The 126,744-nt window shown below is 34.1% G+C and overlaps 1 protein-coding gene across 1 annotated transcript; it reads right to left on the bottom strand.

Moving 5' to 3' along the window:
- Positions 1 to 13,968: 13,968 nt before the first annotated feature.
- Positions 13,969 to 120,667, bottom strand: LMBRD1 (LMBR1 domain containing 1). The gene is made up of 16 exons (XM_069487961.1): positions 120,593 to 120,667; positions 116,290 to 116,466; positions 106,011 to 106,071; positions 91,159 to 91,256; positions 88,790 to 88,857; positions 84,876 to 84,964; positions 81,670 to 81,743; positions 68,154 to 68,279; positions 63,874 to 64,026; positions 47,698 to 47,762; positions 47,243 to 47,345; positions 46,277 to 46,381; positions 44,477 to 44,626; positions 43,046 to 43,124; positions 14,536 to 14,627; positions 13,969 to 14,363 (listed from the first exon to the last, which is right to left on the bottom strand). The coding sequence occupies exons 1-16, from the start codon at positions 120,665 to 120,667 to the stop codon at positions 14,250 to 14,252; spliced, it is 1,629 nt and encodes a 542-aa protein (XP_069344062.1). The 3' UTR covers positions 13,969 to 14,249.
- Positions 120,668 to 126,744: the final 6,077 nt, after the last annotated feature.

The raw sequence follows: 126,744 nt of genomic DNA on the forward strand, positions 1-126,744 counted from the left end.
TGTGACAAGGATGTATAAGACTTTCTGAGATATAATGTAATCAAAATGTCAGGGTTCGGGGTCGGTAATCTTGTCTGTTCTTGTTTCTTGGTGTGCTCTTGGCTGAAGAATGACGAGAAACACCGAAAGCAAGGTAAGCACGAAACAAGAGTTATTGAGGAGAGAAAGATAGGATTACGCAACAAGAGCAAGATACATTCGCCACAGATGAGGAACACACCCCTTGTCGTGACAAAAAGGCCTTGGTTATGGTCTGGGTCTGATTTTATAGTGTCTGGATTGGGCCCTCCTTATGGTTCAGGCATCACCATGGAACCATTTTGAGTCTTGCTACGCTTGTGGATTTGCCTTAAGCCTCTCGAAAGCTAGTTCTAGGTCACTTTCTAGACTCTATTGTACCTATGCAGCTTGGCCTGTGGGCTAGAGAGTCCTCTCCATTCTTTCGCAGTTGTCAGGTTAAGTTCTGATTGGCAGATTCTTAAGGCCTTCCCTCCTCCCCCAGGTGCAGCAGTCACCTGCCTTATTCCCAGGAGGGGCCGGAGGTCCTTAGCTGTTTACCTAACAAAAACAGTGTAGTATTGGTATAAAGACAGAAATACAGTTCAATAGAAAAGAATAGACAGTGAAGAAATATATCCAAGCATAGATGGACAACTGATTTTCTGCAAAGGTGCAAACGCGATTCATCGGCTAAAGGATAGTCTTTCCAACAAATGTTGCTGGAACAATTGAGTATAGGCAAAATAATGGATCTCAATCCATGTCTTGTACCATATACAAAACAATAACTTGGAAATGGATCATACACTTGAATGTAAAACCTAAACTTACAAAACTTTTAGAATAAAAGGTAGAAGTCTTTGTAAAAATTTCTTAGATATGACACTTAAAAACTAAAAGAACAGATTTATAAATGAGATTTCATAAAAATTAAGAATTATTGCTATTTAAAAGATACAGATACGAAAAATGAAAAGTCAAGACACAAACAGGGGCAAGATGTTTGCCAGTTACAAGATGAACTTGTATCCAGAATAGAGAAAGGATTCTCAAATGGCAAAAAAAACACATGAAAAGTTTCTCACCATCATTAGTCATTAGAAAAGCTTCCTCTCTCAGAATTTTTGGCAATAATTGTGATTGGCCATTCCCCACTGGTCCACAAGAACAGACACTCACTGCTGATGGTGATGGAGGGTCCAAAACAATCTGAATGTTGAAAGAACATAACCCTTTGAGCAAGCAAAGCAGAATCAGAATACACTTGGACCATGTATTTAAAAAAAAACAAGGCATATTGATTATATAGACAAGGAGCTCCCTTTGAGGATACAGTAAAGACACAAAGAAATCAAAAATCAGTCTTAGAGAGATTAGAGCACAAAATAGACTTTCTGAAAAAGTATATATAATTTAAGTGATTTTAATATATTTACCCATATAATCATTTAAAACTCTTATATAAACCATTCAATTAAAATTTCAACATATAATTATATGTGTGTAAAACAGGTAGTTAAAAATTTCACTAGACAAACTAAAAGAGAAGATGGTCATAGCAGAGGACAGTCTTATTAATCTGGAAAATAAATTAGTCGCACAGAGCAAAACCAAAAACAGCTGAGGAGCATGGAAAGGACAAAGGAAGGGCCGCTCTGAAAACCTGGGAACGTGGAGCCTTTTCAAGGGGGCCATCTGGATAAATCATCTCCATCAGTGTCCTCCTCTCATCACTTTTCTTATGCTGCTGATCAAGAGCCCAATTTTTGAGAACCATAAGGCTACAGAAGTCAGGGTACCAAAAAAGTTACTACAAAGGCTGTGTTTTTGCCTTGTAAATGTAACTTAATTTTTAATAACAGAAACTTTGCAAAAAAAAAATGCATGAAAAGTAAAAATTTGAAGAAATTTAAAATAAGAAAGACCATAGAAACATCAATTTCACCATCCCAACCAATCTTTACCTTTTTTCCAAAAGTGAGGAGATAGTACAAGAAGTTTGACAGGAAAGTTTTATCCAAGTTGGCAAGATTCTGGGTTCTTTTTAAGTGAGTCAAAACCATAAGCTCAATGCTAATAATGTATACGCTAGATGTATCTCCCTGAACAGCTTAAAATAAACTTCCAAAAAATTGTTTCCATAGTGAATTTCTGAAAATTAACACATATTTTTTTCCACTGACCCTTTTAACTTTTAGCTGGAGATGCTTTCCTTTTAAAAGTGTTGATTTTAGGTCTTACTAAAAATGGAAGTGTAAGATTGAACATTTAGATAAAAAAGATTGAACATTTGAAAAGTAGATTTGATATTTTTAGCATTGTTTGTAATAAAGCACAAACTACACTGCATCCAAATTGCAAAGCCTTAGGCCTCGAGGAACATGAGAGAGAGAGGCACAGGGGTCAAAGCACCATTTATAATTTCTGCCAGTAAGCTAGCAGAGCAGTGTGCTTCTCTCTGGAATGATAAATGTTTATTTTTTAAATCCTAACATCATAAGTCAAAGCCTGGTGTTAATATTTCCTAATCCTTTACTTTTGACAGTATTTACCTAAGGTTATTTTGTACTTAAAAGGATCCACACTTTTATTTGTAAAAATGCTGACTTCTTTCATGCTTGATTACCAGTGAGGTGGAATAAACAGCCCTTGTTGGCATTCTGGTCAGAAAAAAATTAGAAGTACTGATTACTAGCTTGTTGGGTACAGCTGTGAGTTTAAATAAAGGTATGCATATATGCCTCACAAGGTGGGTTCTAGAATACCTGCTGATAGCTGGGAAACACCATCACAGATCAAGTGGCTTACAATCAGATAAATAACTTCTTTGGAGCAAAGATCACAAATTATTTGCAGTGAAGATGATGACAGATTCTGGAAACAATGTCTATAACCACCAACAAAAGGCAGACGGGAGGCTTGGCAATGAAGGCTGTTGATTGTATTGGCCTCACACTCTGTCATTCAAAGTCATCAAATCTGTGCTTTTTCCAGACCTCCTGAGTGAGCCCACTTACAAAATGTGACTCCTCTGAAGGTGTGACAGGATTCTGTCTTGCAGTTCTTGTTTGTCTTAATAATCCCAGTATCGCCCAGAATCTGGCACACAGTGGAAGTTCACCACACGTTTCTGAATGAAGGAGAACTGTGTATTTGATAAGTAACTACAACTCCTTATAATAATTGCTGCTCTCAGGCAAACAATATCACAGGAATGTGCCGAAAATAAATATAAAGAAAGATTTATCCTGAAAGGTTCATAGAGCTACATCTAGATGACCTCCTCAGTATCTGCTAATTGGAAACTGGACGAGGGGCTTGCCTATGTAAGGTCTCTACTCTCTCAAAAATTATATGTGACTCTTGAAAACAATTGTAAAAGTTTCTTTTCACAGAAAATATCTGCTGTGGCTAACTGCCTAAACATTTCCAACGGAGATAATTTTCATGCAATAATGTTGGGGGGAGTGGATAAATTCAATGAGCAAGTCATTATTCCAACTACTAAGACAGAGATGGTTGGTGGAATTAGTTGTGTTTGCAGGAACACCAATGTGTAAAATAATAGCAACTACCCTTTATGGAATACCTAATAAAAGCCAACGCATCACACTAAGTGTTTTATATATACTTTTGCTAATTCTCACAGCAATTTGCCCCAGATCACAGTTAATAAGCAACTGAGCCGAATACAGCCCCAGGGTCTGCCAGGCTCCCCAGCCTCCAGGTTGGTGGGCTTCTCCAGGCCTTGTTCCAGTGAACCCCTCTCCAGTGAAGGAGAGGGGAAGCAAGCAAAGTTGCTGAGCAGCAGCAAACAAAAGGGGGATGGAGGTGAGGTGCTGAGATGGGTGGAAAATGAGAAAGAGATGGAGGCTAAGCAAAAACCAGGTCTCAGGAGAACGGCAAAGGCAAGGTTGCTTCTGCTCGTTGTCAAAAACCAGTCCAGCTCCTGGGGAAGTTATATAAATCACCACTGCAGACCGGGAAAGCCCTCTCATGGGACCTCTGAGGCTACAGCGCATGTATTTACCCTCGCTTTCTTTTATGGGACCTGCTGGAAATTTCTATGGATCCTAATTATTTTCCTTTTCTTTGATGATTCTAAAAGTGCTTAATCTTATAAAAACATAATATTTATATCTCTATTTTAAAAGGACAGTCAGAACAGAAAGTGTAAGTTTGAAGTTGCTGTGATTTCTAGGTAGTGAGAGCAAACCCTATTTTTTGTTGTTTGGTTGGTTTTTTATTATTTCATTTGAAAATTTATGGTAGAGGGACAAATTCGTATCTAGGTTTAAACATGTTGAGATGGTTAGATGCATTTTTGAATACAGTTTTGATATATACTGGGTGAAAAGTATGGCCCTTTGACACACGAGAAGCCTTGATCGAGGCAAAAATTTGCAACAGGCATAAAGAAATCCAGTAGGGAGAGAAAGCTGACTGTGGCTTAGAAAAGGTGAGAAATTGCTTTTACTGAGTAGAAAAACAGAGTCATGCTGGGAAATCTGGGGCCTCCATAGTTGAAATTTCTTTTTCTGTCAAACCAAATGGAAGAGAAAGATAGTTTTGAAAAAGAGAAGCAAAATATCCCCTGCGGAAATTACTTCAACAACGAAATAGGGAAAGGTTGAGATAACAGAGAGCTACTACGTTGAGAAAGGCTACTGGGTTGTTCATCTTGATTCGTGTGAAACCATATTTTTTACACAGAAAACTGACACCTTAAGTAGCACAGATGAAAAAGCAGAGGTTCAGTTTTTAAAGTGTTTGGAGAAAAATGATTAAGACTGAAAAGAGTTAAGGATAAAATGAAAAATTAATTTATTATATTTTGGTATTTACATACCTTTGAATTTTAGTTCACTTATTCACCATGGCCATAATGTTATGTAGTTTCTTAATTTAGTTTTTCCAGTTTTATTGAGATATAATTGACAAAAATTGTATATAAGTTGGATAATATGATTTTTAATATATGTATACATTGAGAAGTGATTACTACAATCATGCTAATTGGCGAATCCATCACCTTGCATAGGTTTTTTTTGGGTGTGTGGTGAGAATACATAGAGCCTACTCTCTTAGCAAATTTCAAGTATACATTAACTATACTCACTAGGTCTCCAGAACTTATTCATCTTATAACCAAAAGTTTGTACCCTTTCATCATCTCCCTGTTTTCCCCATCCCTTGACTACTGATAATCACCCTTCTATTCTCTGTTTCTATGAGATTTATGCTAATTAATATGTAATTTTAATTCCAAGTTTCAGGAAAAAAAAATCATTGAATGGAAAAGTGTGGCCAGGGGCCACACTTTATACATCTTTCTAGCTCTCCTGTTCCATCAACCCACAGGAAATATTAAATAAATGGGGGAAAATCAGTAGTTTCTGTGTGTGTTTGTGGTTTGTATTATGAGATCTCAGAGTGAGTTTTGGCTTAACTACTTCTTTGGGAAGCTTCTCCATTCGAATTCTGGGGCCCAAAAGCCTTCTTGGAGCATGTATTAGCAAATGTGTGATGCTACTGGGTGGGGCATGTGGCCATCTGGAGTATACATTCCCCACCCAAAAGCATTGAAATTCATTTTACATTTAAAGCCTTGTGCTTTCCTAAGGCTGTGTGTGTGCAGAGTGGTTCTTGGTGATATTGGCTGAATGCTTCCTATGCTGTGGGTGCTGTAAATCCTTTTGATAATGCAAGAGGGTAAATAATGTCACTCCATTTTATAGATGAAGAACAGACTTATAGAAGTAAAATAACTTGCCTAAAGTCACCCAGTCACTAAGCAACCCAGCTTAGATTTTGACGTAGGGTTTGTCTTCCTCCTGTTACCACACTGTTGATGGCAGTAAGCTTACTGGAGATGTAAAAGGAAACAAAAGCTGATGTACTAAATTGCAAATTTTAACCTCTAAAGTGACATCAAACGTTTTTTACTTTGTTTTTGTACTCTGCAATGATAGTACAGGTACAGCTTTTTATTCATTCCTAAAAAAAAAGTTTTACAAATGTTAATTTTTGAATTCACAATGTTCCCATGAGGAATTGAAGAGAAAGCCTTCACTCTGTACTTTAAAGTAAACAGCAAAACAACACCTGAGAGACAAAGGCTATAGTGTAGTCCTTTCAAATTGACCCAGCAAGAGAGCAACGGGAAAGTGGAACACAGTGGCCTGTGCTTCATAATTAAGTGCTCTGGCTGCTTCTATGCTTGAAATAATTGGGATGTGTTGTTCTTGCATTTCGTTATTTGGAGTTTTGAAGTACTGTTTGAAGGAAATAAAATCTCTAAACAAACAAAAAAAATGGAGATGTTAATAGTGATGATTTACATTACAAGAAGTTTTTTTTTTTATTCTCAAGAATATTTACTCTCTAGGGTTCCTTATAATCTGAGGTCTCCTAATACAATTAAAAGCTTGTTTTTGACTCATTAGGTAATTAACCTAGAGGTTAAAGTACAGGGATATTTCTTCAATATAAACTGCTTGGAGCCCTGATGATTAAACAACGTTATGAAATAAAGTATCTCAGAAATGGTAACAATAATAGCTAATAAATATTGAGAGTTTGCCACCTAAGAGGCACTATACAAAGCACATTATACTGATTTAGTGCGCCCAGTAATCCCATGAAGGGGGTAGTACTATTATTCCAATTTTATAGATGAGAAGACTGGCACAGAAAGAAAAATCACTAATACTCACCATTTTTAATCCTGGAGTCTCACTTATAATTCTAACCAAAAGAAAGAAATAGGACACAAATATTAGAGGTGGAAGGCAACTTAGAGATCTTGGCCATCACTTCTCCACGTGAGAGGACGCGGGACAAATGGATCCCTGCTCAAATAAATTTGAAGATCACTGCAAATCCTGCTCACTCTCTGTCAGTCAGTCACAATTTCTGAATTGTTTAAAGTCTTCTACAAGCCCATAACGCCTTTAAACTCAGAATAAAAGGTTAGTCTTTAAAAAACTATGAAACAACATGCTAAAAGCATTTGAAAAAAGTTCTTTTTCATTAACAGTCCCCCTTCTAATTTTATATTTATGTCTTTAGCCAACTTTTCTTAGTTCCATCAAACTACCTTAAGCTAAGTGATTAATGGAATAATTCAGGGGTTGGCATAGTAGACCATAGCAGACCAAATCCAAGCTAATTTTTTCTTTTTTAATTTTTGAAGGCTTGTAAATAGGAAAAAAAAAAATGTGACTAAGTCCTTGTGTGGCCCTGTAAAGCCTAAAATTCTTACTATCCGGCCTTTTATAGAAAAAGTTTGCCAACCACTAGAATAATCATTCTGAAATGAGTACAATTTAAAGAGGTTTTACTTTCACAATGTAAATACGAAATTGTCTTCTCCATTCCATTAGGGGAGTAACTAATTTACAAAACATTTAAGTGGCAAGTTGAATGAAAATGTTTACTGGTATCATAACTAAGTATACTTAGCTTTGGCATGTACAGATACCATTTTGCAAACTTGAGTATTCAAGAAATAGAATTTCTATAGTGACTTAATTTCTGTTTCTTATTTTGCTTGGGGAGCTGAAAGTTATTGTCAATTGGGGGTTTTCCTTTTGCCCAGGGTTGAGTCTAATTTTGAGGGAACATCTCATTCCTGAGTACATTTCTGTACTTCTGAAACAGGCCCCACTCCTGCTCCTGGGTTTCACACCCGTCTCACCCCTACTGTGGCAGCTCTGCTGCCCATTCGTGCAGCCCCTGCGGGACTCTCCCCACTGTTACTTCCCTGCCACCGTCTAAGGCCATTTCAGATTCACTAAACAGAAGCCAGTTTTTTCTGCTTAGACAATTTATTGCCTGTAATTGTGTTAGCATTTGCTTATCTCAAGAGTCTGGAGCCTTTCCTAAGGTCAAGAAGATATCACTTTTAGTCTCACTGCACATTGTGTAATACTTCTTTTATAGCATTTGATATTCTACTTTTGAATTTATTTGCCCCGTGGCTTCTAAACACCTTTAGAACATAGGCACTATTTTGTTTTTTCATTTATGTGTCTCCATTTTATAGCAATTTCTGACACATATCAGACACTCAAATATTGGTTCAAGTGAAAGAACCACTAAATCCAATACAGAAGGCTTTCTGATTATAGTTTTGTCAGCATTTAAGTTATTGTATACATCAGGAACAAACTTACATTTCTCTTAAATTACTCTTTTATTGGGCAGACTCATTTTCCCTTACATCAATTGAGATTTTGTACATATAAATATTTACTTACACACGCTTGAGGTTTTCACAAAACTTCCAGTAGATATAGTAGAAAGTGGAACTGGAACTGGTGAGGATGGTAGATATTATCAAATTTGGTCCTGCTCTTCATTAAATATTAAAATAAGGTCCAGAACAGAGTCTGGTAAATCGCAGATGCTAGTTGGATAGTCACTGAATGAACTCTGCATAAGTGAAAAAATCATTTTTTTAGATACAAATTTTGTTTTAGTCCACACTCTGGTCCTTAATGTGGAAATAAAGCAGCTCTGAGTGTCTTCAAACTTCCCCAAGTGTTAACTTTGCTACCTGCTCATCTACTATCAAAAATAAATGTCTCCTATGGACAACCGAAGACATTGCTTTACACATATACTTGGCAGAGAACCCAAACTTGACTTGAGGAGCATCCTGCAGTTTCAGTATAGAGCTGAAGCAGATGTAGGAGTCTATGGGCGAACCACACAAACCACGTATCTGACCATACAAGCTTAGTTCTCCAGAGAAGTGCTATCCCTATGTTATAACTTACTGTTTACTGGCTTTGTTTTAAAAATAAAGTTTTCACATTCCCTATGAAATCACAGTTGAAGATTCTGGATGGTTGTAGAAGTGCTTCCTGAGAACTTGCTAATGAAGGAAATAAGGTGGCCTTCAATAAAACTTATAAAATCAAAATGTGTGGGGAGGAACAGAGGGTGGGAGAGAGAGATTTTCCTAGAACCAGGATGTAGCTTAATTTATATGTACAAATCTAATAATATGTGTCAGTTGAGATTTAACACAGCCAGTATGTTTATAGGACTGTCCAGGGAAGCACAACTCAATCTGGGACACTTGGGCACTTTGGTCACCCGGGACGTGGTCTCTGCTGAAGAAGGGTGGGTATTTAATAAAGCATCACCAAACAATGCCTGAAATAACCCTCATAACTACCTATCTCACATCACTTCAATTCCCCACTCATCAAGTAAACTTGTTTATGATATCAGGAGACAATGTGTTGTGGTTTGGAGATGTGAGCATTTCAGTTACTAGAATATTTTTTATTGTAACTGTAACTTGATAAAGTGATTTACGTATTAATATATTTATTGTATGATATCAGACACATACATTCTTAGTAGATATTGATAATGTCTAGTTTTTGCCAAGGGCCACTTGGCTACAAACTCCTCGACCAAGTTCTGGAAGGGTGGTGACCATCTTCTTCAATTCTAGAAACTCAGTAGCTACCATCCAGTGTCTAGAATATGTAAAAGCTCAGATATTAGCTGAGTAAATAAGTTATGTACAAAGCTAATTTATGTTGAGACTTCTTGATAGTCAATCAGATTTCCCCTAGAGATCCTAAATCCTGTCTCTTTTCATATGCCTTTCTATTTAACTTTAGCAAATACATTTGTTTGTTGTTAACATTCTTTACGTAAGAATTCATAATGTAACAGCCTTCTAAATCTTAGTGCCAGAAAAAAATCAGCTATGGGACACTTGAGTGCCCCGTTTTAACAAATGTAAAACTTCATCATCCATCATCTCCTTTTTGTGCTGTCAAGAAATTCAAAGATACATTTACATAAAATCACAATGAGTATTTTATCTTCTGATAAAATGTATCCTTTAAATAATATCTGATTTTTAATCTTTAATATATTTGTTATAGATTTTAATATACTGCTTTTTCTAAGTTTATCCATTTTAAATATTATCTAGTGATTCTTACGATAAAAGAATTTCACTTGCGACATTTTCCCTTTGTTTCCCTTCACTTCCCTAATCTCTAACATCGTTATACAGGTTGAGCATCCCTAATTCGAAATTCTAAAATGCTCCAAAATCTGAAACTTTTTTAGCGTCAACATGACACTCAAAAGAAATGCTCCTTGGAGCACTGCAGATTTTAGAATTTTGGATTAGGGATGCTCAACTGGTACGTATGTATTCTGCAAATATTCTAAAATCCAAAACATTTCTGGTCCCAAGCACATTTTGGATAAGGGATACTCAACCTGCATTATCATGTAAAATGCTCTATTGATTATATTACCTCTGTAAGTTTAATAAACTGTGGGGAGGAAAAAAGTTTTTTCTCTATCCATTTTAAGATTCCACCTGGGAGTCTGTAACAAAAGACGGATTAACAGGAGAAAAGCATACAAATGTATTAACATGATTTTTTGTGACACAGGAGCACTCATAAAAAGGCAAAAACTCAAAGAAGCAGTTAGAGTTGAATGCTTATACACCGAATTGGATAAAGAGTAGTAAATTACGAAAATGTCACAAAAAGAGACTTGGGCTAGGGCAGCTAATGGTGGAACAGTAACTAGGAAGATAAGGGTTAGTTTAACAACGTTTGTTTGTATAGATTTTTTTTTGGCCCTGGTAATATGAATGTTACTTTCTTTTTGGTACAGGGAGAACATCTTCTATGTGGGAGTTTTATCTGTTGCTTTTAGAAAGAAAAGGGGGAAGTCAGAGAGTGCCCTTCTTGCATCTGCTCTTTTAAGTTTCCTTAGCTCAGAATAATTCTTATGCCAAAATGGCATATTTTTGGATTACACATTCTACCATCCTTCAATACTCATACTCCCTCTACCAGAGACACTATACTATCTCTTGATTTCCCTCTTCTCCTCCTAGTAAAATTGAGAATATTAACACCCTTTTCCCTTTAGGTCTCCTTTCACCCCGCTCCTTCAATCTTCCAGCTGTTAGCAACTGTCTTTTTACATGGTCAAAGTTGATACTTAAATTCCGTGCTGTAATCAATGTTTACTGTGCATTATCTATGGATTTTAAAACAGTATATTATTGTAACTATGTATGTAGCTTTCACTGAAGAGCTCAGTAGCATATTTCAAAAAGATTCTTTTTTGTACTGATTTTTGTTTTCCTGGACTCCTGTGTTTCTTTTCCTGTCTTTTCTTATACAGTATGCATTTTTTTCATTTCCTTTGGTACAGTAATACTAGGCTCGAAGTCAGTCCCAGGGTCCTCATTTTGTCATGTCAGTACCTTGCTGCACGTCTAAATTAATCAAATCACTTGTTTGAAGTTTACATGGAAATGAGAGTCTTGGCCTTTTGAAAAGTCATCATCGTGGATACTCTCTAATTTAGGCATTCTCAGAAGGACTTCAGTGGAAATGTTCTTCATTAGTGGAAGTCATAACACTTAAATCAGCTTCATGAAAACATAAAGTTAAACACATTCCATATGACCAGGAGGGCAAACAACCTTTGTGTTAGAATAAAAGTAAACTTGTAAATTTGTAAGAAAAAATATTTAGACTCTACAAACAAAAAATATATTTAAAAAAAACAAGTAGCAAAATAAAATGCTAAGAAGTTGGTTTGACAAAAACAAAACATTCCTAGAAGTAATGAAAAGTATATGGAGTATTCAAGAAAAATACTTCCTACTTTCTAAGTAGCAAAATAAATCTCAAAAACAGGCTACATATACATTCCCCCTTAATCAAAATAGTTTATGTAGGCTTAAATCACATAGACAGGCTGAAAGCCTCTTTCTAACAAATTCTCCTATCAGTGGAACACCTTCCATGTGTAAGGAGCTATTCTAGGCACCAGGAACCAAGATGAAAAACCAGATGTGTTCAAGGACTTGCAGTCCAGAGGAGGCAGACATGAAGGCCATAAATCACCCTGTACAGGGTGCCATGTGAGTAGGGAAGAGCTAGCACCTAATTTTGCCTGTGGGACTTAGGGAGAAGGGACCTAAAGAGATATTGTTAAGGATGAGACTTGAAGGATAAGGATTTTCCTAGAAGACAAAAGGAAGAGACAGGCACCACAGGCAGAAGGAATAGTTCAACAGAACAGAGATGTGAAGAATCTTAGCCATGTGGATAATAGTGAGACATTTGTTAGTTTGGCTCATGTAATGGGGTGGGGATGGCAAAGGAAGTTGGAGTCAGGTAAGAAACACACCAGAAAGGCCTTATGTATCTCATGAGGGATTATGGATTTCATTCTAAAATAGCTGAAAGCTTTTCACAGCAAAGAAATGAAATAACCAGATTTATATTTAAAATGTTGAGAAAAGACTGAGAAGAATCAGGACTTGGCAGAAAGCCCAGTGAGAAACTTCAATACCGAGTATGTATTAGTCTGTCTGGGCTGCCGTAACGAAATACCAGACTGGATAGCTTAAACGAGAAATTTATTTTCTCACAAATCTGGAGGCTGGAAGTCGAAAATCAAGATGCTGGCAGGACTGGATTCTCTTGAGCCTCTCTTGTTGCCTTGCAGACCACTGCCTTCTCATTATGTCCTCACACTCTTCTCTGTATATGTCCATCTCAGATGTCTCTTCCCTTTCTTTTGAGGACATCAGTCAAGCTGGAATAGGGCTCCACCCAACAGCCTCATTTTACCTTAATTACTGTTTTAAAGGCCCTATCTCTAAATACAGTCATATTCTAGGGTACTTGGGGTCAGGACTTCATCATATGAATTTTGGGGGAACACAATTTGGTCCATAACACCACGACTGGCAGTAAGAATAGAGAAGAGGGGACAAATGGAAAATTAAGAAGTAGAAAGTACTATGACTTGACTGATGAATCAGTTAAACACAAGAGATGAGGAAGTCTGGCAGATTTTTGGATTAGGCAATCAGGTCTGTGCTGCTGCCATTTGTCAAAAAAAAAAAAAAATGGCTATAGAAGGAGGCTTAGTATGCCTAGAAAAAAATGAGGATTTCAATTTTCAACATGTTGCAACTGATGCAGTAATTTCTAGTTAACATGTAAGCAAAGGTTCAGAGCTTAGGAAAAAGTAATATAGATGGAAGCTAAGGGTAGGTGAGATTGTCCATGAAGAAAATGTAAAATAAGAACTGAAGGAAATGAAATTCTAATGAACAACACTAAAAGGTAGGTGACGAAGCCAAAGCCAAACATGAAAGCTGTGACGGTATATCAAGAGAGGCAAAAAATCAGAACAGAGAAAAATGGTATAAAAATTAAAGGAGAGAAGAATTAAGTTAGAGACGGTTACTAATTGCTAAATCTTTTTCAGAACTTAATGGTATTTTACTTAAAGGATCATGACATGTTCTTTTTTTATGAGTTCTAATTTGTTTACATTAGTAAACTAGTAATCATTGGTGATTATTTCTTATTATCCAGAATGTGTTCAAAATACCCTATTGATGTTATATAGCTTTCACTATATCCTTGAGAATTTCAAATCTTTAGAATGAAAAAAAAATCTCTGAAGCCAAAATATTAATATGATACCATGTATCTTAAACTGATCAGTAAACTGATTTTTTTCAGTATTAATTATTCTTGACAATACTACCATTTATGTTAGAATACAAATTTTGAGGTCAGGTATAAAACAAAAGCTACCTACAATATATATGCCTTAAATACGTAGAGGTGGTAAGATTTTTAATGGACTAATATTTGAACAATATAACATATCTTGGAATGCCCTGGTCTTAGAGTACTAGCTAGTTTGAAATCCTTTCATGAAACGTACTTGAGTGGCATTAATGACTGTAGAAAACAAGCTGTACATGGGAGTAACATTTATTCATCCGCTATATTGTAAATATTATTTTTAGACAATCAGATATAAATACTTTAAAAGTCCACATCACTCTGGAGAACCTAAGGCACAGATACAAGTGATTTATTATGTTTTTAAAAAGCAACAAAAGGGATATTAATTCTGGAAGATTTTTAATCAATTTAACACTATTATACATTAGAGAAAAAAATTTACCCATAAACATTCCCTCACAAAGCCGGTAGTTTTGTATTTACACAATATTATTATAGCAATTTTAAATGTTAATCTATGATACAATAATATTACTTCAGAAAACATAAAAAATATAGTTTTTTTTAATAGCCATGCTCCCATTTTGATGAAAGCTAGTTAGTTCAACCTAATGTTTAACACTTTAAAAATGCATAACAGATATTTAGTCAGCTTTATAAAACCTTTAAGACAGAAGGCTGTCAAACAGAATAGACAGAGGGCTCATCATCACTTATGTCTGAATCTTCATCTACTCCTTCCATGACTGATTTTTTCCCTTTACAACAGGATACAATTAGTCCAATCAAGAATACCTGTAAATTTAAATAAGCTATGTGTTACTTCTCATATCTAAAATCATCTAGAAATAATGCTTTAAAATTGAATGGCAGTACTATGATACAAATGGACTACTAAGATACGAAGAATTTGTACATTTAACTTTATAAAGGAAGGTCAAATCATGCCTGGGATATACATACTTACCCCCAGAAAGGCCCAGTTACCAAAATAGTAAGCAGCACTAAAGAACCAGAACTTGTGAAGAAATAGGTATGTCCGGGTAACAGTGCATTGATCTATAAAAGCAAACAAACGACCTATGGTGAGATAATTTATCTCTTAAAATTGAAGATTAATATTTTATCTAAAAGGTTATTAACCAAGGCTAATGACCAAGACCATACAGCCAGTAAGTGTCAGAGATGGGACTGAAATCTAAGTCTCTCTCCAAAGTCCACTCTTTCAATCACCTTAATACAGTGTTAAATTGTCAACCAATATGACATATTTTAAATACATGAATGCCCCTAATGTAATCAAGATCTTAAATATTAAAAAATTATATTGCTAGTTCAATTTATTTAAAATAGAAAAGTCATTTTAACTTGGAATGCCAGACATACTAAAACAAAATAAAGTTTTCCTGATGGACATCAAGAAAAAAATGAACAAATAATCAGATGTAGTTACTAGTAAGTCGCACTTGTAGGGGCAGAAAGGTGTGTGATACCTTTCTTCACCCAATGTAAATTTCATGGCCAACACTCCTATAACAAAAGATAGGTTAACAAGAGAAAAGCGTAACAAATTTATTAAATCAAAGTGCTACATGACAGGAGCCTTCAAAAATTGAGATCCAAGATTCAAGGAAAAACTATCCATTTTTATGCTTAGATTCGATGGAGAATGGACAGCTGTGTAGAAATATGATTGGACATAAAGGGTATGACCTAACGGTAACAGAGTATAAGGTGTAGAAACCCAGTAAGGTCTGTATGTTCAGATTCTTCTTGGTCTTTGTAGCATTCCCTCCTGGGTTTAGGGCAGGACTCCTCCTGAAATGAGGGTCTTAGGACCTACTATCAGACAAGGTAGGTCAGAAAATTACTTTATGGCCAGTTCCTACACAGAAAGGACAGGGGAAGGTTAGAGTAATATTTCTAGGTTATATGGCTGGCTTTGTGGAGAAGGAGTTCTGGTTTCTATGACCTGCCTTGGGGAAGAGAAATTCTAGTTTCTACGGTGTGCCTTAGGGGAGAAAGGAGAGAAAAAGAAAGCTAGGCAGGAGAGGGTCAGAAAGATACTTTGCTTCTAAGGCCTTTCCAATGTCCTTCAATTCAAAGTACTCAGCATGCCAAAGTTCCATACTCTGGAGTACTGTTTTCTGAACGTCAACACACTTTTCTAAGAAACCAGTTCTCAGGAAAGCTCAAATTTGAGAGATTTTGAGCTTTTTTTCTTTTTTTCAGAATGCTATTGAATAGACAGTTACTTTTTCTAAAGAAAACCTATAATTATTTACTGATATGCTTCCTGTTTGAATTTTAGATAGCATTATAGCTGGAATTAAAATAAATCATGTCTTTTTCTCCTTCAAATAAAATATAACCCTTAAAGAGAAACGAGCAGACTGGTTATTTGATATTTGTGTCAAATTCCATGCTAGTTTTATCCAAATACATTATTTCCAATAGGTTACAAAGTCATCCATACATATTGATATATATCTAATAAATGATGTCTAAGGAAATATTTATTCAAGCCATTCAGTAAGATCTGGGGCAGCACAATATAACTGCCCCTTGAAAAACACAGGGGTTAAGCGTCCCCACTCCCCAACCAATTAAAAATCTGCATATAACTTATGACTCCCCAAAAACTTAACTAGTAATAGCCTACTGTTGACTGGAAGTCCTACCAATAAAATACTATTAATTGACACACATTTTGTACATTATATGTATTACATACTGTATTCTTACAATAAGGTAAGCTAGAGAAAAGAAAATCATAAAGAAGACAAAATATATTTATTATTCATTAAGTTAATGAAGTGGATTATCATAAAGGTCTTCATCCTCGTTGTCTTCACACTGGGTAGGCTGAGGAAGAGGAGGAGTTGGTCTTGCAGACTGTCTCAAGGGTGGAAGAGGTAGAAGAGGTTGAAGGGGAGGCAAGAGAGGCAAGCACACTCAGTGTAACTTTAATTGAAAAAAATCCAATAAAAATGGACCCACATAGTTCAAACTCATGTTGTTCAAGGGTCAACTGTATAATGTAACTGAGAAAGAAATTATATATGCTGCAGCTAATAGAGGGTACAAACATCACAAATTTCAAAGGGACTTTATTCTTTACATAAGAAAGTCCTTATCTTATAAGGCAACTTTTTTTCAGTCTATTAATTATAAAGGAGATTATAATTTCTACATATTTTTATCCAAAATAGGCAATGGCAAAAAATCCTACATGCAATTAGGAGACCAATATCACATCCTATTGCTGATTAAGAAAATATACTTTCTATTTCTCTTCTAATGAGCTCTCTTCTCTGCTTCAATAAATGCTAGTTTCTCTTAAAACATAAAATTGAGCTGAGGGTTTTGTAGTCCAGCTTATTACATAAGGGAATATAATGGGGTGTGTGTGTGTGTGTGTGCGTGTGTCACATGGTTTTCTGAAAAGTAGCACTTAGGTTTTATTTTATCAAAATACAAAACCTGTTATATAAAGCCTCAGCTATGTAAAGATTTAGATAATCTAAATATTATCTACTCTAATCTCTTCTACTGTACTTCAACATTTACTTCTGAATTGCTCAATACCAAACTGGACACAGCTGTCTCCTTTTCTGGCAGGAAAACATGCAGTTTGATAGAGAAGTAATCTCTTCCTTTTAGGAGCAAGGACTGCCCATCTAATTCCCACCTATTGTTCCCTCAGGGCTTCCTTCATATTCTTTGTTCTCTTTATCAACAGAAAAGTCTAGAAGGAATATTCACAGCTCTCTAAGAAAACTAAAAATCCTTCAAGCAGCAGTGGCTGAACAAATGCTTCTGTCCCTTCCTAGAGTTAGCATCGAAGATTATGACTTTACACTAGGTGCTAAGAGTTCAGTTGTGCAGAGGAGACTCCTAGATAGGAAATTTCTTCCTCATTTACTTTGTGCTCCCACCACATTTTATTCTCATTTCTATCATAGAACTTACTTTACAGTGATGTAACTATTCAATTTGTCATTTTTTTCCCAGTAGATAAGCCTGAGAATTCTAAAGTACCTAACAGAGTACTCATATTCGTTCATATACAATATGATTGCTGTAAGATAAATATTAAAAGAGAGGATATTTTATTTAAAATTCATATTGCTAAATAGTACATTTTCTAATTTTTCTTTATTAAAATCTGACAAGATTCTAATGATGTCAAAACAAGACACTGACTATGTCTTGAAAATGAAAGTGTAACTAAAAGGCCCAACATGGTAAAGAAAGAGCCCAGGCTCTGGACTCTGACAGACTTGGAGGTGAATATAAGTGGTCACTTTTCTGCCATGTGTATGGGCAAATCTAAACTGTGGAGCCTGTGCACTTCTAAAATGGGGATATCACCAGCTTTCCTCACAGGATTACTGTAAAAACCAAATGAGGCATTATCAAAAGCCTCCTGCAAAGTAGCAGGTATAGTCATTTTCTTCCTTTTCCTCTGCAAGGTATAACAGAACCAATGATATAGGGCAACATTTCTGCTCAAACGATTGCAAGATAAACAACTAATCTTAAGATTTTAGAAGTATATATCCAATAGTATTAAACAAAATAATTGCTTAGTCATAAGTATCATGACTACTTTGTACATGTCCATTATTTTGGTCCCTATAGTTAAAACAAATTCAAATGAATCTGGCAAAATTTAAATGTGTATAATCAGTAACAGGATATACTGCTAAACAGTAATACACCCTTAAATAAAAATAGCCCATTTGAATGTTTCAAAATGAAGAGAGGAATAGGCTGGAATCTATGCAAAAAAATGCCTGTTCACAATTATTTTAAAAACAAGAACAGTATCTTTCATGGTTTAAGTACGACACGAGTTCCACTGTACAAGTATAAACCTGTCTGAAAAATTCAACCTTCTCAATACTGCTAATGCTCTAAACTTAAAAAAAAAAAAAGTCTATTACTCATTTCCATACTAAAAAGATATTTTGGGAGTTAAAACTTGACTGTATTAGAAATTTCAAGGCCAGAAAAGGGATTACAAAACAGAAGCTGAGCTGGCAGAAGAAAAATCACATCATTCTTTCCCAGAGGTCTAATAATCCACTGAGTGACATTTTAAATTGGCTTATCCTCTGATTCTTTTGCTCACCACCAAAACCATATCTTAAATATTTTTCCTATCACGTTATTTTACGTTTACTTTTTTAAAGGTTGTGGACTGTGACACAAGCCTTCTAAAATAACATGAAAAGGTAAAATCATTGTTAGTGTTCTGCTTTGTTGTTGAAAAATGACACTAAACTAAAAATCCACATACACAATGACTATGTAACAGCTCTTTAAAGTATCTTTATATGTATGTTATGTATCATTATATCTATATAAAATGGCATATACCCACAGAAAAGTTTTGTTAATAAGCTCCATGCATATATTCTATATTCAAGTGATGATTCCACACTGAATAAATGGAGGGGAGCTTCTTTCTTCACCATCTGCCATCTTCCAGCTGCTCACCTGAATCACAAATATCTAGGAGAGCTATAGATTTCTTTCCACAGTTATCCAACTAAGGAAATTACAATAAAGATTTTAAACTTGGTCTAACCTTTAAAGCAAATTTAAATTGTTGGATGTTTCATTTAGGAATTGTGTTCTAAAACCAGAAGTGTTCAGGAGACTTTTGATTGTTGTTCCTCAAAAAGACATATAAAATTGAACTAAAGATTAAATTTCCAATTAAACTAGAGATTAAATGTTAACAATGAAAACTAAAGATAGGGGGCTCAGATACATTTTTTTTCTGATGACTAAGTGTCCATACAAAAAAGATCAAAATTAAAACAGCCAAGAAAAGGCATTCTAGAGTACATGAATAAAATTGAAAGACTTTTGAATTCTGCTATGCTTCCTCTAGCTCTTGTTACGTATTATCAACACAGTAATGATAGGAAATGCAATTAAACCACTGTTTGTCATTTAACAGCATCTTTATTTATTTACCTGATAAACTTTATATTATATATTTCTGTTTCCTTTTAGACCACTTGTTATGTCATCTTTAATGTATATTGACTGCCACTAAGGTAACTTTGGTTATTAACTATAATAAATAGCACCTTTCATTTTAAACGTATTTTTTAAAAATTCAGCATTGATTTAAGCCACAATTGAATCATTTTAAACCTTCACTTGAAATCAATTTATAATTACTCTATATTTGTACTTTACAAAACTAATCCTTATGTTACACATGTATATATAGAGAAGGCTGTTGAAAAACTCATGAATGATGGAGAATAAATTTAAAGCAAGCATTTTGTCTAATGATGAAAAAAAAAAAGCCACACACAAAAAAACTAGTAGAAGACTGGACTATTTAGAATGTCACTTCATATCTCACGGTTGCCCAAGACTATGCTAACTTTGGTTTCTGATTAGGGTCTTGCTAGTATTGAGTATTTATAATAGATATATAAATTTTAACTATATGCAGGCTAAGGAGTTTGGATTTTATTGTGATATAAGTGGGAATTATTTATCAAATGGTTTTACGAAAGGGAATAACATTCATGGAGTATAGACTGGAGGAGGTGATTGAGAGCAGAAAGAGGTTTACTAAGTTAGAAGACTATTCAAGTGAAAAAATGAGGTGTAGGGATGGAAAGAAAGGTTGGACCTGAGAGATTTTTAGAAAGTAAAATCCTACTTAATCACTGTCTTATTGTCAGATGGATTTAGAGAAAATGAAATACATACACATAAAAACATTTAAGAAACTAGCAACATATATCCATATAAACAGAAAGGTAGAAAAAAATGAAAATCTGTAATAAATACCAAGTTGTATATTTATCTTAAAATTTAACAAATGGTCAGTTAAATCAATATTTTGTTAAATTTCACTGGGAGATTTGGTAAAGGGGAAGAGAACTGATAAACATCAAAAATCATAGAAAGGACTAGACACAATGGCTCACACTTGTAATCCCAGCGCTGAGGCAGGAGGACTGCCTGAGGCCAGGAGTTCAAGTCCAGCCTGGGCAAAATGTAAGAGGAAATAAGATTGAGACCCACCTCCCCTTTACAAAAATTTAAAAAATTAGCCAGGCCCATAGTCCTAGCTACAGGGGAGGCTGAGGCAGGAAGATCATTTGAGCCCAGGAGTTTGAGGTTATAGTGAACTATGATTACACCATTGCATGCCAGTCTGGGTGACAGAGAAAGACCCTGTCTCAAAAAAAAAAAAAAAAAAAAATCTAAAGGACATAGTGACACAGTTTTATTATATCTTAAGAATATGCAAACTGTATAAGGCTAGTAAAGATAGCATTTGCCAGATGTTTTGCATTAAAGAATAAGTTTTATAGTAACCATTTTTTAAGAACAAGTATAATTTGTGTTATGCTCTGATTGCATTTAAGTAAGCTTAAAGCTTTTCCAAGGTGCTACAATATATACTGGTCTTTTAAGAAAGAATGCTCCTAATTTCATTTTATTATTAATTGGCCATATGACACTTTTTAAAAGGGAGTAAAAGGTAAGTATTAGCATATAATCTACAGAAATTGTATAATCACAAACTCTACGAGTGAACTCCAAATTACCGAGATTTACTATCTGCTAGTCTTAATTGTTCAAGATTGGTCAAATATAACGCAGTTGTTTTCTATTAGTTTATCTTTTTCATAAAACAAAAGTAGGTTAAGGGGTATACTATAAAAGATTCAAGTTTGAGACAAAAAATTGAAAGTTAGTTCTTAAATTTGCCACTAATATACTGTGAGACTCTTGAGGTGAGTCATTTAACTTCTAAGTATCAGTTTCTCTGTAAGTGACATACAGATAATGTTTGCTTGTGGTAGGTGGTGATAGGATAGGTCAACCTTCTGAGAATTAAATTTAGAGAGAAATCCACACTTGAAAAAAGGAAAAGAGTTGATGTTTTAGGAGTTAGCAACCTTAAGCAATAATCTGTGAGTAGCTAAGAAGTTTCACGAAATTACTTAGGTTGGCTTTGGTGCAGACTCTGGAAAACTTAGAAAGCATACAGCTAATTAACTTCACTACATTCTGTATTGGTTGAACTTTTATTAACACAATCAAAATGTCACCTAGAAAAAGAACCTCAACATCAGGAGACTTTCTGGATCTCTAGCAACAACCAAGAGAAATGATGCTCTGATCAATACCCAATTTTCTGTCCTGTATGGTGATCTTGCTTGACAATGGACATAATACATCAGGCTACATGATACCAGTCAATAAGATCACGGAGGCCCTCTTTCTGATTCCACATTTACCTGACATTGTGTGACTAGAAATTTGTTTTTCCATGCAAATTCTCTCTCTAACCCTGAACCTCTAGTTTCTTTAATAGTTATACTTCCTATAGTAAACTAACATACTGCCATCTGGCTGATATATTAGTATCTTCTCTGTTTGGTTACATAAAGCTTCATACAGATGCTGGAGAACAAGGTATGGCTGTTCTTAGATTATTTTATTTTTTTATTTCATTTTATTTATTTTTATTTCAGAGTATTACGGGGGTACAAATGCTTTGGTTACATAAATTGCCTTTGCGCCGCCTGAGTCAGAGCTACAAGTGTGCTCCCCAGATAGCACGCACTGCATCTGTTAGGTGTGAATTTGCTCATCCCCTCCTCCCCCTCCCACCTGCACCATACCCTAAGAATGTTAACATCCCACATGTCCACATTAGTGTTGATCAATTAGTACCAATTTAATGGTGAATACATGTGGTGTTTGTTTTTCCATTCTTCTGACACTTCACTTAGAAGAATGGGCTCCAGCTCCATCCAGGCTAATATAATAGATAGTTCACCATTTTTGATGGCTGAGTAGTACTCCATAGTATACATATACCACATTAGATAATAATCTAATTACTCTAACATCAGTATTGTGCTACCCATCTTATGGCTTTACTAAAACCAAATCAAATGAGGTTATCAACACAAACTTCTTTGTCAAATAAAATATTGTGACATTTATAATGTATACTACTTAACCATGAAGAACTATGTTAACCTGTTGAAAACTAAGCTTTTTGGTTCAACATGACAGACTGAGAATAATAATTTGTTTCTTGTCCTTCCAAAGACCTCATTAATGTTATAGTGCAGGCATAAAGCCAGGAGCAATCCTTTATCAGCTAAAAAGAATGAGAGTACGACCACCAGCTGATGAGAGATTTCAACAATAATCTAGAAGATGGAAGGCCATACTTAAAAGGTCTCCAATAAAACAGCTACTTTCCCTCTCATTTATTTGAAAGTATAATTTGAAGATCAAGAAGTCCAGCCAAATGTACAGAGTTCCCAGCAATGAGGTTTCCCACTTCCTGAGATTTAAATACAAATTGACATAAATATGAATGGATCATGAGATATATACAGAAAACTATCAGCATGAGGGGGAAAGGACAAGATAAACAGAATTGTTCTAAGATAACCAGAACTGTAATTTTACTTAAAAAAATCACTAATAAAAATGTTTACTATCTTCAGATATTGAAAATATTACATCCATAAAATAAAGATGTTTGAAAAAGAATAACCAGAACTATAAATACTCAGGAAAAGAATTTATTACATGAAATATTATGAAATAAAATATTCATTATATAGTTGATAAAGCTGAATATATACCTGAGAATATAGAGCAAAATGGTAAGGCAGAAAATATGAAAATAAGATGAGACAGATGATCAGTTGAAGATATCCAGCAACTAAAGAACAAGAACTCCCAAAAAGGAAAACAGAGAATATAGAAATCATGAAGTTAGCTTCAAAAGAAGAAATAGATTGGCATTAGCTTTCTCACCAGTTAAAAGGAAAGTAGAACATGATGCAATGTCTTTAAAGTTTTGAAAGAGAATGATTTCTCCTGTAGAGTTCTAAGCACAACCAAACTACTCAGCAATTGTGAGGACAAAATACTTTTCAGATATATGAAGACTTTCTGGATACGTATTTCACACACAATTCACACAAAGGAATTTTATTTTTTACTCTAGAAGAGCCAAGGTCTTTGGGGAAGAAATCAAGAAAGATGATATGATTTACAATGCATCAGAAGTCTAATGAACAGAAATTATAGTATTATAGTTTATAATTTGTAAAGCTGAGCGGCAAAATCAGAAAGCAATTATTAATCCAAATAAGAAAATGAAGTCAGTAGACGCCAAGAAAGGCTTCAAGTCAATACAAAGGGTTTCATCCAATAGATAAAGTGAACAAGAAGCTAGAAGATATTAGGCATGTTAATATCTTACATTATTTTGACAACACTATTAAGCTAAAAAGAGAAATAAAAAAAGGAACAAATGAAAAAAATGTGGTTCAATTCTACAAATGTTGTTTGAGAGATACAACGATATAGTTACATATATTTTCTTATCCACAAGGAGCTTACATTCCTATAAAAGGGTAGGATAGAGATAAGATATATAAATGATTAAAAATTGGGAGAAAGTAAGGTAATATTATAAGAAGTATAAATGCTATGGGAATTCAAAGGAAAAAAGAGTGCACACATGTTTGGAGATTCAAAAAAGAAGGCTGAGTTTGAAATAAACCTTGTAATGTGATCAGGACTCTGAATGATGGAAGTGGGAGGGTTGGCGTGAAGACTGGTTGTGACATTTCAATAAATCTTTGAAATGCAAAGGTAGAAAAGATGGCCATGTCCAGAAAATGTATTAAAAAAAAGCTAAAAACTTATAGGAAGGGTTAAATAGTGATAGTTCCAAAACCTTAGACTGAATTTATCAGATGATGAGGGGAGAGCACTACAGTTATTGGAGAATGGGCGTTATCAGTATCAGAGAACTTTGGGACGATGGTTTACATAGTATAGTTCGCAGAGTAGAACCATCAGAAAATTCTAGGGTCCCACCTCAGATCTACTAAATCAGAAACTTTGCAAATCTTATTATACATTAACAAACCTTCCAATTGATTCTGATGGATACAAAAGCTTGAGAATCACTGCTTCAGAACAATTAAGCTAGCTGTGTAGTGTGGATTAGAGTGCGGCATTAGTTAAAAGGTACAGTAATTTAAATAAGATGTAATGAAGGTGAGATGTGAGGGTCATTATGGCAATAGACTCTACTCTAACTGATTAGGTGCGGAGAAAGAGTGAATGAAGATAACTGTACTCGAAGAAGTAGTATGAGAAATAGTGAAATAGGTCAGTATAGTCTAAAGTCCTTATCTTATAGTTTGCACTACCTTCCCCATGTATTTTGGTATAAATACATTACCAAAATAACGTAAGGCTCTTTATATCAATTTCACATTATTGATAAGTCTCATTTAGAGCTACACATAGATAGCTAATAGGCTGACATCTTTATTTTGCCTTCTTCCTAGACCATGAGGTCATGCCTTAACCTGCATACCACATTGCAACTACACACATGCTTTCAGCCATAAAGGAAACCTAATGAGACAATATTCAATGAGCAAGTAGGGTGCTGAAAAGTTAATAAGTAATCCTATTAATTCTCTGTTTATGAAGGAATACCCAGAACAAAACAAAGTCAAATGGTCTCAAAGGAAAAAAGAAATATATAACCTTAATAGGTGAAAATAAATTTAAAAAAATATTCTAGACATTATCAAAAGTAGAATATGAAATGTTAAACAAATAGTTTCTAATTAAAACTCTAAAAAACATGGGTATCATAATCAACACAGTAAACAGACACCCTACAGAATGGGAGAAAATATTCACAAACTATACATCCAATAAAGGGCTAATATCCAGAATCTACAAAGTATTCGAATCAGCAAGAAAAATACAACCAACCTCATCAAAAATTGGGCAAAGACATGAACAGAAGTTTTCAAAAGAAGATAGACAAATGGCCAAGAAACAGATGAAAAAATGCTCAACATCACTAATCATCAGGGAAATGTAAATTAAAACCACAATGAGATATCACCTTACCTCTGTCAGAATGGCCATTATTAAGAAGTCAAAAAAACAACAGATGCTGGCATGGATGCAGAATGAAACGAATGCTTACACACTGTTGGTGGGACTGCAAATTAGTTCAACTTCTATGGAAAACAGTATGGAGATTCCTCAAAGAAATAAATATAGACTTACCATTCAACCCAGGAATCCTAGCTCTGGGTATCTACTCAAAGGAAAAGAAGTCATTTCTGTCAAAAAGACACCTACACTCAAATGTTGTAGCATAATTCACAATCGCAAAGATGTGGAATCAACCTAAATGCCCATCAATTCGTGAGTGGATTAACAATATGTGGTGTATATACACACCACGGAGTACTACTCAGCCATAAAAATGAGTGAATTAATGTCTTCTGCAGCAATTTGGATGAAACTGGAGACCATTATCCTAAGTGAATTATCTCAGGAATGGAAAAACAAACACCACATGTGCTCTCTAATAATTTGGAACTAATTGATGGGCACAGCAAGAAGTAAAAGTCACTGAAAATTAACAAGGAGAGAGGGGAGAAGAAAGGAGAGGTAAAAACCTACCTATCAGGTACAGTGAACACTATTCAGATGATTGGCACACAAATAGCCCTGTCTTAAGCATCATAAAAGCTATACATGAAACAAAAACATTTATACCCCCTTAATATTTTGAAATTAAAAAAAACAAAATAACCAAAAATCAGCCCTGATACCTTTCTCTCTATCTCCCTTTCACACCCCTCTACCAGATGTATCATCAAATCCTATGGGCTCCACCTTCAAAATATATCCAGATTCCGGCAACGTCTTGACATTGTCCCCACCATGATACACTCTCTCTTGGATTACTACAAAAGCCTCCTGTCAACCTGTTTTTGCCCGTGGTCCATTATGGCCTATATCAGGGGTTGGCAAACAACAGCATACAGGGCAAATCAAGCTTGCCACTTTTATGAGTGTTATTGGAACAAATCCACAGCCATCCATTATGTATTATCCACGGTAGCTTTCATGCTATAATGGTAAAGCTGAGTGGTTATGAAGGACCACTGCATGTTTCATAAAGCCTGAAATACTCACCACGTGGCTCGTTACAGAAAAAGTTTGCCAAGCCCTCGTCTATACGCAACAGAGTCAGAGTGATCCCTTAGGAACATAAAAGTCACATCATGCCATTCTTCTGCTCCTAATCTTCCAGAGACTCTCCTTCTGAAAGTAAAAGCTGAAGCCCTTAAAATTATCTGCTTGCTTGCTGTTCCTCTACCACCTCAAGCATACTCCCACTCTGTACTTGCTGTTAACTCTACCTAAAATACTCTTCCCCAGATATCTGAGTTTGCTCCTCACTTCTTTAAGGTCTTTTTGCTCAACTGTCACCTACTCAGTAAGAATTTTCTTTCTACTGTACTTACAATTTCAAATCATCCCTCTTTCTGAGCACCACACCTCCTTTGGCACATCATTTTTTCCCATAATACTTATCACTTGACATATTTATTTGTCTGTCTCCTTCTACTAAGTAATTCCATGGAGACAGGAATACTCGACTGTTTTGTTCACTGGCACCTAGGATAGTACCTAGCACATAGCAGACATCAATAACTATTTTTAAAATGAAAAAGCACAGGAATAATACATAAGTAAAATTAAACAACCATATAGAATATTGGAAATTAAGATATTTACAAATTTATCTTACAATTTCAAGACTAACAGGACTGCGGTTACTGAAGATATGTTAATATATTTTAAAGGTGCTTGAATTGCGGACAAAGCCATTACTTAAGGTATTTGTCAAATAGGGTAACTTTCTAAATATGGCTATCAAAATTACTGCAATCTTAGGCTGATGACTTATCGTTATCTTACAAACTAAATAAAACTATCCTTAACTTGCCTACCCCTATCCCCAGATTTGCAGACTGGAAAAACAAAAAGACTATAGTTTTTTAAAAGGTCACTGCCCTATGTTCTTGAGTCTGAGAAACTGGACAACTTCTATTCTTCTGAAGAGGGTTATCTTGTTAGTTACAAAATTCTAGGAAGCTAAAATAAATTAGCTTTACTTAATATGGGGAAGGAAGTATTAAGTTGACAGCCCATATTCAAACTTGCCTTTTAAATCAAGACAGTAACAATTTGGTACCATTTTTATTCCAAATTATATTTATAGACCACAGCACCACAGAAGATATTAATGAATACCACCATTACGAAGCAGCAGTGTCGCTTTTTTACTTCAGCCCTTACGGTTTAGTTTCTAGAGAAATCCTTTCCTTGACCATCTTTCTTCCTTTTCAAACTGATAAAAGGGGCTTGCTGTAAAATGAACATTTTAACTTTAAGTGTATAAATAAAACATCAGGTGTCAACACAGCAACTCTTTTAATAATATTGGTTTTAAACAGAAACAAGTCTCTCCTGGAAAACATATTTTTCCTTTTTCTTTTTTGCTTATAGGCCAAAGTTTGAGGGGAGGGAATAAAAAAGTCACCTAAATTCACTGTTTGTGACAATGTAAGTGTTTAAACAGTATTGCTTATGTACCTAGACTTCTAAATAAAATTTTCAGGAACCTCAAAAGTGGAAAGAAATAATTCATATTCTGGAAAAAGATGGTACTTAAGAACTAAATTTTTTAAATGTTTGAGTAACTCTTTCCAAATCCTACTTTTCAACAAACTGGAAAAAAATTCTTCTCTAAAATTAATATCTACTTGGCAGATGCATATTACTGTTGTTGCTCATTGTTTCATCCTTAAAAATGCTTAGTAGTGATTTTTTAAAATTATAAGTTATTTATTAAAACAAACTAAAACAACTAAAAGCGACTATCTACTTCTTGCCTGAAGTACAACCAGGCATCTAGACTTTGTTTATGCACAGACGCATTAAAAAATGAGGTAACATATGTACTCTTCTACCTACCATCACAGTGTTTACTTTCCTATGTCAAAACACATAAAGCTATATCATCATATCGCATGTATTGCTATTTAAAGGATCCTTATGGATGGGTAAATATCTGCTTGTTTACTTTTGTTTTGCTATTTCTTACCTAACATTTGTGGGATATGGCATTGGTTAGTTATTGGAAGTAAGAGAAAATATGAATACGATTCTAAGACTTCCATCAGAGTAAATAATTTAGAAGACATTAAAAGGACTGGCAGTGGGGGGTGAGAGGGACTGGGAAAGAAAAGTAGAAGAGAGGAGAATAGGAGTTCAAGCTTAGACTTAAGATTTCAGGGCTTGGCAAGACATGCACGTCCATACAGATAAACTAGCAGGCAGTTATTAATAGAAAACAAGAATAGAAATGTAGGATTTTGAACTCTTGATTTCTTCCCTTTAAATGAAAAAGCATAACTAGCTTATATATTGTCAACTGTCAACTCTCCAAACACCATTAAAAAACCTCATTGACTTACCAAAGCTCAGTTTAGTAGACTAACTGTAGCGAGGGAGAACAAGAGGAGGAAAGACAAAGAAGGATATTTATAAGGTTTTAGGGCTGAGGTGGGCTGGATCACTTTAATCAAGGTCTTAAAAGGTGGGGACCTGGTTAGAACTGAGCTATGTTTATGACAAAATAGTTTTGGATTGGTGAACACAATGAAATGAGAAGTCTTGAAACAAGCCTTATTGGGCGGGCCATCAATCATGATAAATAAGCTATTAATATTTTAGTTGTTTCATAATCAAGAGGATTTCATAGAGCAAGTAGATAACTGTTTGCTTATTTTTTGTATTACTTAATATAGATTTAACATAGAGGCAAGGGAATATGTCTGCCCCATCATTGTTTAGTGCGGCAATATTATGTTGGTGTCAGCTCCACACATTTTATGAGATTTAAAAGCTTTCAAAATTTATGAATTGTTAAAATTAAATGTGGTACTTGGGAATGGACAATATGCTGGATTTGAAACAATAAATTTGAAAAATAACCAGAAAGACAAAGGCTAGGTTGTTTATATTATCACTCAAAATTTACAGTAGTCCCTTGGTATCCATGAGGATTGGTTCCAGGATCCCCCATAGATACCAAAATCCACAGATGCTCAAGTCCCTTATATAAAATTTGCACATAACCTACTTGTAGGGTTTCATTTAGCCATTCATTTTTTTGTTTGTTTGTTTTTTGAGACAGCGTCTCATTCTGTTGCCCGGGCTAGAGTGGTGTGGCGTCAGCCTAGCTCACAGCAACCTCAAACTCCTAGGCTCAAGCAATCCTTCTGCCTCAGCCTCCTGAGTAGCTAGGACTACAGGCATGCGCCACCATGCCCGGCTAATTTTTTCTATATATATTTTTAGTTGTTCAGCTAATTTCTTTCTGTTTTTTTAGTAGAGACGGGGTCTCGCTCTTGCTCAGGTTGGTCTCGAACTCCTGAGCTCAAACGATCTGCCCACCTCGGCCTCCCAGAGTGCTAGTCATTTTTTTTTTTTTTAATATTGAAGTTCTTATTCCCTGCCAGTATTCTGAGTTGATCTTATTCATTTCCTTTAGTTAGCTGTTCTCTAATCTGTGTCGATAATTCCAATGTCAGGTCTTTGCAAGTCTCCATTTATACTCATTCTTTTGGTGATCTTTCTTCCAGACTCATAGTTATACTATACATCTATCCCTGACTAATCCAGTATATATTTTTTTCTCCAGAACTACAGATCCAACTTAACTGCCAACTCAAGGTCTCCATTTGAATGTTTGATGAATGACTCAAACAAAAATGCTCAAAACTGAACTCTATGTTCTTCCTCAATGTATGCATTAAGAAAATCAATATATGGAATTAAGAATTCATTTACTTTGCAAAAAGAGTCAAGAAGAATTAGCCAATAAGAAAACTCCTGAATGTCTTATTATTTATTAAAATTCCATATTAAAACTAGATTTATATACAACTTTCAGTAATAATTATATGCTCTTAATTCATTTGGCATTCAATATATGGGATTTTTTTAGAGGTTATTTAGAAAGCGTGGCAAAAATTCTGAACAAAAAACATTAAGATAAGGAATTTTCTTCACTTTATTTTTTACTTCAATAGATTGAGGGGATACAATTGTTTTTTGCTACAGGAATGAATTGTGTAATGCTAGAGTCAGAACTTTTAGTGTACCTGTCACCAGAATATTGTACACTGTACCTAATAAGTAGATTTTTATCCCTCACTCCCTTCCCAACCACCACACTTCCTAGTTTTCAATGTCCATTACACTACTTTATGACCATATATATATATATATATATATATACCCCTTGTTTAGCTCCCACACAAAAGTGCGAACATGGGGTATTTGCTTTTCCATTCCTGAGATACTTCACTTAGGAAAATGGTCTCCAGTTCCACCAAAATTGCTGGAAAAGACATTAAATCATTTATTTTGATGGCTGAGGAGTACTCCAAAGTATAGATATACCATATTTTCTTTATCTACTCATCAACTAATGGGCACATATCTTTGCAATTGTGAATTGTGCTGTGATAAATATTTGGGTGTAGGCGTCTTTTTGATATAATGACTTCTTTTCCTTTGGGTAAATACCCAGTGGTAGGACTGTTGGATGGAATGGTAGGTCTACTTTTAGTTCTTCAACGAATGTCCATAATATTTTCCACAGAGGCTGTACTAATTTGCAGTCCCCCCAACAGTCTATAAGTGTTCTCTTTTTGCTGCATCAGCCCCAATATCTATTGTTGTGTTTTTTTTTATTTTTTATTTTTTAACAATGGCCGTTCTGACTGGGGTTAAGCTGGTATCTCGTTGTGGTTTTAATTTGCATTTCCCAATGATTAGTGATACTGAGCATACTTTCATGTTTGTTGGCCATTTATCTATATTCTTTTGAAAAAATCTGCCTACTTTTTGATGGGGTTATATGTTTTATTCTTCCTGATTTGTAGTTCTTTGCAGATTCTGGATATAGGTCCTCTATCAGATGTAGTTTGCAAATATTTTCTCTCATTCTGTAGATAGTATATTTATTCTGTTGATTATTTCTTTTGCTGTTCCATTTATTTATTTTTACTGTTGTTGTATTTGCTTTTGGGGGTCATAGTCATAAATTCAATGATTAGGCCTATAACCATAAGAGTTTTTCCTATGTTTTCTCCTAGAATTTTTTATGGTTTCAGGTCTTACATTTAAGTCTATAATCTATCTTGAATTAATTTTTGTATATGGTGAGAGATGGGGATTAGTTTCATTCTTCTCATATGGCTATCCAATTTTCCCAGAACCATTTATTGAATAGGGAGTCCTATCCCCAGTGTATGTTTTTGTTTGCTTTGTCAAAGATTAGTTGGTCATTGTAGCTATATGGCTTTATTTCATGGTTCTCTATTCTGTTCCAATGGTCTGTTTTTCTACCTTTATACCAGACTATGTTGTTTTGGTTATGATACCCTTGTAGAATAATTTGAAGTCAGGTAATATGATACCTCCAGATTTGTTCTATTTGCTTAGGTTTGCTTTGGTAATTCAGGCTCTTTGTTTGTTCCATATGAAGTTTAGGTCTGCTTTTTCTGGATTTGTGAAAAATGAGGTTGGTATTTTGATGGGAATTATACTGAATCTGCAAATCACTTTGGGCAGTATGGACATTTTAATGATGTTGATTCTTCTAATCCATGAACATGGGATGTTTTTCCATTTGTTTGTATCATCTATGATTTCTCCCATCAGTGTTTAGTAGTACTCCTTGTAGAGATCTTTCACCTCCTTGGTTAAGGATATTCCCAGGTATTTTATTTTCTTTGTAGCTATTGTGAATGGTACTGAGTTCTTGATTTGACTCCTAGATTTGTTATTAGTGTATAGAAATGCTACTGATCTGTGTACAATAATTTTGTATCTGGAGACTTTACTGAATTTATCAATTTTAGGAATCTTTTGGTGGAATCTTTAGGGTTTTCTAGATAAATCACTGGCAAACAGGGACAGTGTGACCTCTTCTTTCCAGCTTTGGATGGCCTTTATTTCTTTCTTTTGCCTGATTGCTCTGGCTAGGACTTCCAGTACTATGTTGAATAGAAGTGGTGACAGTGAGCATATTGTCTTGTTCCAAGTCTTAGGGGAAATGCTTTCAACTTTTCCACATTGAGTATGATGTTGGCTATGGGTTTTTCACATATGGCTTTTATTATTTTGAGGTATGTTCTTTCTATGCCTACTTTGTTAAAGGTTTTTAATCAGAAAGTAGTTCTAGATTTTATTGAATGCTTTTTCTGCATCTATTCCAATGGTATGTTTTTTTTAATTCTGTTTATGTGATCAATCACATTTACTGATTTGCTTATGTAGAACCATCCTTGCATCCTTATGATGAAACCAACTTGACTGTGGCGAATTATCTTTTTGATGTATTGTTGGATTCATTTTTGAGGATTTTTACATGTATGTTCATAAGGGATATTGGTCTGTAGTTTGGGTTTTTTTGTTTGTTTGTTTGTTTTTTTGTGTGTCCTTTCCTGGCTTTGGTATCAAGGGGAAATTGGCTTCACAGAATGAAGGATTCCCTGCTTGTTGATGTTATGGAACAGTTTCAGTAGGTTAGGTGCCAGTTCTTTGTAGGTCTGACAGAATTTCAATGTGAATCCATTCAGTCTGGGGCTTTTTCTATTGTTGGGAGATTCTGTATTATTGTTTCAGTCTTGCTGCTCCATTATTGTTCTGTTCAGGATTTCTACTTTTTCCTGATTCAAGCTTGGGAGGCTGTATATTTCCAAAAATTTATCCAATTCCTCTAGATCTTCTAGTTTGTGTAATAATAAAGGTTTTCACAGTATTTACAGATGACATTTTGTATATCTGTGGTATCAGTTGTAATGTCTCCTTTTTAATTTCTTATTGAGCTTATTTAAATCTATTGCCTTTTATTTCTGGTTAATCTAGCTAGTGGACTTACTGTGTTAATTTTTTCAAAGAATCAACTTTTTGTTTCGTTGATCCTTTGTATTGTTTTTTTTTTTGGTTTCCATTTTGCTAGTTCTTCTCTGATCTTTGTTATTTCTTTACTTCTGCTGGCTTTGGGTTTGGTTTGTTCTTTTTCTAGTTTCTTGAGGTGTGACATAAGGTTGTTAATCAGTGATCTCTCTGTCTTTATGATGTAGGCATTTAAGGCTATCAACTTCCCTCTTAGCACTGTTTTTATATCCCAGAGATTGGAAGTTCGTGTTGTCTCTGTTGTTCAATTTGAAAATTTTTGGAAAAATTTTATTTCCATCTTGATCTCATCATTGACCAAGGGATTGTCCAACAGCAGGTTGTTTAATGTCCATGTATTTGTATAGTTTTGAGAGTTCCTCTTAGAATTGATTTTTAGTTTTATTCCACTGTGGTCTGAGAAGATACATGGTATGATTTTGATTTTTCTGAATTTGCTGAGACTTGTTTTGTGCTCTAACATATGATCTATCTTGGAAATGTCCCATATGCTGATAAGAATGCATATTCTGCAGTTTTGGGGTAGAAAGTTGTATAAATGTTTGTTAGATCCATTTCTTCCAGAGTCTTAAGTGTTTTCTTATTGATTTTCTGCCTCTATAATCTGTCTAGTTCTGTCAGTAGAGTGCTGAAGTCCCTGGCTATTATGATGTTGCTGTTTATTTCTTTCCTCAGATCTAGTAGAATTTGTTTCATGAATCTGGGAGCTGCTGTGTTAGCTGCACATATATATTTAAGATTGTTGTATCTTCTTGTTGAATTGAGCCCTTTATAAATATATAATGACCATATTTGTCTTTTTTTAGTGTTGCTGATTTAAAGTCTATTTTATCTGTTATAAAAGTAACTATTCCTGCTTGATTTTGGCTTCCATTTGTGTGGAATACTTTTTCCATCCTTTACCTTGAATCTATGAGAACCTCTGCAAGTTACATGGGTTTCTTAGAGACAGCATATATTTGTTATTGTTTTTTATTTTTAAAATCCATTCTGCCAATCTGTATCTTTAGAGCAGGGCATTTACACCGTTTACATTCAATGTTACTACTACATGTGAGATACTCTTCTGGTCATCATGTTGATTGTTACCTAGTTGCTTTGTTTTTTCCCCTTGTGTTACTGTTTTATATGAGCTGTGAGTTTTAGCTTTTAGGGTGTTTTTTTTTTTTTTTTTTTTTTTTGTACACTGGTGGTATTGATTGTTCTGTTTCATGTATAGAACACTTTTAAGCATTTCCTGTAGGGAAGGTCTAGTGGTGACAAATTCCCTTAGAGTTTGCTTGTCTGGGAAAGACTTTATTTCTCCTTTATTTATGAAACTTAGTTTTGCAGTATTCAAAATTCTTGGCTATTATTCCATTTAAGAAGACTAAAAATGGGACCATAATTCCTTCTGGCTTGTAAGATTTTTGCAGAGAAGCCTTCTGTTAATCTTTTGGGTTTTCCTCTGTAAGTTACTTGATGCTATCATCTTGCAACTTGTAGAATTTTCTCCTTCACTTTGACTTTGGCCAGACTGATTACTATGTGCCTTGGAGTGTCTATTTACCATGAATCTTTGGGTGTTTAAAGTCCTTCTTGTATCTGGATTTCTAATTCTCTAGCAAGACCAGGGAATTTTTACTTCATTATTATTCGAAAGAGGTTTTACATGCTTTTTGCTTTTTCTCCTCCCCCAGGGATATCTATGATTCTTATATTTGTTCACTTTACATAATCCCATATTTCTCAGAGAGATTATTCATTCTTGATTCTTTTTTCTTCATTTTTGACTGACTGGGATAGTTTAAAAGTCTTTTCTTCAAGCTATGAAGTTATTTCTTTTGCTTATTCTAGTCTGTTGTTAAAACTCTACACTGTATTTTGATATTCCCTATATGACTCTTTTATTTCTAGAAATTGTTATATTTTCTCTTAGATTATCTCTTTAGTGAATTTTTTATTCATGTCTTGAATTATTTTTTTGGTTTCTTTGTGTTGGTTTTCAACTTCCTCATAAATCCCAATGATCTTACTTGTGATCCATATTTTGAATTCCACATCTGACGTTTCAACAATTTCCTTTTGGTTGGAATCCATTGCTGGAGACCCAGTGTGATCATTTGGAGGTATCAAAACGGCCTGTTTTTATTGATGCCAGAGTTTTTATGCTCGTTCTTTCTCATTGGGAACCTCTTCTCTTAGCTCAAAACAGATAGATTTACGGTATACCTCTTTTCTGTTGGAAACTCTCTTGCTCAGAGAAGAGAGGGAGAAGTCCCTGGATAATGTGCTTGAGTCCTGTTCTAGGAGATTGACCAGGGAGTAGAGGGACAGATGCACTGTCAGCCTGTAACACTGCTGCTCTCCTGTGTTTCTCCGTTCCCCTGTAGTTGTCACAGTCCAAGAAGGTTCTGGGGGATATTCTTGTGGGAGGGGTGGGCTGGTTCCCTAGGCCTCTGATGAAAGCTCTGGTGGGGGCAGGGCAGGTCCCTCTCCACAGGGGCAGGTAGTCATGGGGGTTTGCTTCACCCAGGTTCCCCAGAGGTGGCAGCAGTGGTAGCCGGGCAGGGCTACATCAGTGGCAGCAGCAGGTGCCTGGGCTATGGGTATTAGCTCTGCCCAGATCTGGTGGCAGCAACAGCATGCTGTGGCAGGTGGCGCCCGGCGGCATAGGCATCCGCCCTGCCCAGGCCTGTCAATGGTGGTGCTACCCAGGTAGTGGTGGCAGCTGTGTTAACCAGAGGGTGGGAGGCACCAGAGGCTGTGGTTGCATACTCCGCTCAGGTCCCATGGCAGCAGTGGTTACCTAGGCAGTGGGAGCAGGAACTGAGGTGTGGACATTTGCCTTACCCAGGTCTCCTGGTTGTGGCAGGGGTGCACAGTACCCGCTCATGCAATGTGCAAGAGTGCCTGGACCTTCTCACTCCTTCCCCAGCTTGGCAAGAGTGATGGAAAAGCAGCAGCAACAGAGCTGACCCCCATGTAGAAGCAGTACTCTGGGAATGGGACCTCAGAATGGTGCCAGCTGCAACACTCTGGGTTCAGATGCCAGCAGGATGCTGCTGTGCCTTCTCTCTGGAGCAATGCCCCTGCACAGTCTCCAGGCAGCTACTTGTATCAGTTCAGAGGCCTGCAGCGGCAGAGGGGCCTTCCCATAGCTCAGACTGCAATGTCCATGGGAGGGTTGTGGAGCCCTGTGGTTCTCTCCTCTGTCCCTTCCCCAGGTTCGTGTACATTCCCTGGGTATCTCTGATCTGGCTGAATGGGTCATCCCACTTCCCTCTCCTTCACCTTGGGTGCCTCCCATCACCTCTCTGTTGATTCCCAATGCTCTTTCTTAGACAACTGATCTGAACGTGTTTATCTACTAGCTGCTTTCAATCCTCTCCGTGAGAGCAGTGTGTGCAGGCTGCTTCCAGTCTGCCATCTTGGCCCCTACCTTCAGAATTTTCATCATTTTAAAATCTTTTCACTTAATTCTTTACTACTTGAGTCCATACTATCCTATTTAAAAACTGCATTCTCAAAGTTTTAAGATTTGGTAGTTGCTCAGTCTCTCTCTACAGCATCAACACTGCTGACCTATGGACATGATACTTTCTTCTTCAATTTGTAATGCTACAGTATCTCTCCTTTTCCAAACTCTTATGTCTCCTCCAATAACCTAGGTTTAGCCTTTTGATCTCTGTTTTTTCTTTATATTGTCTATTACTTTGATTCCCTTGTGGCTTCAAGGAACCATTTCTATTATATCATGTTTAAAAAGAAGTAATAACACATTTTTAAAATTTAAAGGACAGATGATGCAATAGTGTTACATTTTTTTCTCTCTCAAACAAAACACAAAAATGTTAAATGTTGAAAAAGAGAGACTTGGAATACAGACACTTGCATTAGAATACTAAATCTCATAACTATCTATACAACTTTTAACTCTTATTCTTGGGGCCCTAGTTTTTGCATCTGCAAAGAAGAGGGATATTAAACTATTTTTTAAGGAAAGTATCAATACACGTTTTACTTTATTAATTTTATTCTAACATTATTAGTAGTTATTCAAAATAATTTTCACTTTTTCCCTTTGTACTTCCTATAGATAATTACAGGCTTGGTTTAGCTTTTAATTTCATCTGCTCAGTTGTTTGTAATTCACATAGTTTGGTTTAATAGATCAATTGCTATTTTAGCATTTCCTAACTTGAGTCATCTTAAGCACTTGTCCTGATAACATCATATCCTCAAGATAAAATCTATGGTTACTTTTTAAAGCTCCCTCTCTATGTGTTATGTTAGCTATTATACTTAATTAGAATTAACTCACAAAAATCAAGTTTTGTTTATAGAGATCATTCCATTTCCAGTTACTTTAACATCCAAATAAGACAACACAAGTTTATTTCCAGAAAAGATAAAATAATTAAGTAGGACAACATAAATAAGACTGACTTAATGGATTTTTAAAAATGATCATTTGAGAACATATTATCTTGCTTTATCCCTTGCTGTATTCCAGTGTTCTTGCCATATCAAATACATTTATGTCTTTTTTTCTACATCCATTCCCCCCCATATTTATAATAAACTTTTTTTCTCTTCTTAGAATATCCTCACATTATTTTTGGTTTGTTCATTTAGATTTAACTTACTCTTTTGGGCCCAACTGAAATGTTATACTGCCCCCTGAGGCAGTAAAAATCATTATCCCCTTCTGCCTTTTCACAGCATTTTGTTTATAATTTCATTATAGCTTGCCCTTTATTTTTCCTTCTATCACAATTATTTATTTTCACATCCAGCTCCATTAGGCTGTATGCTTTTTGAAGGTAAGGATTGTGTAAGTGTTTTCTCTGACACTTTCTCTTTCCCAAAATCTAACCCAGTACTGACAATGTCTTTTGTATTCTTCCATTAAGGCACACTGGACTTTCACCTTTCTATTTTGACTCAAATATTTATAGTTTCCAATTTATAGTTTTAATAATTATTTTAAATTATTTTATTCACATTTACACATAAATTGTCTATGTGTTAATGCTTATTAAATTAAAGCAATTAAAGAATATAAAAATAGAAATAGAAATGCTCTTTTGCAGTAACAGCATTAAAACTTTACTTCTAATTTGCTCAGTTGACTCATTTTGAACATGAACTATGCATTACCTGTCAGGATAAATTAAGCAATATCATAGTTTTAAGAGAATTTTATAAAAATAGTAAGACAGGTGCGTTCTTTAAAAGATTACTGCTAAATCATTCTATTCTTTAACAGATTATTTTAAACACAAAGCACTTAAACTATTTTTAGATGAATGACTCTCTTTTAAATCCTGAACATTATAAACACTTACAACTAGGGTTTCAGCAATATTTTCTATATGTTTAATAAATGTCAAACTACCCTATATATATTAATATATAAAATATTACTTCAAAAAGTCTCTAAATGTGCTTAATACTGACAGGAGATCAATATATGTATTTTTAGAAATTGGTGCTTTAACATCTCCTCAGGGAGGCTATCTTTTCTCAAAAATAATTTGAAATGTAACATCGTAAATTGTAATTTTTGTTTCTAAATCTAAAAGTCATTCTTTAAAATTCTGTTACTTATAACTGACACATAAGCAAAGGTGTCATCAAGTGCCTTAAAGGCTATTTATATTATGGTATCATCTACTTTAGTCAAATGTTCCCACCAAAATGTCACAAATAGTGATTTTCTTCCTCCACATGCTGAGATTTCCTAGTTTCCAGTTAAATGAATACTGTTACACCAATCTTTCACCACATATGCCATCCCTATCTTTGTGTGTCTAATCTCATGCTCTAATCTGCTTCATCTTTTGCTATCATTATTTAAAGTTTCCTCTTGAAAAACTATGCTGCCATGCCAAATCCAATTATCCTATTTCTAAAATCCTCTTTCAAGTATGCACAGGCAAATTTAATGTTTAGAGATGGGCTATAGAACCAAAAAAAAAAAAAAAAAAAAAAAAGTTGGGAAAGATAAATAAAACCCATAAACTCAAAGGGTATGTTTTGTACTGCAAAATAACATTTCAAAAGATGAGTCAACTGAACTATTTGAGAAAAATATCCAGTAGTCCAATGGAATAATTTTAACCACTGTAAATTAGACTGAAAAAGAAAATGCAGAATGTGATTCATGGAAAAGTTAAAATGCATCATTTCACTAAAGCTTACTGATCTATAATATATAAATTCACTCAGTTCAGCAATATAGGGGCATTTTAAAGCCCCCTTTACCAGTGCAACATAATTTTGAAACTTCAGTTTGTTTTTATTTGTTTTTCTGCTAAGGTTTTATTACGACTGTGATGATTTCAGGAACGATGTATTCTAAATCTTCAAAGTCATTGTCCCCTAGCTTAAAAAAAATGACAAACCAATTTAACACTAATTTTTCACTCTATTTTCATCTGGCTAAAATGACAACCCAAAGTACTTCAACTATCAACGCTACTTGTGATGTGCTTATACATTTCAAAGTGAAAAATCTGAGACTAAAGTCATTAGTAAAGTAGAATTGGAAAATCATTAATAAGTGGGATTTATTTATACTAACAAGATTTTACTATTATTTCTACAGGCAAATAAAGTCATCCCCACCATATTTGTTTCTCCATCTCATCTCTTGATTTTTCTCCTTTCTCTCAGTTTTAGTCTCCCCCTTTATTTCTGTATGGGTCCTAGAGTCTGTGGTTGGTCACTGTATTCTTTAATTCTCAACTTTCCTTTGCTTTCCATCCTTAAATCTCCAATTCTACTTCAGTCCTTCAATCCATATCTTCCCCAAACAACCTAAGTACTGATGGAGAACAATTAACCAGTTGTGCAGATTTGTTCAACAAAAATACAAATTGATGATTTCATCTCTATCTCTTGACATATTTACCTATCATTAACTTAGCTTCAGTCCCTTTTCTATTCCCCTTCATGGACTATCAATAACTTTTGCTACTTTCTTCAACTGTCTAACCCATAGCCCACTTAATTCTCAGTGGATGATGGGAATTTATACTTAACAGCAAATTGACACAATCATATAGAAATTCCACTTTCTGCCCATCCTCAGATAGTAAAAAATTACTATATGAGCCCATATCCTTGCTTTTTTCCTTGCAATCCAGAAAAAGAGGTATCCCTCATTCTTTCTAAAACATTTTGTCTTGGATATTCTTAATATCGTATCTTCCAAAACTGAATGATATTGTTCCATCATTCATCTTTTCTGACATTTTTCTTCAACCTCTCCACTAGTTCTACCCTACTATCCTTGAAGGTCTGTCTCTTCCTAATTTATAAAAATAAAACATAAAAATAAAAAATAAATTTCTTAACCCTACATATCTTTTTCAGTTTCTCTCTAATCTCTCAGTCTCTGTTAAGAATTTCTATAAAGACTAATATAAACTCAGTCACTACACTTCATACTCCTTTTTATTCAATGCAATTAGTTTTTATCTCCATCATTAAAATTTTTCTCACCTTTTTTCATTCTTCTTCCTCCTACCTTCTTTATCTGCCTGGCCTTAGATAATGATTATCCTTAGTTCTAGTCTCGATATTTTCACTCACTACCCTTGGAGATATACCATACATATACAATGGTCCCTCAGTACCTGTGGGAGACTGGTTTTAGGACTCTGGTGGACACCAAATCCTGCAGATGTTCAAGTTCCTTATATAAAATGGCATAGCATTTGCATATAACGTATACAACGTCCTCCCATATACTTTAAATCATCTTTGGATAACTTATAATACCTAACACAATGCAAATATTATGTAAATAGTTGTTATACTGCATTGCTTTTTTATTTGTGTTATTTTTATTGTTGTATTGTTGTTTTTTATTTTTTCCCTGCATATATTCAATCCAAAGTTAGTTGACTCCATGGATAAAGAAACCACAGATATGGAGGGCCAACTGCATATCCAAATGCTTAGAGATCTCCACCTGAACATTTTTGAGACATCTCAAGTCAACTAATCATTTCTTACATTTCTCTCTAATATTAGTATGTATTTTTTATCTCAACTGGTGATACTAAAATTAATCAAACTGCTCAGTAACTAGAGGGCCATTCTAGAATCTTCTGTTTCCCTTACCACTGACCTAAATTTGAGCAATCAGAAATTCTTTCAATTTATTCCCTTAATTTCTTTGATCATTTCACACCCTCATGACTAGTATTTAGTTCAGATTTTTACTACTTCTCTTGGATCACTCTAGATAGTGCCTCCTTCCCTAAGTGATTTCCATGCCCTGATCTCAATTTCTCAAATCCATTCCTTATATAAATATTATAATTGACTTAACTGAAAATAAAACAAATTATAACCTCTACTTTCTTGCTGAAAACTCTTCACTGGCTCTTTAGCCACTTTCCAAAACCTTTTATGTTCTGATTCTAAATCTGTGATCTCATTTCCTCCCTCCCTCAAACTCCCGCCCCTATAATTTAAAAAATAAAACAATAATGTTTTAAACTCTCTTGAACAAATTAAGAGTTTTAAACTCTCTTACACAAATTAAGATAATTTTGTTTGTGCATTTTGTTCCTCTGTCTAGAACGGACTGCCCTTGATGGATATACCAGATAAACTCTTCTTTAACCTTGAAATGCGGCTCTGGTATATCTTTTCTTAAACCTTTCTTTTGGACTACTATTCCACAATGGCACTCCCACCAGACAGAGTTAATTGCTTTATCCTCTGGGTTATCTCTGTACTCTTTACCTATTCCCATTACTGGATCATATTATACAGTTGATCCTGCTACAAACTCAGAATTTATTTTTCATAATGGTATCCATGAATGATTTATGAAGAAATAGACTGTATTTGACACATTACCATGAAATTAAAAGCATTTTGAAGGCAAGTGTAGAAAAAATTTTTGCAAATTTTGAAAGAATGAATCAGGAATCCTTAATCACAATTGAATACTATAATATTCAACGAAAAAAAATCACCTTAACAACTCACAGAAAATAGAAAAAAAAAATGATTCTCTAAAAATACACAGAGGTTAAGAGCACAGAATCACAGAATTTTGTCAGAATACTCATAAAATACTTAACACAGTGCCTGGAACACAACTGTGTGTTCTTAAAAGTTAATTGCTATCATAATTAACAGTGTTATTATTAACCTAAGTGACTAGACTTGGATGGATTAAAAGATATTCTAGGTTATAGGTATTTCTGGTCTCAGTACTAAAAATTGTAGATTCCTCCAAACTCTCTTGAATTTTTTAAGAAAAAAAATCATTTAAGAGTGACTTCTCACTATACTAGCAAATGTGATAAATAATAACCACCTTTTGTTACTTCCTAAGTAACTAACATGTAATAGTTCTTTCGCTAATGGAAATCATTCCATCACCAAGAAATTCTATTGAAGAGATTTTGCAACTTCTACTTGCTAAAAGTTTCTTTGTTAGTACATATTAAAACAAATACATCAAATGATTAACATAACAATACGAGATAATTCTTTTCATACTGAGTTATAAACTCTAAGATAATTGAAAAAAGTTGCTTTACCTTCAGGAGCATCTGCATCACATCTCTTTGGCACAGGAAGGGTTGAATTGCCTTTACGGTCATCAGAAGTTATATTGCTCTGAAAGAAGAAAATATAGTTAAAATGTAAACATTACATTAATAAATACATTTGTAATCACATTATAAACTTTACACTGTTTTGTATTAACTACATCTATCTAATATTCTAAAAGGTAAATTCTATGCAAAGTTGAAATTAGAAGAAAAGAATTATGGTAAATTTAACATCAGGGCTTTTAGCAACAATCCTTTTAGGGTTTCTTCCCAGAACATACAAATCCCATTTCAAGTCCAAATATGACATCCAAAAAGAAAAAGAGTACTTATTTTTAGATCGTAGAATAAGCAAGAAATAGCTTTTGGCCATGCAAAAGCATTATCTTCCATTATTCATTTATAGAAGAATGTTTAACAAGCATGACCTCATGAGCTAGGTGCAGGGGATGAGGCAGAAAGAGAATAAAAAGGTGTAAGAAGTGAGAAATACGGTTCCGGTGATCTTCCAGTATAATGTTTCCCAAACTCAGGTCATTCATGTACCTTCATCATGATCTGCACCTTATTTGTTCCACCAACTTTATTACTTACTTAATATTTTTCAATGAACTAGCTTTTTAACATTTAGCGGGTTTGATATGTTTGTTAGATTTTTGTTTCAAATTATATGTTAAAGACAAACTGGAGGAAGAACAGGATACAAAAGGAGTGATCTAGGTGAGTGAATTAATAAAGAAAGACTTCATTAAAGCAATGCTCAAATGAGGCCCTGAAACATGGATATGACTTGAATTGTTAAGAAGTAGAGCAAGAAGTATTTTAGGAAAAGGAAACAAACAAAATAAATGTTGAATCAGATACAGTCAAAATATTTTAAATTGCCAGAAAATTCAAACTTACTGTCCTATTAAAACTAAAATCCACAGCTGGCTTTTGAGAGATCAACATTATCAAGAAATCAATAGAACAGATATACGGATACTTGTTATGTTAAAAGCCCAGTGATCCACAAATATTTATAAAGCCTCTCCTGTGGGATTCACAGCTAATAGGCATACTGTGCTCACTAAAAGTTTTTTGGGAACCATATTATTAAAATTACCTAAAACATTACTTTAGAGGAAATATTATGAATTCTAATACAGTGCTAAGATAAAGCTTAGAAGCTTAGCACCATGGGTTTCATTTAAGGAGGTATCATTATATTAATATAATGAAATTCCATGTGTTATTTTAAAAAACAACAGTGTGAAACAAGTATCAATATACTCAAATATGGAATGAAAAATCAGTTTTAGCAACATTAAATTTAAACCGATGAGCTAATATTTTATGCCAGCCATCACAATTAAAATTTGCTTTTAAGTATCACTATCTTTAAAAAGTCAAAATAATCAAGTTTAAAATACTTACCTCTATTAAGTAATTTTGGCTTCCATACATAACATATTGGGGAGCAAGACTGTAAATCATGTAGCTAGTGTGAAGGACAATAAGTAGAAGTATCATGCAGAGAAATAAGAGCGCTTGGGGCCTAGTTCTACCTCTTCTGATTTTATATAACTGGAAAGAAAAAAGACAGTGACAAAATTTCAGCAATATATTTCATTTGTAAAAAATTAAGTCCTGCTCTTGCGTTATAGGGAATGATTTGCACATTTCAATCAACCATCTCTTTTTTCCCAAATACTGAAAATTCTTAATCATTCCAAAAAATTATATGATTGATAAAGATAATTATTTCTCTGTACAGCTTTTAGATTTAGCTTTATGTTTATTATTAAAATAATGGCAAAGCGTCTAGATCCAAAGGATCATATAAATGACAGATTAAACTCAGGACCTAGGGAATACATTAGTATTCACATGGTCTGTTTTCAGGCAAACATTTTAAACTTATTGTGTAATAGCATCTGTTAGAAGTTCATAGAGCTAATTGTGAACTACTCTAGTTTTATCTAAAGCTTAGAAGTATGAGTTTAAACTACAACTATTAGTAATATATTTATGGTTTTATATAATAATACTGCATAAGAACAGATAGGTCACGTTTATAAATCCATTTCTATGAAATACTCATGACATTCTCATATATTCTGCTATAAAATTCAGTTTATGATAATTTATGATAATCTGACTACAGATGTTTTCACATGTATCTAAAGAAAAATTAAAACATAGGATAACTGAAATACAAGGAACCAGGTAATGTGTTTCATTTCAACAGCAGAGCATGCTTTGACTATATTGTAGCACACTTCAGAATAATAGACTTCAATTCTAGATGTGATGATAATAAGATCACTTAAAAATTTACATTTCCCAGGTTTCCTCACAGCTAGTAGTGGCCATGAGATAAAATATTAAACATTAAAAGGAAAGCAGAAGTCTGCTAGGGATTTCTGGAAAAGTCTTGCTTTACTGATATAGGTGTATACCCCTTCCTTCTACCTACCATTTTCCTTACAGAACATGGCAGGATAAATGAAGCTGCAGCAGCTAGACTACAATCATGAGAGAAATACTGTAGAGATCTTGGAACTGACACATTTTAGCTACTGAAGCAATACTAGATTTTTTTTTTCCCATAGCAAGAAGTCTTACATTAGTTCAAGCCACTATTTAACTGGGGTTTCTTTTACTCATGGCTCGAAGTAGTGTTTATCTGATACAGCTTCACTTTGAAATTTGTATCTCAAAATGAGCATAAGAAGAAAATAACCAATCATACAGTAATCTTTAACTCCTAATAGGGAGGACCATCTTTTGAGCTTCAGTGTATCCACTGTGTTTCCATGCAGCCAAACACTAAGGAAAATTTTTTAACTTCTGAGCCAGGGTTTCTTAACCACGGCACTACTGACATTTTAGGCTGGATAAATCTTTGCTCTGTACACTATAGGATGTTTTGCAGCACCTCTTGCCCATATCCACTAGATGCCAGTAGCACCTCCTACTTAGAACAACTAAAAATATCTCTAGATATTGTCAAATGTTTTACTGGAGGACCACACAGCTCCTGTTTAAAGAACCACTGATCTAGACAAAGCACTTTTATGCTCACATGAAGTGAGAAAAAGCTAACATTTCCCTCACATTTGGTATAAAGATATTCATAATTTCTATATTCTAAATCTAACATAATTTGCAATAATGGTGATTATTCATTGAATGATGAGAAAAAAATCAAATTATATTGTAATGTATACTTACTCTAATCCAAAAGAACCATATGCCAATATTTCGAATTCCCGCCATTGAAGTAAAAATAAAGTACATAATAATAATTGTTATAAGAATATAATCAAGAGGAAAAACCTAAAAAAAAGATGAAATTAAATTTAACATACAAATTATAAGGGCTCTAGAAGTTACATAACATTACTTGAAAACATTATTCATATTTGGCCTATGTTAAAAATAACCACGATTTAGATTAGGCTACTATGATAGTACCAAAAACAAACAAACAAAAAAAATGCAAAAAAAACAAATTAGTACCAAACTATTACCAAATCATTTAATATTTGGTACCATTAATCTAAAAAAAAATCCTAAAACAAACTAAAAATTACATTTATATGTAAAAAAACTTTATTAAAAATTAAAAACAAAAATTAATTGAAAAAGTTCACTTTATATAAGGTATCCCAAACCAAATTATGTGTAAAAATCCAGCAATATATCAATATAGTAGCTTTTAAAGCAACATGTCAAAGTAGAAATTATATTTAAATAAAAAGTTAGGCCGGGCGCGGTGGCTCACGCCTGTAATCCTAGCACTCTGGGAGGCCGAGGTGGGTGGATCGTTTGAGCTCAGGAGTTCGAGACCAGCCTGAGCAAGAGCGAGACCCCATCTCTACTAAAAATAGAAAGAAATTATATGGACAGCTAAAAATATATATAGAAAAAATTAGCCGGGCATGGTGGTGCATGCCTGTAGTCCCAGCTACTCGGGAGGCTGAGACAGGAGGATCGCTTGAGCTCAGGAGTTTGAGGTTGCTGTGAGCTAGGCTGACGCCATGGCACTCACTCTAGCCTGGGCAACAGAGTGAGACTCTGTCTCAAAAAAAAAAAAAATAAAAAAATAAAAAGTTAAATTAGCAAAGGGCACAGCATAATAATTTTATGTGGAACAGAATATTTGCTAGAGTATAAAATGACTGATATTTTACTTACTGTCTGTAGTAAAGGCAAAAGCATATTCAGTGGATTACTCAGGTTAGCTCCAAAAATTATGAAACCAGAATCTATTCCAGCTGAATGAAGAGCTTTATCTAAACTAAAACAAAAAATTTATAAAGAGTGAAATTTATGTTATATCATCAAAGCTTTAATTTAGAAAGAATGTCATAACTTAAGCATGCAAATTCATTTGATTCAAAGAAAACCATGGATAACAAATTAAACCTCACTTAAATATCTCACAGGTATTATTCAATTGATAGAGAATAAAGAAATACTGTCTATTACTGGCCTTGTTAGCTATTCTTTGAGTTAATGCTACAGTAGAACACTTCAAGTGAAATAGCTACTTAAGATGAATAGGCTACACTAATGGAATCTAACACCAAAAATGTATAATCTTACAGGATTTATATAAGTGATTTAGAAAATGTGTATATTATACTTACTTTGACAAGAAGAGAGAAATTACAAACAGCAATGCAACTAAGATGAAAAATATTCCCCAAATGATCTAAAAGCAAAAATACATTCATTAAAATATAGCTCTAAAAGTTGGTATTAAAAGCACAAAACCATTACATTCAGTATGAGTTGCTAGAATATGACAATGATTTCACTAAAATGATCGAATATGCATTTTAAGTTAGTATACATTTAGATACATTTCATATTTGTACCTGAATTTTCATTATGAGACTACTTGGGAACATGTACACAAAAAAGACAAAGCATGTGAAAAGTCTTCACTAATAAGGAAACAAATGAAACTTTGTTAGATTAAATACAAGGTTTTTATTCTATTGCACTCAAATATAAACTTTAACATTAACTAAAAAGTACATTAAGACTACCACACATACACACAAAACAAAACCATGAAACTCATTGGGTTATATTACCTTGTTAGTTAAAATAGGGAATTTGGAACATTTTCTCATAGAATCAATCTCTCTCTCTCACGTGTGTGTACACACACACACACACACACATAGAGTATGTGTGTGTTAAATTATATCACAACCCAGAAAAGTCTATACAAGTGATACAATTCCTGAAACAAAGTACAAATAGCACTGAAAAAACTGTCATGTAAATCAATGTTTCTGTGGAAAAATGTGTTAAGCATTATAAATAGTGGAACACATTTCTTCCTACTGTATGAACTTTGTATTAGGGATGGTAGAAAAAGAGGAAGAAAAATATTAGAACTGGGTCTCTAATGAATAGTTTCATAATATAAAAGAAGTTTAATCTATGTTAGCAAAAACCTAGGCTCTTTTTTCCCCTTTCTTCCCCAAGTTCCAGGGACAATTAGGCTAAAGAGTTGGCATGGCCAAAGCAAAAAGGGGAGTCCTACTGAGCCCAGTTAAGTGTTTTGGGCTCCTTATTTGACTGAAATTGGTAAAAATAGATGAATAAAATCATGAATGTTAGGGAGATTTTTCATCTCATTTCACATGATTGCTGAAGTAAATTTTAGAATACTGAGGAGATAAAAGAAGTAAAAATTACAGCACAACCTACTTAGCATATAAAGATGATTTTTGGAAGTAATTTTAGACCTGTGGTCTGGAAAGTTCCTCAGTTCTGACAAAGTACCTTTGGAGATCATAGGGAAGAAGAGAGTTGGCAACAAGAAGGGACTACGAAGCCTACAGTCATCTCTCGAAACAGAGTAACACTGCATGTATCTATTTTTCATACTGGGTTTCACATGACAATCCATAATTTAAAAAGAGTTTCATTGCTAAAAAACTTTAAAGTGATTCCTTTATAGTAACAAACGTTCATTAGTAGAGGGCATAAAGGAGTTACACATTATTATTCTACTAGATTCAGGCACCTATATTGATACCTAGGTGACTAACTGGAAGGCAATATCATACTGTGGATCCACAAGTGAAACATATTCCTTCCTAATAGCTTGTTAGCAATAAATAGCTTGTAGCATGAGGCAGTATAACTGCCAGATGCCAATTAGTAGTAGAGGAACATACGTAGAAATAGCACTTGAGGTTAAGATTCCCTTCCCTTGATGTTCATTTTGGGAAAAAAAAAAAAAAGTTAAAAAATATCCTTAGCTATCTTCCAAATCTGTTGGAATGAATGACCCAGAGTTAGACTGTTTAATCAGTGACTTACCAGAACACAGAATAAATGTAAAAAAGATAAACATTTTATAGAGACCAAAAAAAACTATACAATTTAAATATAAGAACTTAAATTAGTACTTACAATGTCAGTGATGAGTACATTGAGTTGACCTAAATGCTATATGTTATACTTTGGCTATGATGTCAATTTTGAAATAAAAGTTAAAATATAAAGGTGACATCAGTGAAAACAGCAGAGTAAAACTTCTGAAAATTTTCTCCTCATAAAAGCATTAAGAAAACTGGCACAAATGGTCAAAATCAACTTTTTCAACACTTTGGAAATTGACCTAGAGCATTTAGCAATCCAGGAGTATTTATTCAAGAAAAGTGGCTAAATCTCAGTAAGAACAAAAAGCACTGTGACATTTTAACCTGCTCTAGTCCTGTATCTCCTCTCTAGTGCTGTGGTACCCTTGAAAAATAGCCTGTAAAAGTCAGCAGCCTAACACTAACAGTCACCTAACGGAGCAAAAAGGGGCTGAGCTCTTTGAAAGTCTCATTCCTAGAGAATGGTCATTATTTGACCTGCCTGGTGATTCTGTGGAAGATCACACTTGCAAGGCTGTCTATATTTGACCTTAATTGGAGCTAACACAGTACAAAAAGCCATTTTCCAGGAGTATTTGTCAAAAAAAATTTACAAGTAATCAACGAACTTCATGACCACAGAGCCAGTGGACAACAGACAAAAATAAATTAACCAAAAACCTTAACAGGAAAAATAAAAAAGAAAAGAAAAGAAACCTAGGGAATGAGATGTTCATAGGGGCTTTGAAAATTTCTAACATATTCCTGGGAATCTAGAAAGGTCCTGTGCATGCGCAGGGCTGTGTGCATGATGAGGAAAGATATGAAAAGGCTTAAACTCTCAAATAGGGCTGACCCTGAGGCTCTACACAAACAGGAAGTGAAGGCCAAGGCTGAGTTGTGAAGTGCCTGCCTGAGTGTTGAAATGAGAAAGTATGGCCAATATAGAGAGGGAAAAAACCCAATTAATAGGCAATTGAGGAAGCCCAGACATTGGACTTACTAGACAAAAACTTAAAATTTGCTACTTTAAATATGTTCAAAGAAAAAAGCTGTATCTAAAGAAATAAAGAAAATTATGAGAATGATGTCTCATCAAGTAGAGAATACCAATAAAGAGATAAAATTATTTAAAAAGTTAATTAAGATTCTAAAGATAAAAATACAATAATTAAAATAAAACATTCATTAGAAGGACTGAACAACAGATTTGAGAAAGCAGAAGAAAAGTTAGTAAACTTTCAGATAAATCAATTGAGATGATCCAATCTGAGTAACAGAAAGAAGAAACAATGAAGAAAAGTGATCAGAGCCTCAGAGACAAGTGAGACACCATAAAGCATACCAACATAAGCATAATGGGAGTCCAAGAAAGAGAAAGTGAAGAGACAGAAAGAATATTTGAAAAAATATTGGCCAAAAACTTTCAAAATTTGATGAAAAGCATTAATCTGCATATCTGAGAAACTCAATAAACTTCCAGTAGAATAAACTCAAAGATACCCACACCTGTGCACATCAAAATTGAAAAGAAAAAGAAAATCCAAAGCGAGATTTTGAAAGCAGCAAGAGGGAAGAGACTGATGTAAAAGTGATCCTTATTTTCCATCAGAAACCATGGAAACCTGAGAAAGTGGCAGAGGAAATTAGATAAAGCTTGATGAGATAGACATTCTTAGAAAGACTCATACCATCAAAACTGACTCAAGAAGAAAATAAGTCTGGAGAGACCTACACTGAGTAAAGGGACTGAATTGTTATCAAAAAACTTCCCACAATGAAACTACAGGACAAGATGGCTTTACTAGTGAATTTCACCACAGGTTTAAAGAAGAATTAGCAAGAATCCTTTGCAAACTTAAGAAAAAAAAAAAGAGGAGAAAGGAATACTTCTGAACTCACTCTGTGAGACAAGTATCACCCTGATACCAAAACCAGACAAACACATCACAAGAAAAGAAAATGACAGATCAACATCCCTTTATCCTGGATGAAAATACCTGCTTGAGTCCTAAACAAAATACTAGCAATAAATCAAGGAACAATAAATCAAGCAACATGTAAAAAAAATTACACACCATGAGCAAGTGGGAGTTATCCCAGAAAAGCAAGCTTGGTCAAACATGAAAATCAATCAATACAATAAACCATATTAAAGAACAAAGAACAACAACAACAGAATCACATGGTCATCTTAATAGATGACAGGAATAAAAAATTGAACAAAGCTAAGACACTTTAATGATAAAAATACTAAAACTAGAAATAGATGGGAAATTCCTCAACCTGTTAAAGGGCATCTACAAAGCTTCCACAGTTAATACCATGTGTAATGATGAAAAACTAAAAGTTTTCCCAGTAAGATCAGAAACAAGGCAAAGGATGTCCAATCTTGTTAGTACTATTAAACACTGTAATAGAGGATCTAGATCTAGCCAGGGCACTTAAGCAAGCAAGAAAGAAAAGGTATCCACATTGCACAGACCAAAAAAAAAAAAAAAAAAAAGCCACTATATATCTATTTCCACATGATATCATCTTACATATAGAAAATCCCAAAAATACTACAATAAAACAATTAGAGAAAATACATGAATTCAGCAAGATTGCAGGATACAAGATCAATACACAAAATCAATTACATTCTATCCACTAAAATGAACAGTCCAAGATAAAATTAAGAAAACAATTCCATTTGCAATAGCATCAAAATGAATAAATACATTTAACCAAAGAGATACCAGATCTGTACACAGAAAACTTTAAAATATAGTTGAAAGAAATAAGACTTGAATAAATAGATATCCATGTTCATGAATCAGACTTAATAGTTTCAAGATGACAAAACTAAATCTACAAATTCAATGCAATTTCTATCAAATTCCCAATTGACTTCTTTGCAGAAATTAGCAAGCTGATCCTAAAATTTATATGGAAATGCAAAAGGCCAAGAATAATCAAAACAATCTTGAAAAAAAAATACAGTCAGAGGACTCCCACTTATCAATTTCAAAACTTACTACAAAGCTACAGTAATTGAGACTATACAGTACTGGCATTATAAAATAGTCATGTAGCTCAATGAAACAGGATTGAGACCAGAAATAAAACCATACATATATAGTCCATTGATTTCTGATAAAGATTACAAGAAAATTCAATGGGGAAAGAAAGCCTTATCAACAAATGGTGCTGGAACAAGTAGCTATCCACATGAAAAAGAAGTTGGATCTCTACCTCATACCATATTCAAAAATTAATTTAAAATGGATCAAAGACCTAAATGTAAGAACTAAAACTATAAAACCCTTAATAGAAAACATAGTTATAACTATTCAAGACCTTGGGATTAAGTATGATTTTCTAGATAAGACACCTAAACCTAAAGCACAAGCAACAAAAGAAAAATGGATAAATTAAACTTCATCAAAATTAAAAACATTTTTGCTTCAAAGGATACTATGGAGAAAGTGAAAAAGAACCAATCGAGTGGGAGAAAATATTTGTTTCATGAATATAAAAACTCCTGTAGTTCAATAATAAAAAGACAGCCCAATTTAAAAATGGACAAAGGATTTGAGTGGACATTTCTTTAAAGAAAATATATAAATGGCCAATAAGCACCTGAAAAGATGCTCAGTATCTCATTAGGGAAATGTAAATCAAACCCGCAATGAGATATCACTTCATACTCACTAGGATGTCTACAGGCTAGCTTGTCTATAAACAAACAAACAAAAAATCAACAAGTGTTAATGAGGATATGGAGAAATTAGAACCCTCATACAGTTCTAGTGTGAATGTAAAATGTGCAGATGGTTTGGAAAACAGCTTGACAATTTCTCAAAAAGTTGAGTTACCATATGACCCAGCAATTCCAGTCTTTGATATATATCAAACAGAACTGAAAACATATCCACACAAAAACTTGTATACAAGTGTTCACAGCAGCATTATTCATAATATTAAAAAGTATTATAAAAACAACCCAAATGCCCATCAACTGATGAATGACTAAACAAAATTTGGTATTATCCATACAATGGAATATTATTCTGCCATAAAAATGAAGTAATGCTAAATGTACATAATGAATCAATCTTTAAAACCATTTATACTAAGGGAAAGAAGCCAGACACAAAATACCATATTTTTTTTCATGTTTTCTTTTCTCCCCAGGTAGAGTGGAGTGGTATCATTATAACTCACTGCAACCTCAAAACTATTGGGCTCAAGGGTCCTCCTGCCTCAGCCTCCCGAGTAGCTGGGATTATAGGTGCACCACAATGCCCGGCTAATTTTTCTATTTTTAGTAGAGACAGGGTCTCACTCTTTCTCAGGCTGGTCTCAAACTCCTGACCTCAAGCAATCTTTCTGCCTTGGCCTCCCAGAGTGCTAAGATTACAGGCATGAGCCACTGAGACCAGCTGAAAATACCACATATTGAATGACTCCATTTATATGAAATGTCCAGAATAGGCAACTCAATAGAGATAGAAATATTAGTGGTTGCCAGGGACTGGGGGAATGGGGCAGACTGTCAATGGGTATGAGGCTTCTTTCTGAAGTAAAGAAAATGTTCTGGAATTAGATAGTAATAGTTGTACAACCTTGTGAATATACTAAAAACCACTCCATTGTACACTTTAAAAGGGTGAATTTTCTGGTATGGGAGTTACATCTCAATGAAAAAAAAAAAAGGTTATATAGATCCATAACCACTTATTCATAATTCTGAAATCTAAAATGTTCTAAAAATCAAATTCTAAACTCATTTCTTGATTAAATCTGGCTTAAACTAACATGAGGCTTTTTAAAGTATTTAACCCACTTACTATGAATATTCATATATTCACTGCAGAATTATTAATGTGTTTGAAAGAAGATATGAGGGCTAATACTCTGGACCATTCAGGGGGTGTTATTTAATATATATTTTACATACCTATTCTAAAAAGTAAAAAATTCCAAATTTTATATTTGACCCAAGGATTTTGGCTAAGGAATTTTGAACCTATATTATTGTCACAAATTGAATGTTTGTGGCCCCTTCAAAATTCTTATGTTGAAGCCCTAACTCCCAATGTGATGCTTTTGGAGATGGGGCCTTTGGGAGGTAATTAGATTAGATGAAGTTACGATGATGAGGTCTTGATGATGGAATTAGTATCCTTATAAGAAGCAGAGATACCAGAGCTCACTTGCTCTCAGCCACATAGACACAGCAAGGCAGCAGCAATGTGCATGCCAGGAAGAGGGAGCTCCCCAAGAACTAAATCTGCCAGCAACTTGATCTTAAACTTTCCAGCTTCCAGAACTGTGAGAAATAAATGTCTGTTGTTTAAGCCACCTTGTCTATGGAATTTTTCTTTTGTAGCAGCCCAAGCTAAGACAAATATACTGAACATAATCTGTTAAATGCATAAGTAGAAAAAAAACAAGAGAGACAGAAAACAGTTTGGTTGGATTTCAATAATCTGGTGAGAAAGTATATAGACAAACATACATGTGAAATGGTAAGGCAAGCTTGAATAAACAAAGGGGATGCAAGGGAGACAGGAAATGTCAGAAGTTGGGGTACAGGCCTCAATACAGAAAAAAGTACACTGTCAAGGGTAGAAGGGCACATTTAAAAACAACTAGAATTTAAAATTGAGAACAAAGCTTGGCTAAAAATATTAAAAGGTAAGTTGCATTTCTAACCATTAGTTCCCAGTTGAACTTGTCAGCGGTAACTACCATTAATAGTTTCCTATGAATCCCTCCAGTAGTGGTATAACGCTGATCTGGGTGTGAGTATCCACCATACACAACATTTGCAACCTGGACATTAGTTTTAATTAAAATACAACACATCTTAATCAAAACTTTAAATGTTTGTTCAAGATTTGATTTCTTTTTATAGAAATACACACAGTTTCCATTCAGGTTAGTGGCTGTACACTACCCTATTTTTAATACTGTGGCAACAATTCATTAAGCCACTCTCCTACTGATGGACACTGATTGTTTTCACTATGTGATTATCAGAAGCAACAGTGTAACTAAAAAAAAAGATTTTTAAAAATTTCATAGACTTTATTTTTTAGAACATTTTTAGGTTTACAGAAAAATTAAGGCAACAGTTATAGAAGTTCTTATATATCCTTCTTCCCTACACAGTTTCCTCTATCATTAACATCTTGCATTAGTGTGGAACATTTGTGACAACTGATAAAACAATACTGATGCATTAAATAAAGTCCACAGTTTACATTCAGGTTCATTCTTTGTATTGTACAGTTGTATGAGTTTTCAAAAATGGTAATGTCATGTATTCACCAGTAGGGAATCATACAGAATAGTTTCACTGGCTTAAAATCTTATTTATCCTACCCTACCTCACCCCAAACTCCTGACAGCCACTGACCTTTTTATTGTTTCTATAGTTTTTCCTTTTCCAGAATATCATACTGTTGGAATCATATAGTATGTCAACTTTCCAGACTGGCTTCTTTTGCTTAGCAATATATATTTAAGATTTCCTCTAGTTCTATTTATAAATTGATAGCTCATTTAATCACTGAATAATAGCACATTGTATAGATGTAGAACAGCTTATTTATCCATCCATTTACTAAAAGACATCTTTGTTGCTTCCAAATTTTAGAAATTATACATAAAGCTGCTATAAACATCCATGTACAAGTTTTTGTGTGGACATAACTTTTCAACCCAATTGAGTAAATAGCTAGGACTACAATTTCCAGATCCTGCAGAATGACTATGTTTAGCTTTGTAAGAAAATGCCAAATTGTCTTCCAAAATGGCAGTACTATTTTGCATTCCGATAAGCAATGAATGAGTTCCTGTTGCTTTATATCTTTGCTAGCATTTGGTACTGTCAGATTTTCTTTTGAAAGTTTAGCCATTCTAATAGATGTGAAGTGGTATCTCATTATTGTTTTAACTTGCAATTCCTAATGACATATAATGTTGAGTATCTTTCGTACGCTTATTTGCCATCTGTGTATTTTCTTTTATAGAGTGTCTCTTTAGAACTTTCGGTCTATTTTTTAATTAGATTGCTTGTTTTTTTATTGATGAGTTTTAAGAATTCTTTGTATATTTCGCAGACAAGTCCTTTATCAGATACGCCTTCTGCAAATACTTTCTCCCAATCTGTTGCTTGTCTTATCATTCTCTTAACAGTGTCTTTCACAGAGCAGAAGTTTTTAATATTAATAAAGTCCAACTTAAGTTTTTTCTTTCAAGCATAGTGCTTTTGGTGTTGCATTTCAAAACTCACTGCCAAACCTAAAGTCATGTAGATTTTTCTTCTGTTGTTTTCTGGAACTTTTATAGTTCTGTATTTTACAGTTAGATGTAAAATCTATTTTGAGTTAATTTTCATGAAAGGTGTAAGGTCTATGCCTAGATTCACATTTTTGCATATAGATATCCAATTGTCACACCATTTGTTGAAAGTTGCAAACATTCTCATTTTGATTTGTCAATGTAATATCACTTAGATCTTGATCATGGTTATAATTTTCCCTATTATCTATTAGAAGCAATTTATGTAGTTCAATATTATCTTGATGAAAAAGATTTTTATAAAACTTGACATTGAAGAAAGAAGATAGGTAAGAATAGAGTCAAAATTCTGGGAGGTAGGGTAGGGGAGACCTAATAAAAGTTAAGACTTTAAATATTTTTAATTTTGATGTAATATTAGACATATGCAAAAACAGTACAAAGAATTCTAGTACATCCTTTACCCAGATTCTTCAAATGTTAACATTTTACCTTGCTTTACCATTTTCTCTTTTTATATGTAACTGAACTATTTAAGTTACAGATAAAATACTTACCTACGTCTTAAAAACAAAGATATCTTTCACATAATCACAGTTCAGGAAATTAATATTGATCAACATTATTATAAAATACAAAGGCAATAGTCTAATTTCAATTGTTCCACTAATGTCCTTTATAGAAGAAAAAATATTTTTCTAATCCAAAATACTATCTAGGATCACACACTGCTTATGTCTCTTTACTATCCGATAGTATTGAACAAATTCTAATTGCTTTGTCACATTTTGAAGAGTCAAGGGCAGTCATTTTGTAGAATGTTCTTCAATTTGCATTGTCTATTTTCTCATGATTATATTCAATTATGTTTTGGAAGAAATGACAGAGAAGCCATTCTGGTTATTAAGTCCCTCTGAATGCATTATATCAGGTGGCACAGTCACATTTATTTGCCCCGTTACTGATGAGCTTAACTTGGATCATGCAGTTAACCTGGTTTCAGGAAGGTCTCTTCACTGTAAAATTACTATTTTCCCCTTGCAATTAGTATGTTTTGTAGCGAGATACTTTGAGAATATGCAAAATCCTGTTCTAACCAAACTTTTACTTTCTAATTTTAGTATCCACTGACACCTCTTGCCAGAAACAATATGTAGTCCTTGCCGAATGTTGATCTTCTAATTCTGTCATTTCTCCTATATTTATCTGTTGGAATTCTACCATAGGGAAGAGCTTTCCCTTCTCTACCATTTATATATTTATTTACATCAATATAGATTCATAGATTCTTATTTTATTCAATGAGTTATCATCTATTACTATCATTATTTTGATAGTTAACTGGTCACAGATTTAGGCAGTAGGAACCCCTACAAGCTGATTCCTTTTATTATGCCCTCACTATTCTCTGAGCACTTCTTGTTTTCTGGCATAAGATGTTCCAAGCTTATCATGTATTTTCCCACCCACAGTCCTAGAATCAGCCACTTCTCCAAGCAGCCCTGGTTCTTTTTGATGAAGTTAGCTAGTGGTCTATTAATTAAAACATAAATTATTAGTAGTACTAAATTAATACTGTATTTTCAATCCATGGTTTTTTTTTTGTTTTTTTTTTTTTTTTGAGACAGAGTCTCACTCTGTTGCCCAGGCTGGAGTGAGTGCCATGGTGTCAGCCTAGCTCACAGCAACCTCAAACTCCTGAGCTCAAGCGATCCTCCTGTCTCAGCCTCCCGAGTAGCTGGGACTACAGGCATGCACCACCATGCCCGGCTAATTTTTTCTATATATATTTTTAGCTGTCCATATAATTTCTTTCTATTTTTAGTAGAGATGGGGTCTCGCTCTTGCTCAGGCTGGTCTCGAACTCCTGAGCTCAAACGATCCGCCCACCTCGGCCTCCCAGAGTGCTAGGATTACAGGCATGAGCCACCGCGCCCAGCCCAAAATCCACGGTTTGTTGAATCCACTGATGCCGAACCTCTGGATATGGAAGGATGACTGTAATTGTCTTTTTCCTCTCCTGACCTCGTTATTTTCTGCTTTTATCTTTATTTTATTTCTTGTGCTTTCTTTTGGTTTCTTTTGTCCTTTTGCTATCTTTTTGGGCTTGGAATTTAGTGCTTGGACTTATATCTGTTTGGACTTCCATTTTTATTGATAAGTGTGTTTCAGGCTATCAATTTATCTGATCACTCTTTTTTTAATGTATCCCATAGTTTCTAATGTTTCCATTATTAATTTAGAAATAATTTAGAAATGCTGTAATTTTTATTTTCCCTTTCCTTTCAACTCAAGAATTGCTGCATATAAGGTTAATTTCTAAGTGAGGTGTGTTAGTTTATTTTGTTATAATTTCTACCAGGGAATGGGGAATTATTGTTTAACAGATACATTGTTTCTGTTTGAAAAAGATCAAGAAATGGATAGCGGTGGTAGCTGTACAACATTGTGAATGTACTTAATGTCATTGAATGTACACCTAAAAGTAGTTACAATCATAAATTTTATGATATATATATTTACTACTATAAAAAATCTAAAACATATTCAATATTATAAACATGAATTTATAACTTTCTAAATAAAAATAAGTATATATGATAATATCTCAAGTTACATTTAAAACCTAATGGATCTACCATATGTGCACGAGTGTTGATCAATTAGTTCCAATTTAATGGTGAGTACATGTGGTGTTTGTTTCTCAATTCTTGCAATATGTCATCTGGAAGAATGGTCTCCAGTTCCATACAGGTTGTTACAAAAGGTATCAGTTCACCATTTTTTATACATTGCACACTATCCGGGTGATGGGCACACTTATAACTTGACTCAAACTGAACAAAAACAATTCATGTAACCAAAGCATTAATACCCCTGTAATATTCTGGGGGAAAAAAACAAAAACAAACAAACAAAAAAAACCTAATGGATCTATAAGTTACCCAAGCTAATTAGTTGTACAAGCTCAAAGCATACCTCTCTGTCAGGAAAGAGTTTATTCAAGTATTTAATGAACATTAGACTATATACCTAGAAATGTGTTTGATATTATATATAAATGCTGTTTTAATAAGCCACTAACTTATTCTAATTAGATGCTTATTTTTATAATTATCTTCAAACAAAACCAATCTCCTTCCTTCAGTTTCATGGTAGTATTTAGGAAGTTGAAAAATTCTATATAGAGAACTGTAACAATAGCAGCTGCAATTTTTTGAGCTGTTTACATCAAAAGGCAGGGCACTGCACACATTATTTCATTTAATTCCCATAATAAAAATAAGTACATAACTCCATTTTACAAATGAGAAACCAAAGTTCACAAATTTGAAGTAAAGAGAGATTACATAGCTGGTGAGAAGCAGAGCAAGGACTCAAACCCAAGGGTACGTGACTGCAAAGCCCATGCTCTGAATCATATTTCTGAAATGAGGTGTGCATATCCTAGGGAATGCAAGGCAATGTGAAATCACAAGAACAACAGGCCATCTTCAAGGGGGGAGGGGTCTCTACTCTTTACAACAAAATTGTAAGATTGTTTGCATACGTCAAAATTTATACTTAATACATTTTATTAAAAACAAACATGGATTATAGCACAGAGTAAAAGGCAACACTAGCACAAAATTTTGAGACAGAACGTTTAACTTCACAGAAATTTTTTGTCAGGAACTTCTCAAAGGTCTTAAATCACCTTTAGCATATAGTGGGTAGTGCAGAATGGTGAGTCTAGATTGACTTGGATGCTAATGTTTAAGAAGCACTAAAAGAACATGTGACTTTCTATTTTTGAATTATATCCACTATAGACAAACACAAAAGTGATAAATAATAACTTTCATATCTCATTTAATGAAAAAAAGGAATGTTTATCTGTTCACATACATGTTAAACCCTCAATTATATAACAATCAATTTGTATCCCCAGAGATTTCCATCAGGCATGCATATTACCCTATTCTTAACTTAGGACCAGACAATAAAAAGATAGGTAAGAATTTAGATCAATATTGAGGAATGACACATTTATATAACAAAAGGAATAAATGATAAACTGATTGTACTGGAAGTTTCTACCAGTGAAATAAGGAAAGTAAAAAACTGGAAGTCTCACATTTGAAAGGAAGAAGTAAAACTGTCTTTTAGCGGTTGATATCATGTACATAAAAATTCCTAAGGAATCTACAATAAAGCTCCTAAAATTAGTAATTTAGACAGGTTGCAGGATGTAAGGTCAATGAACCAAAACAAATTTCTACATACTGGCAGCAAATATTGAAAATTGAAATTAAACAACATAATTTGCAAGAATATAAAAAAAGATAAATTTATCAAGATATTTACAAGATCTCTACACTAACCACTACAAAGCACTGCTGAGAGAAATTTAAGAAAATGTAAATAAATGTAAAGATATCATATTCATGAATTGGAAAATTCAATATTGTTAAGACATAGATTCTCCCCAAATTTGCCTATAGATTCAAAGTAATCCCAATGGATATCCCAGTGGGTGTTTTGTGAAATTATAAATCAATGTATAAAATTTATATGGAAATGCAAAGGATCTAGCATAGGCAAAACAATTTTGAAAAAGAAAAAAAAACCCTGAAGAATTTATACTATCTGATTTCATGACTGATTATAAAGCTATAGTAATCAAGTATTAGCATACAGACATATAGAGCAATGGAGGAGAAGACAGTGTCCAGAAATAGAACCACATATACACTATAATCAATTGATTTGACAAAGGTGCCAAGGAAATTCAAAGAACAAAGGATAGCCTTGACAAAAACTTTTTTTTTTTTTTTTTTTTTTGATGATGCCGGAACTGGATATCCATCCAGGAAATAAAATAAACCTTAACCCTTACGTCATACCATACCACAAAATTAACTTACAATGGACCACAAACCTAAAGATAAAAGTTAAATCTACAAAACTTTTAGAATAAAACATAAAAGAAAATGTTTGTTACCTTATGCTAGACAAACATTTCTGAGGGTACAAAAATACAGAACAAAAATAAATTTGAATTCATAAAAATGTAAGTAATACCTGTTTGAATAACAACGCTAAGAACACAAAAACATAAAGAAAACAAACTAAAAGCTAGGAGATAATTTTCACAATGCATGTATTAATACTTGATAATGTACTTGGCTCCAGAATATATTAATATAAAGAGTTCTTATAACTCACTCATAATAAAAAAAACCTAATTTAGAAAATGTCCAAAATATTCAAATACATATTTTACAGAAGATATACAAATAGCCAATAAGTATACAAAAAGATGTTCAATATCATTAGTCACCAGGGAAATGAAAAACAAAATCATGAGATACTACTTCATGTTCATCAGAATAACTCTTACAAACACTAAAAAAGAGTTGACAAGGATGTAAAGTAATTGGAAATTTCATGCTATTATGGAAATAAAAAATGGTGCAACAATTTTGGAAAAGACTTTGGCAGTTTCTTATAAACATGCATGAAACATTAGACCCAGAAATTCTACTCCTAGTTATTTACCCAAGAGAAATGGATAAAAGCACATATCTGCACAAAGAGTTGTACAAAAACATACATATCAGCATTACTATAGTCTCAAACTGGAAACAACCCAAATGTCCACTACTGTGTGAGTAGATGACCAAATTGTGATATAGACACATATTGGAATACTATTGAGCAATAAAACGGGATGGACCACCAGAAAAAAATGCAACAACATGAATAAAACTCACAAACATTGTTCCGTGCCCAAGAAGCCAAATATAAGACTGTACACTCTATGATTCCATTTATGTAAAATTCTAGAACACATAAAACTAAAGGTTTAACAACAGAAAGGCTATCAGTAGTTACCTGGGGTCTGAGCTCAAGGGCACAGGGGAGGGCACAATGTAGATTTTGGAGATGGTATGGATATTCTATCCACCTACATATTTTTATTTGGCAAAAACGATCTGTACACTTAATAAAGTTGATTTAAAAATCCTCCTAAATATATGTTCAGTGAAATGGGACAAAGCATGTTTAAAAGAAGGCAGCTGATGTTACGGAGTAGGTTATAAATATTTATAAGAAGCTATAAACAATTTAGGATTAAAATAAGGGTTGGAGAAGGTTTCGTCATACCTTTGGTAATATGAAGATAAGCCACCTTGGGAAAAAGGACTGGAGTGAGTCTTTAAAAAAGTTATTTTAACAGAAGGTTAAAAAAGTGATTACATAGAAAAACTAAGTGATTATAATACATTTTTGAAAACTCAAAGGAGGAGTTTTAAAGGGTGGGCACTCGGTGAGTGTATTTGCTTTCTAATTAAAAGAGACAGAAAAATCAGCACCAGAATTCAAACTGAGTCATCTTTGACAGGGTTCTCTGAAACATTTTTTTTTTTTTTTAAATTTAGCCAAAACCCACTTTCTAGCTTCATCCTGCCTAACTTCACTTCAAGTCAGTCTATTCACTGCACTTTCTGAATTACAACTGGCATTCTATTGTATATGAAGGTTTGGTGTATGATGTGCTCCCAGATACAGAATGAGTAAATTTGTAAGCCTATGTATGGCCAGCAGTTTTAGTTACTTTTGAGTCCGTGTCATACTATAATGACTTTAATTCAATCTAGCATTTAAGTTTAGGTATCGCAGTCCCAAGAATTTAAGGCAGGCAAACAATGGTTTCCAAAAAAAAAAAAAAAAAGAAAAGAATGGTTTTCCATCCCAAATAATACCTTTTTGTATACTTTGAGAGGCATCATCTAATGATAAAGCATATTCTATCACTTTAAGTTAGGGGTCTTGAGTTCTAATATGGGTCCCACATCTCCCTATTTATAGAAAAGACCAAACTTGCAAAATATGCAAGCAGCATATTACTTATCTATATTTTCATTTAAATTTCCCAACAACTCTGTTATAATACTTACATTACATATGAGTAAACAAAGCTCAGAAAAATTACTCACCTTGCCCAAATGACCAAACAAGAGAATTGTGATTCAAAACCAGATTACTTAAACTCCAAAATCCAAGATCTTAAATACCATGCTCCAATGCCTCAAAAGGAGAATTCAATCATACAGTTAGGAGAAGAATGATAGCATATTTTTTTAAAACTCCATTTACCTTCAGGGGACGCAAAGCACCACAAAATTTTGTCCACCAGCTGTTTTCAATGAATTCTAAATGTCTCTCTCTTTTCTTAAGTGTTCGTAACCTTTCTTCAAATTGTTTTAAGGCACGTTTATCCCTTGCTGGCAAAGGTCGACCATCTTTGCTCTGTAAAAGTAAAGAACAAAATCAAAGTTTTTTACCATTAAAGTCTTAATAAAGTATCCACCATATTTAGCAGATCAGACAACAAAACTTTTTTAGGTTGGACACTCCTTAGGCAAATTTACAAAGTGAAAAAAATTGACAACTGCGATGTGACAATAAACATAGCTAAACCAAGATCAGCATCAAAATGCGTATGTGTGTACATTTAATACTGTCTTCCTCTTCATCTGTTTTCCAAATATATGGTAAAGCTATATGGAGAGAGAAAAATATTTATAAAAAATATCTCACAAAAAAGGTGGTTGTTTATAAAAAGTGTTAATTACCATGTATTTTGTTCAGTTATTCTCCCTCCCCTCCAAACTCCTACCTCTTATTTCAATATATTTGGCCCTGCCTCCTCCCTCTGTTTAGTCAAGTAGTTGTGTTACCTGAACTTTTCAGGCTGATTTAAATACCAGCAGAGTGATGCAACACAAGTATAGGCGGCATGTAGAAGTTTTTAATAACAATTGCTAAGAATTGGCACATCCCTGTTTTCTAAGTACATTTGCAAATGAATCATGCTTTCTTTGGCCAACCTATCTGACAGATAATTTCCATCAATTTTCACATGATGCTTTTTGTAAACATATCTTTTTCATGATGAATCATGAAAAGAACAGTATCTTTTTCATGATGTATCACAGGTACACTTTCCTACTTGAACTCCCCTGACCCCAAATGTCTCCGATTGGGTACGATAACAAGACAACTGCTAAATACAAAAAAAGGTGACATACAAATAAATTTGTTTGCTTTTATTGTAAAGAACAAGAAAAATATTTACATAGGACTACATTTAAAAATGCAAAGATATTAGATATTAGAATGTCTTTAACAGCCCTATTAAGGATTAAATGAGTTCTTAGCAGATATATAGCATGTTGCTATCTGCATATTCTTGTGTAGCCTTAATTTGAAATCATAGATATAATGAAGATAATATCCATAGACCTTTTAATAAAAAGATTTACAATTTACAATTATAATAATCTCTTTACATATTTGTATCACCATGCTCTTCTAGAACCAACCATCCTCTTCCATACTTTAACTTACTGCTTCTCAAATTTTATCATGCATAAGAATCACCTGAAGTTTGTTAAACACAAATATCTAGGCTCTACCCCCAGAGAATATGATTTAGTAGATCTTCAGTGGGGCCTAGAATTCACATTTCTACCCAATTCCCAGGAGATGCTGATGCTACTGGCCCAGAGACCACACACTTTATGTGAACTGGACTGTAATTATCTTTACTCCTTTAAGTACGTTGGGTATTATCACACTACATCCCAGAAAAGGGAATTTACAGAAAGGTATTTTCTGAAGGTCAGAGGAATAAAATAAACACTCCCTTCTGGACGACAGATCCAGGCAATAATACTTCAAGTGTGTGGCATGAGAAGGGTTCAGCACTTTATATCTTAGCCATAACAATTTTTCTCAAAACTTCCATTATATTAATAACATCAAAAGGATACCAACAATGATGTAATTTTGTTTCAATGCTGGTTTTCACTATTTCAGAAACAAAAATTGGTAAACTAATTTAAGAATCCAAACCTAAGTTATCTACGTATTTGGTGAATGCTTCAGCACAATGAGGGATTAATGTCTATTCTGCACTGCCAATTGACTAAACTAATATAAGAATTTTGGTCAGAGAAACAAATACTAGGACGGAAACTCAGCAGTCAACAATCTATCTCATTTGAAATAAAAAATGCAATTATAAAGATTAAACTGTAGTTAAAGGGTTAAAAAAAGTAAAAGGTGAAAGCTTCCCTTCATACTGGCCTCAATTACCATACGACCACTCCCCTTTCCTATGGTTACCACTGGTAAGCAGGTCAATAATATCCTTCTACACATACTCCTATTTTTGAACATTTAGATTGTTTCCTTTTTTTTTTTTTTTTTATTTTTTTATTTTTAGTGAAAGCCACTGACAATGTGCCAAAAACATCCTTATATACCTGGGCACAAATGTGTACACATAATCCAATAGATTTCTAGAGGTGAACTGTGTGATTAAACTTTAATTATTAAAAGGTATGTGTGTGTATAGGCATATGTCACAACATTCAATTTTCTTTAAAAAGTTTTATATCTTATATTTCTACAAACAATATACCTATTTCCCAATTCCCATTAACACATGACACAAATAAACATTTTTAAAATTTCAAAGGATTAAAAAAAGTTGAGTTGTTCTAATTTTCACATTTTTGATTATTAAGGGTTATCAACTGTTCTGGTTTAGTACTGAAAGTCTCAGGTTCTGGAAAACCCCTCAGATCCCAGGTAAACTGAGATGCTTGTCAACCTATTGATTACTAAATAAATGAAGCATCATTTCATATTTTTACTGAATAGTTTAATAGCTCCTTCAGTGAGCTACCTATGTAAATCCTATGTTCAATATTTCTGTTTGTGTGTTGGTTGTCCTTTTTCTTACTGACTTAATGATGCTCTTTATATACCACCTGTATTGCAGATTTTTCCCATATTTTTGTTGGTCTTTAACTTTCTTTTTGGTGCTCTTTTTCAGTATACAAATTTTACAAACTAAAAATTTAAAACTCATCAATCCTCTCTTAATTAGCACCTCGCTTTTGTGTATCATTTGGAAATGTCCACACCAGGCTAAAATTTTATTTTCACCTTCTGCTAATGTTTTATAAATTTTATATTTGATTTGAATTCAGAATCCATATTTTATGGGTATGAGGCTTTTTGCACATTTCATTTTTTGTATTTTATAGATTATATTGAATTCACACCAAAACTTACAAAACACTGTCATCTCTATTATACTGAATCTTCTCAATTATGAACTGATGGCATTCTCCATTTATTTGTGTCTTCTATGTATTTCAGTAAAATTTATAATTTTCACCAGCAAGATCCTAACATTTCTTATTATTTTATAATTTGTGGCTACTGTGAATGAGATCATTTTCTATTAATATCATATCCTCCAACTAGTTAACAATTTTTATAAGTTTATATCTAGACACCTTGATGAATTCTTATTAATTCTGCTAATATGTCATTCGATTCTTTTAGATTCTCTTGGTAGATGATATCTGTAATTAACAAAGGTTGTATTCCCTTTTTTCTCCCCTCTCCGCAATGTTCATACCTAAATTCTTTCTTAGCTGACTAGGAGCTCCAGGAATATGCTAAAGAGTAGCAATGATACTGACATCACTGCCCTACATGTGACTTTAATGGGAAAGTTTCTATTTTTTCACTATTAACTATGATGCTCATTAGAAGCTTCCTTTGTTCAGTATTCTGTTCTAATTTGATAAGCATTTTTTAAATCATAACTACAAATTGACTTTTATCAAATACTCTTTGGCATACATTAAGATGCTAATATTTCACATTTAATTTCAATATATTATGCTACTTTAATATAGTTTCTCATGTATCATGTTTGTATTTCTGAGATAAACCTATCCTGATAATTATGAAATATTCTTTTATTACACATAGGTTTTGAAGTATTTTATTTATATTGAAATATTTGCTTGTACTTTACAAAAAGTATATGGTTTTCTTTTTTGTATGCTATCATTGTCTGGTTTCTTTATCAGGATCATGCTAGCTTAACAGAATAATTTAGAAAACTTGCCATTTTTTCCTATAATCTTTAGGTAAGATTTATCTGTTACTTGAAGGTGATAAAGGATGAAAAACTTTTATTGTATTTTTAGAAGCACATTTAATTGGTAATCTTTAGCTTATATAACTAGTACATAAAACTTAAACATAAGTAATATACTGAAATCTGATTTTACACATGGAACAAGGATACCTGAGAACTAGCAAGGTCTTAATCATATGTAAGAAGAACTTGTTTTTTATGTGTTAGAACACTGATAGAAATTCTCAAATTGCCAGTGAACTACATTATACAGAAGACACAATTTTAAAAATATGGACATGATTCTTAAAGGATAAGTAGCAAAAAATTCAAACAATGTAAAAAATAATGAGTTTGCCAATATCTAAGTCCTATAAGAAAGCAACTTAATTTCGTGTTTCCCAATTACAACAAAACACCAACTCACTTTTGATTTAATTGTTTGAATGTGTTGCTCCACTTCTTCAATGTCTTCAGTGTTTTCTAAACGTTCATAAGCAGTGCTTCTAGTGCCTTTTATCAGATTTAAAGGTAAAGCAGACATGCCATAGGCCTAAAAGAAATAAAATTATGATATGTTTTAGTAATACTATTGTAAACATATTATACACAATATTCAGGTAAAAAATGTTCTTTAAAGTAATAACTTAAGAGTCAGTAGTTGTGAAGGTATACATACAGTCACTGAAGAACATGGTATATGGCAGCTATTCTTCTGTTTATTTCACATTTACATATGTACAGTTACATTTATAACACTACCTATTCCTCAAAGAACAAGCTACAAAATTTAATGTAAATATGTATAATAATTTATCAAAGTAATAAACGACAACTTTAGGCTATTCAAAGGTTAAGATAGGGTGAATTAGTAAACAATTTACAAAATTGTTTTCTATTTAAAAAACAATTTTCACCAATTATATATGGTAAACCTTTAGTAAAACTTAAGTATTTTAATATATACATGGCATTCAATTAGCATACCAATTTATATACAGTTTATTTAAAATTTTAAATATTTATAACTGGACTTTTTGCTAAGTATTTTAAACATTTGTCTACAAGGAATTTTAACTTATCAATCGGCATTAAGAATAAACATATTATATGTACTACCCAATTCCGTATTCCAGTCCCAAATTAAAACTTTTTATTTATAATCAGTAATAACAATGGCATTTGCCATGTGACCATTATTCAGAATCATTATTAACCTTAAATCCTTAGAAGAAACATTGAAAACTATCACCTCCTGGTTGCAGCAACAAACTCTGAAGCAGATGTCACATTGCATATTTAAATCTTTTTCATTTTCCTTCTGTTTTTTTTTTTTTTTTTTTTTTTTTTGTTGTTGTTGTTGTTGAGACAGAGTCTCACTTTGTTGCCCAGGCTAGAGTGAGTGCCGTGGCGTCAGCTTAGCTCACAGCAACCTCAGACTCCTGGGCTTAAGCGATCCTACTGCCTCTCAGCCTCCCAAGTAGCTGGGACTACAGGCATGCGCCACTATGCCCGGCTAATTTTTTCTATATAGATTTTTAGTTGTCCATATAATGTCTTTCTATTTTTAGTAGAGACGGGGTCTCGCTCAGGCTGGTCTCGATCTCCTGACCTTGAGCAATCCACCCGCCTCGGCCTCCCAGAGTGCTAGGATTACAGGCGTGAGCCACCGCGCCCGGCCTTCATTTTCCTTCTGAGCACACAACCGAACTACTCTACCCAGTCTCCCCTGTATGTAGGATCACAAGATGGAGCCCAGGATGATGAATGTGGGTAGAAGTGATAATATGCCATTTTTTAGGCTTACCCAAAACCCCAAAATATTCTCAGTGAACCTGTATACATTCTCTCACGCTCTCTGCTGCCAGGTTGTCAACTCCAAGGATGACTTCAGATTGATTTAGTATCAATTTTAATTATTTTAATATTCATCACTGAGTCTCCTTTAGACATTGATTAATATTGATTAAGCCACAATTCAAATAGCAAAGCAGAAATTTTGACAAATCAGAGGTTTTTTTTTTTGATTAATGGAGGATATGAACAAAGAACATAAATAAAAAGAAATCCCAGAAATCAACTAGTTCTATCATGTAATATCAACTCTATAGCATGTCATATTTAGATAATTAAATAGCTGAATATTACCAATACAATTACCCAATGTACAAATTGTTATATTTGCTAAAGAAGAAATACTTAAAACCTTGCATTTTAGATATTGCTAAAACATAAGTTAGTGGTCTCATGATTTCTCTACCTTCCAAAAAAAGAGCAATGGAGGAAGATTCTGTTAGTATTAGAAGAAAATATAATTTAGATAGTGTAGTGGTTGAGTTGTCCCAGTGGTTCCCAATCTTTTTGGCACCAGGGACCGGCTTCATGAAAGACAATTTTTCCACAGACTAAAGGGATGGGAGGTGGTGGGGGTGGACAGTAGAGCTTTGCACCCGGCCTGGAGTTGGGGACCACAGGAACATGCTTGGGACAAGAAGTGTTTTGGATTTTGGATTAGGGATGCTCAACCTGTAGAGTGATTTCCTTCTGGTTAATACAATTCTTATCAAATGTATACTTGTAAAATGTATACTTTGGTAAATATAAAAAGGAAAAAATTGGGTTTAAAATTTATATTTTTAATATTACATTTTATAACCTCAAAACACTGAAAATATGAATTGTAAGGTCCAAGGTACCAAACCATCTCACAGTTCCTTTAATCTTTCCTTATAGGACTTTCCTATCCTTATTATCATTTTGGCCTATTTGATTATTCCACTATTTCCACATCCTTTATTGTTTAAGGCTCTGATGAATGTACAGTATAATATAATGATTATTTATCAATTCCTCATGTTCACATATCATTTTAACGGTCCAACACCAAGTTGCTTTTTACAATCGAATGCCAAGGCAATAATATTTTGCTAAATTCATTTTATACCCAGTTATGTTTCCTTGTCCTCCCAACCACTTCCAAACTAGGCTTATTTTAACCCAATACTTATTTTCCCTCAATACTTATTTTCTTTTGGATAGATTTGGATCCCCCAATGTACTAACTTCAATACTCAAAATTGTTTCCTAAGGAATCTTTTGGTCTTGTCATCATTAATATGGCCCTTATTTAGAATCCACTGCCAAATACAAGGTCATCTAAATTCTCCTAACTGGTCTGCTGGTGTAACTTTCTACAAATCCACCTTCTCCACTATTTCTGAAGTGATCTCACTGTAACAGTCAAGTCAGATTATGTGATTCCACTAATTAATATCCTTTAAAATTCTCCAGGACTAGTAAGAGTGTTTTGCAAAATGTTCTGGTATGAATTCCTAGGATTCTGGGAAGATGCCTGTAGGGTCTCTACAGAAGATAACAAGGCAGCTAGCCATGTAGGGACCTGCTACTACTTTAACCAGAGCAATTCTACTTGTTCATCTGTTTTTTTTTAATATATCAAAACTTCATATAATATTGGTTTTAAAAGTTGTTTTGCTATTGTTTTTCAATGAAAGGTAGAATTACTGGTCTTGTGAATAGACTCCAATTAATGTAATCTTGCATACAAAGCTCTTTATGACCTGACCCCTACCAACTAATTATCCTTAACTCATGCCTCTGAATTATTCACAGTTCTTAAAACATCCTACAATCTTATACTACGTCAAGTTTTGTCCAGCATCTACACTTTAATTCATGCAGTGCCCTCATCTGACTGCCTATCTTCTCACCCTACTTCATTAGCAAATTTCAGTGCCCTTCAGGTCTCAGCTTAATTACACTGTGTCTGAGAAACCTCCCCTAACTTGTCAATGTGCCTTGCTTACAACTCAATTATAATGCATAACAATGTATATTAACATTATTAGTCTGCACATTTATTACTAGATCTGCCAAACTTGGCTAAACAGATTTCTAAACCAGACTAGTAACTACAGTAGACTAAATAGTATGTAACGACTAGGTTCCAGTTTTTTCCTCCTACCTTTACTCTAAGAACAAACATTTATTAAATTAATAAAATGATTTCTCTGGAAAGATAATATTTGACTGAACATTTTAAGAAGAGAAAGCTCTTAATTCACACAGTTATTTCCTTATATGGAACTGACAAATTAGAGTTTAGCTTATTTAAAAAGATTTTAGAAAATAAAAATATGTCCTTAGTAACAACTTCTGGTAACATGGGACCAGAATACAGCTTTGTTTTGTATTTTTAATTGTCTGAAGACAGCAAGTAGAAGAAAGGCACCATCATTTGGTTACCAAGCATTTAGCTTCTTTTTAGATACAATTTCAATAATTATCAGGAAATTTAACTACAATATTTAGATTACGATTAGCCTGACATTATATTAGATCATTAAATATAAAATGTCTTATTTCAAATAAAAAATTTATTATATCTCAAACAAGAAGCAGTACAATTCATCAAAATATGCGCCCAAAGTATCAACACAGTTTTGTCATCTTAACAGTAGCTTGCTTATGCCAGCAGCAAAGAAGCCTAAAGAGCAAGTGGCAATGAAATCACAAGTGGCATTTTCCATAGTTTGTTCAGAATTGAATCTTTTTCCTTGCAAGAAGTGGTCCAATGCCTGGAAGAAGTGGTAGTCAGCTAGTGTAAAATCTGGTCAATACTTGGATCACAGAGAGTTTCCAAGTCCAGCTTCTGTAGTTTGAACAGCGTTGTCTTTTGCAACAGTGGTCCTGCAAGAGGATTGGCCTGTCTCTATTGATCTCAGCTGCTTAATCACAAGCATCCTCATCATTTTGTCCAATTGATTGCAGTAGGCATCCACTGTAAGTGATTGACCAGGGTTCATGAAGCTGTAGTGAATAATACTAGCGCTGGACCACCAGACACCATTAGCTTTTTCTGATGAATATTTGGTTTTGGACTGTGTTTTGGCACTTCACCTTTATCCAACCATTGTGCTGAATGCTTGCAATTGTCAAGAAAATCCATTTTTCATCCACATGTAACAATATGCTGTGGAAATGGTTGGCCTTTATGTCATGACAGCAAAGAAAGGCAAGCTTCAAGATGATTTATCTTCTGATGCTCGTTTAATTCATGTGGTACCCATCTATCCAGCTTCTTTACCTTGCCCATTTGTTTCAAATGGACCAATATTGTTGGAATAGTAACATCAAACCTTGCTGCTAATTCACACATAGGTTGAGACAGATTCGCTTCCACTACAACTTTCAGCTCATCATTATCAACCTTGGTATTAAGTCACCTCCATAGCTCATTTCCAAAATTAAAATCACCAGAATGGAACTTCTCAAACCATTGACACACTGTACGTTCATTAGCCAGATCCTTCCCGAACACTTCATTGATAGGTTGATATTTCAAGCTGTTTACACTGCACTGGTTCCACAATGGAACTCATATTCAAAAACAACACAAATTTTTGACTTATCCATGGTTTCACAAAAATTGTTCTAAAACATTTTTTTGAAAGACAATCACAAGGCAGAACGTGCATTTGAAAGAATGAGAATGCACCTCCACAAAAAATAAATAAATAAATAAATAAATAAGAGGTGTCAAAGTGAAATATCAGAGGTATCAACTTGTCAAACTTAGTACTTAAGAAAATTGGACATTCTATACTTAATAACCTAATACAAAACATTATAACTTTTATGGTCTTTAAACAACAATCTTTTGAATTTAACCTCAGACTTTTTTAAAGAAAATATACAACAAAAAGACTATCCTTTTCAGAAACACAAAACTTTTACTGCTTACTACTGCCCTCTAGTGCATTTCTGGAACATTAACAAGGCTAAATAGTTTAAAATGCTTCTAGGTCAACCATAATTGCCTCCAATTTGTTTCGACTTCCAAGAATAAATCACCAACTCTATTTTAAAACTGAAATGTTTTAAAAATAATGTATACAAAATACATTCCTAATACATTCTTTCACTGCTCAGTTTAGAATGGCACCGTTTATCTACCCACCTCTCCTTTATCTGTAACAATGGTTTCCAACTCTGAGCTTTGGATTACTGCAGAGGGTCAACACCAAGCATTACATACAGACTGAATAAATGTCTTCCACATATTTGTAAAACCGATTATTCAAGGACATATATGCTGTTACAACTAATGGAACAATATAAGTAGTCAAGACTTTCCTCTTAAGTATTCATTGATTTTAAGACATATACATATTTTCTTACATTTAGCATCAGTGAAATTCAGATGCATCTCGAAATTGAAGGCATTTTATAATCACTGGGTAGGCAGAAGTTATAACACAATATCATTACTTGCACATTCACAAATTTGGTCACAGCTGGTTATATTATAGTCACTTCAATTGAGTTACATGCATTCTTGGTACAATTACTGAGTTTAATTGCCACTTATGCCGTATAAGATAGTACTATGATGTGACATTGACACAAAAAGAATATGTAAGTAAGGGGAAAGAGAACTAAGAAGCATAAATAGTAAAGCAAATATTCATTGGAACAATGAGCATAATTTTATATTTTCTTTCAAAGCAAGTGTCAAGTGCTTCATAGCTTAAGAAAGGGACATATCCAAAATAGAAGCTATTTTGCATTTTTCTTTTTAGGTATACGAAAAGGGATTGCCTTTCACACGGTCAAGACAAAAAGCAACAATTAAACAACTTAAATTTACAGAATCGGTATGGTAGCAGCTTCAAAGAAAATCCCAGAGACAAGACGAGAGCACTCAAGAAAAGTTGCATCAATTCTCTTGATAGCAGAAAAGACAATACACTTTTTTAGCTCCCACGTATGAGAACATTCAATAAATTACATAAGATAGTCAATACTTTATTATAAAACAGGATTTGTGTTAAATGACTTTGTGTACCTACAGGCCAATATAAGTGTTCCCAGCAAGTTTAAAGGTAGGCTTGGCTAAGCTATGATGTTTGGCAGGTTAGGTGTATTAAATGCATTTTCAATTTAATGGTATTTTCAACTTGCGATGGGTTTATCAGGAAGTAACCCCATCGTAAGTCATTGCATCTATATTGTATAGTAAAACATGGACATCAATAACCAATTCAAAAAGTGATTCAGAATTTTCAGACTCCAAATATGAAGTTTTCCAACTTATTTTACTATATTTTCCTTGTTATGTATGTAGAAGAGTGATGCAACTTTTGAGAAGTATTTATATAAAGTCCAAGAAATCTCTCTCACTAAATGTAAAACAAAAATTATAAATGGCCAGGTACGGCGGCTCATGCCTTAGAATCCAAGCACTTTGGGAGGCCAACGCAGGAGGATTGCTCAAGGCCAGGATTCGAGACCATCCTGAGCAACACAGTGAGATCCCCCACCACCCCTGTCTCTACAAAAAACAAGAAAAAGAAAAACTTATAAATGATTATGAAAGCAGTCGGGCACAGTGGCTCATGCCTGTAATCTTAGTACTCTTGGAGGACAAGGCGGAAGGATCGCTTGAGCTCAGGAGTTCAAGACCAGTCTGAGCAAGAGAGAGACCCCATCTCTACTAAAAACAGAAAAATTAACCAGGCATCATGGCACATGCCTGTATTCCCAGCTACCTGGGAGAGGCTGAAGCAACATGATCTCTTGAGCCCAGAAGTTTGAGGTTGCAGAGAGGTGAGATTATGCCACTGCACTCTACCCAGGGTGATGAGCAAGACTCTTTGTCTCAACAACAACAACAACAACAAAAAAAAACGAAAGCAATGTTAGGGATTTTTCCTTATAGTAGTACATAAAGTAATGGTGCATCTTATAATCAGTGGCATATACTCAATGAAACATAGTATCAGATGGAAGCCTGAAAAACTTGACTCTTAAAGGGGATTTCTATCTCACACTATTGAGAACCACTGTTCTAGTTCATAAGGTGCTATGGACTGAATGTGTCTCCTTAAAATCCATATGTTGAAACTTAGTCCCCAGTGTGATGGTATTTGTAGACGGAGCCTTTGGGAGGTAATTAAGTCATAAGGGTGGATCCCTTATGAAAGAGATTAGTGTCATAAGAAGAAACACAAGACAGCTTGCTTCCTCTCCCTCTGTTCTCCACCATATGAGGATACAATAAGAACTGCAAACCAAGGAAGTGGGCCCTCATCAAACACCAGATGTGGTGGCACCTTAATCTTGTATTTACCAAGCTCCAGAACTGTGAGAAATAAATGTTTGTTGCTTGAGCCACCTCAGTCTATGGCATTATTTAACAGCAGCCTGAACTAAGACATGGGAATAAGACAACTTTTGATGGGTACAAGAAGAAAATATTTCGTATTTTATTTGTGTATTTGGGAATCCTTAATTTATTACTTTAATTTTCTTTAATCTTTTAGTTTATATTTTACATTATATTAGCATAATATGTAAATATGTATTTATAATTCAAAAATATCCTGGAGGGCACATTTAAAGTTTTATTAACAGGGGTATATAATAAAAAATTTAGCAGTCATTGGTTCTATAGGTACTTCATTGGTCCATATGATACATTGTACATGAAGACATTATTCAACATTTCTCCACTTGGTGGCACCAAAAAATTAAAATATCTACATAGATATTTATGCCTATGGGTTTCACTTTTTTAAATCTAAAAAGTATCAGATTCCCTTTCAATGTAAACTTAGAAGAATATGCAAGCTAATACGTTGTTTGACATTCTCCTCCTAAAACTGAATGCCCAATTATTTGGCTATTCATTAAGATATGGTATAGTAGTCAGAACCTTAGTGAAATTTAAATAATCAACTAGTTTCAAAAATAACATATCTAAGAAATTCACACTTGACTGATACATATGAAGTACAAAAACATGTCTAATGTCAATATAAAACATTAGATACAAATTCTGTAACAGGCATGATTTTTCATTTAATAATTAATTCTCTATACACAGGGTCAAAGTACTCTAAGTATTAATTTCCCACTCTGGGTACTTTAATTAAAATTATACCTCTTCTATTCCTCATGAATATGTACTATACCCTCTTTCATGCTACATCATAGGAAAAGCCCAATTATCAAGCTTTTCCATAATTACTTAGGAGAAAACTTTGGATTCCAACTATAAGAAAATATAATTAGCACTATTAATCATGTATCTATAATAAAACCAGTTATCTATAAGTGGTTGATTTTCAATGAATTTCTGCTAAAGTTTGAATATTACTGGCCCACTTTTACAGATGGGGAAGCTAGGGATCAGATACCAGATTTCACACAAAGATTCACACTCATGACTAGAATTCAGCTATACACACCATGAATGCTCCCTTGAACAGGATCACATCTACCTACTCTTTCTCCCTCTATGCACCATAGGTATTAAAACTGATCAATCCATGGTTTAGTAAAAAACATTCTGAGCTTTGAGCATACTTATAGTGCTATTTATATGACATTATCTGTCTATCCACACTCCCCCAACCCCAATTAACCATCATTCAATTATGAATGCCTCTTTGACTTCCTTGTCTTTGAATAAGCCACATTCTCACTGATCATCATACACTTGTTTTTAGTATTTGGTTTCCTTTCACTGAGAGAGGAAAGAGGTTGTGAATATTCACCTGTTTAAGCTTAATAGTGGCCATTTATTGGGTGGCCAATAGAATGCAAGATTTGGTGGATTATTTAGTTAAATCCTCATAACTTTATTTCTTAAATATTATCCCACTTTAAAGATGAGGAAATTTAGATAGTAAAGTAGGTCAAAGGACTAATGGACTTAAGATCCACACTTAAGCCTGTCTACCAAGAATCATGATTTTAGTCCTCATGCTGCTTAAAGAAAACAAATAATATAACTCCCAGGTAGCTGAATCTTAGTGTGCTATTATTAGTACACTGGAATCTCTCCCCTGACCTTAGGCCTTAAGTGGCCCCGGCCTACCTATTCAGCAACTCTTCTATGTCTTTCTGGTACCCAGTCTCAGTCCAGGCACAAGGTCTTCTAGTTGTTTGACCAGCTTCCTTCAGCCCAGTCCTCTGTACAGTAAGCCTTTACTAACATCATTGATGGGCTCTTGGAAACTGTGACTTTAAGCAAAATGTACAATGAAACCAATTTTACCAAAGGCTAATTGATTAAGTTCCTATGGCCTATTTCTGGTCAGAAAAACATCTCCAAACTTCTAAATAAAGACCCAAACACTTCTAATATTAAACATTGAAATAAAGGTAAGCTGTACCTATATTTAGGAAAGAGTAATAAAAACAAGTGAAATAATCACCCAAGTTTTGGTGAATCAGTGAGTGATGAAGTTTGTAGTGGTGGCGGATGAAATTAAGGAATAAATGTTTGCAAAGTGAAAACTCTAAGGTGCACTTCCTACCACCACACAGTTCAAAACAATAAGAAATATGGTGGGCTAGCTGAGTGCTTTTATACCGCATTGTTCATTGTTGTGCATTTGTATATTGTATAATTTATAGATTTTTATTTTATGATAATCTGTACTCATTCATTCATTCATTCATTTTCCAACCTCTTTATTCTAGTTCAGGGTCACGAGTGGCTACAGCCTATCCCGGCAGCTCAGTGTACAAGGCGGGAACCAACCCTGGATAGGACACCATTCCATTCCATCGCAGGGTACACACACTCATACCTACTCCTACTAAGACAAATTTAGACATGCTAATTAAACTAAAGTATACATCTTTGAGATGCAAGAGGGAAGTGGAATACCCATGCATACATGAGGATAACATGCAAACTCCACACAGACAGTGTCCCAGTCAGGAACTGATTTTTTCTTTCTTCAGCACTACTATAACAAAACAACGTTGAATGAATGGCATTATATGAGGACCGCTGTATTCTAAAAAAGTAAAGCTCTTCTAAGGATATTTTAACTCATTCAGTATGATTATTATATTTTGCTTAGTTGATTATTTAAATGATAATTTTCAAAGTTTCAATTTGAACAACATGAAATATTAGTTTAAGATATTTACCTTTACAATAATATTGTTCCTACAGAGCAGCTCTCTTTCATATAGTTTTAATAACTCCACTCATTTTGTCCACTCCCACTCCTCACCCTCATAGCTTATATAATTCAGAGCCATCAGAGTACTACTATTAAAATGTTTCTCACATCCCATTACTTTTCCATTTAAAACCTTCTAATGACTTATACCTTCAATCAGAATAAAATACAAAATCCTAACCATGGTCTATAAGGGTCCACATGATATGGCCTCTTGTTCTCATCTAACCTTTTGCCACTCTTCTTGTTAACTGAGCTTAGCCACAATGGCTTTGTCTCCTTGCTAGTATCTGAATACAGTGTACATGTTCCCACCTCAGGATCTTTGCACTTACTCTTCCATCATGGCTTGCTTTCACTCCTTTCAGGTCTCTGCTCAGATGTTAGAGAATGGGGTGGGGAATCTGCGGTCTGGAGGCCACATGTGGCCTTCTGCATCCTTGAGTGCAGCCTTTTGACTAAATCCAAATTTTATAAAACACTGGTTCTCTCTCCATTGCCCTGTGGGAACTGGGATTCAGGGAACCAATACAAGAAAAATGCTGATCCTATGCCTACTGCTATTGCTGTGAGTGACAAAGTTCTTTGTCTCTGACACAGAAGTCTTGCATCTTCAGCCACCATCCATAAAACTCACAGGCTGCAAATAGGGTAAAATCTTGGGCCCTTCATAGTTCTTGACACTGACATTAAATAGTCTTTTTCCATTTGTTACTCTTAACTAATGGTTCATCAACTGCTATAGCCTCATTTCCCTATAGTTTTCAAAGCACTTTTACAAACAGTATCATCTGACCTTCAAAAATCCCTGTGAGGCATTTTCTATTTCCATTTAATAGAGAAGACACAGATCCAAGCAGGTTAAAAGATAAACCCAAGATTAACATAACAAATCAGTCAGAGAATAGCAATTAGAATCTAGACCTAACGTCTAATTTGTTAAGTTGTGAATGCTTCTTAAAAGACAAATAACTAACATGGTGTAGACATATTCTGTGTCATAGAAGGATAATCACCCACTGATATTAGATGGCAAATTCCTTATATGGTAAGACATAAAAACACAAAAATTACAAGGAGTAATAAAACTGACTACCCAAATAAGCTTCTGTAAGATATTAAAATGCAAGTCTTTTAGGATTCTTTTATTATACATTATGACACATGAATGAGCATGTAACAAAACTAGATTCTGCTATTACACTAATAGACCATTTCTTATGTCTGAAGGAAGACATAATTGAGCAAACATCCAAAAATGTTTCCTTTATAACCAGTATTTTCCATCTTTGCAAGAATTAAGAGTGCTTTAAACATAAACTTTATTAATCTGAAAGGTTTCAGATAATTTTAATGCTTCTTACATGCTTGGGGGTAGATAAGAAAGCAGCATTTATTACTAGCTTTTCCTCTATAATTTGAGCAAAGGACTCAAAGAGCAGTCTGTACACAACTTTGTTAGTCATTTACAATTCACACCTTATCATTTCTAGAAAGACTAAAAAAAAATTAAAGTCTAAGAGCATAAGATTAGATCCTATATGCTAGAGAAGTATCAAGTTATATAAATTATCTGATTTTAAAATCCCTATATCCCCAAGTAAGATAAATCTACTGAAACAGTAACAGATACTGGTCTATGGTTCAGAGTCCTAGTATACTTATAAATCACTAAATCTATTATAATATAGTATACAACCACCTTCAGAGTTTATAAGTTATAAAATTTGTCTCTGAATATTAAATTTCCTAAATACAGATAAAATGATTGTGACTAAGTAGCTCAAACTCTTCTCTTAAGCAAAGAAAACTGAAGAAAACTTGAAGAAAGAACTAAAATATTTTTTACTTGCTGATTTTCCTGAGATCTATATAGACTCTAGTTATCAGCCCTTTATCGGATATGTAGCGTGCAAATATTTTCTCCCATTCTATAGGCTGGCTGTTTAGTCTCATGACAGTTTCCTTGGCTGTCAAAATGTGGGCAAAGGACATGAACAGAAACTTTTCAAAAGACAGACTAATGCCCAAAAAACATATGAAAAAAATGCTCAACATCTCTAATCATCAGGGAAATGCAAATCAAAACCACAATGAGATATCACTTATCTCCAATGAGAATGACCTTTATGAAAATAAAGTCCCAAAACAATAACTGTTGATGTGGATACAGAGAGATAGGAACACTCAATACACTGCTGGTGGGACCACAAACTAGTACAACCTCTGTGGAAAGTAGTATGGAGATACATCAAAGAGCTACAAGTAGAACTACCATTTGACCTGGCAATCCCATTACTGGGCATCTACCCAAAGGAACAAAAGACTTTCTATAAAAAAAACATCTATCCTAGAATGTTTATAGCAGCACAATTCACAAGTGCAAAGATGTGGAAACAACCTAAGTGCCCATCAATACATGAGTGGATTAATAAAATGTGCTATATGTATACCATAGAGTTCTACTCAGCCACAAAAAACAATGATGATCTAGCACCTCTTGTATTATCCTGGATAGAGCTGGAGCCCATTCTACTAAGTGAAGTATCCCAAGAATGGAAAAACAAGCACCATGTGTACTCACCATCAAATTGGTATTAACTGATCAACACTTAAGTGCACATATAGTAGTAACATTCATCAAGTGTAGGGCAGGTGCGGGGGGGAGGAGGGGATGGGTATATTAACACATAATGGGTGCAGTGCACACCATCTGGGGGATGGACACATTTGAAGCTCTGATTTGGATGGGGCAAAGGCAATATATGTAACCTAAACATTTGTACTCCTGTAACACGCTGAAATAAAAAAATTAAAAATTAAAAAAAAGAACTAAAATATCAAAAAGGAAAATACAATTAAGTTCAATAGATTACCAAGGTAAAAAAATTGCTTTTTAAGGCAAGTCTTTAACTCCATTATCATCATTACACTTACTGTGTAAGTTATAGCTGCCAACATTCCAATCAAGGTCAGAGAACTAATAGAAAACGACAATGCAGCTAAGCCATCTGTAAAGAAAGAAAAACTTTTAAAAAAAAAATGTACATATATACTATGCAAATGTTTATATTCAGCAAATCAATACAAAATATAAAAAACTGGTCTCCTTAGACATTCTGAAGGAATAAAAACCAATATATCTTACCATGTCCTTGAAGCACTAACTCTAAGTGGAGAAAAGAGTTTGTAAAGAGCTCTTCACGAATTGATTTGTAAAAGATCTTTCAGTCTAGCTAAGATTTTCTTTCCTTCACCTCTTAAAATTAAGAGGAAAATTACTAAATATTGGGCCTAAAAAGAAATCAACAAACTATTAGATGCTCAAAAGGTAATAAAAAGATCACCTGGCTTTTCTCAATAACAGACCCTGAGAAATAACATTATGTAGGAAAGTTGTCGACCTTGATCATTCTCCTTTCTCCCCTCAATCTTGATACTTAGTTTCTTTGTTCTTAATTTTCAGATAAATTTTTAATACATAGCATAAAACTAAAATCTTAATTATAGAGTTTATTTCACTTTATAATTTGAAAGGACCAATTTGCCTACTTGGTAGAAAAATAAAAGCAAACACCATGGAAAAATAGATTCAAATGTAACATCAAAAAAGGGAATACTATGTTAATGAGTTGGATTTAGGAAATTTTTTAAAGAAAAGCCAGTACATGAGGGGCAGAGGTGATACTTTCACATAAATATATCAGATTATATATGAAATGCTATGAAAATTGGAATATTCTTAAGTAGGAATAATTTTTCCAGTTTTAATACAGGTCCTATTGGGCTTGTATTGATCTAGTTCAAATGCAGGTCCTATAGAATCAAATACAAGGTTTTGATTAATTTAGTGAATTAACATTAATTTTTTACAATTACCAATAAAATTATAATGATCTATCTTCTTAAAACTCATTTCTCAGTTTTATATGAGGTCTGTCCGGAAAGTATCCAGCCATTGTTAATATAACAAGAACAATTTCATGACTGGATATTTCCCAGACAGACCTCGTATAACACATAAAGTATGTTATTTAACAAATTCACAAATTATGCAAGGCAAATTTTTATGTCTTAATTTTTTTAAATTATATTTTATTGAATCAAAGACATTTTGATGCTGTTACTTTCTTGGTCTTACCAGAAGTGTCGACAGAAGGTTTTCACACAACTAGGGCAGGGCTGGTATCTGGCTGATAGCAATTTTAAGGTACTATCATCACTTATAAAATACATCCCAAAAACAGAGACATAAAAATGTCAAAAATTATGTGTCTTAGAATTGATAAAAATGGAGTATCATGCTAACGTATATGGCCAATCACAAAGTTAATATTACTAATAGTCAAAATCATCTAAACCAAATTATGCAAAATTAATCATTATGAATTACTCTCATTTGGGTAAAGGATGAATAAACATGCGCTAAAGACATTTGAAGATAAATTCTCTTGACATGGTAGGGTCTATGATCTGGGCACATACACTTTAGGATATAATAAATAGATCTTATTGATAAACAAGTTATGGCATATTTATAAAATGTATTATTCTCCTGCAATAAAAAGGAACTACTTATACATATGAATTTTAAAGCATTAGTGAAAGAATGCAGACATACAAAAAAATCACATTATTCCACGTATGATATTCAAAATAAAGCAAAACCAATAAAGTGGAAAAAACTGTACCAGTGGTATCTCTCATGGGAGATGATATTGAGTAGCCATACTGAGAAAACTTCTAGAGTGATGGGTGTGTTCTATACCTTTAATGTAATCAGTTACACTGATTATACACATGTATACACAAGATCTATACATTTTACTATTAATACATGTAAAACATATATTTAAAAAAGGTTAAATATCCTTCATGCCCGAAAAATGCAGGAACGTGTGGTAATGTACAAATAAGACTAGAATTAAGAATAGTTGGGTGACTGTTTTGAACCTAAAAAGACAGCTGACCCAAAGTGATAAGCAAAATGTACTCTAGACTGAAGAGAATGAGATTACAGAAATCAGAATAATGCTACCTACCTAATCAAGTTATACTAATACTCAAAGTATAACTTATGAAATAAAGTTTATGACAGATTAGTTACTAAAAATACATGAAGGAGCTAATTAGAAGAAAAGCAGCAATTTATTTCTTAGCAATAAAATCAAGGTGCATAAATCTTGACAACCCAGTATTATTAGTAGATGCCAGGCCTACCATCCTTATTCTTGCTGGTATCAGCAAGATATTAATGGACCACAATTGACAAGACAAAATCTTAAGTGGAAAGCAAGAAAATTAAGAACTTGCACAGCAGACTCCAAGATGTAATTTAATCATCATTTAATATTTTATCTGGATAAAAAGAAGTGCTGATCAAAGAATGTACAGTACCTATTAGAATAAATACAAAAGCAATAGACTTTTCCAATATAATGTTTACCAAAATAAGTATTCTAGGTTTCCTTGAAAATCAAGTTACTATGTTCAAATGCACATGAAATTCTGAGTAACATGGTACATATTCTTATTTAACATCATTTTCTAATGCCAAAGCTATCTTAACCCAAACCCCTGAACCTGCCCAGCTTTTTTTCCTCTAAAACCCTAGGTCACATGGACTAAGTTAAGCAAAATTTCTGGAAAAGCAATGCCAAAATGTTTTGGTGAGGTAAATTTATAATAAAACATTATTTAATTCATATGAAATCTCTAATTTATATTCTACATATAAGATTAATCTCAAATATATACATAGGTTTCTCTCTTACTAATTAAAGATTAACAATAAAACCAATACATCCAGTACGTTTCTTTAACATATTGTTCTATATTACCCTAAGTAAATTAAAGGTCACGCAGAAATTATAACACCTTCACTGCTAAAATACTTTGATGAAAAGATTACTTTTTTTTCCAACATGTTAATTTTATAAAGCAGTCAAGAAACTAGCTACATAATAGCTAGATGGCTAGAAGTGAGCCTTAACACCACAAAGGTCCTACTTTGTCTAGCATACATTTAACAAGTTAGAAACATTGTGGGGTTGAATTCTTAACAAAGTAAAAACAGGCTTTCTCAAAAGTCCTAAAGATCAGGAAATACAAATTACTCTGAGTTTTTAAAAAAGACTACTTACGACTACTTCCAAGTTCTTCAAATAGGAATTTCACTTTTTCCCATTCTGTAGAATTTTTGTTATTGGGAACACTCAATGGAACAAAAGCACTACAAAGCAGAAAATAACTTTGTTTAATGGCTTTAAAGATAAAAGGTTAAATAAAATGGTCTGAAACAAAATGCTCAGTAATTTTTTAAAACGAAGATCAACTTTTTCCCAAAACAATTAATCAATCTGCAACATGCACAGAAGAGTGTTGAGAAGTTTATCTATGCATTTATCTTATCAATTTATTTTAATAGTTTTATTACTGTATTCAGTAAAATTAGTTTCCTTTGTTTCTCATATATTTTATTTTTTGCATTTAAAATATTGTGATTTGTCAGTTATACTTTAATAAATCTGGGAAAAACAAAACAAAAATAAATAAATAATATTTTGCAAAGGGACTGTCATTTAAGATGATCAAAACAGTCCATCACACAAAAAATGTTTAAGGACCTCTATGTTAAATCAGTAGAACAGAATATAAATATACACCACTACTTCGATATATTTATATGCATGCATTAGACAAGAACAGAAAATAAATATACCAAAGTAAACAATAAATATCTCATTGTGGGATCAGGGGTAGTTTTTACTTTCTTCTTAGTATTTTTCTGTATGTTTCAAGATTCTACCAGATAGACACAATGTAAGTAGTTTCTATTTGTTTTTCCATCCACAGCTGAAGGTGGACTGTAGAAATAACTTGTTCTAGGAGCTTAGACTGAGAGAAAAAGGCAACTAGACAGAATAAATAAATGGTTACTTTATTCATTATCTAGCCCATATCAATAAAGAAAAAGATAATCAAGAGATTGAGGTACACAAGAAGCAGTACAATTAATCAAAGTGTTGCACCTAAACTATCAACACAGTTTTGCCATCTTAAGAGTAGCTTGTTTATGCCAGCTGTGAAGAAACCTGGAGAGCAAGTGGCAATGAAATTGCAAAAGGCATTTTCCACTGGCTTGTTGAGAATTGAATATTTTCCTTGCAAGAGGTGGTCAAAAGCCTGGAAGAAATGGTAGTCAGCTGGTGCAAGGTCTGGTAAATACAGTGGATGACACAGAGTTTCCAAGTCCAGCTTCTGTGGTTTGAGCAGAATTGTTTGTGTGACATATGGTTGAGTATTGTCTTGCAAGAGAATTGGCCTGTCCCTATTGACCAATCTCAGCTGCTTAATTGAAAGCATCCTCATCCTTCTGTCCAATTGGTTGCAGTAGTCATCCGCTGTAATCAACTGACCAGGGTTCATGAAGCTTGTAGTGAATGGTAACAGCACTGGACCACCAAACAGACACCATTAGCTCTTTTTGGAATGAATATTCAGTTTTGGACTGTGTTTTGGCACTTCATCTTTTACCAACCATTGTGTAGAATGCTTGTGATTGTCAAAAAGATCCATTTTTCATCACACCTAACAATATGGTGTAGAAATGGTGCGCCTTTATGTTGTGACAGTAAAGAAAAGCAAGCTTTGAGATGATTTCTCTTCTGATGCTTGTTTAATTCATGTGGTATCCATCTATCCAGCTTCTTTACCTTGGCCATTTGAAACAAATTCCAATATTGTTGGAATAATAGCATCAAACCTTGCTGCTAATTCACACGTAGGTTGAGATGGATTTGTTTCCACTACAACTTTCAGCTCATCATTATCCACCTTGGTCTCGGGTGGCCCTCATGGCTCATTTCTAAGATTAAAATCACCAGAACGGAACTTCTCAAACCATCCATGTACTGTACATTCATTAGCCACATGCTTCTCAAGCACTTCGCTGATATTCTGAGCTGTCTGCACTGCATTGGTTCCACAATGGAAAACAATATTTGAAAATAACACAAATTTTTGACTTATCCATGGTTTTTCTAAAAAAAATTTTTGAAAGATAATCACAAGCCAAAATGTGCATTTGCAAGACTGAGGCTATACCTTCACAATAAAAATAAAACAATAAGTGTCAAAGTGAAATGTCAGAGATATCAACTGTCAAACTTAGTACTTAAGGAAATTTCATACTTAATAACTTAATACATTATGCATGCTATTCTTATTTTTTTTATCAAGTTAGCTGACCAATTACCACTTCTTCAAATCTCAGTTCAAATATTACTTCCTCTTAAGTCTCCCAATTCTAGAAGGCAGAGTAAGAACTTGCTCTTCCACCATGAATATCTGGAATTTCTCTCTTTTTAGAGGACTTAAACATTGTAATTCAAGATATTTATTTGCATGTCTTCCTGATGTGAACCTTGAGGACAAAAACTATGATCCTCCATCTGTATCCCCAAGACCCAGCACAGTATCCAACACACAAGTGCTCCAAAAATGTATGAGCTGTATGAAGTAGTTAAACCTAGACCACATCTTTGCCATAAAATCATCTACTGTTTAATCAGCAAAAACACATCAATTAAACTAGGAGTATGCTACCTTCAAAAATATTTCTAAAAATTTAGTTGATCACCTAACCTAAATGTATACCTTGTTCCAATATTTACATATAGTAATGAGAAGAACATTGTCCTGGATAACCAAAAACACTATTTGTCTTTAATTCACTATTCTTTTATTCTGGCAACTGCAAAGATTTGTAGTTCTATTCTGATGGTTCTCAGTCATGTTCTAAATTGGGTTGGTAAACTACTGGCTGCCTGTGTTTATAAATAAAGTTTATTGGAACACAGGCATGTTCTTTTGTTTACGCATTGTCTGTGATTACTTCAAAGCTACAAGAGAATAACTGAGCTATAGAGATCATAGGGATCATAAAGCTAAAATACTTACTATCTATCCTTTAAGAAAAGTTTGCCGATTCCTGTTCTAGATAATTTAGGTTTAAAACAAGGGACCCCCACATTAACAAAGCAACTTAACATAAGTAGATTTGGCTTTCTTTAGAAAGCCAAAAAAAAAAAAAAAAAAAAAAAACCTTAAAAAAATATATTCAGTAGCGAAAAATAATAAAACCATAAAAAAAAAACCCTTTCAAAAAGTACTCTTTTATGACACATCAAGGCAGGCAAAGGGAATTAGAAATATGAGTTGACTATAAAACATTTGCATTCTAAGAACTTTTGGAACTAGAAAAAGTTACTGAACAATTTTATTTCCATTACAAATTACATGTAATAAATATTTTACTTATTGAAAGTTATTTATTGAAATTTGTGAGACTAAATTATAAATAGAAACTTTTAAAAAAGTATTAGCATCTAATGTATTTCCTAACATAAAAAATAAAAGAATCAAGACCTATTTTAACAAGGATGTCTTCCATTAACAAGGACAAATTTTAGATGCATAAATATGCAAAACTTCATTAACACTAGTATAAAAACTTAAGAAGAATTAAAAAAGGAACTCATTGACAAAAATTTAAAGACTGATGGGTCAAATCTGAAAAGATGCAAGGACAAGGATTTTCACCAAAGTGTTGTTTATAATAATGGGAAAACTGCAAACATCGTTTATGTTCAGGTAGTCATTACCAGAAGATCAGTCAAATATATTGTTGTATTTAAGGGAATTCAGAACAGACAAAACTGATGGATCTACACTTATCCTGAAGAGAGGTCTACAATATGTTGACAAGTAGATTACCAAGAATTAGGTAAAATAAATTCATATAAAACTAAAACATGTAGGGTGCATGTAAGAAGGGAGGGGCACTCTGCATGTATTCAAGCACATAAAAAATGTTTAGATGGAATAACAGACAAAAATGTTAAATTTTGTGGCTATTGTTCAATGGTGATATAAAAAGTGGTTTATTTTTTTCACATTTTGTTTTTTCCTCTCCTAGACTTTTCTGAATGAACCTCATTATTATTATTCAAATAATTCTATTTCCATTGTCAAGGTAAAAAAAATCAAGACTTACCCAACTAAAAGAAGAAGTGCACAAATCACAGCAAATCCCAAAGTGTACTTGAGTGCTGTTTTAATTTGCTAGATGCCAAGGAGAAAAGAGTTATGCCATTTAGCAAGCCCTTTAAAATATAAAGTATTTTATATTTTGTAACAGTATAACAGTATTTTCATTTCAAATACACATTTATAGTCTACAGTGTAAAGTTTTGCTAAAAAAAAAACCTTCAAATTTAAAGAAAAATTAACATGTATACCACACATCTTAAGTATCTCTGCAAAATACATGAGATTTTCAAATTTTTTCAATAGTTAGGCCCTTGTGAAAAGCAATACATCTAAAGCATAGTTCATTCTCCAGTGGGCATCTTTAGTAAAATTATCAGACTATTTAATAAAATATTCCCCCAGAGAGAAATCAGAATCCACAATGCCCCTAATCCAATTCATCAAAATGGTTCATAACAATAAACACTTAATATACATGTTCATGTGTATATATGCATACATGTGTATGTATACATTATATAGACACACATATATACATGTATATATATTTATATACTTCAATATGTAACATATATCATGCCAGGCACTGTTCTAAGAACTTTACATATTTTAACTCATTTAGTTCTCACAACAACCCTAAAATAGATGCTGTCATTCTTACTTTAGAGATAAGGAAGTTAAATAATTTGCCCTAAATCACATAGGTCATAAGTGATTGAACAAGGACTAGAAGCAAGGAACTTGGGAATTTAAAAGCTGTGTTTTGCTTGGTTCCCACAATGCAATCCAAAAGGTTAAAAAAAAAAAAAAAAAAGATCAAAGAAATAGACATTCTGAACATGGATGGAGAAGTTAGTAACAATTTTATATTTTAAATCAACAGAAATAACATTTGTCCTCTCAGACTAATGAAGTCTCTAAAAATCACCTTTTAAAATTTAAATTCATGTTTCATATAGTAAGTTCTTGTTCACAAACAATGTAAGACAGTCTTTAGGGAAAAAACTAAAGAAAAAGTAAAAACGATAATAAAATCAACCAAAGGGTGGAGGAAGATGTGCTTTAGAAGTGAATAGAGACCACATATATCTCATTGAGATTTTATTAAATTTGTAACCAGCTACCTTACCTTACATACCTTAGGTTTCTAAATACAGAGTTACATAGTATCTACAAATAATAATTTTGACTTTCTTTATAACTATTTAAACATCTTATTTTTTTTTTCTCTAACACACAGTACTGATTATCACCCTAGGAGTCATTTAAAATACTGCTAATTTATTTGCTCCTGATCTTAATGCAAATGCTCTTAAGGTTTCATGCATGATTAGGCATGATGCTGGCTTTTGAGTGAATACACTTATTTTTGTATTTAAGTACAAAACATAAACAAGGTATAAAACAAATTTCTGTAACTCAATAAGAAGACATTTATTCCTATTACACTTTTTCCCCTTAAGAAAAAAGCATTCAATTTTGACAAGTATCTTTCAACATAATTTCTTCTTTGAACTATTACTATATTAATAGATTTCCTGATTCTAAACCATCCATGCAATCAAGAAATAGGCCCAACTCTGTTATATTATACAATGTTAATATATTTAAGGTACCCTTGAATTATATTTATCAATATTTTAGTTAAAAATTTTTTAACAATATTTAAGTGATATTGGTCTCCAGTTTTGGACGTGTGTGTGTGCTGTATTTGTCAGGTTTTTGTATTAGTGTTATCCTGGATTAGTAAAAACAACCTGAGAGCAATCCTTCTTTATGCCCCTGAAGAGGGGTCAGCAAACTACATTCTGTGTGCCACATTTGTCCTGCTTTAGTGGATTACAAAATGCTCATTAAGTATTGTCTCTGGATATTTTAACACTATAATGGCAGACTTGAGTAGTTGAGACAGAGACCATATAGCCCACAAAGCCTAAATTATTTACTACCTGGCCCTCTATAGAAAAAATTCTCTACCCCTGCTCTAGAATTGCTTTGTCTAAAACAATAGTCACAAGCCACATGCGGCTACTGAGCACTTGAAATGTGGCTAGTTTGAATTCCTGTAAAGGTAAAAAATAATCTTAAATTTCAAAATTTAATATCTCATTAATAATGTTGAACATATTTGAAATAATATTTGGTATATTATTATTACATTGAATACAATGTATAATTAAAATTAATTTCAACTGTTTCTTTTTACTCCTTTTAATGTGGCTACTAGAAAATTTAGAATTTCACATGTGACTAACATTGTATTTCTATTAGATAATACTGCTTTAAAATAAATTCAGAGTCACGTCACTCTTTGAAAAGGAAGAGATAATCTTTTTCTTTCCTATATTAAACCTCTGAAATAAAGCTACTTACAGTGCATTTACTAGTATCATCATCATCCTTTTCTTCATAGTAGAAGTAGACAAAAGGGATCCAGAAGAACACACAGAACAATATAACAGAATATAAAGCTGTGGAAACAAATCATAAACTGAGTTCTATTAATTACATATGTATTTAATCATAGTTATCTATCTATCTATCTATATATATATATATACACACTCACTTTACAAATTTTCTCCCCCATCTGATTTCCTACACTCATGACTCTATGTGTATAGTATATGATATCCTTTTTTATCTCCTGCCCCAAGAAATCAATAGCACTATTAGAATAACAAATCATAATTCGAGTTAAATATGGGGCAATTTCTAAAAACAACAACAACTGTATCGACAATAATGGTATCAGCTAACATCTGAGCTCTTACTATGTACTAACTGCATTGCCGAGAACTTCCTGTGAACTATCTCATTTAAATGAACTTTACATTTTGTATTCACTCCCATTTAAATTTTAGTACAGGTGGCACAACATTTGCCACTCTGACAAGTTAAAGAAACAGCTATAAATGATACTATTCCTTTGACATAAGTATTAAGTAATTTATCCATCTTAAGTTTAAAAAACGTGGAGCATTATGTAACTGATCTTACACAAATTAAGAAAGAGAAAAAGCAAGAAGAATAATAAAACAGTAAAATTAGATTATCTATCTCAGTGGTCTCTAACCCCCTGTGGGGTACACGGACCAGTACTGGTCAGTGGCCTGTTAGGAACTGGGACACACAGCAGGATGTGAGGGGTGGGTGAGCAAGCGAAGCTTCGTCTGTATTTACAGCTGCTCCCCATTGCTCACATCACCACCTGAGCTCCTCCTCCTTCCCCCTGATCCCCATCTGTGCAAAAATTGTCTTCCATGAAATCAGTACCTGTTGCCAAAAAGGTTGAGGACCAATGCAAAGTCTATTAATGGGACACTTAGGTTGCTTCCATATTTTAGCTATTGGGAATAAATGCAGCTATGAACATGAGGGTACAAAGAACTCTTAAGACCCAGTTTTCAATTCTTAGATTAGATTCTAAATTAGATTCGAAGTTAACTGATAGGACTTACTATTTATCTGCTTTAAAATGTTAGATTTGAGATTCTTTTAACCAGTAGTCAAAATATTTGTTTAAATTCAATAGAGGGCTTAAGTTAAAATTTGAATAGCCAGAGACATAGTACATTTAATAATAAAAACAGCATAAGAAACATTTTGGGACTTAAGCTTAAGAAACCTGTCTTTAAAAATCTGTGTATTCACATTTATTTGCATACTCAAAAGTTTATGAAACATAATAGTACCAGTATAATTATATAAAGCAATTACAGAATGATAACTATTGCATTCCTTTGTAAAAGCATTTGTTACCACCTCAGAACCATTAGGATGACTACTATCAAAAAATAACAACAACAACAAGTGTTAGCAAGGATGTGGAGAAACTGGAACTCTGTGTAATGTTGGTGGGAATGAAAATGGTATAGCTGCAGTGAAAAACAGTATGATGTTTCCTCAAAAAGTTAAAAATAGAATTACATATGATTCGGCAATTCCATTTCTGGGTATATATCCAAAAGAATTGAAAACAGGGTCTTGAAGAGTTCTTTGTACACCCATGTTCACTGCTGCATTATTCAACAATAGCTAAAATGTGGAAGCAACCCAAGTGTTCATTGATGGATATACAGAGAAGCAAAATGTGGTATATACATAAAATGGAATATTATTCAGCCTTAAAAAGAAGGAAATTCTGACATATGCTACATCATGAATGAATCTGGAGGACATTAAATGAAATAAATAAGATCGTCAAAAAAAGACAAATACTGTATGATTCCACTTATATGAATTACTTAGAGGAGTCAAAATCAGAGAGACAGAAAGTAGGATGGTAGCTGTCAGAAAGGGAATGGGAGGTGGGGAATGGAGAGTTATTGTTTAATGAGTACAGAGTTTCAGTTTTACAAGATGAAGAATTATGGAGATAAATGGTGGTGGTGGTGATACTTGCATATTATAAATGTATTTAATATCACTGAACTGTACAATTAAAATGGTTAAGATGGTAAATTTTACATTACGTATGTTTTGCCACAACTAAAATACTGGGGGAAAAAAGCATTTGTTGTTAGTAATGTATAATAAAACCTCAGCTTTATTCTCTGTTGAAAAAATAATTTAGGAGTTACAGAATTTTTAAACATGATCTCAATATTTGCTAGCACTGTCTCATTTATCTGGATTTATCTGGAAGCCACTTATGAAACAGTCCTACTGCATACAACACAGATTAAAAAAACTCAAAGAGTAAACAGAACCCTAAATAACCAATAGAAGGATCAGAGTTAATTTATACTGACCAATCTCAAAATGACTACCATTCTGAATTTGGCATTATAGATATTTAATGAAATTTATGCAGTCTTTTAATATTATGAGCAACTAATGGTGACAATAAATCTTTTAGGGTAATGACTATTAGTGTTTCTAGTATAAACCAAAGAGTAGAGAGTATTAACATTTCTACTGTAAATATAAGAGCCAACAGAAATAAACATATATTCAAAAAGTAACTAAGTTATTCCAAAGTTTTACAAAATTAAACACAAAATGTCAAGATTGTAAATCACCCTAAATACCATACAAATATTATAATTAAAATAATCAAATAATTTGTGTAAAATTGGAAAAAAACATGAATTAGCACAATAGATTTTAGTGGGCTAATAGCAACACACCAAAAACTTCAATAAAGAGATACAGTAAGGTTTCACTTCAGCCTCAGTACCTGGTGGCCTTGGCCTTTAGATAGCCAAAGAGCTTAATGACTACTGTATAAACATTCCTAGCGTTCCTGAATTTGTATGATGAATGATCTTATGACTACATAAGTTAACATCATATTCAATTAGCATAACAAGGTATAAAACAAATTCTTGTAACTCATTAAAAAGACAACCCATTTGAAAAAATAGACAAAAGACTTACACTTCACATTAGATGATATACACAGTGGCCAATAAGCCATTTAAAAAGATGCTCATCATCATAAGTCATCAGGAAAATGGAAAAGTAAACCCACAATGAGATACTACACACTCAACTGAATGGCTATAATTAAACTGGCAATACCAAGTGTTGACAAGAATGTAAAACAACTAACATTCTCATACTTTAGTTGCAGGAGTGAAAAAATATTTTTAACACTGTAAAAAGCAGTTTAACAGTTTTTTATCAAGTTAAACATACACCTACCACATGACTCAAAAATCATATTCCTGCATCAATGAATTACAACAGTATGTACAAAGTGTTTCTGCCCAGAGAAGTCTGTCTGAGTTACAGAGTTCAGGGTTTGGTTTTTTTTTTTAATTTTTACATAAACCTTTTATTTGCGAATAGCTGTAGAAAAATTGCACAGATCACAGAGAGTTCCCATATACCCCATGCTGGTTTCTCCTGTTATTAACATATTACATTCGTATGGTACATTGATTCTAACTAATGAGCCAATCTTGATACATTATGGTTAAACTTCATACTTTAAATTTCCTTACACTTTACCTAATGTCCTTTTTCTGTTCCAGGATCATCCCATCCAGGATATTATATTAGATTTAGTTATCATGTCTCCATAGTCTCCTCTTGGCTATGAATGTTTCTTTAGACTTTTCTTTTTTGATTTATTTATTTTTTATTTTATTTATTTTTTTTATTTTATCTTATTGTTATGGGGGATACAGAATTGCAGGTTACATACGTTGCCCATGTACTGCCTTTCCCCCCAAATCAGAGCTCCAGGCGTGTCTGTTCCCCAGGTAGTGCGCGTTGCACCCATCATGTAGGTATATATCCCTCCCTTCCCCACACCCTCTTCCCGAGTCAACACCTTCAAGCGTTACCATTCCCCAAGTTCAGGGTTTTTATTGGAGATTTGTAACATAGATACATTTGCCTGAATGACCAGCTCTGATTACCAAAACTATAGACCCCAAAAAGGAAATCAAGAGTTCACCAAAAATTGTATGTTTTGCACAAACAAGCTGGTACTGCATGGCCCCATACCCAATTGTACAAAACCACCTTATCAATTAGTAACATAGGTATCACAAGGGCTAAGTTCTCAGGAGTTGGTCAAGGGTCAGCCACATAAGCAAGCCCTTTCTAAAGGCAGATACGAGTCAATAGTATCAGGTCAGCTGAATTAACTCTTTCACAACAAGAATGATGTTCATAACAACATTACTTGCAGTAAACAAAAATTGGAAATGATCCAACTGTCCATCACAGTGAATAGATAAGCAAATTGAGCAACGTATACATATAAAAGACTATCACACAGCAATAAAAAAGATGCATGAGACACAGATGAATGTCATAGACCTTATCCTGAATAAAACAGGCCCAGATTACAAGAGTGTATTTTCTATGATTTAACTTAAGGAAGTTCTAGAACTAGCGAAACTTATCTATTATGAGAAGTCAAAAAAGTGGTTGTGGCAACCCCTGATGGTAAAGAGATACAAGGATGGCAACCAAAATTTTCATATGTTGCTGGTAGGAGTGCCCATAAAAAGACAGTTTTTAGCAATCAGCACCTAGAGGAAGGAAGTGGGGAACAGAGAGAATTCTGAAGAGACTATGGTATTCCTCTAATAGTCTATGACTCATAATAGGTGAAGAACAACTGTTCTAAATATGTTTCCCTTATGCCACATTGTAAGCTACTTCTGATAATCTGACTGTTGTTTCTCAGTGTCCTTCATAAAGATTTCTTCCTTTAGTCCATAAATGTAGACTGTAAAGACAGAATTAACATTTATTATATGTTTTGGATCAGGTCTAATGTCAAGTTTTGCTTACAAGTCTGCAAATGGGGGAAAAAAAACATTGCTGCTACTACCCTCATGAAATAGAAATTGCTTCTTTTCAAGCTCTACTTCAAACGCATAGCTATTTTAAAAGGCAAATTATTCTCAATTCCAACAGTTACGATACTCTCATACCCTAAGATAAAGCATACTTTTACTTATGTTTTTGTTAAAAAATTGCTACTAGCAAGTAGAAGATAAACAGACTTTTGTTTTAGTAGACCACTAACATCAAAGAACACATTAAGAAAAAATTTTAAAACCTCATGTCTACAGAAATTGACAAAAATTTAACTCACAAAAAGTTCTTTTTTTAAAACAACTTACCAAGAACTAGCAAAAACAAGTGAATAGAGAGCCATCAATTCTTAAAAGGTCATGGACAAAAACTGTGGCAAAGAACACAGTAATTCCTATAATTTTTTAATATATCCAAAGCAAACAATCGACCTTTTAAAAGCTATATGTCATTAAATTATAACTCACATGAAAATTAAGTTGCATACATTAGGCTTTTAAATTGTTAAAATTCAAAAAATGTATCCTTCCCAGCTACCAGTGAAAACAGCTAACCTTTAAATCAAAACACTATGACAAAGAGAAACTTAGTCAATATTGTGATAGAATAATTAGTCATTACAAAGCTGTGTCTTTCTAGGAAATGCCTAATTTATCGGTACAAAGTTATTCATAATATTCCTTTATGATCCTTTCAATTTCTACAAAGTTGGTAATACCACCTCTTTCATTCCTTATTTTGATAACTTGTATCTTCTCTTTCCCCCTCCCCTTTTCCCATGCCCTCAGTCTAGTTAAAGATTTGCTGATTTTTTTTTTTTTCAAAGAACCTACTTTGGTTTGATTTTTCTGTGTCATTTTTCTGTTTTCTATTTTATTGACTTCTCTTTTATTTTCCTTCTGCTTGCTTAAAGTTCAGTTTGCTCTTCTTTTTCTATCTTGTTAAGGCAGAAGCGTAGGCACTTGAGAATTCTAACAGAGGAATTTAAAGCTGTCATTATCCTCCAAATACTGCTTGAGCTACATTCCATAAATTTTGATATGTTGCATTTTTATTTTTATTCAGGTCAAAATGTCCTCCAATCTGCCTTGTGATTTCATCTTGACCCACAAGTTATTTAGAAGTATGTTGTTTAGCTGACAATTATTTGTGGGTTTCCAAGATTTTCTTTTGTTCATTTCTAATTTAATTCTATCGTCGTTGGAAAACACTTTGATTTTTACTTCTTTTAAATTTACTGAGAATTGTTTTATGACCTATTAATATTATATAGTGAAGAATCTTTCATGTGTACTTTAACCAAGTTGCATTCTGCATACATTGGATACAATTTTCTATATTTGTAAGTTGGTCAGTAATGTTGTTTAAGGCTTTTTTACCCTCACTGATTTTTTTGTCTACATGTTCTATCAATATACAGAGTTGGCTACTCAAATCTCCAACTAATATTGTTGAAGTATCTATTTCTCCTATCTATTCTGCTGGTTTTGGATTTGTGCATTTTAAAGCTTTGTTATTACAGACATATACAATTATAATTTATTCTTTTAATGTATTAGCCCTTTAATCATTATGAAATGTCCCTCTTTGTCTCTAATATTTGTTTTTAAGTCTATTTTGTCTGCTATCAATATAGTCTGTTCAGTTGTTATAGTTACCATTTGCATAGCATCTCTTTTTCTAATCTTTTCATACTATTTGTGTCTTAGAATCTAAGGTGTTTCTCCTATCTACAGCTCATTGATCTTGATTTTTTTAAATCTTTGTCACTTGTTTGAGGTATTTAGATCATTTAAAGTAACATAAATTATTGATATGGCTATATTTACAGTTCCCATTTTGCACTTTATTATGTCTCCTGTCTTTTTTTGTGGTTGTTGTTCCAGGCTTCTCTTTTACTGCCTTATTTTGTATTAAATAGTTATTTTCTCGTGTACCCTTTTATTCCTGACTTAGTTGATAAGTATACTTTTGAGTCATTTTCTTAGTGGTTGTTATAGGGATTACACCTCATACTTTCATTTATCACGATCCACCTCCAATAAATATTCAGATACAGACAAAATATAAAAACAAAAACTTGCTCCAGTATAGTTCAAATCCCTCTTTTCTCCTTTGTGCTATTTTCACATATTATGTCTATACATTATAAACTCAGTATCACAGTGTTATAATTACTGATTTTTACAATCTTAGGTCTTTTATAAAGTTAAGAAAACGAGAAAAATTATAGTGTCTTTACAGTAAACATTAACTATTTAACAATTTCTGGTGATTTTCATTCTTCCTGTGAATTTGATTTACTGTCTAGTGTCATTTCCTTTCATCCTCAAAGACTTCCTTTAGTATTTCTCGTAATGCAGGTCTTCTAGCAATGAATTCTCTCTTATCTTGGAATGTTTATTTCACCTTCATTTTTTAAGGATAATTTCTAATGGACATAGAACTCTTGGTTGATTTTTTCTTTCTTTCAGCAGCTTAAATGTCATTCTGGTGCCTTCTGGTGTCCACTGTTTCACATCAGAAGTTAGTCATTAATTATACAGATGTTTCTCATGTACCGTTTTACTTTGTCAAAGACAAAGATTTTCTCTTTGTCTTTGTCTTTCAATACCTTGAAAATGTTGTGTGTAGGTCTGGATCTCTATTTTTCCTACTTGGGCTTCACTGAGCTTCTTAGATGTATAGATTAGTTTTTGGCTATAATTTCTTCAAATATTTTTCTCTGCCCCTTTCTTTCTGTGATTCCTATCACACATACGTAGGTAAACTTGATGTGGATCCACAGGTCTCTGAGGCTCTGTTGATTTCTCTTTCATTTTCTTTCCTCTCTGATCTTCAAATTAGATCATCTACCTTCAAGTTCTGTCATGTCAAACAACTTGCTATTGAGACCCTCTCTCTAGTAAATTTTTCATTTCAGTTACTATACTCTTCAACCTCAGAATTTCCATTTGGTTGTTTTTTTAAATCATTTCTATCTCCTTATTGAAATTTTTTTCTATTTGTCACACTTTCCTTTAATTTATTGTTCCCTTTAGTGCTTTGGACTCACTTGTAGTAGCTTCTTTGAAGTCTCTGCTAAATCTAACATCTGAAAATACAATTTCTAATGTTTGCTTTTTTCCTTAACACGGTCACATTTTTCTATTTCTTTGCACACTTCACAATTATACTGAAACTGATATTTTAGATAATATACCTTAGCAATTCTGGATTGTGCTGCATGCCTCTAAAGATTATTGTTTGTTCAGTTACTGGTCAGGGTTAACTCTGTGGAATTTGTTTTCCACAAAGTGTGCAGCCGCTGATATCTCTACTTGGTCATTTTATTGTTTATTTAATTCTTGTTTTTATTTTTAAGCCCAGCTTCCTGGGGATTGCCCCTTTGTCTATATAGCTTAATATCATACAATGACCAGAAAGAAATTCTGCCCAAATACTTGGAGCCAGTAAGGCTTCCAGCCCTTGCCAATGAATCTGTATGTTGGTAGGAGAGTATATGAAAAGTTCAGACTATTTTCAAGTTGGCCCAGGCTTTTACTTTCTGCTGAGCCCTTTCTGGTCTCCTATCCACATGTACTCAGCCTTTAGGGCAACCAGGAGTATACGACCAGCTTGGGCCCTCTCCAGTCTCCAATATACATGTGTATATTTTTGGCCAGGAATATGCTTGTCCTAATCACAATCACAATTCTGTGCAAGCAGAATCATTAGCCATCTCTACTCACCTGACTCCAAGATTATCAGTTCTACCATTAGTACCTCTAGAAGTGAGCACCATCCAACTGTGTAAGTCCCCTTCTACTAAAGCAGTACAGCTGCTGTTCCTCATGGCCCATCCTGCCCTGGTAGATGTCATGAAATAACCAAGCTAGAAGTGGGGGTGGGGAAAGGTAACAACGCCAGGATAAAATACTACAGAGTACCACTTTCCTTTAACAGTTTTTAAACACAAACACACTTCTCCAACTGTTGTATGCCTTTGGTTAATCACCAAAGCACTGAAGTTGTTTCTTTGTTCAGTTTTGTCCAACTTTATAATTGTTTTTTTGGGAGAGAATCTGCCAAACTTCTTAATTGGCCATGGCTGAAATCCCACCCCAGCTCACTCAACCTTAACAATATGGAAGTATACATTATCCTCTCTTACTAACATAAGAAGCAGCTTAACTGAGCTGCTCTAAGTTACACAACAAATAAAAGACTCACTGAGCACCTACTATGTGCTAATTGTTCTATGTGCTTGAAATATATGAAGGAGCAAAAGAGATAAAGATCCCTGCCTTAGTAGAGTGTAAATTCTAGTAGGAGATACAAGTAATACATATAATTAAATTATATAGTGCATGTGAATGTGATTATAGGCTATAGAGAAAAAAAGTCAACCAGGATAAAAGAGACCAGGGACTCAGGGTAGGCCTCATTCACACACTGACACGTGAGCAAAGACTTGAAGGTTAAAAGAGTTAAAGTAGTCAAGCAAATAACTGGAAGAAAAGCATTCTAGGCAAAGGGAACATAAAGCAAAGGCCCTAAGGTAGAAGTGAAAATAGAATGTTCAAGTAATAACAGCAACATTAATATAATCAGTGACAGGGAGATATACTAGTTATCTAGTTCTGTGTAACATGTTACCCAAAACTTAGTGGTTTAAAAGAACATTTATTATCACAGATTCTGTGAGTTAGGAATATGAGCACAGTTTAGCTAGGTCTTGAAGCTCAGAATTTCTCCTAAGGTTGTAATCAAGGTGTTGGCCAATATAGCAGTTATCTCAGGGCTTGTGGGGGAAGAACCTGCTTTCAAGTTCACTCACATAGTTGTTGGCCACTTTCAGTTCCTTACTTATGTAGGCCTCTCCCTAAGGCAGTACACAACATGACAGCTTGCTTAATCAGAGCAGGCAAGAAAAAAGAGAGTAGAACAAGCCAAGGTCACTGTCTTTAGAACCTAATCTCAGAAGTGCCGTTCCATTTTTGCCACATTCTCTTTGTTAGAAGCAAATTACTAGGTCCAGAACACTGTCAAGAGGAGGAGATTACATCAGGGCATGAATAGTAGGACATAGAGAGCATGTGGGCCATCTTATCAGTTTGCCTACCACAGGAGAGTAGTAGATGAGGTCAGAGAGGTTTGTGGGGTGGGGAAGAATTCCAGATCACATAAGGACCTGTGTAGGCTGCAATAATGACTCTGCCTTTCACTGCGAATTAAATGGGAAGCTATTTCAGAGTTTTGAGAAGATGAGGAACAAAAATTTGTCATGTTTTCAAAGGATCACTCTGACTTCTGTAATATGAATAAAACAAGTGTAGAGAAGATACGTTTTAGGAGGCTCCTGTAATAACCCAGAAAAAGACAATGGTGGCTTAAACAGGATAGTAGCCAGAAGGTAGTGAGAAGTGATCAGATTCTGGATAAATCTGGAAACTCAAGCACAAGAGAATTTCCTGCCATATTTGATACAAAATATGAAAAAATAAAGATTCAAAGATGGCTCCAAGGTTTCTGGCCTGAATAACTCTAACCTTCCAGTGTATAACAAATTGAAGGTCAGTTCCTTTAGAAATGTTAAATTTGATATGTCTTTGATTTCTTGATAGAAATTCACGAAAAAATATGAAATTCCAGAGAGGTCTGTACAAAGATTTAAATATGGGAGTTTGGCATATAGGTGACGTTTAGAGTCAAGCAACAATATAAAATCATCAAAGGATTAACTGAGACAGAAAATAGGTCCAAGGATTAATACCTGGGGCATATAAACATTAAAAAGGTTGGTCAGACGAGAAAAAAAAAAAAAGGCAAAGGAAACTCAAAAGGCACAACCAAGGATGTAAGAAGAAAAACAAGGAGCATATGTCTCTCTAAAATCTGCAGTGTGAAGGAAAGTTTACATTAATGTGACAAATCAGTAGTTTATTTAGAGACAGAATGTACAAGTCATACTAGCTGTAAGTACAAGCCATCACTTGTTTTCCTAATATTTCCACTTGAATACAAATTCTTAGGCTACTAGGTTGCAAAGAGTCTTTATCTAATCTCTCGAGCAAACTTGACCAGAAACCACTTAGAAAATACCCCTGTAATTTAGAATACTTTCTTTTAAACAGCAAGAGGGAGGGGCAGGAGACAGGACACACAGTATTTTATCAAAAAGTATTTTACAGACCTGAATCAAACAAGTCACTAAAATTAGTCCCAGTCTATCTTGTCTGAAAAAGCACTGAAATACATCATTAGAGATGTTTTCAAAACAATAATGTCAAAAAAGATGGAAAGCTGATAACATAACTAGGTCAATTCTTTCAATATTAACTTTTCCATATCATTGCACTAACAGAAAATTTATTTCTCTTGTTCTCCTATCTGATTTGAATAAACAATAGCCTCCGATAACACCTATTTAGCACTAACCACAAGTCTCACACTCCTAATCCTAGAAGTAGGTACTATTTCATCACCATTTCACAGGTGGAGAAATCAGAGAAGTCAAATGACTTCAAGGTCTCACATACTCTTCTCAAATTAGCATCCATAAGTAGAAGCAGCAGTCAGCCTGACTTCTCCAAACTTTCCAGGATAAAACCCCCAAAATTCTATTAATATAAAAGAAGATCTTCAAAAATGTGGTTCCCAGACTCTAGAATTTGCAGAGATCCTTTCAGGGTATCCACAACATCAAAATTATTTTCATAGTCATACAAAGATTTTATTTGCTTTTCCACTACATTTACATTTAAACTGATAGTGCAAAAACAACACTGGACAAAACTGCTGGCCCTTTAGAAGGAATCCAGGTAGTGGACCCAAACTCTGTAAGCAGTCATTGTATTCCTCAGAGGGAAGGGGGATTTGAGACTTTTATTCAAGAAGTCCCTTTCAGAGCAGTAAAAATGCTATTAAATGTCCACATTTGAGTATACAACCTGTTAATATTCTGTGTGAAGGAAGTATACATAAACCATACTTTACTTGTATCTCACAATGTCTCAATAGCATTTGCGCTATTTGGGCTATTTCAGTTGTAAGCTACACTAGCCATTTTTTACTTCTAAGAACTGATAGATGAGCAATGGTTATCTAGACTTCAGTATTAGGCAAACTTTTTAAAACATGAACAGTGAGACTGTCACTTCAAAGGAAAATAAGTGACAGTATTTGTTACTAATGAAAAAATCCCAGCTTCATGAGAAAATTAGAATTTTGGAAAGTGTAAACCCATCACCTTGAGTTGTACAGCTTCTCAATATATATACACAGACTTTTCTGATAAGAATAATGGTGATATTAATGAATGTGGTTTTTCAATGTATAACGTTATGTGTCAACATTTGGAAGACCTGTATTATTCAGTGAACCAATATTTTCCAAATGAATAAATCATAATGTCAAAAATTGTGCATGGGTAAAAGATCCATTCAAAGTACAAATGGACCAGTGGGTTTTAACATAATGGAATATGAAAAGACAGTAAGAGTATAAAATTCAAACAGTAATTTGAAAGTATTTAATAGTTAACAATCCTAAACATCTTCATTGAATAAGACAACTAAAACTACTTTGAGAGCTTTAAGAGTTTAAATCTTTTCAACCAGTTTCTCTTCCATAGAAAACCAACTAGCATCTAAACTAGCATCTAAATTGGCACCTAAAAAAAAAAAAAAAACTTGACAAGTATAGGAAAAACCCCGTATCAGTAACTCTTTGAAAGAAAGTATGTATATAATCTACTCTGTTATTACTAATTAAGCATCTAACATCAGAATCAGCACCTTTAACTTCTCAGTAATAGATTCCCAGGCTGCCTATCACACCAAAGTAAATCAGAATCTCTGGACATGATTTAGCATTCTGTATTACTTAAAAGGTCCTCAGATGATTTCTGAAGATGCTCTGGGGGTTCAATGATTAATTCCCATAGGTAACATCCCCAGAACCATTTATTAGAAGGCAGCTCACTTAATGGTAAGAAGCTCCAGCTTAGGAAATAAGATCTACTTTGGGCTATGCCACTCACTAACAAAGTGATTTTTAACATCTGTCAACATCAATTTCCTCATCTGTAAAAGGTAGGAAAAAAAGGAGGAAGGGGGGTGGAAATGTTCATGTAAATTTAAAAAAAAATGTTGAATGTGAAAGTCTTACACAATGCCTGGCAAAGTTAGACAATGAAAATGTATTGATACATTAGAAGAGATTGGATGAACTTAGAATCTGACAGAAGGGATAGATAAAAACAGTATTTTGGATTATTTGGAGTCTGTGCTGTCCCCAAGATCCAGAAGACATCTAATAGGCAGTTTCAGGGAAAGAGCTGGGCTTGAGGATAGTAACTATCTGAGAAGCTGCACAATCATTTCAGGCTCTAGCTGTGGGTCACTACTGAGTCCAAAGCTAAAGACATATTAGCCGTAGCTGAGATAGCCATGACTAACATTATGACAATAACATTTAATATCATCCAATTAAATTTTGTTTGGATTCCATGGTCATCAAGAAATGTTCTATTCATAACTTCGCTTTCAAACAAATTTCTTCCCTAGATCAGTGTTCAACTATCCTACTCCAAGGCATAGTTCTCACTACAACATAAATTGTGCAGAGAATCCAGCCATAAGCCCCTAAAAGCATCCAATGTTTGTAATGATTAACTTATCTCCTATGCATTTAAGATGATACTAAGGACACATTATCCTTGGGAAGATTGAGGACACACTATCTTTAGGAGGACTGAGAAAAATACTCACTAAAAACCTTTGCTATAGGCTTAATTCTCTCCATGGAACCAAGTGAAAAAAGCTACATAAATTAACATTACATTTTGTAAGTCTTTTATGACTTTAGTTATAATACAATGGATTAGTCCAGTGGTCTCTAGGTTCAATGATAAGATATACATGGACTTAGACTTCACCAATATACAATTTGGCTTGTCTTGTCACGTGTTCTATAGGATAACTATACTTTAGTGTCACACACGTGATAGACCCCTTCCCCAAAACTGTTTTTGAAGAATTTGCATCCTTTTAATAAATTTATACTGAAAAGACAACATTCTACTTAATATAGCACCACTTCAAAGGTTTTAACTTAATGGGTCAAAATTGTATTTTATTAAAGCATTTATCAGAAATATTAAATTCTATTTTAAAATATCATAAAAATCTAAAATCTACCCCAAAGAAATAGAATTTCATGGGTCCTATAGATTTTACATCAGGACAAAAGGCAAAGGTTAGAGCCAAAGCAGCTAAATTAAAATCCAATTAAACTCTTGAAAAAATTATCTCATCAATAGAAACGTCTGTAGATTTCTTTCAGTTTCCAATTTAATGTCCTACGGAAATCTTATTCAACATCTTAATTTATTGTTGAAAAAAAGCGTTCTTTTACTAAATCAGCAATTATACATTTTTATAAAAGCATGAGTTTTGGGTTTATTCAAAGACAATTTTGGAAACATTTAGATGGTTTCATAAAACTTTTATAATCTAACACAAGGGAAGAAAAGGAAGGAGAAAAGAAGAAGGGACCAACCAACTCTGGTTAAAATGGCTCTGTAGAGTACAATAAAGTTGATGGTACAAATTCTCCTAGAGTGCATTCTACTATTGTCAATACTTAGAAAAAAATTTTAGAAACTGAGACTTTAAATCAAGAGCACAAGTGTGGGAAGTTGGTAATGATAGCAAAAGGAGAGAGGTGAAGTTTAAAGTAACTGAATTGAACCACCACAAAGAAGTGTTACAAGTGAACCTAAATGAAGCAAAATAGGTTAAAGAAGTTTCAGGATTTTGATGATAATGCTTATTACTTATTCCTGATGTAGAAAACAGTAATCTCATCTGTAATATCAAAATTAAATGTTTATACACAGTTTTATTCTATATTTTGGTTAGCAGCCCAAATAGGAAATGAAACTGAAGGATACTTACTATAGTAACCATATAATACAGTGTCCTCAATCTGTCTGCTGACATTAGCATTAGCCCAGTCCTGGGATAAAAAGAAAACAATATAAATATTAATGAAACATTCATTTGCCCAACGATTATAGTTAATCTTTAATATGACTGAATATCATTTCTAAAATCTATCAATTCAAATAAGGTATGGTCTATGTTTTCAAGAAGTAGACGACAGGTAATAGACAAATTTCAATATGTAAATGCTAAAATAAGACAACAATATGGTTCTGGGGAAACACAACAAAAACACCTAACTGAGACTGAAGATCGGGGTGGCTTCCCAAAAATGACTATACTGAGACCTGAGGAGACATAGGATATTCTCAGGGACATGGAGGGAGGGAGGGAGGGCAAGAGAGAAGAGTAAAGGAGGGAGGAAAGAGAGAGAAGAGTAAAAGAGTAAAGGAGGAAGGAAAGAACATACAGGGAATGTTTGAAAGAACTGCAAGAAGCTAAATTTAGATTCACTAGAGCTTATAGAAAGGTAAGAGAAAGCAGGTGGAGGGAGGGAGGAGCAAGGCATATGTTTGAGAGACTTGTGAGTCATGCTAAGTATTTTGGACTGTGTCCGAAGGGCAATGGAAAATAGTGATGAATTTTATGCAGAGAGTGACAAAGCTGATCTGTAATTTAGAAAGAACACATTTGAGCATATAGTTCCTTTTTTTAAAAAACTAAAAGTCAATCTATACTCCTTTGCATTCATCCTACACAAGTGTTCTTTAAATTACTAAACTTAGAAAACATAATTCAAATTAATCTTGTAAAATAGAAAAAAGCTATATGTTACTGAGTTAGAGCTGAGGTACAATGCCAAGTCTTTTTGTCTAACTCTAAATTCTGTGCATGTGAAAAATAAAACCTGCAGAATCTAAGGGACTTGTCACTGCTATTAAGGAGCAAGGCTCAAATTAGAATATAGGTCAACTTTTTTTTATAAATGCTTTAAAAGCTCAAGCCAACATCCCACTACCAGTGTTCTTAAGGAAGGATAGCAATATTTAATTTTTTTAAAATGATTTAGGGTTTTTTTTTTTTCTTTTTTGCCTACAAACACCTGTACAATGAGTATCTATGAATTTCTTGCTAATAAATGCCTAAACGAAAATGTAGAAAACCCAAACTTACTTCTATAAATGCAAAACCTTGATATACAACATACAATAAAAACAGTATTTTCCTAATAGCAATAAACACTATAAAAAAACTTAATAGGCCAAGTAAAAAATTTATGTTAACTATATAAAAAAAACTAACTTAATTATAAATGGAAACTACACTGCTCTCACATGTAAACATTTTATTTTTTATTTCAAAATAATAAGGAGGTACAAATGTTGTTAAATGGATAGCTTTGATGATGCTTAAGTCAGGGCTATTAGTGCACTCATCACCCAGATAGTGTTCATTGTACCTGATAAGTAGGTTTTTCCCTTCCCCTCATCCCCTTCTCCCCATTTCTTGATTTCCAATGACTTTTATTTATTTATTTATTTTTTTTGAGACAGAGTCTCACTCTGTTGCCCAGGCTAGAGTGAGTGCCGTGGCGTCAGCCTAGCTCACAGCAACCTCAAACTCCTGAGCTTAAGCGATCCTCCTGTCTCAGCCTCCCGAATAGCTGGGACTACAGGCATGCACCACCATGCCCGGCTAATTTTTTCTATATATATTTTTTTAGCTGTCCATATAATTTCTTTCTATTCTTAGTAGAGATGGGGTCTCGCTCTTGCTCAGGCTGGTCTCGAACTCCTGAGCTCAAACGATCCGCCCACCTCGGCCTCCCAGAGTGCTAGGATTACAGGCGTGAGCCACCACGCCCGGCCTCCAATGACTTTTATTTCTCTCTGTGACCATGTGTGCCCATCCATTAGTTCCAGATTATTAGAAAGTACATGTGGTGTTTGTTTTTCCATTCCTGAGATACTTCACTTAGGATAATGGTCTCCAGTTCCATGCAAACTGCTGCAAAAGACATGAATTCATTCCTTTTTATTACAGAGTAGTACTTCATGGTATATACATACCACATCATGTTAATCCACTCATGAATTTATGGGCACTTAGGTTGATTCAGCATCTTTTCAATTCTGAGTTGTGCTGCAAAAAACATTTGAGTGCAGGTGTCTTTTTGATAAAATGACTTCCCAGTAGTGGGACTGCTGAAGCAAATGGAAGTCTATATTTATTTAAGGAATCGCCATACTGTTTTCCATAGAGATTGAACTAATTTGCAGTCCCACCAACAGTGTATAAGTTCCTTTCTCTCTGCATGCATGCCAGCATCTATTGTTTTGGGACTTTTTAATAATGGCCATTCTAACAACAGTAAGTTGATATCTCATTGTGGTTTTAATTTGCATTTCCCTGCTGATAAGTGACGTTGAGCATTTTTTCATATGTTTTTTGGCCATTTTTCTATCTTCTTTTGAAAAACTTTTATTCATGTCATTTGCCCACTTTTTAACAGTTTTTTTCTTTCCTTGCTGATTTGTTTGCATACTATATAGATTCTGGATATTAGCCCTTTATCAGATGTATAGTGTGTGAATATTTTCTTCCATTCTATAGGTTGTCTATTTACTCTGTTGATCATTTCCTTTGCTGTGCAGAAGCTTTTTAATTTAATCAAATCCTATTTATTTATTTGTTTATGTTGTTACTGTAATTGCTTTTGGGGTCTTAGTCATAAATTCATTGCCTGGGCCAATGTCTAGAAACAAGTGTTTTCTATATTTTCTTCTAGAATTTTTATGGTTTCATGCTTACATTTAAGTCTTCTATCAATCTTGAATTAGTTTCTGTATATGCCCAGAGATAGAAGTCCAGTTTCATTCTTCTGCATGTGGCTATCCAGTTTTCCCAGCACCATTTATTGAGAAGGGCTTCCTTTCTCCAGTGTATGTTGTTTACTTTGTTGAAGATCAGTTGGTTGGAGGTAGATGGTCTTATATGTAAAGATTTTAAATATTTAATACCAATTCCTCCCCAAATTAATCTTCAAATTAATATATATTGCCAATCAAAATCTCAATGTTCTAGGGGGTAGAGTATATTAACATATCCATTCTAAAAATCATCTGAAAAAAAAAAAACACATAGGCTAGGGCCAAAAAAAAATTGAAAAAAGCCAACAAGGAATTTCCCAATTATTACATTTTACTAATAAAATATGGCAATCTATTATTATAGTAACTTTCCCCTACCTATTGACAAAATGTAAAACAATAACATCCAATAGTGTCAAAATGTGGAGGAAAAGCCATCTCCTACACAATAATAAGAAAAACAGCCTATAATCTAGACACTTTGTTGAATCTATTCTAAAACTATTCACACAAATTAAGTTGGATATCAGTATGTAGATATTTTCTAAAGACAAGTAGTATTGTCCAGTGAATTACGTCAGGAGCTCTTACTGGGCAACAAGCTAGCCCAAATGAGCCCTACCTTTTCCACACAAGAGAAGCTGCACCAATTTCAATTACATATGAGACAAAGGGGCCCAGAGTCTTCAGGTACTCAATAACTGGGATGTCCTAGCACCTACTGAACAGCTTGTACCTAATCAGTTCAGACAACTTGGCACCCAAGTCTAAACTGTTTATCTACCGGCAAGACCACTCTTCTACTTCCTGTATAAGAAGAGAGAAGAAAAGGAGGTTGAGGCACCTCTCATGAAGGATCTGCACTTTGGGAGACCTTATCTCTTTGCATAATGTCAAGTCATATAAGAACCTGAGCACTTACTGACCCTTATCCTAGTAATTTCCAGCCTGTACCAAGTTAACAGTTATTGGTTTCCACCCAAGAGCCCTTTACCCAACAGCATTCAGGGTAGTGTCTTTTTTTTTTTTTTTTTTTTTGAGACAGGGTCTTGCTCTGTCTCCTGGGCTACAGTGCAGTGGCATTCAGAAACCTCAAATTACTGGGCTCAAGCGATCCTCCTGCTTCAGCCTCCCAAGTAGCTGGGACTACAGGCATGCCACCATGCCTAGCTAATTTTATTTTTTGCAGAGATGGGGTCTCGCTCTTGCTCAGGCCAGTCTCAAACTCCTGGTCTCAAGTGATCAAGTGCTAGGATTAAAGGGATGAGCCACTGCACCCAGCCAAAAATATAAAAAAAAAAAAAAAAGAAAAGAAAAAAAGAAAAAAGAAACTGAAAACAATCAGAATGCTCAGGGGAGAAATGCTAAAATATACTATTATACATTCATAAAATAGAATAACATGTAGGCATTAAAACAATAAGACCTATACTGGTATAGATGGATATCCATGAAGTACTCTTACTGAAAGAAACATCCATATATAGAAAAATGGAAATAAAGTATAAATACTGCTTACCACATGGAATGGGAAAGCACTAAAGAAAATTCTAGGCAATGACTGAAAATTTTTTCATCAATGATTCAAGTATCCAAGTGAATACGTACATAATCAAAGCTTCAGCTCCTAAGAACTGTGCTTCTTTAGAGATTGTTTCTGCATCAAAACAGAAGTTTAAAAGGATTTTTGATGAGGATGATCAAATTAAGAACAATGTATCAATGGGCCAGACAATAATTACATCTATTCCTTTTTACTTATTATACACTATGTAAATTCCCATCAATTTCCAAAACAACCCCAGAAGGTAATAATGTCCCCATTGAGAATCACTTAAAAGTTAAACTTTAAAATTGGACAAAAGCCCAATCTCACAAAAAAAAAAAATTAAAAGTAGAAAGTCTGAAAGTAATTTAAAGCAAAAAAATCATTGAAATTTAGCATCCCTTTCAACACAGATTTTTTTTTGGAGGGCGGGGGGAAGAAATGTAGCATCTTTTACTCCGTAATGATCTTTTGTCTAGCCAATTCTTTGGCAGTAAGAATATTACTGTTACTATTTTAAACCTACAAATATGTGTAAAATATACAACATCACTCAAGTACTATTAGTGAATTTGGCTTTTACGTACTCTTTTGCCTCCAAGGTATTTGATGTACTATCAAGAGAGCTTAGTTTAAGAAACCTTCCTTCTTCCACATTTTGAGAACTGCTAGGCCCTTGATATGTTTTATAAACTACTGTCTCCCAAAGTAGAAACTTTTCCCGAAGAGGAACTTCAGAGTTATTTAAGACCCAAAGAAATGTGAGACATCAAGAACTAATATTAAATAGAGAATATTAATGAAGAATGTTTCAGAAAAAAGCAAAAGGATATGAATTCCATAGAATAAGGATGTAGTTGGTCACATATGTAAATTCCCTTTCCCATTCTTCAAGCTGACTTTTTGAAACCCTCTGTACAACCCAGATCTCCAACATGATTCTCCTCACTTTTACCTAATAACCTCACACTAGTGGTTCTTACTCAGGAGCCATTTTGATCCCCATGGGGCATTTGGTAATATCTGGAGACATTGGAGGGAGGGGTCAGTGTGCTACAAGAATCTAGTAGGTAAACACTAAGGATGCTGCTAAACATCTACGATGCACAGGACAGCAACCCACAGCAAAGAATTATCCAGCACAAAATGTCAACAGTTAAGAAACACTGACTTAGAGGTCCCTTAAATAATTTGAATCCAAAAGATAGGAGTTCACTCAACCTACTATCAACTCTAAAACCCGCCTCCATTTATATGCAAATTTTAGGCCATCCTTTTTCCAAATTGTCCATATTCCTATTTACAGCCAACTCTTTCTCTTTGAAAACCCCAACCCCTGTGCCTTCTCAAGGACACGGCACCTGCAATGACACCCTTTCTCCTCTCTCAAAAATTTCTCCCACTCTACTAAACCCTAAAATATACAAACTCTAGTAACTTCCATTAAACACAGAGATACACACACAACCACCAGAAATAAAAATCTCTGTCAGCCCCCCTTATTTCTCCCCTAGAGCACAAAACTTCCTGAAAAGTCGTCAGCATTCCCTATCACCACTTTCTGACCTCCCTGTCCACATTTAACCCACTCCAACCTGACCACCCTACCATTATACCAAAATCACTCTTCATGGTCAGCACTGACCAAAACAGATACTTCTTTAATCCTCTTATTTCACCTCTCAACATCACTGGAAAAAGCTATCATTCTCTCTTCCTGAAATAAATTCTCTGATCTCCATGAAGCCTCTCCCTCTTCTGTTTTCCCTCTTATCTCTCAGGTTGCAGCTTCTCCCTGTGGGCTGGACTCTACATAAAGGAACACTCCAATCCTAGGTCCAATACAAGTTTTCTGACTACTCGGTCTCCCCAGCTACTAGTCACTCTATAGCTCTAAATATCATCCGTATGTTGGTTCCCAAATACTTCTCTCCAGCCCTAAACTATCCCCAGAGCTTCCACTCCCTACTTGACACCTCCATTTGAATATGAAGTATAATAGGCATTTTGAAGGTAAGTTGGCCAATATACAACTCTTTTCTCTATACTCCCTTACTTACCCACACACATGCACATGCCCTGTTATTTCTCCAGGTTTCCCTATTTCTCTAAGGTATACAAAAATCTAAGCAGTGGTGCTCCAATTTTCTTTTTCCTTCACCTGCACCACCCATATCTAATCCATCAGCAACTTCAAGCAGTTCTACCTCCAAAATATATACCGATCTTAATAATTTTTCTCCACTAGCACCACTCTAGTCCAAGTCACCTTTATCTTTCACCTTCATTAATCTCCCATTACAGTTAGGAGAAAATCTAAACTCATTAACATGACTTAAAAGTCATAAACAATCTGGCCCCACCTTCCTCTGGATCTCAGCTTATACCAGAGCAAAATCTTCAACACCACACTTCAGCCAAATAAGCCTAATTCACCCCTGCCTAAGGGCCTCTGTAGTTGCTGTTTCTTCTCCCTAAAGGCTCTCTCCCACTGGCTTTTTACTTTAACAGACTGGCTCCTCATTGAGGTCTCATCTCAAGTAATCTCAGCTATCTGGCCTTCCTATTCCCCTACCTGAATTACCCACAACCTAATCAAACTCTCATACTAATATTAATCTGTTATATTTCTTTAATCATCAGGGGAGGGGAGAGTGAGATAGAAACATCAAAACACTAAATGTTTTAAAACCATATCTTTACTAATTTTTAAAAATTTTTACATGTTGTATAAAATAAAGAATATTTGCTCACATAGTATCAATTTCTAATTTTTTTTAATTGGTACACTTTGTGTATATCACCATCCAAAACTATTGGCCTATTATACCAGGTTGTTTAATAGAGCACTTCTAGCTGTGCTTTAAGATTCTTTTTTTTAATCTAAAAAAGTTAATTATTAAGATAGAAAACAAAGGTAGAAACAAATTATCTAGTGAGAATTATCAATAATGCCATATGTAGAAAGAAAGTTCAATAGAAACAACTTGGGCTTAACAACATACCCCTGCCATAAGAAGGCAGAGAAAGCTAGAAGGGTAACTAAGACAAAAATAAAGAAAGTAGTGTAGACTGTCTGCTCACAGAAAAGCCTGGGCACCTTCTGTTCTTAAGCGAAATGTTAGCAGTCATTGACATGTCGAGTTTCCAGATAATTATACTTTACAAACAAGTCCATAATTAACTTAGAGGGAGACTTCAAAATATTTGAGGTAGAAATGGATAAAGTTAGAGAATGCATATACATTAGGAATAAAAAATGCACACTGTAAAAATTAAAAACACAGTATCATGGAAAATAATGTCAACTTATACATTTATCCTAACTAATAAGGCTGAAATAGATTAAAGCCATTGTGGTATATACTTTTTATCCTAACATAACTAAAATTACATGAAGTGTAAGAAACTGTGTCACGAACTCTGAAGAACTAATTCTTTCTAGGAACCTGAAGAGAATTCAGCAATAACTTCCTACAGAAAATACTGATCAGAAGTTATTAGGAAAAAGTTCTCAAAAATCTTTTCAGTTCTGCTTTTGAGAGACAGCAAATAGGCCAGCTTCAAATTAAAACTCCTGTGAATGACACTAATTATCCCCATAAAACAAAGGAGGTGTGAGGAGAGACAGGTACAAATAATATTTCAAGGTATCAAAAAAAAAAGTATAAAAGTACCAAGAAAAAAACTGATACATTATCTAATTTTTGAGGTGGCTAAAAACAAACAGAACTAGAAACCACTTAGTAATGAAAAATAGAAGAAAAGGAGAACCAACAATTGCTGAATAAATAATACCCTAAAAATGAAAACAGTTTTTAAAAGGTGCCACATTTAGATTTAAAAAATATAAATAAGTACATTAACTACAGCTATGTATTTTCTTCTATTAGAGGACATATAATAAAACAAATAACCTAAGTTTTTATAGGTAATATTTTTGCTTCTTTAGGTGAATAGATTCCTAAAAATCTTGCTCAAACAAGTACAATGCAATCTTGTAGATTAAAAAAAAAAAAAAATGTTTAAAAATTAGTATCTAGAAAGTGACTACTAATTTACACATGTGCCCAAAACAACTACTTAATCTAAGAGAAAGGTCATAATTTTATGAAAATATTCTAGAAATTTCAAAAGAAAAACATTTCCCCACAAAAATCTAAATAAATCAAATATTCTAAATTTAAAACTAAAAAAATCTCCTATTCAGCAATAATTATACAAGGGATAATAATTATACTGCTCCTATCAGAATACTCATATATCTACATACATATATACATGCCTATTTGAACTTAACAGCTTTTAGAAAGGAAAATAACTTAGAAATTTACAATTACATATGGTACATTTGGAATTATACTACACTGCTTTAAAATAAAAAGAATATGTAGACATTTCTAAAATGTAAAAATCTTTTATCTGAGAAACACAGCTATACAGAGCCAAAAGAAATTAAATAAACATTTTTATAGAATTTAATTCTAAGATGACATTTATTTCTCAGAGAAAATGACTTCATAATGTTACGCTCAACCACTTAATTATCTACATCTAAAATTATTAAAGGTGTATTACTTCTATCCCAATAATAAAAAGTGGAAAAAACCCAATGATACCACGAAAAATAGTTATTTTCTCCTAAAATGTTTCAGCCCAAAATACAAAATGTGAATTAAGCATTAAAAAAAAAGTAGACTCACTGGTCTATTTACTGAGCTATTTGAAAGTATCTTGTACTTCCTAACAGGCCATCTTCCCAAGAAATCTGTGAACTAAGGGCTCTGGAGCCAGACTGCAGAGCTTCAAATTCCCACTATAGTATTTACAAGCTGTGTTACCTCACCTCTCTGAACCTTGTTTCTCACCCATTAAAAACATGGATAATATACTATCTGCTTCATTGTGTTGGTTGAGAGATCAAAGGAAGTCAATATATGTAAAACACTTAAAAAAACTGGGTCTGACACACAGTAAATATACAATAGATGTTAGTTACTATCTTTATAATACTACCAGGTTTGGCATAATCAATACTTGTTAAATGAATGACTGAACTATAGAAAAAAATGTGTAGTTTTCACAGCAATCAGAATATATCTAAACCTGACTACGAAAATATTTTCAAAAGATTTTGGCCCAATTTCAAATGATTTATGCCCATTTGGCCCATTCAGAAAGTTATTTTGTAACCATGTATTATTGAGATAATTGAAATACTATTCCATTCAAATATTTTAGTACTATGTGCGAGATAGTGGGGATACAATAACAAAGACACAGTTCCTGCCTCATAGATGTGTAAACTAATAAGAAACTTAAAAGTAACTGGCATAATTGAAAGGGCACTCAGAAACCTTTCAGTCCACACCATTCATTTTTAAAATGAGGAACCTGATGTCCAGAAAATTAAGTGATTTGGCCAATGGTACATAGCTAGATAGTTAGGAGTCAAGACCAGAACTCAGGTCTTATAATTCCTAGTCTAGTAATCTTTCCACTATACCATACTGACTTAAATTACTCAATATGAAACAGATTAAAACTCTGATCTGCCACTAACAAAAGCCCTTCTAAATTATTTATTGCATTAATGCAAATCAAATCAAATAAGCTTCCAGGGAATTATGAAAATAATTTTTTCTGGCCAACAAAAGGCATTCTTCACATTTGCAAGGCTGCTAATAGTTGTCAGTTATAAGTCTGCTTCTACTCTATCATGTTAGTTGTCACATTCTCGTAGCCTCTATGCTGCATTTCCATTCTCATTTATTCCCAGGTACAAAAATAAAACACAATATATACTGGACTGCTAAACTTAAAAATTAAGTACCAGAAATTTGAAAAGAAAAAAAATACATAGTATAAAATTTACCTTAAATGTACCATTTTGATTTTTCATATAAGACACCAAAAATATATCCACTGGTAGAAGTGCTGATGTGATAAGTGCAATTGCTAGAGAAAAAATTGCTGTTATGGTGGAGATAACTTCACTTTCCCGCTGACTTTGGTATTTACGAACATATATCCAGCAGAATGCCAAAATAGCCTGAAATAGAACAAAAAGAAATTGTTGTTACCACCCTATGTATTCTCTTACACTGAGGTCAAGTAAAGGCTCTTTTAGATGTGTAAGGACAGTCCATTACACCTTATAAACTTGTTCAAGATTTAGAATTTTCAAAGCCTATTTCATGAACGCTGCACAACATTACTTTGGTGCAAACATACACATATTATTAACAGTGCTCAGTTACATATTAATATTTCCTCACCAAATATGGTACAACCATTAATGATTTCACACATTATCACTATAACTGACTTTGAATACTTTTTCCCTGGGGAACTCTCCAACCTAAAGGAGATATAACTAGAAGTTGTCTCATCCTAGGCTTATTACTGAGGCATCACAGAATATAACTTGGATGAAAATTAATTTCTACCTGGTTATGACAGTTCAAGACTACCATTCAGCTAAAGATTAACTGCCAGTAATCACTGAGCAATTAATATATATTACTATCATTCAAATTTTAAAGGGTATTAAAATAAAGAAAAGTCAACACTGAAAATGAATACATGTGAATAACAAGGAGCTTTGCAGTGGAAAATGATTTAAGCCAGAGGTTCCCAAACTTTTTGGTCTCAGACACCCTTTACAGTTTTAAAACTGAGATCCGCTAAGAAATTTTTGTTTATGTCATCAATAGCTACTATATTATAAAATACACCAAGTGTCCTCATTTATAAAATGAGAATAAGAACACTTCTTTCATAGCAGGTTGTAAGGATTAAATGAGATGTAAAGACTAACACAGTGCCTGTCCATAGTAACTGCTTAACAAATAGTAGTGATTGTTTTTAAATGACATATGATATAACACCTTAGAGCATTTTATAAAAGAAAATAATATACAACTAACAATTATAAGGAAAGGTTTAGAATAGTTCCCCAACCTCTTCAAAGAGATTCTGATTTAATTGGTCTGGACATTGGGATTTTTAAAACTCCCCAGGTGGTTTTAATGAGTGGCTAAGATGGAGAAACATTAGTGTAGAGGAAGGAATGAGAATACATGTATGTTTATTAAACTTAATGAGCATAGATACTGCCTGGGATCTTGATAAACTGCAGCTTCTGATTCAGTGAGACTGGGGTTGTAAATTTTGTATTTCTAACAAGTTCCCAAGTGATGCTCACTTTAAGGAGTTTTTGCAATAAACTTGTTTTACCAAATGGAGACTGGCTCCTATATTAATGGGAAATACAATTTAAAGGTGGTGTAACCTTGGAGCTAGTTTAGATTTGATATAGTAAACATATTAATAGGTAGATTATAGGCACGAGGGACCAAATCTAACCATTCCTTATGCGAGGAGGAAACTGAAGTCCATTCTGTGTGCCCAAAATCACAAAAGTTGGCAACATCCACGTCCTGATTCTTTAGCAGTTGATTGGCAGCAGTTCTCAAAGTGTAAAGTCCCCAGACCCCTGGTAGTCCCAGAACCCTTACTGGCAATTCAAAAGTTGAAAACTATTCTCATAATACTAAGATGTCATATGCCTTTTTTTCACTGTGCTGACATTTGCACTCAAGCTATGGTGGGTAAAACTACTGGTATATTAGCATGAATCAAGATAATGGCACCAAACTTCTCTGGTAGTCATTTCATTTTTCACCACCACACACTCAAAAAGAGACCAACTTAAGACTGTGCTTGATGAAGCAGTAAAAATTTCATTAAACTTCAACCCTTGAGTCTTTTTAATATTTTGTGGGGTAAAATATGAAGCCTGCATAAAGTCCTTCTGCTACATACCAAGGCATGATGGCTGTCTCCAGGAGAAGAACCTTGAAAAAGCACCAACCCAGCCACTCTTTTCAAGGAACACCACTTTTACGAGAAAGAACTGACAAACTAAGACTTGAGTATTTGGCAGATTTTGTCAAATGAACAAAGAGAACATATCACTTCAAGAAACACTGACAGTATTTGTTACCAATGATAAAATTCAAGTTTTCAAATGAAAATTAGAATTTTGAAAAACTTGTATCCACAACCATGAGCCTGACAACTTCTCAGTACTTAGAGTTTTTGGAGATGATTTCTGACAAAAATCAAAAGTGATTTAATGAATGTGATATTTTGATACTGTGTAATAAAATATATCCATATTTCAAAGATGTGGATAACTCAGTGAACCAATATTTTCTAAATGACCAATGCATGGTAAAACCATGTTATAAAACCATGTATGGGTAAAAGATCCAAAGTGCAAAATGGACTCATAGATTTTAATGTTACAGAGAACAAAAAATTCACTGATAGGGTTTCAGATCCCTTTAGCAACTAACCTTTAAGAAGCTTCCACAATTATCTGAAAAAAAAAAAAAAACATACTCTTCTGCTTCCAATTATATATCATTGAAACTGGATTTTCTCCATCTACTTAAACCAAAATAACATATCACAAAAGACCGAATGTAGAAGTAGACATGAAAATCCAACTCTCTTCTAATAAAACAGGAATTAAGGAGATTTGCAGAAATTTAAACAATGGTCCTTATTACTAATCTTTTTTCCACTCCAAAATCCAAGTTTCAAACTCCTAATCCCCTTCTCATTTTACTTGTTCCTGCTGTAATATCACCAACTTATATGGCTTCCCTTCCTCATCTATCTAAAGTCTACTGCAATTCTCACTTTCTTTCAATATTGGTCTCTGTTCTCTGAAGTCCTATATCATTTATGAAATCATACTGTGGCTTTCAGTACTTAAAATACTGATTCAAGAATTTTAGTTTTCCCACCTATCTTCAGACCCCCTTTAGAGGCCAGGTTTTGTTTCCTTTGCATCCTCCTACAATTCACAGCACAACCCTTGTACTTTAGATGCTTAATAACTGCCAAGGGAGTCCCACTAGACTTTGGTACTGGTTACATGCTTGCTTGTTTTCTTCTAAATAAACTGAATCTGACAAAGTGGAAAAGCCAGGGAACTCTCCAGGTATGGACTGGAGAGCTCTGGAGACCACAGTGAATCTGTGGGGTTTCCATTTCCACCATGAAAGAGCAGTAAACCATGTTCCAATGTAAAGCCAGTGTTTTTTATCTGTGAGAGTGAAGGCAGTAAGAGAAATAGGAAGAGAAATTATTTTGTAGAGTCTCTGCTGCAAAAATTTACTAGAACACACTACATAAGACACCCTAGTGGACTTTGATAATTAAAGTAAAATCAATCAAGCCTGATTTCCATACTGAAGGTTTTTGTTTGTTATGCTAAAGATCAAAATACATTGGAATAGGAAGTAACAACAGAATGGGATAAAGATAACAAGGCAAGAGAGGATTCTGAGGATGCGGAGGGGTGTAATGAGAAACAAACTGAACTCTTAAATAAAATAAACCATAGAGTTTTAATATGGGGTAAGGAAGTAATAACCAGGCCACTTTGGGCCATTTACAATCCACGTTTTTCTCATTAAGCAGAAATAAGATGGCTGGAAAAGAAAGCACCTGAGGTCAAGCAGGTGGTAGTAATACCCTGACACTGGCAATGAAAAGGGATACAGCTCTGCCCTACACAGGTTTCTACACCTATCAAAAGATTGGAAAGGAACGTGACACTTAGAACGGGCAACTCACGTCACCAAGGCAGAATCGCACAATGGGCACAGAAGGCTGAAGATTCACTAACCCCAAGAGTAGGGAACATGGGAAAAAACATATCTCAGAGAAGCAGACAAGTCAAACGACGCCAGCGCCTACTAAACTTGCAAAGATTCGGCGCTGCTTCCCTACATCGTGTGCTCCCGTTTTGCAGGGAACCAAGGGCCACCATACCCTTCCCAACCCCGAGGGTCTCTTCCGCCCCCAAACCCCACCGGCCCCAGCGCCAAAGTCGGGGATGAGGACAAGAGTTTTGAAAAAGGAAACCAGCAACATTAGAAGTCATCAGTGAAAGGAAAGCAAAAGCGGCCGTAAATCAGTGGCCCCCACCTCCCAAGCGCCGCCCTCGCCTTGACCCACTCCTGGGACGCAGAGGAGCCCCTGACAGTCCAAGGCGGGGCGGGGAGGGTCTCCCGGACCCGGAGAGGCCAGCTACAGGACCGGCCCCTCCCTCCTCCCACCAGTCCAAACACTGGGAAAACTCCAAGCGCCTCCCCTACCAGCAGTAAGAGGCCGAATATGCACCAGCCGATCACCAGATCCGCCGACGCCGCGCCTGCAGCCACCACCGCCATCTTCGCTTCCGGTCCGGACGGACCCGGGGGAGGGGAGGGGGAAAAGGGAGAGAGTGCGAGGGAAGCCGCACTCGCACACCCTAAAGGTTAAAGGGGCGGAGGGGGCGGAGCAAGTGGTTGCCAAGGAGACTCGACCCACGAGCGACAAGCTGGGCGGGGGCGGGGGCGGGGCGTCGAGGGCGTCTCAGCGGCGGGGCGCGCCGGGGCGTCATGACGTCACGACGCTGCTCGATCTCGCGCCCGCTGAGATGTGAGGGCTGCACAATATGGTGGTGTCTCACAGCAAGGCAACCTTTTTTTAATCGTTGACTCAGCTTAAGCTGATTGACTGGAGAAGCTTGGCAACTCCACAAAGGATGGTCTGGGTGGCCCTGAAGATCCAAGCCAAATTTAAGAGTTTCCATTTATTATTCCAAAAGAAGTTTGTCCGTAGTGTCCATGGCAGAATGGGCAGTGTGATTACCAGAACTCCTCACCAGGTTGCAGGAATGGTTGACTCTGAATGAAAGTTTATCAGCTGCCCAAATGACTTTATAATTTTTGGCAATGGTGCACAACCGGGATAACTGATTGGCTGGGCACTAACTTATCCCATGATGTTATGGCCTTTCTATTTACATCTGTGCATGCCTGTGAATTTCTATGATAGCTTGATACAGTACAGGTATCTGAGTTTGTGAACATATTCATAATGAAATTGGAGGCTCTTGTAATAGGCATAAGTGAACAAAAGAGACACAGCCATAAGCTCCTAGTGAAGCAGGAGAGAATTCTTGGGATGGTTTACCTAGGTACACTGGGGTATGGGTGCATATTTAACCACAAAATTAAATAAGCAAAGCTTCTGATGTCAAAACACAATTCTATGACTGAATACCACCATGTCTTTCCAATTTATTATTTGATTATAAGTTATCCCCTACCTAGGACCTCCTTCTGGCTAGAAGCCTATAGAAGGGAAGAGGGGTGGGGGGTGGTGGATAGTCCTCCCTGCCAGGACCGAATAAGGAGGGAAGACGAGAATACAGGAGAATATAGCTTTAATGTGAACTGGTACCATCAAAGCTGACTTTAAGCCCTCTAGACCTGCAGATGTTTGAACTTGGCTCTTTCTCCTGTAATACATTCACATCTCTGGAGACTTCTCTCTTAGAGTTTTCTTAAAATGAGTAGAGACATCTCTATTCCAGGTATTTACTTAGAATTCCTTCCAGGGCATACTGTTCATAGTGCACAAGGCAGAATGGGCAGTCTGATTCGCAGAACTCCTCACCAGGTTGCAGGAATGGCTGACCCTGAATACAACTTTACTAGCTACCCCATTGACTTTCTAATTTGCTGGCACTTTAAGCATCTTCCTGCTGAAGTTTTCTGATCCTCTTCTAGAAGCCCACTTGGCTTGGAGGGGAAGTCTAAGACAACTCCAGGCCAGTCCTTCCCCCATTCCCCCCACATAACCCAAATCCCTTTTATAGGAAATGATCATACATACCATGTACCAGCAAATTTGGGAGCACAAGCCAATACCAATGTAGCAGCATTCTCCTAATTCAACCATCAAAGGAATCAGCCCTTCTTGGATATCCCCAAGGGAATCAGCCCTGACTCAACTCCACAGTTGACTATGGTTCTGTGAGTCCTGACTCAGATGCCAGCGTTCTAAGTCTCTCGATTTCAGCTGCCATATTTCAAATTCTCCAAGCTGCTCCCTTGAGGCCTCCCTTACGAGGCTAGTGTTAAGAGGGTTAGTAGGATAACACCCCACTCCAACTCTCCCACAACACGCATACCTCTCTTTGAGGTTAAGGGCGGGATTCCACAAATCAGTAACAGTTCTCATTAAGGAAATCTCTTCATCAGTTTCTCTTCTCCTCTCTCTAATTCTCTACCACTAAGTAGAACAGAGAGATTTAACTAGGGCTTGAACTGGAAAAGTTCAAGAGCCCTATAGAAATGACTTACGAACTTAGCCCCTGAAAAGAGTCAAGTTAACTGCATAAGGAACTACTAGTGGATATAGTTTGTACACTGAAATTATATTTAGACTACAGTTTAGTTATGTATCCAAACTATGTGTATTGAACCACTGAATGTTAACATATTGATATTTTTTAAAAATAGCTGATTATACATCAAATTGTTCAAATTTGTTATATTTTTGGATGAAAACATGGAACTATCTAAGTCCAAATAAAACACTTGTAAAGCCTCAAATTTCCACTTTCCAACTGTCATTTTGTCTGTACTTCTATTGCTAACGGATAATCTTCCTTCTGATTGACAAATTCTTTCTTTAGCTATTTTAATTCCTTCTGTCAGGTTACAGTTAAGCCTTACTGGCCTCAGATCCTAGTGACTTTGCACGTCTGTCCTGATCCATAATGTGTTGATTTAGAATTTAGCTTTCTATTGTGCTCCATGCACTACCTATACTTAATCTTCTGTCAAAAGGATTTAACAATGATCCAGGGTCAACATTAATGTGAGCTTGGGGAAGTTTCAGCCCACCTGTCTTTCATTTCCAATACTACATTATTTCCTTTTCCTCCCTAATCCTTCCACTGTCATCTAACTAAATTGGTCATCACAACCCTAAGAAGTGTGCTCTTTTCTTTGTGAAAGGCTAAAACTGTGTTTATAAGGCAATAAGCACTATAGTTGAGGGGCCCATTTGGTTCTGCTAGAACATCTGCTCATTTGTATACAACCCAGTAGGGAGCCAAGGGTTCTTGCACAAGAGCCAATCTATGAAAACTAAATATTTATGGTCTACATTATTTTTATTGAAAATAAAAATAGCTCTTTTTAAGCCCCAATATATAAAGTACATTAAAAAACATACTTCATCTATCTCATTGGATATAAAAGCGGCTAAGAAGAAAAATGTCACTGAAATGTTAATATCTGGGTGTTTTTGATTTATGGACACAGAAGCAAATTTCCGATTTGTCATCCTGGAATTATATTGCACACAATATCATAATGTGACTTATGAAATTTGCATTTCTATATTTCTACAATTATAAGCTCTTAATGGATACAGTTTATAAACTTCTAATGGAACAAGTATTTCCACATGCACTGGTAATGCATGTTAGTTTTGTTCTTAAGATTTTTCTTCTGACTATGAAAGAAATGATTTACTCATAGTTTAGACAGTTAAAATATCATTTAATACTTCTAAGGGTTTTCATTGTATAATTTTTTAACTTGGTGTTTATGAACTTTCAGGTATAAAAAATAAACTTCCACATAAAACTCAAACATAAGGTAATGTCAAAGTCAGTTTATAATGAGTAGAAATTATAATAAAAACTGCTTTTAAATTTATGACATTTAAGAATGATCCATAGCACACTCAATAATTTTAACAAAAGATGCTTTTTTTTAGCATGTGTTGCTCTTTTTTCTAACAATAGGGTTCCTTTTCTGACTCAAGCATCTATTCATCTATTCTTTTTCATAGTGTACTTTTGTTTGCTTCATTTCTGTGAATTTCTCAGCTTATATTTGAATTCAAAATGTAACCTTTAGTATTCAATTCCCACATGTTAATGATTTATAGGTCATAAAATTTTATAAAACCAGTTGGTCTTATTAGAATTTATGAGGTGAAAGTAGTTCTTGTGTAGATAACCATATCTGTAGCCAATGTGAAATAATTTTAAAATGATCTTTAAGTTTTTAAATAATTAATAGGCTAAAGACATTTATCTTTACATTTTCATTTATTGCCAAATAAGTTCTATAAATTTTTCTATTGTTTTTAATGATATAAATATATTAAATAGGGAATGTCAACCATTATATCTGAATCCTGTTTTTAAAAATATTTTTAATTAAAAATATGAAATATATTCATTGAGGTTAGGAAAAACATTTAGAAGGAGTTAACATAGGGCTAGGTTTTTTTGTTTTTCATTTTTTTCTTTTTAGCTGATGTGATAATTGCACATATTTATGAGATATAAAGTGATATTTTGATACATGTATAAAATATGTAATGATCAAATCAGGGGAAGTAGCATATCCATCATCTCAAACATGTATCATTTTCTTGTGTTGTGAACATTCAAACTCCTCTCTTCTAGCTCTTTGAAAAAATATATATACTTATATATGTAATGTAATTTATATTAATATATAAATTGTTAGTCATATTCACCCACTATGTTTTAAGGACTAAAAAAGAGTTTATCAAACAGACTAGGAGGAGAGTGAGCAAATCAAGGAAACAGCATGTGCAAAGGCACAGAAACCTGTGATACCATGTTCAGTGTTGCTTAAGCAATCAGTGAGGAAGTCGTAGGAATTAGCCAGTTAGAGAACAGATTATAAATGGATGTATGCGCCCCACTAAGAAACTTAGGCATCATTTTGTTGGCAACAGGAACTAGTGAAGTTTTTTAAGCATAGAAGAAAAATAGTCAGACCTGCATTTTAGAAAAGTCCTTTTAGGATAAACTGAATGGTGAGTTGGAGGTGAGAAGAATTGTAGCAGGAATTTATTTCAGTTGAGATGCTGTTGCTACAGTTAAGGCAAGAGATGATGAAAACTAAACGGAGGCTGTCAATATGAAAGGAGAAGATAAATTTATGAGATGGTAATAAAGATTAAATTTCAAGACATGGTGTCCAAGTGTGGAGGGTGAAAGAAAGAGAGGAAGGAGGTAAGATCCTGTCAAGATTTCACCAGAGGAACTGAACCAGAAGGAGAGAGAGGAAGTAAGGAATTGGTTTATGCAATTGTGCAGGCTCGGTAGGCACGTCTGAAATCCACAGAGCAAGCCATTAGGAAGGGCAGGCTGGAAACTGACAGGGAAGAACTGACATTGACGGTCCACAGGTAGAATTTCTTCTTTCTGAGGAAAACCTCAATTCTGCTCTTAAGGTCCTTCAACTGATTGAATCAGAGCAATCTAGATCATCAAGAATAATCTCATTTACAGTTGACCCTTGAACTGTGAGGGTTTGAACTGTGCAGGTCCACTCATACATGGATTTTTCTTCTGCTTTTCTGCCACCTCTGAGACAGCAAGACCAATCCTTCCTCTTCCTCTTCCTCTCAGCCTACTCAACGTGAGGACAATGGGGAAAAAGACTTTTATGGTGACCCACTTCCATTTAATGAATAGTAAGTATGTTTTCTCTTCTTTATGATTTTCCTAATAACATTTTTCTTGTCTCTATTTTAGGATGCAGTATGTAATACATGTAACAAACAAAATATGTGTTAATTGACTGTTTTTGTTATCAGTAAGGCTTCCAGTCAACAGTAGGCTATTAGTAGTTAAGTTTTTGGAGAGTCAAAAGGCATGGGTGGATTTTTGATCGCATGGGGGGAAGTCAGCACCTCTAACCCCCATGTTGTTCAAGAGTCAACTGTACTTAGTCAACTGTAGATATTTATCTCATCTACAAAATACCTTTACAGCACACCTAGTCAGTGTTTGAATAATGAGTACTGTAGCCTAGCCAAGTTGACATTAGAGATGCCTTTTAGGACGTCCAATTGAGAGATGTGGAGAATGACAGGGTCGCTAATTAAGATAGGGCACATATGAGGAAGAGCAGTTTGGTGGTGAGGAATGACAGTAATATACTGTATTTTATAGATTCTAAGATGTACATTTTTCCTTTAAATTTTAACCTCTCTATTGCATCTTAAAATCAATGGCATCTTACCACTATAATAGGCATCTTTTTAAAAAATAGTTTAAAAAATGATGGTGTATCTTACAATCAATGGCACCTTCGATTGAAGAAAACAAGGTAGTGGGTTTCAAGTGTTATCTTGAATTTGAGGTAACTAAGGGACATGGATAGCTCTAGTTCATAGAAAGTATAGTCAAGAAAGTGAGCCAAGAGACCTGCCACAGATATATGACTTTTGGAGTCATCTGTACTAAGTGAAAGTTGAAGCAATGGAAATGGAGAAAATTCCCAGGGAAACAGGTAGAAGTGAGAATAATAGACCGCTAAATAAACAACCCTAAAAAACAGTAAGCTTTAAGGGGTGAACATAAGGAAAGGAGTGGTTAGAAAATATAATCAGGATATGCCATAGAAACAAAGGG

The sequence above is a fragment of the Eulemur rufifrons genome, chromosome 15 (genome assembly GCF_041146395.1).
Source record: "Eulemur rufifrons isolate Redbay chromosome 15, OSU_ERuf_1, whole genome shotgun sequence".
Taxonomy (NCBI): domain Eukaryota; kingdom Metazoa; phylum Chordata; class Mammalia; order Primates; family Lemuridae; genus Eulemur; species Eulemur rufifrons.

Excerpts from the sequence above, each read along its gene's own strand:
- LMBRD1 (XM_069487961.1), bottom strand. The coding sequence starts at position 120,667 with ATGGCGGTGGTGGCTGCAGGCGCGGCGTCGGCGGATCTGGTGATCGGC. Across the intron at positions 116,467-120,592 it reads TATTCGGCCTCTTACTGCTG|GCTATTTTGGCATTCTGCTG; the intron begins GTAGGGGAGGCG and ends GTTCTATTTCAG. Across the intron at positions 81,744-84,875 it reads TGAAGAACTTGGAAGTAGTC|ATGGCTTAGCTGCATTGTCG; the intron begins GTAAGTAGTCTT and ends CTTTCTTTACAG.